At 42.7% G+C, this 139,952-nt stretch overlaps 12 protein-coding genes and 1 pseudogene across 21 annotated transcripts in view; 9 read left to right on the top strand and 4 right to left on the bottom strand.

Annotated features, from left to right (window-relative positions):
- The window catches only part of LOC118311177, a 6,591-nt pseudogene extending 2,862 nt beyond the window's left edge, over positions 1-3,729 (top strand).
- A 1,718-nt stretch (positions 3,730-5,447) lies between these two features.
- On the top strand, positions 5,448-11,988 carry map2k2b (mitogen-activated protein kinase kinase 2b). Its single transcript, XM_035634783.2, has 11 exons — positions 5,448-6,405; positions 6,528-6,738; positions 6,859-7,005; positions 7,733-7,810; positions 8,093-8,144; positions 8,374-8,498; positions 9,770-9,983; positions 10,089-10,141; positions 10,274-10,335; positions 10,452-10,497; positions 10,712-11,988. Exons 1-11 carry the CDS (start codon positions 6,317-6,319, stop codon positions 10,820-10,822), a joined length of 1,188 nt encoding a protein of 395 aa, XP_035490676.1. The 5' UTR covers positions 5,448-6,316; the 3' UTR covers positions 10,823-11,988.
- A 3,313-nt stretch (positions 11,989-15,301) lies between these two features.
- tcf3a (transcription factor 3a) lies at positions 15,302-39,059 on the top strand. Of its 5 annotated transcripts, none has more exons than XM_035635280.2 (20): positions 15,302-15,862; positions 19,521-19,617; positions 20,060-20,132; positions 25,734-25,807; positions 26,673-26,748; positions 27,416-27,456; positions 27,642-27,783; positions 28,184-28,233; positions 29,572-29,671; positions 29,980-30,116; positions 30,253-30,403; positions 30,538-30,596; positions 30,734-30,812; positions 31,768-31,844; positions 31,953-32,126; positions 32,300-32,411; positions 32,626-32,746; positions 35,521-35,756; positions 36,197-36,343; positions 36,470-39,059. In XM_035635280.2, the coding sequence occupies exons 2-19, from the start codon at positions 19,564-19,566 to the stop codon at positions 36,334-36,336; spliced, it is 1,896 nt and encodes a 631-aa protein (XP_035491173.1). In that variant the 5' UTR covers positions 15,302-15,862; positions 19,521-19,563; the 3' UTR covers positions 36,337-36,343; positions 36,470-39,059. The 5 variants fall into 5 exon arrangements, with proteins under 5 accessions (XP_035491173.1, XP_035491174.1, XP_035491172.1 ...); XM_035635281.2 differs by lacking the exon at positions 35,521-35,756 and adding an exon at positions 33,920-34,164 and having other exon boundaries at positions 15,305-15,862; positions 30,553-30,596; XM_035635279.2 differs by lacking the exon at positions 35,521-35,756 and adding an exon at positions 33,920-34,164 and having other exon boundaries at positions 15,305-15,862; positions 31,956-32,126.
- Positions 39,060-39,470: 411 nt separating this feature from the next.
- LOC118311427 (cytochrome b-c1 complex subunit 10) lies at positions 39,471-42,129 on the top strand. The gene is made up of 3 exons (XM_035635285.2): positions 39,471-39,600; positions 39,969-40,099; positions 41,722-42,129. The coding sequence occupies exons 1-2, from the start codon at positions 39,524-39,526 to the stop codon at positions 40,087-40,089; spliced, it is 198 nt and encodes a 65-aa protein (XP_035491178.1). The 5' UTR covers positions 39,471-39,523; the 3' UTR covers positions 40,090-40,099; positions 41,722-42,129.
- Positions 42,130-43,486: 1,357 nt separating this feature from the next.
- mbd3a (methyl-CpG binding domain protein 3a) lies at positions 43,487-49,213 on the top strand. Of its 2 annotated transcripts, none has more exons than XM_035635284.2 (7): positions 43,487-43,658; positions 44,582-44,750; positions 45,682-45,819; positions 45,977-46,067; positions 46,161-46,338; positions 46,999-47,154; positions 47,298-49,213. In XM_035635284.2, the coding sequence occupies exons 1-6, from the start codon at positions 43,645-43,647 to the stop codon at positions 47,147-47,149; spliced, it is 741 nt and encodes a 246-aa protein (XP_035491177.1). In that variant the 5' UTR covers positions 43,487-43,644; the 3' UTR covers positions 47,150-47,154; positions 47,298-49,213. The 2 variants fall into 2 exon arrangements, with proteins under 2 accessions (XP_035491177.1, XP_035491176.1); XM_035635283.2 differs by lacking the exon at positions 43,487-43,658 and adding an exon at positions 43,703-43,894.
- Positions 49,214-49,928: 715 nt separating this feature from the next.
- On the top strand, positions 49,929-58,519 carry LOC118311423 (RNA-binding protein MEX3B). Of its 2 annotated transcripts, none has more exons than XM_035635276.2 (4): positions 49,929-50,164; positions 51,090-51,659; positions 53,245-53,489; positions 53,614-58,519. In XM_035635276.2, the coding sequence occupies exons 2-4, from the start codon at positions 51,158-51,160 to the stop codon at positions 54,832-54,834; spliced, it is 1,968 nt and encodes a 655-aa protein (XP_035491169.1). In that variant the 5' UTR covers positions 49,929-50,164; positions 51,090-51,157; the 3' UTR covers positions 54,835-58,519. The 2 variants fall into 2 exon arrangements, with proteins under 2 accessions (XP_035491169.1, XP_035491168.1); XM_035635275.2 differs by having other exon boundaries at positions 49,930-50,488.
- A 1,434-nt stretch (positions 58,520-59,953) lies between these two features.
- On the bottom strand, positions 59,954-91,199 carry LOC118310989 (protein unc-13 homolog A-like). 2 transcript variants are annotated; one of them, XM_035634444.2, is made up of 42 exons: positions 89,336-91,199; positions 85,161-85,190; positions 84,859-84,958; positions 83,438-83,555; positions 83,185-83,308; positions 82,514-82,584; positions 82,219-82,273; positions 81,784-81,813; positions 80,205-80,418; positions 78,322-79,413; positions 78,103-78,205; positions 76,230-76,273; positions 75,551-75,629; positions 75,101-75,106; positions 74,926-75,000; positions 74,611-74,830; positions 73,727-73,954; positions 73,332-73,473; positions 72,995-73,164; positions 72,735-72,850; positions 71,958-72,121; positions 71,604-71,757; positions 71,262-71,330; positions 70,886-70,975; positions 70,448-70,582; positions 70,225-70,352; positions 69,483-69,568; positions 69,174-69,300; positions 68,984-69,080; positions 67,840-67,983; positions 67,660-67,737; positions 67,085-67,162; positions 66,919-67,007; positions 66,676-66,819; positions 66,223-66,346; positions 65,429-65,488; positions 65,236-65,316; positions 64,618-64,765; positions 64,203-64,259; positions 63,409-63,495; positions 63,095-63,251; positions 59,954-62,998 (listed from the first exon to the last, which is right to left on the bottom strand). In XM_035634444.2, the coding sequence occupies exons 1-42, from the start codon at positions 89,355-89,357 to the stop codon at positions 62,710-62,712; spliced, it is 5,625 nt and encodes a 1,874-aa protein (XP_035490337.2). In that variant the 5' UTR covers positions 89,358-91,199; the 3' UTR covers positions 59,954-62,709. The 2 variants fall into 2 exon arrangements, with proteins under 2 accessions (XP_035490337.2, XP_047187992.1); XM_047332036.1 differs by having other exon boundaries at positions 65,429-65,485.
- A 139-nt stretch (positions 91,200-91,338) lies between these two features.
- LOC118310990 (BTB/POZ domain-containing protein 2) lies at positions 91,339-95,464 on the top strand. Its single transcript, XM_035634445.2, has 9 exons — positions 91,339-91,896; positions 91,995-92,114; positions 92,320-92,476; positions 92,886-92,991; positions 93,095-93,292; positions 93,422-93,614; positions 93,761-93,848; positions 94,062-94,208; positions 94,387-95,464. Exons 1-9 carry the CDS (start codon positions 91,376-91,378, stop codon positions 94,546-94,548), a joined length of 1,692 nt encoding a protein of 563 aa, XP_035490338.2. The 5' UTR covers positions 91,339-91,375; the 3' UTR covers positions 94,549-95,464.
- A 1,342-nt stretch (positions 95,465-96,806) lies between these two features.
- LOC118311135 (elongation factor 2) lies at positions 96,807-104,635 on the bottom strand. Of its 2 annotated transcripts, XM_035634704.2 has the most exons (14): positions 104,400-104,635; positions 102,974-103,188; positions 101,865-102,046; positions 101,520-101,731; positions 101,250-101,428; positions 100,817-100,922; positions 100,255-100,507; positions 99,953-100,148; positions 99,696-99,819; positions 99,308-99,550; positions 98,413-98,766; positions 98,081-98,263; positions 97,727-97,859; positions 96,807-97,484 (listed from the first exon to the last, which is right to left on the bottom strand). In XM_035634704.2, exons 1-14 carry the CDS (start codon positions 104,400-104,402, stop codon positions 97,291-97,293), a joined length of 2,577 nt encoding a protein of 858 aa, XP_035490597.1. In that variant the 5' UTR covers positions 104,403-104,635; the 3' UTR covers positions 96,807-97,290. The 2 variants fall into 2 exon arrangements, with proteins under 2 accessions (XP_035490597.1, XP_035490598.1); XM_035634705.2 differs by lacking the exons at positions 102,974-103,188; positions 104,400-104,635 and adding an exon at positions 102,370-102,884.
- A 4,732-nt stretch (positions 104,636-109,367) lies between these two features.
- LOC118311539 (cyclic AMP-responsive element-binding protein 3-like protein 3-B) lies at positions 109,368-117,277 on the top strand. Of its 2 annotated transcripts, none has more exons than XM_047332249.1 (10): positions 109,368-109,673; positions 109,900-109,998; positions 110,307-110,571; positions 111,245-111,375; positions 111,618-111,728; positions 111,925-112,031; positions 114,386-114,454; positions 115,623-115,698; positions 116,003-116,096; positions 116,215-116,355. In XM_047332249.1, the coding sequence occupies exons 1-10, from the start codon at positions 109,653-109,655 to the stop codon at positions 116,223-116,225; spliced, it is 984 nt and encodes a 327-aa protein (XP_047188205.1). In that variant the 5' UTR covers positions 109,368-109,652; the 3' UTR covers positions 116,226-116,355. The 2 variants fall into 2 exon arrangements, with proteins under 2 accessions (XP_047188205.1, XP_035491413.2); XM_035635520.2 differs by having other exon boundaries at positions 109,369-109,673; positions 116,195-117,277.
- Positions 117,278-120,628: 3,351 nt separating this feature from the next.
- LOC118311680 (relaxin-3 receptor 1-like) lies at positions 120,629-123,992 on the top strand. Its single transcript, XM_035635702.2, has 3 exons — positions 120,629-121,403; positions 121,612-122,055; positions 122,154-123,992. The coding sequence occupies exons 1-3, from the start codon at positions 121,200-121,202 to the stop codon at positions 122,763-122,765; spliced, it is 1,260 nt and encodes a 419-aa protein (XP_035491595.2). The 5' UTR covers positions 120,629-121,199; the 3' UTR covers positions 122,766-123,992.
- Positions 123,993-127,956: 3,964 nt separating this feature from the next.
- sirt6 (sirtuin 6) lies at positions 127,957-137,003 on the bottom strand. Its single transcript, XM_035635078.2, has 8 exons — positions 136,839-137,003; positions 135,970-136,097; positions 133,308-133,490; positions 132,133-132,192; positions 131,138-131,233; positions 130,970-131,050; positions 129,338-129,461; positions 127,957-128,821 (listed from the first exon to the last, which is right to left on the bottom strand). The coding sequence occupies exons 1-8, from the start codon at positions 136,902-136,904 to the stop codon at positions 128,504-128,506; spliced, it is 1,056 nt and encodes a 351-aa protein (XP_035490971.2). The 5' UTR covers positions 136,905-137,003; the 3' UTR covers positions 127,957-128,503.
- A 563-nt stretch (positions 137,004-137,566) lies between these two features.
- cdc34b (cell division cycle 34 homolog (S. cerevisiae) b) overlaps positions 137,567-139,952 on the bottom strand; it is a 4,180-nt gene continuing 1,794 nt past the window's right edge. Inside the window, exons 4-5 of the mRNA XM_035633438.2 lie at positions 139,532-139,666; positions 137,567-139,425 (exon numbers count right to left, since the gene is read on the bottom strand). Of these exons, the coding sequence (XP_035489331.1) occupies positions 139,215-139,425; positions 139,532-139,666 (346 nt within the window). The 3' untranslated portion in view covers positions 137,567-139,214. The remainder of the gene's footprint in view (positions 139,426-139,531; positions 139,667-139,952) is intronic.

Below are 139,952 nucleotides of genomic sequence, written 5' to 3'. Positions count from 1 at the left end.
CCATGTATGAGCCCCGCTTTGTGTCATTTCACGCATGCACCCACCTTTTCAAATTCACACTTTTTCTGGATTCATTTGTCCTGTGTTTGATGATATATAAGGGACTACAATGGTCCTCATGCCAAGGATTGTATCTGGTTTGTATTTTGATATTATTATCATATGTAATATGATGTATTAATCAGAATATATTCTGTCGATTGTACATTCAAAACTCCATTACACACTGTTGTTCTCTCGATTCGGTTCATGGTTTTGCTTTTACACTCTGTGAAGTTGCTTTACATCATTTAGAACCGAGAATTCCTGAGAATAATAATCCACCTCGACCACTTTTCACAAGCTAGCTAGTTTATGAAAAACCAAAGTTGTGTAAACTAAATCAGTTCAATGGAGACGAAACTATACAGTCAAATAAATTCTAGACATCTCAGCATTTGGGTGAAATATGTGCTGGATAACCTGTGTTCACTGAACTTAAGATAAAGAAATGCCAAACAGTTCACCGCAAAACAAATCTCTGACTGGCACAGCTCACTAATGAGTTATAATAAATGTGTCTGTGTCCATACAATGACAAGCTATTTTGAAAGTAGAGTACAGCTGTCTGTCTCCTCCTATTCCTGCTTCTTCCCGTCTGTCTCTCGTTTTATGGTTCTTTCGAACATCACACTAATCTCAGTCATCAACATACATACTGTATATTTGCTTTTTTCCCCATATTGATTTCAGACTGTATGAAAGGATTATGGTTACTAAATTAAAAATAAATCCACTTGAAGTTTTTTTTTCATGGCTGTAAGATCCAATTTCACTGGTGTGCAATGTCTGTATTGTAAAATTCATCTTTTTTTATTCATATATTCATACATTTTTTGTCTGTCCCTGTGTTCAGGCTGATTCCTGAGTCTCCACGTTGGCTTTTGCAGAAAGGTCGGGTGGAGGAGGCTGAGCTTGTCATACACAATGCTGCAAAAAGAAACAGAATTCCCGTCCCCGAGGTCCTATTCAAACCTGGAGAGTGCTTGGAGCTAATGGTGCTTATTCAGTTTTTCCCTCCGCATTTGGAAGCCATCATGTTCCAGTATAAAGAATAGTCCAAACCAGAATTCCAGTTGTAATATTTCTGAACTAAAGTGGATATTTCACTGCCAACAACCTGACTCTTCTGTTTCTTTCCATGCACTGCATGTGTGATTCAGCAAAATACAGGTGAAAACGAACAGACATACACATATATGGACCTGATACGCACCCGCAACATGAGGAACATTACAAGTCTTGGCATTTTCATATGGTAATGTGGGATTTTCTTAACTTCACTTACTCTATTTTTAACTTTTTTAAATTTTGAATTATACAAAAAATACTGTGAACATGAGAGATCAAAACAAGGGGACAATGTTGTAATATTTAAGTGGATGAGACACAGTCCATATCATTTGAAACCATATTCATTTGAGATAACGTCACATAACTGAAACCCTTGAAGCAAAAACAAACCATTTAAAAAAAAACATTTTGTGTTTTCATTAAGTAGTTAAATTGGAAACACTGGTTTATTTTACCGCTGTGGTAACATTTTTACAGATGTGAATAAAAAAATGTCATTGTCCATCATCATATTTAAACTGTTGCTTCTTCAAAGCCCAAATTGAATTGATATGATGAAACAATAATATGACCCCGTCTAAAATTGATCCCAATAGTTAAAAAAAACACCTAAATAAATACATGTGGGATGTAAACACGATGCCTACCATCTTAATTCGGTCTTGATTTTGTATTCCTGCAGGATGTCTGTCGCCATGGTCTTTTACGGTCTCTCTCTCAATACAAGTAACCTGAATGGAAACATCTACCTCAACTGCTTCATTTCTGCAGCCATTGATATCGTGGTGTATGTAGCCACTTGGCTGCTGGTTAACCAGATGCCAAGACCCATCCTCCTCTTCTCCACACTGATGTTCTGTGGCATCGTTGTGGATCATCGGGCTGGTTCCTGAGGGTCTGTACTGTTTACATTGAGTATATTGACTCAATCAGGGCTCCCTGAGGGGACTAGAAGAAACTATGCATATGGAAAACTGTATATGCCTTGTCTGATCTTCACATTTGTCTTTTTTGTCTTCAGACATGCATTTCATGTTCCAGGTGTTGGGCTTGGTGGGAAAGGTGGGTGTGTCTGCTGCGTACTGCTTCATCTACATGTTCTTCACTGAGCTGATCCCCACTGTGGTCAGGAACATGGGATTAGGGGTTGACTCCACTGGGTCACGAATTGGCTCCATCCTTTGTCCATATGTGATTTACATAGGCAAGTGTTTTTTAGTTTTTGCTGTATTTGTGCACAGTATTTAAACCTAGAGCCTTGAGAGAGAAAGTGGAGTTCACTTGAGTCTATTAAAAAATAAATAAATATGTATGTATATGGCCTGAAGTATTTGCATAGTCTGTCCACATTGTGCTTTGTCATTTTGCTTTCTGATTAGAACTTGGGGAACCAGAATTTTAATGACGATCACAAAAGCATTCCCAAAAGAATCAGATTCTATGCGGCAGATATTTTGACTTGTCAAAACAGGAAAAAAAACAAGATGGGACTAATGCAGTCAATTGTGGCACTGTCCTAATGCACCAATTAATAATGTTTATTAAACCAACGTTTGATTAGTAAAATTGTCTGCTGTGAAAAAGGTTTATGGTTGAAACTCGTGGAAATAAACAGATCAATGGCGATTTTAGCTCAAGTGCCTTACATTCTGATTTGCAGGTGTTTACAGCAAAATCCTCCCATACTTGATTTTTGGAACATTCTGCCTCATGGCTGCTGTTTTAAGCCTGTTTCTGCCAGACACCAGAAACAGAAAACTTCCCAACCTTATCAGCCAGGCCCAACCCATCAGAAGGTAAGAGAATCAGATTCAGAAATACCTTATTGAACCATGGGGGAAACTGGGTTTGTCACTCCATATGCAGATGTGTGTATTTTTACAAAGTAGGAGTAACGATCTTCTACGTTTTGTACGGCAATTCTATGAAACAAATATAATGAAATCTTGTAACCAAAATTTGATTTTGCAGATCTGCAGAAGCATTTTCAGTGTCAGGGATGTTGGTGATTTCATACACAAAGTAGCAAAAACTGTTTTAGTGCAAACTGAATATTTTTAATTTTTTGTTTCTCTATTTCTTTTGTCTCTGTCTATTATTAAAGCTGCTGTCCAGAGAAAACAGCAACAGAAAAGGCAGATACATCTGAAGGCTGTCAAGAAATGGACAATAGTGCCACCTGCTGAAAGAAAATCATAAACCAAGAGTTGAGCGATCACAAAGATGAGATTCTGATATGTGGTGAGACAAACTCTTTTCTCCAACAACTTGAATCTCTTGATGAAAATCAGACTTATTGGTGTTTTGATTGTTTGGTGTTTTGCTTTTGCTTGGTGGCAAAATTTTTCAAAATACCTTTTTTTGTAGAAATGTGGTGCATGCGGGAGGTAAATTTAAATGTTTGGTAACAACGACCCATTTCTAAAACTGTGCATTTTTAAAAATAATTTGACCGTTTTATTCAGTTTTGTTGTTTGTTTGTTTTTTGTCATTGTTTTTTCATCCATGGCTGTATATGAATGAAAAAAAATTGTGACACATCCTAAGTGTAGGACAAGGAAAGTGAATGTACAGGTAACAGCTATAACAAAGGATTAAAATTACATTTTAAGCTTTCGTTCATCTTCTTCCTTTGGACTGTTCCCTTATGATGCAAATTGTGGCTCTTACACTCCTTAATATATTATATCAGCAAAATATTTTAAATCCTAAAAAACGTATTAATATAAAATTAATTGTTTGATATTAAACATAATAATTGTCAATCTAACCATGGTACAGGGGCGGATCTAGAGAAATATTTATGGGGTGGCAGGAGATTTTGACCCGTGGCAGAAGTATATATGCTGATATAATCGCAGTCATATCAATTAATATTTACTTTGAAAGCCCCCAATTCAAGATATTTGAACTCAATAACATTAGGCTACAGTATTGTGGCACATGATTAAAGCATTAAATAGAAACATATAAGGTAGCCGACATAATTGAATGAATTATAACTGAAAGATCCTGACTTACAACAAAATACTGTTTTTTTTTACATTATTACACCAGCAGGGGAAACAAATGTATTCAAAGACTGCTGCAGTCAGTACATTCATTAACAGTAAGTCATTGGTATTTGTTTGAGTTTATATGAGTTATTCCTATCAGCTGTCAATCATTAGTCCAACTTGAGTGCAAAAATCATCATCGTTTATTCACAGATTTCATTAACTTACATCCAGTATAAATATTTATTACCTATACTTCCACAGCTACAATGTATCAAAAAGTGTCTGACAATATATAAATCCAGAGCCTCAGTTGTTTGATACGAATTAGTAGATATATATATATATATATATATATATACACACACCATTGTACCATCCTTGTTGTTGCCATATACACATTATCTGAAACACTAGCATGTTTTCCCGTTTCACAATTTGAGTGTTGTTTTAACTTTATACAGCTGTAATCCACTATATATATATATCATTATAATTAATAAGAAAGGTCTTAAGTTAGGAGGTTTCTGAAATACACTCCCTGGAGAACATTAGGTTTGTGATAGCTTAACGTTACATTTATTTCTCAGGAGAGCTTCCCGACACAGAAAACCACATCTTTATTGTTGTTTTCCCAAAGCATTGACGAGTTCCTACCGTTAATTACCTCAATTCATCGTCGCATAATGAAATTACAGGAAAACTACAACTCCATTAACCTTGCGCTTTTGTGATTATTGTCATTTCCCCATAGATAGTTGGTCAGTATTCTTTTAATAGGTCTTTGGTGTTACCTCATTCCTTCAGTGTGGTCTGCCGCGCCGATTACTTCCTCCAGTCGGATCCTGGTCGAATCCTCCTGTGGTCGGTTCGCGCCTTCCTTGTGTTCAAATGAAAGGACCCTCATTGGTCACGGGAGTGGGGGGTGGAGTCGTCTCGTGCTGCATTCACTTGCAGTCGGATATCAGACATTCTCGCTCTCGTAAACGTCCGATGAGCCACAAGTTTTCTTTGATTTCAAAGCAGCCAACTGGCGAGGCAGCTGGTGTGGCAAGGCTTTTTTGCCACCCCGGCAGATCCGCCCTGGCCGTGGTTATAGGGTCAATACAAAATGCAGTTTGCTACTACTGTACTGCACAGCTGATTGTTGATTGTCAACGTCTGAAAAATCGCGAGATTGTCTCCAGACTGGGCAGTGTGCCGTTCTCCTTTTTCCCACCCGAGCGGGAAGGAGCCCCACCCTTGGCCCGGCTCTGATTCGCCTATTCTGATATCCTTCCCCAATTTAAACCAATCATTACTCTTCATGCCCAAACCTAACCCAATCAGAGTTAGGTAAGAGCGGGTCTTCTGCCACTTGGGGTGGGGGAAATACAGTTTTATGGCTGGGCCCCTATTCATCACTGCACACCCCCCACCCCCCCGTTCAGCTGCTGAGCCTCGGACCCGGTGTCTGTCTGCAGCAACCACACGGCTGCCAGTTGATAGACGGGGCACGGACAAACGAACCGAGACTCCAGCCCTATTAAGCTGGTGTGTCCAATTTGTACGCGTGGGTGGGGAAATGCGCTGCGAGTAAACTAAAACAGTCGCTTGCTATCGGCTAGCGTTACCTGTAGCCCTGACACAGCAACAGCTAGCATTTGAGGATAGCTAGCCGCTACTGATGGGTGTGCTTCTGCAAATATTCTGTTTGACGTTAAGTTGCTGCGACTAGTTCTGCGTGGATGAATCTAAAATCCACGTTATTTGACGTTAGGACGGTGACCATGATAATGATTGTCGTGCTTCCGTATCATTACATAACGCGACAGAACAAACTAGACAACTGGCTAATGGTAGCATTGTAGTATCCCCATTCGTTTTTTTGTAATTGGCAGCTCTTCTCATTACGTTGTGATTCGAAAAGAACGGCTGTTCAAACGAGACAAGCCGGTATTAGGTGTTGAGCCCGATGCTCAAGCTAGGTCATATTTACCTGGCTGAACTAACTATCCTTCCTGACAGCCGGTTTAGATTGTCCAGATACTTTCTCCAAAATAACACCGCTCTCTAAACCCAGTGCAAATCTCTATGCTGATCACAAACAAAATTACCTTCAGTCAGAAACCCTCCACGTGGAGAGGGTAGGCTCAGCACAAGTCATATTTGTTGCCCAGAGTAAAGTGTCACTCAACCCTAAGCCCATAGTTCATCCACAGTAGAGCATGGCCCCTAAAAAGAGACCAGTTCCCTTAAACATTGTTCCATCTGGTGATGGATCATCCACGCCCACCAACACAGATGTTGGATCTGAGTAAGTAATCCTACTGACCAAATTCTTAACATCATGTACCCAATAAGATGTAAATAAGTAATTCATTTGTTTAATCCGAAAGATGGTTTGTTCATAGTCTTATTCTGTATCAATTTTCTCAGGGCTAATCTAGAGGCGCTTAAGAGAATATTGGAAGAGTTGGACCTGGATGAACAGCAGAAGAAAAGGTTAGAAGCGTTCCTCACCCAGAAGGCCAAGGTGGGCGAGTTGAAAGATGATGACTTCCACCGCGTCTGTGAGCTGGGTGCTGGCAATGGAGGTGTAGTCAGCAAGGAGTGCCACAAACCATCGGGAATAATCATGGCCAGAAAGGTGAAATACAAATGGGGCAATTACTTTAAAGACTTGAATGTTAATTGTCGTTGCAGTTGTTGTGCAGAGAAAAGCAATACTGAATATATTTTGTATATTGAAATTCTCTTTCCTGTTCAGCTCATTCATCTCGAAATTAAACCTGCAATCAGGAACCAGATCATCCGAGAGCTGCAGGTGTTACACGAGTGCAACTCTCCCTACATTGTGGGCTTCTATGGAGCCTTTTACAGCGATGGAGAGATCAGCATCTGCATGGAAAACATGGTGAGAGAACTGGTGGTCAGGGCATTTTGTTATTGTGCTCCAACAGGTAAGGATGCAACAGGTTGTAGTTTTTCACAGCACAAGCAGCCATCAGGAAGAAAAGAAGCAGAATAAACATACACACAAAGTGAACATAATGTCCTGTAATCCTTTGCTTTGACTGAGTTACTGCAGTGAGTTGGCTCCTCGTTCTCATTCCTTGCGCATAATTATTTTTTTTGACAGATAGAATTTTTTCAACTCACCATCTGTGACAGACTAAATTCTTGGCTGTTTGACAGATTTTTTTTTTCTCCCTGATTTAATTCTGCAGTTAAGACATCAGGAGACGCTAACAACTCTTTTTCACTTAATACCTGCGCCAAGGGGGGTTATGTCTTTACCCATTTTCCATTTGTTCGTTTGTTGGTTGGTATGTTTGTTTGTCTGCAGGATTATGCTAAAAACTACTGAACTGATTTCCATGAAACTTCGAGGAAGGATGGGAAAGAAAAAACATACAATTTTGGCATGGATTCCGACAAAGGGGCAGATCCAGAATTTGTGTACCTATTTTTTGACAATGTTCCACTGTTCATTGGGTTTAGTCAACGTTTTTAAATAACTGCCTCACAGTCTAAGTGCACATAACAGTGATGGGAAAGATGTGCTGCTTCTACATTTAGTGTTTTTAGCGATTTCTTTTCAAGACCCGTTCTAATTGTCGTTGTTTCTCTTTGCCGTCCAGGATGGTGGATCTCTGGACCAGGTGCTGAAAGAAGCAAGGAGGATCCCTGAAGAGATTCTGGGAAAAGTCAGCATCGCTGTAAGCATGTGCCATATTGTGAAATTATGCTATATTAAATTATTGGCATTAAAGAAACAATGGCTTGACCACATTGTCCTGTTTAGATAAAGCATTTTCATCAAGGCATAGATCTGTTGTCTAGTCACTCTTTCATTTTTCTGTATTGAGCTGAAGAATAAATCATAGACTTCATATGCAGACACATGTCAGTGGCCTGGAGGGGTTTCATGCTTGTTATTACTCTTGATTTCACATTATGTTTACTCTTTAATCTGAATATTTTTTTTCCTTTCAAAACAGGTTTTGAGAGGCCTTGCCTACCTAAGAGAAAAACACCAAATAATGCATAGAGGTATCAGAATTTTTTTTTTAATAAAGCATAATGCACAATATCAAGTTGATGTAAAATTATGGAAAAGCACATTTTTATCACATTTCAAGATGAATAAAACCAGAAATATTTATTTACATTTATGTTAGTTATTGTTTTATTTATGTGTATATATAATTATGTGTTATAACATATTGTTTTGAATGCCCCGTCAAGTAGAGTTGTGATTGCATATCCTTTTTACCAACAGATGTGAAGCCTTCAAACATCCTGGTGAATTCCCGCGGTGAGATCAAGTTGTGCGACTTCGGTGTCAGTGGGCAGCTCATAGACTCAATGGCCAATTCCTTCGTTGGGACAAGATCCTATATGTCGGTATGTTGGTCTCTGAATTATGCTATGAAAACATTAACTCTGTTCATCTCGTTACCGTCACTCCTGTTGAGAGTGACGTCAATAACCTACATTAAAGGGATAGTTCAGTGATTTTGAAGTGGGGTTGTATGAGTTACTTATGCATAGTTAATATGTAACCTTATGGAGATAGTGATCAGCGATATCAGCTAGCGGAGTTTGGAGGAGAAATGGAAGAAGCGTAAGGCTCAGTGCACTGTTACAGAGGGGACCACAGAGAAACGTCTTCGCCACATTTTTAAATGCTTACCTTAAAAAAAAAATCCATTCAATTGTACGCTGGAGGACATATTTTTCACTGCTTCAGTTTTCGGTAAATTGAGTCGAACAGCTGATTTGTGGAGTGATACTGCACCAGCGCAATTTGGCGCAGTAATAAATGGCCGAAGTACGCTTGAAAAAAATATGTCATCCAGCGTACAATTGAGCATATTTTTTAAAAAGTAAGTATTTAAAATGTGGCGAAAAATAAGTTTTTCGGTGGTCCCCTCTGCTGCAGTGGGACGCTACTTCCACTTCTCCTCCAAACTCTGTTAAATGACATCGCTGATCACCATCTCCATAAGGTAACATATTAACTATGCATAAATAACTCATACAACCCCACTTCAAAATCACTGAACTATCCCTTTAACTTCAACCAGTGCCTAAATATCAAGGTTCAGTGTGTAGGCTTTAGTGTCACCTAGTGGTGTAGTTGTGTATTACAGCCAATGGAACACCCCTCGCCTCACCCTTCCTTTCCGAGCGCGTAGGAGAACCTATGGTGGCCTGTAGGTAACGTTAAAGCACCAAAGGCCCTCACAAGAGTCGCTGTCTGTTCTAGGCTGCAGTGGAAACATGGTGTTCCCTGTGGAAGTGGACCCACTCCCCATGTAGATGTAAAAGGTTCATTCTGATGTAATGGAAACACACAATTCTTAGTTTCAAAGATTATACGCTGAGGAAAAATAATTATTATATAAAATTTCTGCCAATAGATCCTACTAAATTCTACACACTGGACTTTTCATATGCAAATATATATATATATATATATATATATATATATATATATACATATGTAAGCTAATGTATGAACTTATCCACATACAGATCTTAACAAATGTAACACCAGAGCAACATCTTAGCAATTTGATATCTGACATTTAATGCTCAATCAGTTCCTTGTATTTGTTAATATAATAATTAATATTTGGCCTTGCTGTGTGCTGTCCGTGTTTGTTGTTAAGCCTGAGAGACTACAGGGAACCCACTACTCAGTGCAGTCAGATGTATGGAGTATGGGCTTGTCCCTGGTGGAGCTGTCGATTGGGCGCTACCCCATTCCTCCGCCAGATACTAAGGAACTGGAGGCCATTTTTGGACGAACCATGTTTGGCGGTAGTGAGGGAGAGACGCACAGCACTTCACCTAGACCAAGGCCACTGGGGAGACCTGTCAGCAGTGAGCATGGCAAACACACACACACACCAATAAAATCTGTTGTTATATATTAGTCTTGTTTAAATGTTGGATATAAAACTTGGTCTACCATGGCTCCTTTTCCAGGTCGTGGTGCTGCCATGGCTATCTTTGAACTCCTAGACTACATAGTAAATGAGGTAAGAAACTAAGAATAGAGAAGATTACTCTTTGATTCTTCATAAGATTGACTGTCATCCTTGCTAAATCACGAAGGTGTCACCCTCTGCCGATGTGATCAGATATTCATTTAGCTTTCTTCTGTATTTCAGCCCCCTCCTAAACTACCACACGGTGTGTTCACGTCTGATTTCCATGACTTCGTGACAAAGTGGTGAGACACAATTTTAGCCTACCAACAGTGCTACTTCAGAAGTAATCAAAAGGTGATCCAATGTTTTGTGACCAATTTCATAGATTAAATAATCTCTCTATTTTTGTTATTTTCAGTCTCATCAAAAATCCAGCAGACAGGGCTGACTTGAAAATGTTAATGGTAAGTATCCTCGGTTGGACTACGACTTCAGTTTGAAAACTTTTCAATATCTGACAATTCGAAGATTAAGTCACTAAAAACAGTTGTTGTAGACATACTTCAGCCAAACTGCCACTGGGGTTAAATCTGGGTATAATTTGTAAACTCTGTTCCTTTCAATCACCAAGTTTTGAGCGTCCAGTATCTAATTACTCTGTGATTGTCTGTGTTGCAGAACCACACGTTCATCAAGCGGTCTGAGGCCGAGGAGGTAGATTTCGCTGGCTGGCTTTGTAAAACCATGGGGCTGAATAAACCAAGCACTCCCACGCGCCCCGCAGACTGAGCACACAATCTTCTTACACTCAGTATGTAAAAACATGGAGAAGCTGCTGCCTAAAAACCGTACACCCACACATACGCATCTTGTTTGCCACATCCTCCCTCAGGTGAACCCTGGAAGTTGACCACATGCTGGGAAAGAAACTTTATCTTCAATTTGCACCTTCAGTCCACAGAGATTCAGTTATCCATTCAAATTTATTCTTTAATCAGCTGCAGCATTACTCCTCTGACCATTGGACAACATTGGTTTGACTAACATGATTTTAGGCCTCTGGTTATCCTCACCTCAATATCCAGCACTCATACAGACTGTAGATACTATATCAACACTAGAAGATTGATCTAGCTGTGCTTAATTTTCTAGCATTCACTTAATCTTTTTGTTTTTCTCGTCTTGTTTCTCCAAAGGGTTCTTAGGCTTATAGCATGAGTGTTTCAATCCCAGCATCTCTACATGTGTACAGGCAGATACCGTATATGATTTTTTTGTTTTTTATGTGATATGCAAACAGGATTGTAAGAATCAGTTTACTGTACTGAACATGTCAGGTTATGTGTTTCTTTGCTAGCAAGAGGGGACTGAGTCTTGGATTACTATCATTTTTTGCATTTGTTGATGTGACCTGATTTCCACAAATTTTGAGACATCTTGAGGTGAAGCATAGTGGTTAAAACATTTTAGCATGACCCCCCCCCCCCCCCCCCCCCCCACACACACACACACAGACACACACACACACACACACAAAAGTACAGCCTTAAATGCACCCTCTGTATCTTGTGGTTGTTTCTTAGTAACTCAAAACAGCGTCCTTGGTTTCAGATTTGCTATTGAAGCACAGACTGGCTTTAAAAAGATTTGAGTTTCAGCCCTAGAAAGTAGCTACTATTACGAGACTGCTCTTATCTCTTAAGAAAGCTGCATTGCGACTCACTGCAGCCTCGGCTGGAGCAAACAGTTATTTTTCTGTTTACGACTTGAAAAACAGGACATGGGTTTGCCATGCAAGTGCCTCCTGTGTTGTGGCAGATTAGGGCATTTCACTCCTTTTCTTTATGCTTTCTTCTTTTCTGTAATGATTTAAATATTTAGATGATTTGAATCATCAAACATTGGAGGGTTTTTTGAGTCATAACTGTCAATAAATCATATGTATTAATTAGTAATATGCAAACATGATGTCTTCATTTTGCTGGAATATTGAACCCATCTCACGCTTGTTTCACCAGATGGGGGCAGCATATTAGGTGTATGGCACTGCGGATTTATGGTGCAATTACTAACTAAGATATGCTACCAAACCAGGATTTCAAAATATACCTCAGCTGACTGCAACCAAGGTAACTAGTGCTAAACACTTCATTCAAAAAAGAAGTAAAGAGAAACACTGAGATACATTGGATTGATAGACTATTTAAGTTAATAGTTCAGTGATTCATCCGTTTGGATAATGTCTGGAGTGATAATGAAAGGTCTCCTCTTGAATGTCTTTGAACTTTCGTTCTGGAAGTGTGAGGCCCGGAGCTCTGAGAAAGACAGTGTTGCAGTATGTGGGGTGGCTTTGAACAATGTTGATGGGAGGGGGGGACTACTGCAGCAGAAAAACAGCAAAGTCTGCAGTCATTAATATGCAAATATGCAAATGAGAGGGTAATTAGGATTGGGCGTTTGTCAGTGGCTTTCTGATTGCTAATGAATTCCAATCTGCCAGAAAGGGGGAGGGGATGATGAGATAAAAATGACGAAAAGGAACAGGATGTGTTATTGTGCTTTTTCTTCCAAAAAACACTGATAAAACGATGAGTGATGGCGCTTTTAGACACACATCAAGCATAAACAAGATGACAACAGCCATCCAAGACTGATGCAATACTAATATTACATTTGTTTTCTAGCACCATCGAAAGCCACAACATAGAGGAGGGAGAAACTGGGCTCTGAGTTTGTGCCAAGTCAATTAACCGTGCACACTGTCACTGAGCATTCAGCATGACAGGCTTGAGCCACCGCGGGAAGGTATCAAGATCTCTGCTCATTAAGAGTGATGTGGCTGACCCCTGTTGAGAAAGGTGCTCAGGTATCTCAGCGGGGGGCGTGCAGTGGCAGCATGTTGTGTGTCACAAACGGTGTTATTTTCATATTTTCGGCAAACGGGGGAGGGGGTGGTGGGCCGGTTCACACACGAGCACACACTGCTGTTATTGCTGTTTCAGTGGTCCCCTGACACTTGTACGTCTTCCTCTCTGGCATGTGAAATGAGAAGATGTATACATGAAATAAAAACAAATTAAATGTTGTGCAGAATGGGGGAAACAGCTGCTCTTGTCACCTTAGAGCATAATGACTTCCCCACAGTGCCGCCGCAGCTATTTCTCCAGGCTGACCACTAGAATATCACTGTCTGTGACGCCACCGTATCATTTACTGAGGCCGTGTGACATTTATACCGAATACATTGCCAAATACTTGAGTCAGGTTTCCAAGTATTAAACCAATATAATCGGAATGACTGATCCCAGGCCTGCTCTGTTAAGTGTGTGATGAGCGGCGGAGTACATGAATGTATTTGTGTGTGTGAGTGGAAGTGTGAGGGGGCTGCATTTTTCACAGGAAACAGGAAACCAAAAGTCATAACAGGATGCCCCAGGTTTTTTTTATACTGTACCTGATGCGTGGGTGGCTGCATGGGGTAACCCATTTACAAAGATATGGTGCTCGTCAAGAAGAAGAGAGAGCCCAGGAAAGAGTGGGTGGAGAGGAGGGTACACACTCTGGGGTTAGGAAAATACAGTTCCACTCTAAATATAGGTGGGCCTTTTTTTTGTGAGTGTTGCATCTTGCTATTCAACCTTGATGTTGTTGTGCCTCTGTGCTGTTCGTCCTACTTTTTGACAAACCAAACATTGTTTGATGTTTCATGCAGAGCTACGATATGATCACTTTCATGGCAAATACATGTGCCAGCTTTCCCCAAGTGTACTGCAGGAGCTTCACAGGGGAATGTGTGACACAAGACCAGTTTTGTCATAATGAGGTTGATGTGCAGAGTCTGTAGAACTGAATTCTACCCGTACACCCTTATTCATACAACTCCATCTGCCTTCAATGGTGCAATTCAAAGCATTTTCTGTATTAAGGGTATTTTTTGTTTTACTACTCTTTGTTCTTAAGGGATAACATATTAGTCCCTTTGTTAATGACATACAGGTGTGAGTTGAATGTGTGTGTGTGTGTGTGTGTGTGTGTGTGTGTGTGTGTGTGCGTGTGCGTGTGCGCGCGCGCGCGTGTGTGTGTGTGTGTGTGTGTGTGCACGCACGTGCACGTGTTGTGAACCACAAAGTGGATGGCTGAGTTTTCTCGTAAAGGCCAGCACAGATGTTATTTAGGTTGTTCCCCCCTCAACCAGTTGAGGTTTTCTCTAGAAAGTCTCAAAACAAACACTGACATTAACTGCAGCCCTGTTTACATAACCACCAAGACACAAGTCAAGAAAAACAGCAGCCAGGCTGTTTCTGTGAGCTATAGATGCTGGCTCATACTGTAAACACAGTCTTTTGATTCCAGTTACTTGTTTCTGCTTCTTTTACACTGAACATGTCAGGGACATTTTTTAACTGCAGAGGGTTTTTTTTTTCTTTCTGTCCCCAAATGCTAAGCTAAAACTATTGGACAAATTCTAAATATGTAAGGATATATTCCAAGATTTCAAATAGTATCATACATGTAAGCCGTTGTGATGGATATAAATATTTTTTCAGGGATGTACTACAGATGTTTTTTTTCCCCGTCCCCAGATTGTGATGATTTTGTTTAAGAGACATACTCATAACATTTTGTAATTCCAGACCCCCGCCCCCATCTTTTTGTGAATGCAAGATAACAATATAAAAAGCAAGTCTGCAAACATTTCTACACATAAAGGACACTAAGTAATATAGATACTTCTCAATATCAGGCATGTTTTTCATTGCATTTTCCAACTGTGCTTTAACACTACACACACTCAAACTACTGGTTACAGGAAAGACATTTTAAAACGACATTTATTATTTTTCATTATTTCACACACACAAACACCTATATATATATATATATATATATATATAAAGGCAGTTGTGTAAGTATAGTTTTTATGGCAATATTTTTTTTAATTTTTTCATAGCAAGGTGACCCTATAATTCGGGCGTCATTGATCATGAATTTTAACATTGTAGCCAATAATCACATATTTAAACTTCATTACAATCTAACCAGTGTGACACGCTTGCAAGCAAACACACACATAATGTGTACATTTTTGTATCTGAGCTGCAGTTTGAGAACAAAATTAAAACGCCAGCATCCCGTAGGCTAAATGAGACTGCCCCCGAGGACCATGTTGAAATGTATTTGGGCGGTACACAAGTCAATCAAATGTTCGTCGTTTCCCATTGGTCCTCGCTCCGATATTATCATTCCATCTTTAAGTGGTCGGGTCTGTCGGGCTTTCCGCTGTCCTCATCCGCAGCTCGACATAGATCCCCGGGAATTGGAGCTCCTATCGTTTTATTTGTTTCGTTCGCGGGCACGACGCGGGGACGTTTTCACGTATTTAACACAATCGCCGCACCGATCCAAACTGTCGAAGCCGGCTTCGTGTGGTTCCTTCGTTTTTCGGCTGAAATTGGACACCGCTGATGTTTCAAGCGTCCATGTCCTCCTGTAGGCTGTGCCGCGGAGTGATACTCCACCGGAGCCGACAATGTGGAGGTTGTTAAGATGTCTACTTGGGAGATGAAATGCTTACAATTTCGCTCACGATACGAGAAAGGAGCAGCACGAGAGTAATGGTTCGCGTCGGATAGCTGATTTCAAAAATTTCGTGACGGAGACGAGAGCGAGGCGAGGCGGCGGAGGAGTGGTTCATTTCGCCTTTTTCTCATCCACATCGAGCCCACGGTCCGGACCACGGGGGGAAGGATCCTATCCCCAACTTTGTTTTTTTCCTCTCCACTCCAGCCGTTGATTTCTCCCCGTTGGATGCCACATAACTGAGTCCAGGTAAACGCTTGGACGAACACACAGTCGTAGCAAGAATGTGCATGTGAAACTGATGTTGCCTGTCGCATTGTTAGCGGAGTAATAATCAAGTTTTTACGCGCATCGTTCAAGTTGCGCCGAGTGCCTCCGCCGGGAAAAGCGGGGTCTCGGCTTCTCTCCCCCCTCCGGCCCGGGCGGTGTTATTACTAAGTATTAGCAGCTTGTCTGTGCTGGAAAACACTTCTTTGTTCACCTCAGTTTGCCGAGAACGTTACAGCACATTAGCATTGCAGCGGACCGAGTTAGCTCCCCCCGGGATTTAGCTGTCGGGAGCACCGGTAGCTTTATCTAGAAACAAATGCGTGGAGGCTAGCCCCTGGGACGGTAACGTAGACAGACGTCGTTGGCCTTTTTTTTTTTATAACAGTCTCGGTTGCAGCTAAAATGGCAAATTGCAACACCTGTTAACGAGATATTAGCGTTCTACTAACGCCGCCCGGGCCACTGGTCGAGAGTAAACCCCGTAGAAATCGAGCAGCTCTATTAAAATCCGTGTTTAAAGTAGCATTTAGGAGTTTTTTGTGGGTTTTTTTTTTACCCCCAGTAAGGCACCGCGGTAAAAGGCATCAGCAGCGCAGCCAAAGCCTTATTGTTGTCTCCACCATGCATTTGTTCAGAATACGAAACAACTTCTGAAAGAAACGTTTTTGACACTTCTTCAGGTTTTTCTCGTGTTCTTGACAACTCGACTTGAACCGAGGTGGACGCGAGTCTTTGTGTCCATCACTCTCCTGCTCGGGGCAGGCAACAGGTTTTTTGTTTAAGGGCTTTTAAACGTCCCGCAGGGTTTTTCTTTTCTTTTCTCTTTAAACCTTCAGTTGAGCCACGATAACACTCACACACACACACACACACACACACACACACACACACACACACACACACACGGGCTCTAGATAACAGACATGTGTCGTGTGTGAGATGTTTGTGTGGCTGTTTATGCTTTAAAACTTTTTCCTCCAAACGGGGCAGGCCGGAGGTGGGGGGAGGGGGGCGGGGGCTGTGGGGGAAGCCACATCCATTTGTTAGGAGGGGCTAAACTCTTCTCCCCCATTTTGACCTCAGCTCACCGACAGAGACGAATTACTAGACAAGATGCTGATGTAGTGTCAACATATTTTGGGCCCTTTTTTTCAGCTAATAACACATGACTCAGTAACTGTGTCATTGTTAACCCTTTGCACCCCTGTTGGATTGACCATCCATTAGTCTTGATGTGGTAGAACCCCCCCTTACTTTATGATCTCATGTCTTTGTCACACTGGATTATAACCAAAGAGTTGGGGGACTAACTCCGACCATGCACTGGTAGAAGTAGCCCTCCTGTAAGACAACACAGGGGTAGAAATTAGACCACAATGAAAAGTGTGGATGGTGCTTTTAAAGTGCAGGCAACCGAAGCTCATTTGTTTTTTTCGGTATTCTATTGTGTTATTTTAGACAAAATGCTAATTTTCAACCAGGCCCCCGAAAATGATACCGAGTTTTCCCAAGTCGTGGCAGTTAAATCATCTCAGCTACATCTCACAAATGAATGTGAGGGTTGCACACTGCACCCCTCTCGTGACAGTTTGAACTGTTGAAGATATTGCACGCTTCTTGTCATGTTTGCTATTTTGAATATTTTGTTCCCTTTCTTCACTGAACTCACTTTTTTGCAAAAACAGAACAATGAAAAAAATCTCAGAAACATGTCCCAATATAACTGGTTGTATAAGAATCAAAGTAGCTCATAATGTTTTGTTTCAGATGAACATCTGGCTATGTAGTTGACTCAGTCTTCCTGTCTATGGTTATAGCTTAGGGAGGATTGTGAATATAATGCTTCTTCAAGTTTGAAGCTTTATAATATATTTTTTCAGGCATTACATAACTTAACAAAAGTAGCAAATGATGCACCAGGAATTCTGACAATATTGCCGGCACTTGTATTTGTACCAACATTGGCGGATGCACAGAGAGAAAAAAAACATCTATCGACAGTTTTCAGGGAAATCGAAAGAGGTACACAGGCTCTGCATCATAATATTTGAAGTGGCAAGTCTCCAAAATGATGAAAACACATTCCATTGGCCACCACTAAACCTTCAACAACACTAACTGAAAGACCCTTTATTTGATGACAACACAAGCTGCAGTCTCAAAAAGTTTAACTCTGAATTTAAATTTAATCAACACCTTAAATTTAATCAACACCCCTGACGACACAGACAATTTTAACATTGTTTTTTCCCCCAAGTTTTATATACTGAAGTGCTTTTCTATCGCAAAGTATTTTTGCTGGTGTGTCCAACTCGTGTAGAAATTATTGAAATATTTCACACGCATGCATTTGCTTGATGCAGGCTGGGCTCACAATGAATGGCCTATTTGAGACATGAGCATATTGTGTTATTACTCTGTAAGTTGTTGAGATGAGCTGTCAGAGCAGGTTGGTTTATGAGTTGGAGGAAGCAGCCTGAGGCCAGGGGCGGACTAAAAACAAGCACAGTGTGGCCCGCGGCTGAACCATAGTCACTCATGTTAGATGTGGGCTACCAGAGAAATTCTTGATCTGTACTTTGACTTTCTCAGGCAAGGGTGTACTTCTTGGAGGTCAATTCTACAGAATTAGTGATCATTTCATGTTTAACTGCGTAGAAAGGTTACCTGAGCCTGCAGAGCCCTCCCTAAGAAGCAGACTCAGTGTTGTCTTAAGTTATGTGCAGTATGTTGGTTTTGCCAATATTTTGTTTAAATGACTCTTCTGTCAGTGGTGTTGAGCAACCCGAATGATTTTGAGTCATCCTCCACTTGTACTACAGTACAGAGATGTGAATTATCAATACTTCATTATCATTAAAAGTGTATATACCATCTATATTTATCATAATATTAAATGGTCATAAAGCATTTATTTAAGAACCTAGGTATTTCTTTTGTAATTTTTTGATTTTGATTACAACAATGTTTTGAATCTCTTATTTCATTATAATTTATACCCCTTATTTCAAATGTACTACCACAAACATGGGAGGTTTGAACTTCAGTCTTGGGGCATTTGCAATCTGAGTAAGAATATTAGTCTTCATTGTCATTTCGAGTGAAAATGGTTCATTAATATAGCCAGTGGTTCTGGTAACATGTTAACACAGAACTCTGTTTACCTGTGTGGTTGCCCCTTGTGGATGTTGTGTCCATGCTGTGTCTGACATTGTTGTCAACTCTTATATCTCACCAGTTTAGCTGGTGAGTAAAATGTTGTCAGAAATTTGAATGACGAGCAACATCATGAAAATAATTTGTCATTTGTGAAATTAATTAAAATGTTTCATTTTGAAATGCTGCGTATCAGTTAAGTGATGAAAATTTCCTGGACCCTCAGGGACTTGACCTCTAACTCTATGTATTTGGTTGTTAGACTGTATCACCCACTTTTAGTTTTGATGAGATATTGCACACAGCACCAATACTTATACCCATAATGTAACATTATCTGAATCAAGGTATCAAAACATACTGGTACTTGATTCTGAGGGGAATATATAGCCTTATCTGCCGTTTACCTTTGCTGGTCAGAATAGTTAACCATCTTTCAAATGGGAATAAATATACTCATTCTCCTTACCTCTGCTTGTAGTCGCTTGCTGAGACTGAAAGGGCCAAGTGAACAGCAGCGGGGAATGGCTGCAGTGGAAACAGACAAGGAGCTCAGCGACTTGCTGGATTTTAGCGCGGTAAGATCTCTCCGAAGATTGCTTGAATTTGTCGAGTATGCATCCCATATACAGTTCATTCTATGCTCACAGAATGACAAATTACTTCATCTTACACAACAAGTCTTGTTGTCAAGCAGGTTCAAATGTGAATGACTATCAAGGCATCCATGAATGGGTCAGCCGCTCAGGGTTTGAAGGATTGCAGCGTTTACATCAGCCCCTTTTCTTTTTCTCAAGACTGTTGTTGTTGTTGTGTCACTTTCATTTTTGTAGTCACTCACTCAAAGCTGGAATGTGTAAATTGCTTCATGCTTTGTAGCTGTTGGCTGAATACGATACAGGATAGGACAGTGTGAATTACCACCTAAACAACCTTTGCACAAGTGAAGAGGATACAACTCAGAAAACTCTTTGACCGACGTGCACTGGTTTGTTGACAGTTTCATTCCTCTCATTTCAGATGTTTGCGCCTCCAGTTTCAAATGGCAAGAACCGGCCAACTACTCTCGCCAGCAGTCAGTTCGGAGGTTCAGGTAAGACCAAAAAGGTTTAAGGCTTGCTGAACCTGTGAGCCCAATCGATTTAACTGTTCTTTTGTTGTTTTAGCTCTCTCTCTCTTTCTTTTTTTGTTTGTCTTTTTGTTTCTGGCTTTCCATTTCTTTGTGTTTTCGTCAGAAGAAGTACTTTTTCTTTTTTTAGCTATCATTTTCTTAATTAAAAAGACAGATCGGAAAGTAATTGTCGGTGAAATTTTGTTTCTATGAAAATAAAAGCTATTTGTTTTTTCTCTGACCTAAATCTAGTAATGGGGGCCTTGTTGGTTTGGAACGTTGACCAGGGATGTGTTATTGATATTATCGGAAATCTCCTGACAATAAGGAATACAGTAACAGAACGGGAAATTGTTCCTGTTCTATTACTGATCACAGGTCATTGGGATAGAACCTGAGGAAAGATTGCCAGCTAATTTTATGTAATGTAGATGAAGCGTCATCTCCTCTACACTTCCTCATGCTCGCCTTGCAGGTGTCCCTTCCGTCACCTTCTCAGCTGTTGCCATTCAATCACTTAAAGGACAAAGGCAGATAAGTGGTGGGGGTTGATGGGAACAGCTCAATTAATCTCCTCTCTGTTACAAAATCTTTTCTCTTGTCCTGTAATCTCGCATCCTACTTCTACTCTTCATAGAACTCATTTTCAACAAGAGCTATTATCCATCCTTGTTAACAGCTCTAACATTCCCAGCCGTTACAGTTGGGTTTACATACATACATACACACAGCTTGCTATAAACAAAAGCCTCAGAGATGCTCAAGATCATACTTCCTTCTAATGTTTTTCATTTTGTGGTGTTTATGGGCCCTTGTGTATTGCTGCTATATACAACATTGTTTAGCTTTAAAAGAAATGTCTTATGTCTGTTTCTACTTTAGCAGATCCACTTGCCCCACACAAACCTTCCTCTGTCACCTTTGTATGTGTAAAAGTGCAGGAGCTCTTTTTCGGCTGGCAAAAGAAATGAAACAGGATATTGAATTAAGATGAAAGTCGCGGCAAGTGTTGACAGGGTGGGGGATGGGTGGGGGGGGGGCTCTATCTCTTCTTTTCATCTGAGGGCCACTTGTATGTTCTTTTGTCAAGCCAAGGTGTATGCTTACAAAGAGACTCCGATGTTATCAATCCAATGGCGCTTCACAGCATTGTCCGTAAAATCATTCTCCACAGCATAATCTACCTTTAAAGCATCAAACACCCACCACTGGGTATCGCATACTTGACAAATTCAAGCAAAGAAAAACTTCAACATATCAGGAAATACGGTTAGTTGGGTTCTATCCTGTGCTAGACCAATGACAGTTAGCTTAGCTTAGCATCAAGGATGGAACACAGTTAAAGGTCCAGTGTGTAATATTTAGGGGTTTCTTTTGGCAGAAATGGAATATAACATTTACAATTATATTTTCATTAGTGTATGATCATCTAAAACTAAAAATATATATTTGTTGTTACCTATGAGCCCTTTATATCTACATCAGTAGCAGGTCCTCTTTCAACCAGTCTGCCATTTTGCACAACTATGTTTCTTCATTAGTGCAGACTTGGAAACGGAGGGTGAGGCAAGGGGTAGTCAGTTGTCTCCAGTATGTAAGATACCACTAAATCCTACACACTAAACCTTTAAAAATTGAGCTTACTAATGAACAAGCTCTGTCATTTTGTTTAATTGGTACAAACAGAAATGTTAAATTAACTAGTAGCACATACGCAAGAATCATGTAAAACAGTACGGAGAGGAGAGTTTATACATGAGAGCCACAAAAATTCAGTCCATGGCTCAAAACAAACCTCAGACACTGATGCCACAAGAGGCTTTAACCCGTGGTGCACCATGGGGCAAAGAATCATGAAGATGGTAGATGATAACAGCTGCCATTAACACTGTGTGTTCAGATCTTCCTCTCATCTCATTCTCAGAAAGAAAGTGTATTTCCTAAAAAACATTTGGTACAAGACCGTAATTTTTGCCTTAAGTACCTTTACAGTGGCAGAGGTCAGGGCAGCACTGCTGGATATTCAGGAAGCACTTTTGGCTAGAAGAATAATTTTAGAGAAAGAAAGTCATCTGAGTGTATGATTCATGTCTGTCTGTGTTGTAAAATCAATCATTTATGGTCATGTAAATGCCTCTCTGTGTTTCTGGTTACTTGAAGTTTTTATATCATGTGATCAGTTTCAAAGAATAGTAATTCAAAGTGTGTTCCTACTTTTTGTGGAGCAGCTGCCACATGTTTTCCTTTCAGAGTCATTTGCCTGTTTTCCTAAGTTTGGTTAAGGTTTGGGATATTTGGAGGTTTTAACATATGGGGAACCTCCCCGCTAGCGCTTTTGGTGATGATAATATCTCTGCTCTGGTCTTATGTGCCTGTTCAATCCCTTTCACAAGTCAGTTAAAGTCATTTTTCAGCCCACTTTCATTTTTTGGTCACTGGAAACCGAGAATCCTAAAATGTATTTTTAAACTTGCAGAAGGGGGGAGTTTCGAATTTGCATCAAATGTTCCATTTTTCAAACACAGATGTATTAGTGAATCACAAAAACTACAGGGCACAAAAATTAAAAATGAATTCCTGACGAAAGTGAGCATGTATAATTTCACTGTTTCAGAACAAAGACATTCGAATGCAGTCTAAGCTGAAGTAGGTGGTTATGGCAGACTGTGTTGTGTTTGAGTCTCTAGTGACTCATGGGCTCAAGCAGCCAGCCTAGTGTTATTGTACATTGTTCAGTATTTCATTTACTGTGTTCACTCTCCTGAGATTTGATCTGACATCATGCTTTGTGTCTGCGTGACTCACTTTGCCAAGGGAAGGAAGAAGGTGTGTAGACAAAACGGTACACTCAGTTTAAGGTGCCTGGGGCAGTGTTCCTGTAAAAACGAAGACATGTCTGCAAGTTTGGTTAATGTATGTGCCAGAGTTTTTTCTCATGAAGCCTATGACTCACACTGGCTGTCTGTTTCCAGTATTTCTTCCTGTGTAATTATAGACCATCCATGCTTAAAGGGGCGTTGCATGCTGGGAGGAGAAGTGCATTGGGGTTCACCAGAGAATTTGTCTGATGTTACTCACCCTTTTCTTCCCTTTTTTCCATTTCAAGTCCTGGTAGTCTGTCTGAGTACTGCACTACTGTCCTTCTCATGTTGCTAATAAAACTTTTTTTGCGTTGGTTAAGTGACACAGAATTCTGTGATTTTCACTGCCATACAAACATCTACTGAAGCTGCTGCCTCCTCGACTTGACCCCGGATAAGTGGTTGAAAATGAGGATGATGATGATGACAAACATCAGGGCTCCAAAAGAGTAGAAAAATACATGACAGACATGATTTTGACAGGCTGCATGTACACATGGTTATAACCTAGGTTTGTGCAACACACCGCCAAGACCCCAACGAGCCTGTACTATCCGCGCCTGCGTGAGAGCAAATAACTCCCCATACCAGCAGGGGCGATAGTGTGTATACTGCATTCAGAAAGGGAAAAAGAAAATCCATTCTCTGTAATGTTGTACAGAGGCGGCCTCTCTTGGATCATGTCGATCAGTTGATCCTCCGCGTCTTCGTCCCAAACAGCCATGTCGACCCAGATTGACAGATAGATGATGATGAACTGGCCGGGGCCAACCTCTTTAGTTTGTGGGTGTGTACCCTCTGGATTCTCCTCATTTGCTTACTTTCCTACTTCCGTTTCTCCTCTGAACAGCCAATTATTTTGGTATCTTTCATCACCTGACTCTGACTCCGACGATTAGAAAAGCAGGTTATCAACGAGTATAGGCGGCCAACAATTTTGGCGTTGCGTAACACACCGCCGTGACTTGGACTATCGACAATCATTGACGTTCAAACAAGTTCAGACAGTAGACCGTTGGTTTTTAGCGCCATATATACAGCAGCACAGTGAATAGCAGAAATTTAAATTAAAAAAAACAATGTGGACACTATTGCAGAAGCTCCAAAAATAGAAGGCTTAGGCTACATCCATACTAATACGCTTTTGTTTTAAAACTGAAACGATCTCCATCCACACAAGGGCTTTGGCCCTGTATCAGTATTTATCCCCGTCCATACTAACACGCCTGAAAACATATGACCGTTGACGTACACTGAGCATGTGCGTACTGGTGTAAACAAAGTTGAACTAGTTGTTATAGTAAGTATTTACAACTTTTTGCATTCACTGCTGACAGTCAAGTCGTGACCCATAAGAACCAATCAGGAAAGGAATGCAGATGACTGAGTCATCATTTCTAAGCACCTCTGTTTTTGCCCGTCCGCAATGCACTACTAATGCACTACTACTACCTCAGCGTTTTCAAACTAAAACAGTGCCAGCTGTGTTTCTAAACGTATCTGTTTTAGTGTAGTGTGGACAGCAGGTGTAAACGTAGCAACAATGAAGGCTTTTAAAACGAAAACATAATAATGTGGATGTAGCTTTACTCTCTGTATACTTTGTTAAATGTGTCAATACTGACACTAACTGGCCAGTTCAAGTTCAGAATGTAGAAACAGAATAAGTCAACTAGTCTCCTTAAATATACAGTATATTTTGAACCTATTCTCTCTGCTTGCATTTTGAAAACCTTGATTGTAATTGACAAAAGTGTAATGCAGTCAGGAACAGCAAACATTGAAAGTAATTTCTGTCTTGGGCACTGATGATTTACAGTGGAAACAAATGGTTCATGTGTTTTCTTTATGTTTTTTTGATTGACATGGAGAGTGACAGTCAGCCATAGAGAGGGGACAAGACAATGTCTCCTTCATCTCTTATTCTGCTGGTGTCGTGTGTATAGATCACAGTTGTCACGGCAATCTAGCAGCTCTCAGCGCTGTGGACCCATCATTCTGTTCTACTGCTGATCCTGTCATGATTCTAGCCCGCCTCTACCCCCCTCCTCTCTCCCCTCTCCGCTTTTTAATTAGACAACAAAACAAAATTATGAATATTCATAGATCTGGGCTTCATTAATATGCACAATTATGCAAATCAGCACGCAATTAAGCTTCAGCTTTCCCCTGGAGATGCTGTGTAGCAGTATCAGCAGAGATTGAGAGAAAGGGGACGGGCATAAATTTCTGCTTCACCAGTCTTTAAAATCACTCATCTCAAAACAAATTTGCCTCTCTGAAAGCCGAAGCACACTGGCCAGGGATAACATGTGTCAGCCATGCAAGCTTGAGACTTTGCTTCTGTATTCTGAGGCGAAGGTGTAGGCCAAATGTGAGAGAATAGATGTGTGATGAGTGACTGTTGCCATGGAAAATGTGAAGGAGTGGAGTGGGAGAATGAAGAATGTTGAGGATGATTCTTGGAGCTCCATACTGGGTGTTAATTATTCAAACTTCCTACAGCTCACATCCATGTTATGTGACGGCGCTGTCACTGCGCTGTCTCCGTGTGAGCTGTGAAGTGAAGCTCTTCAATGGAGGTCACTCTGGGCGACCTGAAAAAACCTGTATTAAAGCAGGTCATCGTTCTTTTGGACTTAGTCTCAAAGCCAAAGCTTTAACTTCTTGGAGGAATGTGTCTGCCATTTAAGGGTCAATACTTCTTATCTTTGTCTTCCAGGTATAGATGAGAGGAGTGGGTCCAGCCCCTGGGGCCCAGGTGAACAGAACAGTCCATCTTTCAACCAGGGACGGGTATGGTTTATCCTCACTCACTGCATTGAACCTGGTCATGTAGATGTTATGCTACTGAGCTTCAGTGGAACACAAAACGATTAGGCGATCATGAAATTTAAACCCACAGTGAATAACATGGGATGATGAAATGCTCAACCTGCATTTGTCCACTGATACAGCAGCAGTTTGTACACTCGGAAACATTTTACATGTAATCTACAAACAAAGGCATAAGCATATTCAGCTATGAACCACCTCTGCCACAAACATCAGTCCTCCCCATTAAACTTTTTATATCTCACAGGCCATTGGTTTGTATTCACTGGGTATTTTGACTTGTTCAGCTCAGATTCATTTTTCAATACAGATTCTGTCCTTTACTTTATCAAACAGGTTTGTAGATATGGAGTAACATCTGTATATAGTTCACCACAGAACACTGCGTGTGCAGTTTGTAAACATCACTCCCCGACACGTTAAGAGACGTGCTAGCGATCAGTGAGTTCTCGATTCAAGAGGTTTAGCCTCGTGGATGAAGCGTCGGTATGACATACCTGAGGCTACGGGTTCGTGGCCCGGTCAGTGCAGTAAAATCATCAACAACAACAACAACAAAGACAGAGACAAGCTTTTTCAAAAATTGCTTACTCTCCCTTTAAGTATTGAAACTATAGTAACACTGTAGATGCTTATGAATCCTAATTCAACTTTTAATGCAGAATCAGTGCAGTGTCAGAGCTTCTTAAAGCTGGGTACCTGACCCCTTCACAGGAATACACAAGTTTCTTTCTTGCATAGTTAGATTAGAGAATTAATGAATGGTTTAATTATTTTGTATTCATTCAGTTTAATATCCCTAAAGACTCTGCTGTCTTTCCCTCAGGGCTATGGAGAAGAAGGCCTTTACAGTGATCAGCAGGGTATGGCCTCTGCCCCCATATTTGGATCGGGACATATTGGTAAGTCGGTTTGATTGAACTAAGCTGTGGAAGCATACACAGCACAAACTTAAAAAAACATGGAAATCCAGGGTTCTGTGTTTCTAATTAAACTTAAGATAGAAGAATATACTGATTGAAAAACACACATTTATTTAAATGGACCGAGTGACTGAACTGAAACAATGAGTTGTTTGTTTGAGAGAGTGGTCCTTTCACGGGTTTGACAGTAATGTACCACTTCAGGGCAAACCATTTTTATGGTTAGGTGGCAATGGATGAAGGGAGCAGGGTAATCAGGGAGGATGTGGAGGAGGGGTTTGTTTGTGTGCTCCAGTTTGTATGTTCAGTGTGTGTGTGTGTGGGGGGGGGGGGGGGCGTAAAGGGCACCCATGCACAAACAAGGCTCTCCCGTGGGACTATGGTGGCCTATAGCTCTCCTCTGTTTAACTGTCAGGGGAGGGGACAGAGGTTGGGCACAATTGCCCCTGAACCATTTATAATGGTCCAATTTGTTGTTGTTTTGCAATTCACAGCCATAAATACCACACATCATCATGTATATGCAGACAGCAGATGGGTGGCACCGAAAGGGAGAAAAGGGAATTGCCAGATTGTGATTTAATATTGACATAAAAGCCTACTTTTCACGTTCATGACCTGATTTTATATTCCTCTCTCCTAACAGGGAAGGCTGAGCGAGGGCCGTACTCGTCATTTGCAGCTCAGGTAAATCAGTGAGAATGGCAGCAGCTCTGCTACAGTGTCATCCTCAGCTCTTTTTAAAATGCTCTTTTTGTGTCCCCCAGAAAGTTTTCTTTTCTTAGGTCACTACATTTACTTCTATAATTGTTTTATTTTTTTTTTACCTGTTACGCTGCATCAGCTTGTGTTTTCATTTACTCTGTCTTTAGCCTGGCTTTATGCCCAGTGAGATACCCATGCACAGTCCTGATCCCCTCTCCCCGTCTGGCCTGAAGTCCAACTCCCAGTTTTATTCCTCCTATGGGGGGAGCAACCCTCGAAGGAGACCCTCACAGGAGCCCATTCCCATTGGTAAGGTTTTCAAGGACTGTAGTGTTGAACAGTCAATAAAATAGATCTGCCGTCACAGATTTCATTTCAGATTTTTTTTTTTCCTGATCTAAATTTATGTTATCATCACTTCTCCTGAAGATCTTTTAAAAGGTGTCTGACAATTCTCACTTCTTCTCAGTAAGAGAAAGTGAAATCATTTCTCACTGAAGATAGACATTGAATAATGTCGGCCTAGAAAACCTATTGATAAGACATTAATGAATAGTCAAAAAGTCAGATGGCTAAATTACATCAGAAGGAAAGTAGCTGCATTAATGAATCCAGTAATTAGTTTCTGTGCATTCACTACAGCAATGAGTTAAGATCTTGTCGAGAGCAAGAATGTGTATGTGATTTCAGTCTGTCTCTCTTCTCTCAGAACCACAGACGAAAAAGATCAGGAAGGTTCCCCCTGGCCTGCCGTCCTCAGTGAGTACTATCATCCAGAAATGCCGGAGCCCTGAACTACATTTCAGGCCCTGCACTCTATTGATGGGAGACCACGTTTTCATGTTTCATGTCCCTTTTCACATTCCATTTGGCATCTAAAGCCTCTCCACGGCTTGGCTTGCTGCAGAATAGCTGCAATACAGGTCACCAAGCCATAAAGCTGTGCATCTGCCCCACCAGTGTGGAAAAGAGAAAAATGGGGGGAAATGCCACTTGTTCACCCAGTCACTCATTTGCAGCATGTATTTATAGTGTGTTGTATTTGTGGGCCCTTTACTTTATGGCCACATTTCTTCCCCTCAGCCAAGTATCCTGGTTAGATCACTGGAGGGAATTCATACTGGGGTTTGTTGGTTCCTACTCCACCTCATTTTTTCTCTCCTACTCTGCTCTCTGGGCACCCAGTTTCCTCCCCCTCCTCCCCACCACCACCATGAACAACAGCCCTCCCCTTTCTCTCTCCCTCCCCCATCTCTCTATCCCAGCTGCCAGTGGAGTTGGCTGCCATCCAGGATTCGGCAGATGGTTCAGTAATTAGGAGTGCATCTCTCCGTTCCCTCCTCTGCTCTCCCCTCTTTTTCCTCTCCTTTTCTCTCTGTTTAATCAAATTACAGAAGACGACTTGAGTCCATTTGGATATAAGTTTTTCAGACAGTTTGATACTTGATTTTCATCTTGAATAGTCTCAATTGAGAAGGATATGGTTGTTCAGAATATTGGTGCCTTTATGCTCATTATAACATTGACTGAATTCAACTGAAGCTCCAATTATATGTTCACATCGCACTGTATTAAAAAGAGTGAATTATGTATCTGTAAGCCATTCTCAGAATGTTTTTATTTAACAGGATGGTACATAAATGCCTCCCTGAAATGGTAGACAGGACCCAATAAAATCACTGACACTGCACATTGAATACTTAATGGTCAGTGCTCCAGTCTGCAGAAATGCTGGTGCAGTCTGTTTATTGAATTAAGTAGTAAAAATAGGATTCCTAAGAAGGAACGCATAATTTGAAGAGCCCTGTTTAATCGGGTATTTAATGCCTATACATTATTTTTATTTCAAAGTCTTCACTTAGACAGGTCCAGATACTATTTTCTTGTGATAGTTAATTTGTGGTCTCTCACCGAGCTTAGCACAAAGAACTTTCATATGAGAATCTCAAAATAAAAATGCCATTTATACAGTTCTTGCCTGGTTTTATAGTTTGATAGACAATTCATATTTTTTTTATAGCTATTTGTCATTTTTGGCCAGGTTTTAAGGCACAGAGCTGAAAAGTTTTTTTCTCTTTGTCTGTTTATTTTCTGTAGGTTTATGCATCCGCCCCAGGAGAGGATTATAACAGGGGCAATGCTGGATACCCAGCCGCTAAGGCCGGAAACATCTACCCACCACCATTCTACATGCAAGGTCAGTTTAACCCGATTGGCTCTCAGAACCTCCCCTTGTTCATTGTGTTGGAGACAGTTTTGTTAAATGAGGATACAGTGTTGTACACCTACATAGATAATAATGACTCACAGTTTTGTTTATGGTACCAACATCCCTCTGGAAGTCTATATGAACCCCGTTGTAGGTGCTGTAGTTGTGTGGCAGAGAGCTGAATGAAGTCATCTCAGTAATGTGACATGACTCATATGTGGCCTTCATTGTCTTTTCTTCTCCTGTGGCTGGTTGTCCCTCACCCTTCTTGCACCCCAATTGATGCCTCAAAACAGAAGGCCTCCACCCGCCCTCCGATCCATGGGGCTCTGCCGGGTCGATGGGTCAGCCTAGTTTTTCTTCCATGCTGGGCAACACCCCCCATCTGAGCCAGCATCGTCCCTTCACCGCCATTAACCCTCAAGACAGACTGGTGAGCTCTGCCCTCACACTTTGTACTTGTTTTTTATTACGACACAATTATGTTTTTGGCACTTTTTGACAAATGCATAATTGAGGGCTTCTGTCTCGTTGTGGATTTAATTAATTTGGGTGTTTTTGCTTTCAAGAAACGGCAGCCACTGCCCCTCTCTCCACAAAACTACCCCCTGCATGGCAGTGAGGTGAACGGGGCTCATCCCGCTGGCTTCCACTCCGGCTCCAGCAGCTTTGGTGTTTCCAGCCACACACCCCCTATTGCTGGAACTGACACCATAATGGGTAAACCCTTTAACGTGTGCTATTTTCTTTGTAAAAAATGGACTTTAAATATTTTCATGTGGTGCTGTCACACAGTTGAGCTGTTATTGAGCACAAGTTCTGATCAAATGCTTTGTTCCCCCTCCTCCAACAAGCAAATCGCGGAGCAGTACCTGGGAGCTCAGGCGATGAGATTGGAAAGGCCCTGGCATCTGTAAGTAGTAATAAAATACAGATTTCTAAGCAAACCTTCTCAAAACTCTCTCAGACAAATGTTTCAATGATCTGCTGTTTCGAGAATACAAATTACATTGTGTTTATTAGATTAAAAACAAAAACTTCTGTGTCCAGATCTATCCTTCAGACCCGAACAGTAACGGCTTCCCTCCGTCCCCATCCACTCCCTCTGGCTCACCTCAGGCTGTATCAGGTGAGTGAATAACCTAGGCCTCAAGGTCAGCTGGCTCTTATAAATTGTTTTTTTTTACTTTCCTATTGTGTAAGGGGATGATAAAATCTTTGAGAAATGTATTGTTTTCATTCTGACAATGAATGGTTTCTTAGTGACAATGTAGCTCCATCTATTGGGTTAAAAGTGGAAGTAAAACATGTTGAAATTCTTTATTTTTGTAGGGACCTTTATTTTCCCTTGTGTCAGTATTGTCAGTGAAGTATAGTTGTTTAAATAAATGAGCTTGGCACAATTTAGGACCACCTTTTTTTAAAAATCAGATTGGGTTTCACTTGTGTCAGTGAGTTCAGTCGGACCTTTCTCTTGTGCTGGCACTGATAAGTTTGGCATGCTAGACTATCTGGAAATTTAGGTCATCTGATAAGTTAGTTGTAAACAATGTCTCACCAATAACGATTTAAAGGGCTCTTAGTTTGGTATTATATCTATATTTTTATTGAAATGTCTTACTTTTTTATGTTCTGGAACAATTATGAAAATAGCACAGACAAAGGTATTTATCTTTGTGTGTGACTCTTGAAACAGCATTCACGTCCACAGCTTAACCTTCTCTTGATCTTTCAAACGCACGCACACCACCCAAATATAACCTATTGGAGAGGAAGAGAAAAAAAGAGGGTGGGGTCACTTCCCTATTTGTCACTGAGACAGCTCATCACACACGTCTTCACTAGCTCCATCTTTTGGTATTTGTTTCATATTTCCCTTCACATTAGTTTCACCTGTTGTAGATGTGTAATAAGTTATACTTTGTAAAAGAACCAACTCAGGTCTCAAGGAAAAATAGAACAACCATGTGGATAAATGGGTTTCAACAACAATCTTCTGTATTCTGTAGTGTTACTTCTGTATTAAAATCAGTTCGGATGATATAAGCTTAGCTGATACAGTAAACCCTCTTCTTGTTCTCCAGGCTCTGCATCCCAGTGGACGCGGTCCTCTGGCCAGGCCACACCTTCACCAAACTATGAGCCTGGAATTCAGTCCATGGTGAGTCAACATGAACAAAATATTGTCTTGTTACAGAGATACACAGATGGAAACAATAACACATCACCTTCTGCATTCTCAATGTCCATTGTTTGTGATTCTTTGTAGCAGAGTAAAATGGAGGACCGTCTGGAAGAAGCCATCAATGTTCTCCAGCGCCACGCCAGCGGGCAAGGATGTGCAGGGCTGGCTGAAATGCACAGTCTACTCGCGTCTGGGTTAGGGCTTCCTCCGGGCTTCAACAATGCAGCACTTGGACTGGCCAGTCGTCTTCCTGGACTGGTGAGATAAATGTGTAGTAGCATAGGAAATGTATCCACAAATGACTGAATGAATCATTAAAGTAGGCTCAAAGTCAGAGGGGTGTAATATTCTAAACTTAGTAAAGGGGTAAGTTAAAAAGTAAATGAAAAATGTTTCATTGTTTGAATAATTCTTTCATTGTTTCCTTCAAGTTGTCCAGTCTCCACGAGGACTCTGTTGGTCTGCCCTCTAGTGGAGGACTGTTGCAAGGTCACCGCGGCTCCCCATCTGGCCAGCCGGGCTCCCAGCCAGAAGGTTTATCTGGTGAGACTTTCTGTTGCTCTCTACTTGTGTGGGGAAATATCCCACTTCTTATTATTGGACTGTTTGCTAATACACGTATGTGTCCTACTAATCTCAGTGCTCAATATCACTTTTTTGTGTGTGTGTGTGTGTGTGTGTGTGTGTGTGTGTGTGTGTGTGTGTGTGTGTGTGTGTGTGTGTGTGTGTGTCTGTGTGTGTGCCTGTGTGTGTGCAGGCCTGAATCGTTCCAGTGGTTCAGATATAAAACAAGAGGACAAGGAGGATGATGACAACTTCTCAATTACTGACAAGTCAGAGGATGACAAAAAAGACATGAAGGCCAGTCTTCGATCAAGGTGTCTAAAATTTAAATTTTTTGTAACTTATCATTTACATAAATTTATCAATGCATGAGTTATCGCTGCATATAATGCTACAGTATTTTAGTATAATATGTGTGAGGACATGGTAATTAAACCTTGCTAGATATAATTATTTGTGCTTTATAAGACTTATGGACACCCTAACCCTCTATTGAGGATATTAATTCTGGAAGACCTTAAGTTGTGATCCTATTTTTATTGCATGTTAAGAGAGACTGATCAGTTATAGATATATTATTGTATATTGTATATTTCACCTCATCACCACATTAAGTTGAACAAGACCTCAAACATGAATTTAAGTCACACACACACACACAATAACAAATTCCTTTGGATTTATTGAAGAAACCAAAAAATTGTCAGTGACACGTTACTTGAGGTCACAGACACTGAACTGATGTAAAAACATTTCTTGCGGCACAGTTTCTGCAACTTAATCCTACTATTTGAAAAAAAAGGTGAGACAAGACTCCTGACTTAAAATCAGACATCGTCTGAACAAAACCAGAACAAAACACCAGTTTCATCAAAATAAAGTCACAAACCTGTAGCATAAGATTTTAATCTTATTCCACTCCAATACCACTTAGTAAGTGTCACTATCCCTTTAAAGATTCATACTGAGCCAGTCACATTTCTATTTTTCCAACTTCCAACTTAAATACTTTTGTACACATAATCCTCTCACCCAGTAAATTACTATTGCATGTTCAAATGACTTGATTCTTATAATTAACTACATTTGTATTTAATTCATGCATTTATTTGATTCCTAAAAAAAGGTTTAACTGTTAATCCATTGTAATTAGTATCCCTCACTAGTTTGAGTGTAGCTGTCTTTGACTCTTGAATGCTACATAACCAAATTACCTCACGATCAATTCTTCTTTTAAAGTCTGACTGACATCGTTAAAGATGTGACTTTGGTCAAATAGAAACATATATATAAGCCCAAACTCTAATGTGACCCACCTTTGTAACAGTGTTTATAATTATAAATTACTGTGGATTTTTAGAGCTTTTGTTGAGGTGTAGGCATTATTAGCAAAAGTTATTGCCAGATGAAACTGGAAAGTAATTTTCAGTAAATTGAACCCAAACTGTTGCTTCCTCCCTTTCTCATCTTCATTGGTTCTTCACTAGTCTGGATGATGATGATGACGATGACAATGAAGATCTGCCAGTTGGGATTAAGGTTGAGCGGGAGAAAGGGCGGAGGTTGGCAAACAACGCCCGCGAGCGGCTTCGTGTGCGGGACATCAACGAGGCTTTTAAGGAGCTGGGCCGCATGTGTCAGCTCCATATGAGCTATGAGAAACCGCAGACCAAATTGATCGTACTGCAACAGGCCGTAAACATTATACTCAACCTGGAGCAGCAAGTTCGAGGTCAGTGGGTGTCCAGGGAGGATGGAAGAGGAGGGGAAGTGTCTCTTTACAAATGAAAACTTCCACACGGCTTCAATTCTTAGCTCCTGACATGTTCTGTTGGTCATTTGAAAGCTTTTAAATTACTTGTGGTATTTCGTTAAACTCTACACAGAGTGGTAGATAAATGTCTGCCTTCTTAGATATAGATAATGTATTTTTTCTTCTTATTACACTTTGAAAATCCTGATCAAACAGCAACATGGGATAAAGTAATGAAGCTGTGTGACTGTTTAAAGACATACCCATTCTCCAGCTCATCTTCCAATGTGTTTGTCCTCTAGTAACACACAGGACTGCTGTTTGTTCTGATGTGTTGCCCCGTCTCTGTCCACTTTGAAAACACATGTCTGTCTGCTGCTGACTTTGTCCAGATTAACATCTGTTTGTTTATTCATTTGCTGCCTCATTTTGCTTTTATTAAACTATGAAATCATTTTAATTTCAAATGGTTAATTCAGTTCTAACCTTTGAGCCATAGTGACCCATAGTATGTGTAATGCATGAAAGCAGGGCGGTCTGTTGTCATGTGTATTAACCCATCTTCAGCTTTGTTGCAGTGTCTCTGTGCTGCACAAACCTTTACATTTATCCATCCTCTCCCATCCGCTATTTATCTTTTACAGATGACAACAGTGATGCACTCGGCTTCACATTCAGATAAATACATCTCCCACTGCTGATGTATTTAACTCGGTGCCTTCCGTCTCTATCCTGGGCTTTACTGTATCTCTGTGGCTCTTTCTATGTACTGTACTTGGCAGAGGGTGCTGCTTCCTCTCTCTCCCTCTCTCTCAGTCCTCATAACGTCTCTCATTTTGCTGGACAGTCACCACATCCCCTCAACTTCCATCCTGGACCCCTATGAAAAAAAAATCTGTGTTGGTTGGTTTGACCTGAGGAAAGATTTATTAGACCTGGTCACTCTGGCCACTGCCAGTGACATTTATTTTTATTTTTATAAAGTCTTAATATTTATCATTTACGTAGTATGGATCTATTTATTCAATTTCCACCCTCTCCTGCAACACAGCCCCACTCCACTGGGATCTTCTTCAGCCATCTCACTGATGTCTTCTGACGTGAAGAGCTTGAAGTCAGAATCATACGTACACACACATTAAAGAAACAATATTATACTTATACTGAGGAGGAAAAAAAACTCAGTTAAACACATTATTAAACTCAAGCTGTAAACCAGTGTAACACCCGTGTTCCTGAGAACGTCTAGCCTAGATTCAGCAGTGGTTGATTGGTGATTTGGGTTTGTTAACCAGCCCCTCCAACCTACCTCCTCCCTTCTCCTATTGGCTGCAGCATTGTCTCTCTGACTGATGAAAACCTGACTGCCGAGGAGAAGGAGCAGAGGGAGCGTGACCGCCGCCAAGCTAACAACGCTAGGGAGAGGGTGCGTGTCCGCGACATTAACGAAGCCTTCAGAGAGCTGGGCAGGATGTGTCAGGTCCACCTGCAGAGCGACAAGGCCCAGACAAAGCTGATCATCCTGCAGCAGGCTGTTCAGGTCATCCTGGGCCTTGAGAAGCAGGTGCGAGGTAGGTCAGCCAACACAGGAAGGTCTGAAGGTCTGATCCACCCGGACAACCAACCACCTCTCATCATAGCTGGATAAACAATGCTTGTCTTTCACCTGGAGGAAAATAGGATATAAGTTTTATTTCTCACTTACTGAGTAACATCCACTTTGATTTTCTCTTTGCCATTTGCCTTAGTCAAATTGAAAAATAATAAAGAGGATAACGGAGACTTTGGGAGGAAGTATATCCCTTCTTTTCTGCCAAAATCCTATAGTTCTCATTCTGTTTTCATTTTCCTGTCTTGCTTTTACCCATTTTGTTTCCTTCCGTCTACTTGCAGCATTTTTATGTTCAAAGCTCTGCATTCATTTCTTCAACTATTTCTGAAGAAAGACACAATGAGATAAACTCAAGTTTTTTCTTTATAATCAATTTATTTGCCTTTTTTTTTTTCAAAGAGCGTAATCTGAACCCAAAGGCCGCCTGCCTCAAGAGGAGAGAGGAGGAGAAAGTGTCGGGTGTGGACCCCCAGATGCAGCTTGGTGGGGGTCACCCTGGTTTAGGAGGAGATGGACACAACTCTGTTAGCCATATGTAATTCTCAGGTCAGTCTTCAGTGGCATTTGTCACATCGGCACAATGATACAATGAACAATGTGCATTTTCATAGCTTATATTAAATATATTTTGTGGAGATAAATATTCATTTCTTTTTCTCCTTTCTCTTCCAGTTCCTGTTGATTGTACAGCCCTTAGAACACGTGGCCTTAATCCATCGTCGTCATGCATCTCAGTGTGTGTTAATCAACTTTTGGAAAGCATGTGACACACACACTCACACTCACACTCACACAAACACACACCTCATTACTGTCAAAGCAGGTGGCCACATTCCTGATGAAGAAGCACACACATACAGAAAGAGAAAAAAAGTGTTTTATTACTCTTTACATGACAATACTTTGAACCAAGGACACTGTGTAGGAGACAGTGGAAGTTGGACATGAGGACTTTCTTGTGATCATGTTTTTGTAAGACATTTTGGAGAGAAAAATTGATTTACATGTTGGGAGCAAAACTTGTTTGGATCAAATAAAACTTTTGGATCAGCTGCTCATGGAGGCAGAGTTAGGATTTCGCATCGTCGGATAATTATTGGCATTCCCATCTGAAAAGAAGGTCTTACATTCTACAGAGGCAAAGACGGATGCTTGAGGTGATGTTACGTCTGAACAAAAACCTGTTAAAAATGTGTCAGAAACGAGCCTAATGCATAGTCTTTGGTTAAGAAAAGAAAAGTCTCTTATGCGATGAATGAATAACAGAGGTAGGTTTGAAATCAGAGGTGAGATCAAGCCACTGATGAGCAATCGGGGCTGACTCCTCTTTTTGATATTCTGGTAATTCTGGCTGGAATTTTTATTTTATTTCTTGCTTTGGCTGAAAAGGTGCCACAGTGAGTGACTCACACGTGGTGGGAATTTTTTTTTCTTTTTAACCGTGGATCCCTGGTTCTTAACTCTTTATGTCCTGTACATGTGTTATTGTCACTGCCATGCAAGTGGAATGGAAAGACTGCCGGAGAGAGACCCACCACCGACACAAACACAAGCAAGGACTCTACAAAATGGATCCGCAGTGGTGTTGAATCAAATATGCACACGGAAATCCCATCCTCCCCTCTGTGAGGCTGCTGTTGGACTTGAGCACACAGGAGTCCTCCTCACATCTGAAATCGTCATTGAGTCAGTCACTCGGTCTCAACCATGTGGTCTGCATGAACCCTCTGACTCACATCAAATCATATGTAATAACACTGTTACGGCATGGTGAACTTGTGTCTCAGAGAAATTTCAATTGTAGTAATTAACATTTTGCCCGAGACAAAAATATTGGAAGGGGTTATGAGTGTTACTGCGAATTTTGCCATTGACTGACTTGTTCTGGTTGTTATTTTCGTTGAGCATTTAGGGTTTTCTTTATTTCTTTACCCCCTTTCGAACAATTGCATATCCTGTGGTAAGGATCTTCCTTTTGTAGAACCCATTTAAAGTTGTTGTTCTTTTTGTTCTGGTAAATTTTTTACTTTGTAATATAGTTGTATGAGTTTTGTTTTTTATCTTTTGGAACGCTCTTTCTTTTTGTTTACATTTATAAGTGTAAGATCACTCTCAATTTAGATTCCAGGAACAAAGTGAGGTGTTTTCTTTTGTGCCAGGTGCTTAGAAATGTTAGAAATGACAAAATGATCTGGCTGTAACATCACATGTTGTGATATTGCTCTTGTTTAAGAAAAAAAAAAAAAAAGTGATTGAACACAACTCTGTCAGGCCAGTTGTAATTGAATTGTTCTGGTGTTTTTTTCCCGACAGTTTTTCTTTGAATGAATCTTTTGAATTGTCCAGCACACCCCTCTGTCTCCTCCCTGATGTCCAGCTCTGTGATGAGCTTGTTCGTTGGTTTGAGGAAGGGGCAGAAGGGCTGGTCTGCACAATCTGCAACATAATTCAGTGTTTCATTATGAAATGAAGCATAAAATGAATCAAAAAGGGTGGCCTTAGTCATTTTCCTGACTTTGGGAGTTTTGATAATGGTTACTCACCAGTGCCTGAATACTTCTCTCCTACATGGTGGATGATGTTGCATTTAAGGATTATTATTAAGTTGTACCTTTTTTATAATACAGATGTATAAAAACATATATACTTCAGTAACATCTGGCAGTGTTTTAGAACATCTAATTGAAGAATTACACTCATTGACGCTCACTGCTTCAGATGTAAGTTGAGTAATAACTTGGTCTTCAACTTTGACGCTGAAAAAGTACCTAAAATTTCTCATCTTTTCTGTACTGATTCTGTTGAATATAATTATGTCCTTGACTGGCATGTGCATTGATATGTATGTACAGCTGTATTGTGTCCTTATCAGCTTTATCATTGTAAGCTGATACTGATATGTGACAGTATTTGGTTTACCTCTACCTGTCATTTCTTCACGAATCTTGCTCCATGGAGTAGCCCCAAACATTATTGTCTGTGTACTGAAGACCTGTGCATGTATTTCTTAACACGAAAGATATGTATGTCTACAGTATTCAAGTATCAAAACAAGCATCTGATATTCTTTGTTAACAAACCCTTTCTGTCCTCCACCCGCAACATATCTCTCTGTCTTCACTCATGTTTGGGGACAACATCTATGTAGGCCATGTCCTCAAAGTGCCTCCTGTTTCCTATTTTTTATATATAAAGTAGATACCGAGGACTGTTGTGTCTATAACAGTAATGTAGCAATAAATGTGCCATTTTTAATAACAAATCCCATCTTTTTCAGTGACTTTTTCCAAGATTTTGAATAAAACACAATCGCATTTTCCTTTCTGCAATGCAAATTATGGTAATTTCGAGGAGGGAAGTTGAATTTATCAAACTAAAAGTAGCAAGTGGAAAGGATATTTCCAATAGGTTAATTTTTCAGCTACAGAGCAAACATGAGCAATACTACACTGCACTTCATTTTGTTTTGCACAAATGCCTAGTAGCAAAAAGGAGTTACTGGAGTACTAACTGGTTCTAGGTTTGCAATGTCCACATGACAGGATGCTTGTTGAGAAATGGCCTAATTAAATAATATCGCCATAGGTTTTTCAATGTTCTTCAGCTTTTATTGTGTAAGGGACATTTATTTTGGTAATAACCAGAAGTACTCCTACACATGCGCGGTGGGTTTAGTCAGCATACAAAAACCGGAAGTTTCTTCTAGCCTGGCAAGACGCACGTTAGATGCCAATAGGACACATTTCACTCAAAATGATTGGTAAAATAGTCGGTGAGAAGTACGTGGCCATTGCCAGAACATGGTAAGATGTATTTTTTTTAGATATCTAATGAGTGAAGGTGTAAATCAGACTACGGGCAGTAAGAATCACGATGTGTCCTTGGCTAACATTAGCTGTAAGCTTAGCCGAGGTCACCGCAGTGGGGACGAGCTAACTTTAGCTCCCAACAGCTACACTCAGGCTAAAACTGTCAAAATCAACATTTTGAAGCACTTAACAAAGTCTTCTACTTTTCCTAAGAGACTGTTATCGTCCACCCGAACACGTAGCAAAAGTGTGAATTTAATACCTGTCATACGTGGGTGGAATATGTTTGATTTTACAGACGAGCTGACTGATCTCATTTAGACGGAACATGATCAATCTTTACCGTGTCATCTATTCCACAGGGTACCCACTCTGGCTGTGTGGGGCTCAGTTGGAGGTGTAGCTCTGGTCCACTTCACAGACTGGCGGATTATTTTGGATTATGTTCCATACATCAATGGCAAATTCAAAAAGGATGAGTAATGGCACCCAGGTAAGAGATAACTGCCGTAGAGGAGGTGGGACGACTGAATAAGGAAATCACCATCATATCTGTAGACATTTATATATTTGTGTCTGTCACTGTTATTATAGTGAGGTCTGTTCTTTCTGCACCCACTGAATCTTTTTAATCCAGAGACAAAAACCTGACATTGCCGTCTGTTGTTTAATCGCATGGGTTTGCTCAGTTCACACGTATCCATCTAAATTGGTCTGCTACATTTTTGACTGCTAAAAACAGACAAAGAGGATCTTTTTAATGCATCCTGTGGTGGCAGCACTGCAGAGAGAACAGGTGCAATATGACACATAAGAGTAGCAACTCTCACACAGACCGCTGTTTAACTAATGGAAATGGACAGAGCCCTGAATCCGGGGACCTCGATGGGGCTTTGCCCCTGTTCCACTCATTAATCCTGGGTGATCATGAACTAAATGTTCCTTATGCCTCAATCTGACATCAACTACTTGAGGCCTGGATTCAAAATCACGCCGAAATAATCAAAGTAAAACATTTTAATCACATGCTGATCCAACCTGCATGAACTGAAACTCAAAATGTGGTTCAGTAGTGTGTATGGCCCCCGCGTGCCTGTATGCACTCCCCACAACGTCCGGGCTCCTGACGCGTCAGTGGTTCGGGTCCGAGGGGATCTCCTCCCAGACCTGGATCGGGACATCAGTGGGCTCCTGGCAGTCTGTAGCGGTACTTGGTGGCATCGGATGCACGATACATAACATCCAATAGGTGCTTAATCTGATTTAGGTCAGGGGAACGACCAGTCAATGGCACCAATGCCTTCGTCATCCAGGAAGTGCCTACAGACTCTGGCCACATGAGGCAAGGCAATTTCCTGCACCAGGAGGAACCCAGGGCCCACTGCACCAGCGTGAGGTCTGACAATCGCTCTGAAGATTTCATCCCGGTACCTAATGCAGTCAGGGCACCTTTGGCTCTGACATGGATGTCTGTGCGACACTCCTAGGATAAGCCCCTCCAGACCATTACTGGCCTTCAAACCGGTCATGCTGGATGATGTAACAGGCAACATAACGTTCACCACAGCATATCCAGACACTATTACACCTTTTACATGTGCTCAGTGTGAATCTGCTGTCATCTGTGAAGAAAACAAGGAACCAATGGCGGATGTACACGCATGCACACGCACACACTATATCATAGTGCTGGTGAGGATATACATCTCATCAGCAGGAAAAAGACTGTCAGGTGGACTGTGATTATGATAAATGGTGAGACAATAAGGTGTCTCTGAGACCAAAATACGGGACAGTGGTCTATTTTAAGGCTATACTGTATGTGATATAGATCCTCATAAAAAAAGAAATGTCTGAAAAGCCTTTGACCACTGGAAATATTTAGCCTTTCACCTTTAGTTTCTTCCATATATCTTTTGAATAAGGTCATAAAACCGGTTGGATGTTGAGTGAGATTTGAATAAAGCTTTAAGAGTGAAGTATCATGCACAACTAATAACCAATTGACGGCTTGGAAGTGAAATGCTTATACTTTTAACCATATTAACTCAGCCTTTACTTCCAGACTTGACATTTCTACTGTAAAAAGATAACACTTTTTTTTTCTCCTGCCAGGTCGGTGCTGCTTTTCACACAAAGACTTAACAAAAAAGGACTGCTGCAGCCGGTACCTTGCACTTTTGTCCACCTGCGTGCCAGGCCACTGGAAGCCCGGGATCTTCACTCCGCAGCTCTGTCAACATTAAACTATACATTACCAACATCCAACTTGAAATGCACCATGGTTTGGCATTTCAACTTTTTCTCCACCCGTGAGAAAGTGAATGGAAGGAAAATGAAACAGAGATGATAAATGGACTCTTGTTTTTGTTTTCCTACTCGGTTTGGGGGCAGGTATTAATTTTAATCATCAATCCTCTGTTTGACGCGGATCAAACCTGACTCACAAAATACAAATCTGTCTTTTGTGTCATGCTGCAATTGTTTTGGTGAGAAGAAGTAAAGTATGTGAGATATATCTTATATTGTAGTTGTGCAAAATTATTACACTTGAATTTGGTTGAATGGTTGTGATGACCAGTGTTTCCCTGCTCTCAATATCGTGACAGAGGACTTTTTAATGTTCCTGAATTCAGACATGAGTAGAGTTCGCTTTGACTTGTACTGTGTCACATCAGCCTGTGTTAATTCAGATTTTGTGTCACTCAAGGAGCTCGTCCGTCATGTTTTTCAAAAAATAAACCTAGCTTCTCTTACACTGTATTGTTGAAAGACAATACTGATGCAAACAAATTCTTAAATGCATCAACTAAGGCTGCATGAAGTTCAGTCATTTACATGGGCTGATGGTAATTTTCAGTCCTTTTCTTGTATTATGTATCTGCATGACAACTGATTCTATTAGAGTCTGACTAATAATGTATAATGTAAAATATATTGCTAGTTATGCTGAAAAGGGTGATGAATGAAGGGTGGTTGTTCATTAACTTTCCAGGAATGTATTCAACAAAATGGGTAACTACCACTAACCGAGAAGACACTGGAGTCCGAGCAGGCTCTTCTGGACAAACTATGTAATGACACAATTTTATAAATGACCTCAAGCATTATGCATTATGTTCTGGAGAAAAAAGCGCATATTTGACAACACTGATGCCAGTACATCTGCTAGGTCTGAATAGGCTGATCAAATCTCCAGATTGATACATCTGTCAGGCTCAAGTTTCTGTGATCGAGACTTGTCATACCTTTCTCGGTGTAACCTAAATTTGCTGTGTGGGCTTTAGGGTTAGGGTTATCCACATCCTTTGCTTAAAATTTAACAATGTGAATTGAGTTAATTCCCAGTTTACTAAAAGCGTCTAGCAGCAGAATAGACAAGTAGATACAAGTAGAAGAGCTTGTTATGCAGAATGGTGCTCAGAGATCTGTTTACATGTAAACAGGTCCAGGTGGTGCTATGTTAAACTCCTAGTACCACTATTTACCCTCATGGATTTAGTAGAGAGTAATATATTAATTTGACATCTTTAGTCTGTAAAGTAATTATAGCTGTTAAATATCTTTAGTGGAGTTAAGTGTATAACATTATTGCAATGTATTAAAATTAAATTGAAAACTACTTGTCACTGCACAAAGAGCAAGTACTGAGACGAGGAAATGCAGTTTAGCACCCAACCACAAGTGCAAAACGTAATCAGCTTTAATAGTGAGGGGTATTTTGACTGTACGGTATTTCCTTCAGATGAATAATAAATGAGTACAGATTTGGAAAGAACTAAGGCTTTTCTGGTTTGCTGAGAGATCGTTCCTCGGACTAGCCTCCAGGGGCGTGGCGGACGGATTACAGAGCTCATTATGTTACGGGGCCGGCGGAGGGATCTGCAGTTGTAAAGGTCCTGAGTGGAGACAGACAGCGAGGATCGATAACAAACGGAACTCGGTGCGAATTCATGACCCGTTCAAGAAGCAGCGAGCTGGAGTCTTTCCTCGAGTAAACCCGAATCGCAGGCGAGCAGACCGAGCAGGACCGGGACCATGGAGAGGAAAAGGTGGGACTTTTTGAACGAGCGGCGGAGCGAGACGTTGAAATGAAAGTTTCTTTGCAGGAAATGCACGCATGCACACAGACGAGTCGAGCTGGAGTCGAGACACTCAGCAGCAGATTCACAGGTCCAGGTTATTTATTCGCACTTCGCGTTGCCGCGGACGGACCCAGGCTCCGGACAGCGATGGTTCTGTTGGACTGTGAAACTCAGAAGAGCAGAAATCTGCGCGCTGGTCGCGGGTTCGTTGACATCATTGACGTTCACGACGCTGCTAGCTTGATTAGCTAGCTAAGTTTCATTGTTTACACACGCTTGACTTGCGGTGCGTCGGGGCCCGCCACACTCACACGGCACTAATGTGAACGACCATATCAAACCCAGGCTGCAGCAGTGACCTTGTTAAAAGTTGGAGGAGAAGAATATGTCTCCTGCCCTGTAGCCCACTTCCTGCAAGTCGCTGTAATGTTTATACGTAACTACGAGCAAGAGGCTTCGTTTTACCGAAGACAAAACTGTACATTCACTCGGGTGTTTCCGTCAACTCTCGCCGATTACACCACTTCGTAGGTCTCTTGTGTGGGGGATCACACATGTGCTTGAGTGTCATGTGACTTCTTGTCATCGTGTGTGTTTGGGAGGGACAACCTGTATCTTTTTGATCCATTTTAAAAGTTGTACAGTTACAGTTGGGTAAGTTTTAAAAGATTAAACATTCCTTGGGATCAATAAAATGTCCCAGCTTGGGCTCAATAAAGTATCCATCTATCTTTCTATCTATCCTAAGCCAACTTCAGCATGTGAAGAGGTCCCATCCTTCAGAATGAAGTGGGAAGCGAGCGAGTCTTGATTGCGGTTGTTGCTCAGTCATTAAGAAGGTAAATGTTTGTGTGATTTTTTTTCCCTTCTTCTTCTGGTTATCTGTACAGTGTACCAGTTAAGTGCATTCTCAACAAGCCCCAGTTAGTCCGTGGTCTGGGGGGCAACCTTCACTCGGATGTGAATGCCAGCCACTCCCGGACCGGGAGGTCGCTCCTGAACAAAGTGCAGCGCAGCAGGCACAAGCATCACTACGACACCAACCATCATCAGATCAGGGTGAGTCTGTGTTTGGCTTTGGTATGAAGCCAAACAGCCTTTAAACAGTGAAGCAGTAGGTTTATTCATACCTGACATCAACATCCGTCTGGGGTCATCCAATCTCATCTGTAGGGCTGTTTGATTTGACTGAAATCTCATATCCTGACTGGTAATTTTGTTTCCAGATAGCAGTGCATATTGTAACTCATTGAGCATAAGTTTTCTCAACCATGTGAATTGGCTGGTCTGAGTCTGTCTGTTCAGAATTAAGAAGGTCAGCCAAGGACAACAACAATTTGGAGTGGAAAACCACTGCTGTACAGACGGCACTGGAGATTAGAAGTAATGCAAACGAAGATGGCAACTGTTTGGTGATTAACCCAAGCAAGGATTATGCAACCAAATCTTAAATGTTATTTACTTCAAGTTATTTGAAGACCATCTGTTACTTTACTTTAGCTCACCTTAAATATGAGGCAGTCTGAAACAAAGGTGTGATGTCCGAAACTGTTAATTTTTATATAAATATCAAAAAATAAAGCTGAAATTATATTAGTTATAATATTTTTTGGCAGGACTGCATTATTTCCATTCATCCACACCTGTGCTTGTTGTAGTAATCCACTCACCTGCAACGCATGTTCACACCAGGTATAAACAGGTTATATGTCATTAAATCAGACAACCTTCCTCTGCTTCCTTTGGCTCCCATGTGCCCTCTGGCAAACTGCAGTTAAGATGTCATGAGACTGTTTTTAAACAGTGACTTTCTTTGCCATCAGCCCACGCAATGTGTAAATGGTGAATCACTTATTCAATATGACCCACATGATAAACAGTTAATAGATTACTGTAGTGAATTGTAAATGTACATATTTGGGTTTTTGTGTGTGGGGGGGGGTTAAGTTTTCTGAAACCTTCTTTTTGAATGTTGTTGTTTCTCTTGAAGGCCAAGCCTGATTTAAACACAACACTACCAGTTCGACAGACAGCATCCATCTTCAAACAGCCGGTGACCAAGGTAACAAATCACCCCAGCAACAAAGTGAAGACAGACCCGCAGAAGGCTGTGGACCAACCCAAACAAGTAAGGGCAGAGGGCAGAAACCATGCACATTTCACTTCTTCTCTGGTACACTGTGTTGTTTCTTTTGTTGTTGTTGTTTTGAAGCGATTCAGAAGGAAACAGATGCACGTTGTAATTTGAGTAAAAGGACCTTCTTGTTTTTAAAAAAAATCTGCAGCTCTTCTGGGAGAGGAAGTTGAGTGGGTTAAATGCATTTGACATTGCAGAGGAACTGGTGAAAACGATGGATCTTCCCAAAGGTTTACAGGGTGAGAGTAACCTAAAAACAGGACATGCAATGTATAATCAACAGTTACAGTTTTGAACAAGCTTAACAAGTGCCTCTTTTTAACTGTCCTTAGGTGTTGGGCCTGCCTGTTCAGATAAAACACTGCTCTCGTCCATCGCCAGCGCGCTGCACACCAGCCCTGCGCCCGTCACTGGACAGCTCACTGCTGCAGTGGAGAAGAATCCCGGCGTGTGGCTCAACACAGCGCAGCCTCTGTGCAAAGCCTTCGTAGTGACTGATGATGACATCAGGTGAGATGTTCACACATGCAACACAACTGTAGCTTCTGCATGGTAGTAGATGTTCTTATTGGGTCGACCATTCAGATTATCAATGGCCTCTCCTATTGTTATGATGTTCTACCAACAGGTCTACCATATGATATACTGCAACGGACACAAGGGCACTCACACACAACTTATTGGGTTCAGCAGAGGCTGGAGGTGTTGTATATTTTTGGGTCGGTTCACTATCATGAGCGTGATATCTCAGAAGAGCCTGCAGGGAAATTCTTCAAACTGGCACAAATATTCACTTGTGCTCAAGAATGAACTGAACAGAATGTGGTTGTCAAGGGTCGCTGTTACCTCACTAAAACATAAATAAAGAAATATGTTTATGTTAAATAAATTAAGAATTAATTTCGCTAATTTTTATAAAATATGTGAATTACAATAATACGTCTTTCTTAGTGCCTTTAAGAGAGTCAATGGGTTGCTCACAACTGAGAAATCTTACAGCTAACCAAACCTCAGTTGAGTACGTAGCCTGACTTAATTGCTATACACACTTTACATTACTTGTAATGTTCTAACTAAATCCCTTTCACAATCATCAAGTAGTTTCCATGGTAGGTTAGTTTTATTTTGTCCAAGCTCTAATTTTTCTTTATCATCGCCTGTGACCTCCAGGAAGCAGGAGGACCTGGTGCAGAATGTTAGGAGGCGGCTCGAGGAAGCCCTCATGGCTGACATGTTGGCTCATGTAGAGGACACGCCTGCAGACGCGACAGACAGCAAAGAAGAGGAGAAGGTTGAGCAGGTGGACAAGGAGGAATTATAGCCAAGGTACACAGATGATTAGTGTATTGCTGCCATCAATTTTTATTTAATGCTCCCTCCATTCACCACCTTTATTTATTATCTTGCATAGTTATAAGATTCAGTACACTCCAAATTAGTAACATGTGCCTGTCTCATCTCTCCCACAGGCTTGACACAACGATTGCTGGTAAACAGGTTTTATTTTCAAATAATTGGTTCCATGAAGATTTTTTTCTACACTTTTAACTGAAATAGAACCTAAACACAGGCATTCTGCAAACTTTGTTAACCTAAACAAATTCTTTATCTTTACTTTTCTTTTAATATTTTTCTTTTTTACATTTGTAACCCTGAAAGGGTGCTTTGAGTTAAAATTTTTACCTCTACTAATGTATGACAGTTGTGGATGGTGCTCAATGCAGTGTTACACTCGGTGAACAGCTGTTCAAGCTCAAAGTTAAAAACACAAACCTGATGTATGTGAATGGAGTGTGAGTGTGTGTTTGTGTGTGATGTATCAGTTCATGTTGAGAACCTCAAGTGTGTTTTCTTTCTCACTGTTCAAGAAGAACATGTTGCTCTTATATTTGATCTCTGGCACTGTAGGTCGTGTTGTGTAGTTTGCAGTATGTTTACATGCACACCGCAGTCTTGTGGCTGTGAATGATCACATGTAGCTTGTCTGATAAAAGGTTTCATAGTTCAAAGTGCTGTTATTTCTCATAATAACAAGGATTTGCATGGTTCTAAAGTTTTAGTCAGGGGTTGGGGAACTTCTTTCTCTTGATGCCCATTTAATTTTTACAACAAGGGCCATACCAAATTATTGAACAAAGATATCGCACTAACCTCTCTGATGCCGTAACTGAAACTGCAGCTCTTTGGCCAGGTGTCTGATGTCAGAAGGTAGTGATGATGATGCTACTCACAGCTGATTTTTCCAGATTTGGGTCAGTCAGTCTTGAGCAGAGCGAGTCTTTGCAAGAGTTAATTAAAGGAAAAAAGAACTGGTCACAGCAGTGGGTTGTCCCAAACAGAGACGCAAACGTCAGTGCGTGACTCCTCAGAATTGTGAAGTTCATCGGGATATGAATACAATTTATATATCTTGAGCATAGAGAAGTTGTCACTTGTTGTTTTTGCAGCTCAATTAATTTGTGTTGTAGGTCGTCAGGCACATCAGCTGGTTCCACATGTAACGGTTTAGCAAATATGTTCAATTGTGTTTGTTGACTTTTACATTTCCTGAGACCTCTCACCAAATGTTCAAAGGAGTTTTATTTCACGTATGAAAGTAGAGTTGAGAAGCTAGTTTGGTACCTTGGAGCTTGACAATCAGCCCTGAGAGGTACTTGGTCGTGTCTACAATGAGTATCACTGAGTTCCACGACATGTTTTCCCCTCATCTCCATTAACTGTTTTAATGTTTTCCCTCAGTTTGTTAAACAGCATGAGCATGTTGCCGTGATTCAGCCCTTGCTTCTTACTATGGTAAACCAGATCTCTGTGCTCCGGCTCAAGCTGTATAGACATTTGTTTTATGTTTGATGTATGACAGAGTTGCATGCAACAGAATCAGTTTCATCAAACCTGAGACTGAGACAACACTTTTCTATTTTTTGATCATTGCAGCAAATCCCTTTTGCCACAGCTGTTGCTCCGTCTGTAACACGATCATTTTTCAAATGGTAGCTCAAATTTTTTCATATCAAAAATGACTTTCTCAAAAAATACGAGTTGGACGGTGCTTGTGATGTCTGTTGTTTCGTCTGAGGGTAAAAAGAAAGGTTGCATTTTTTGTATTTATAAATTGTCTTGTGGGCTCTCTAGAGCTCAGAGGCTGGAGGTTCCTCACCCCTGGTTTAATTAGGTTTAATTGTACCGACAGAAGAATTGTCAGTATTGTTTTGCCAACTATGTTTGAATTTATACAGTAAAGAAAAATGTGTGTACCCTCATAAAATACTAAAACAAATACAACGCTGCTGTACCTCATGACCTGATGTACTGTACCTCATTACAATATTCATTATTTGTCTCTGTTTCACTGTGACACTGTCAAATAAATACAGCTGTTTTGTTATTGTTGTATAGTGTTTCATTTATTGTTTCATTTGTTATTCAAACACTTGGGAGGCTGAGGTAGATGGACACAACTTTTAGGATTATGGTTGTGACCCTTTCTTCTTTAAAGGTCATCATCATATTTTCAAGCCTATTTTAAAATGAAACCTGCACGCCCATATGATCTTAAGCCTCTGAATAGATCCCTTCCCCAGCCAAAAAGGAAAATCCATTGTCATGCGGCCACATTTAAGATGAGGCCTGAGTCCAACTAGGACTGTCTTTTTAGTATTGAATTCCAGCCGAGTGTCACTATTGCTCAACAGGGCAGCAATGAATGAGGGAATTGTCAAAAAAGGAAAAACATCAAATGGATCTTTTAGCAAGCATCATGGACAGGAGGAATAATTGCAATAAGCAAGAACACAGCGCACACGACACGGTGTCAGTGCAGCATGGGCATGCGAGTGTGGAGATAAACCTGTGCTTTAACAGATATCTGTACAACACAATGCATGAACATCATTCAATGCTGTAGCTGGACCACCCTAAAAACCTCATTGGTAGCCATGGTAGCCATGATGAACACACCCAGCCATGACCACATTTTGTCAGCAGGCAGGATAACCCCTCCCAATAAAAATTTTTAAAAAAAATAATAAAAATAATAATATGCATTGATGGATGGGGAATAAAAGATTGCCCTGCAGACTGGCAGACACAATGGCCGCGACAGTGGCTCTGCGTTGATGCTCTCCCCTCGCTGCATGTGGCCTTTGAACCCATTGTTGTGTCGCGGGTGACGTCAGTGCCGTGTGCGGGAGACGGAGCGGCGTGCGCCTGGCTAGACAAAGGCGGCGGACCGAGCGGGGTCAGGCAGCAGAAGCAGCAGCAGCGGCAGCAGCGCGGAGCGGAGCCGAGACGAGACGAGACGAGACGAGAATCTGTGTTTTCTTTTAAAAAATACCAGGTAACTGCTACAGCTCGGATCTGAGCCGCGGTCCCCCTCGGCGGTGCGCGGCACGAGGACACAGCGACACTCCCCGAGCTGCGGGTCGACTCTCCCGGCGGAGTAGAAACAACTGAGCCCTCTTTGCGTTTTTAAACGTTTTTCCTCCTACGCCCCCCAGTGTAGCCTGCTAGGTAGCTAACCCGCTAGCGCCGCGCCGCTCCGCGCTGCTCTCCTCCTCCTCCTCCTCCTCCTCGCTCTCCCTCTGCTCCTGCCCGCTCCTCATCTCCCCCCGGTGCTGGGCTACAGCCGGGGACAGGGGCTCGTCGACGGAGGCAAGAAGAAGTAAGTTCTCGCGGTTTCGGCACTTGTTTAATTTGGAGGTAAAAAAAAAGAAAGAAAGAAAAGAAAATCGCCGCGGCTGCTTTTGGAGCGAGAGCCCAAGTTGCTCTGACAGAGCGGAGCTAGCAGCTAGCTGAGCTGCTCCCAAACAAAGGGGTCGACAACGTGACCGAGTGCCGCCTGTGTGGAGTTAGCCTGTTAGCTCGGCTGCCGGAGCTAACAGCAGCTCGGCTCCTTCTTCTATTTACATGTTCTCGGAGCGAGCAGCGCGACCGGGAGAAGCCGCCGTCAGACACGCGGGGCTTTTGTTCCTCCTGTCGCCGCCGGGAGTTGGTTAGTTCACTCGGGGTTTGACCGGCGGAGCTTCATCCCGAAAAACAGTCAGTCAGTCAGTCTGGAGGGTTTCAGTTGTCAGGCGAGGAGCAACAACAGACAAAGCAAGGCGCCCAAATCAACACCACTACGGTCTGCTGGTGTTTGTGAATGAGCCGCGGCTCCACGCTGCTCAGCCCGAGTCTGGTTCTGAGTGCTTTATTAAGCAACAAACTCTTTTATGTGTATATACATATATATATTTACATGTGTGTTTTTATTATTCTTTCAGAAGAAGAGGGTGAGCTCTCTCCCAACAAACAGGCATCCGTGATCTGATGTGAGATCCACAGAGAGACTATGCCTAGCCCTTTATTCCACCCCGAGATCATGGACCACGACGTGGTGATCAGCAGCCAGCACAATGGGGTCGGCCTGCCCCGAGAGACGGACCAGGAGTCCCGGGACGAGGACCACCAAGAGGCGCTCCGCTTCGCCCTGGACCAGCTGTCACTCATGGCCCTGGAGAAAGTGGATTGTGTGGGTGGCGGAGGCGGCGTGCTGAGCGACCCCCTGGACGGGACCCAGGGTCCCGGCTCCGAGGGCTGCAACGGCGTGGGCGGAGGAGGCTACGTGGACCTGCAGATGCTGGAGCATCCCGGCGGGTCACGGGACTCGCCGTCGTCCTGCTCTCCGTCCCCGGAGTACTACGGCTCTGGCGGCTACCACCTGACCGGCTCGCACCCCATGCTCCACGGGGAACAAAGCTCCGTCCTCTGCAACAGGAAGAGAAGTGTCAACATGACTGAATGTGTGCCTGTCCCCAGCTCCGAGCATGTGGCTGAAATCGTGGGGAGACAAGGTAAGAGCACGAGCGTGTGTTTGTGTTGCTCGGGGATTATATGTTGTTTATGTTTACGGGCAGCTCGTTCAGGCAGCATGCAGCCTGGTCGTTCTTTGTTTGGGTGGCTCCTCGGCGGGGAGGGGGGGGGTGTCTGTGAACTTTTTGTTTCCACAGACTGAGCTCGGTGCCCTGTTCGGACTGCCGCCGCCAGCCTGTGTCTTATATGCCAATATAAAGCGAGCGCGCTGTGAAAAATACCATACCTGCTTTATTTACATGGCGTTTTATTAGCGGTAATCAGACAATGACCTGACAAGAGGGTGAACGGGAGAGTGTGGTTGGTGAGCAGGAGGGAGGGAGGGGGAGGGGTGGGAGAGGGTCAGACAAAGCGGCAGATTGTCGGGAGTCTGGACATGTCTAGAGCCTGCACCAAACAAAGGAAACACACCGAAACACGCTCCTTTTGTAAATAAATCACCGATCAGAAGTGTCAGACGTGACCGCTGAGCCCACAGAGCTGACGGCTCTCACACACACGTCTATGTGAGATTATTGTTGTCTTTGCTGAGCAGATTTTAGGCTGAAACACAAACACGGGACTGGGCGGTGTTACGCCCTGCACCCAGCTCTGTCTGCGGATGCTGCTGCTGCTGCTCGAGGGCGAGTCGCAGCATCTTTTTTTTTTTTTTTTTTAATCGTCTGATGTTTCTCCCTTGTTTTCGACCAACACACGTCCCACACTCGAACCGGACCCGTGTTGTGGTTTCGGGTTTTTTGTCCGCGGCGGCCGCGGTAGCGTTACGGCATTGTTCTCTTTGTTTGAAAAAGCCATGCTTTCTGCTTCCCAGAATGACATCACACGCCGCGCTCCTCATTGGTCGCCGGGACCGGAGCGTCCATATTTAAAGAAACAGCGCACGCGGGAGGAGGCGCCGCCGCCGCCGGAGAAACCCGAGTCGACACGAGCGATGCAGCAGCCGTTCACAGTGATTTGTGAATATCCTGCTGCGTTTTGTTTCCGCCGGTTGTTACGCCCGATATGCACTGATTCACTGTCTGTGAACATGCACCGAAAGAAATATGCACTGTTTTCTTTTGATTTGACTCCTTGTTTGTTTACATAACACAATCGCACTTATTTATGCGTGTCCGGTTCACACTGGCCCTTCAGTAAACATTCAGGTTTTGTCTCAAGTGTTTTTTATGGATGCGCTGATTCAACCTAATTGTCATTTTAAAGGCTGTAGTTGAACTGTGCTCCTTCATAACCACAGTTGTTATTGTTTTTTAAATATATTGCCCATCCGGTTTATATCAGTGAGGGTAGACTTAGGAGGAAATGTTGAATCAAACCTCTGTTTCAACAGAAACTGAACACCAATACACATGATTGGTTGCAGACCTCTTGTTTCAGACTCTATTGGTTTCACGAAAGTTTGAATGAATGTTTTTTTAATTTGCTGCTTGTTAATGCATATAGCATATTCCCCCTCGTATCCCCAATCACACAAATACGCATCTGAGTGTGGTTATTTGAGTGTATATAAGCTCCAATGGCATAAAAACTTTTTTTCTGTGTGCTTCTTCTTTCGACATGATCCAGGCTGTAAGATCAAGGCCCTGCGTGCCAAAACAAACACCTATATAAAGACTCCGGTGAGGGGTGAGGAGCCTGTTTTCATCGTGACGGGGCGTAGAGAGGACGTGGAGATGGCCAAACGCGAAATTGTCTCCGCGGCCGAGCATTTCTCTATGATCCGAGCGTCCCGCTGCAAAGCCGGAGCACCTGGAGGAGGGGGAGGCTCTCTTCCTGGACCACCACACCTCCCTGGACAGACCACCATACAGGTACAGAAACCCACAGGGTTATTTATCTGTGTTTTTGTCTAGCTCCTAGTTTGTTTCATTAACACCTCTTGAAAGAAAAGTTGTAGTTTTCAGTCATTGAAATGTGTGTGTGTCTTGAATCCAGGTCAGGGTGCCGTACAGAGTTGTTGGTTTAGTTGTTGGACCAAAGGGAGCAACCATCAAGCGCATCCAGCAGCAGACCCACACCTACATTGTGACTCCCAGTCGAGAGAAAGACCCGGTGTTCGAGGTGACCGGGATGCCGGAAAATGTGGACCGAGCGAGGGAGGAGATCGAGACCCACATCACCCTGCGGACTGGAACCTTCGTAGACCTGCAGGGAGACAATGACTTCCACACCAACGGCACTGACGTCAGTCTCGAAGGCCTGGGCGCTCTCGCCGGAGGGCTGGGGGCGTCTCTGTGGTCCAGGGCTACAGGCCACCATGCTGCCCCTCCTCCCCCTCAATCCTCCCCTCCTCCCAATGTTCCCATGTCTGTGCACCACTCCTCCAGCCGGAAGGTGTCCTCCTCGGGCGCCTATCACACGCACAACGGCGGGATGAGCTCAGACAGCTTCAGCGCCAGCCGAAAGGCCAACGAGGGAGGCAGTCCAACCAGCCCCTTCAGCACAGGCTCCAGCAGTGCTGGGGGAGGATTCACGTTTGGGGGGGACTCCACCCCGGGGCTGCCCTCGTCGGATGAACTGGGCTTTGAATTCAGTGCTCCCAACATCTGGGCGCCTTTCGTCAACGGTGGCTCGGGCAATAAGTCGGCCGGCTCCTCCCAGCAGCAGCAGCCTCTACGCCGCAACAGCAGTGGCCTCAGTGGCGGTGCCATCACTCCACGATTGTCTCCAACTCTGCCTCAGGACACAGGCGTGGGCCCCCTGGATCACCCGCTGGCCCGTCGTGCACAAAGCGACCCCCTCAGCACTCTCTCCTGGCTACAGTCCGGCAGCGCAGGAGGCGGCTCCTTCTCTGGGGCGTCCAGCTCCAGCTCCGGCGGGTCATCGACCGGCTACTCTTCCTGCTCGGCCTCCTCCCTGCCAGGCGGCTCACCCACTGACTCAGAGGGAGGCGGCAGCGGTGTGGGCCTCAGCTCCGGGATCCTGAGCCGACTGAAAGGCAGCTCTGGCTCTGGTGTCGTGGGTCTGGTCGGCGTTGGCCCTGGGGTCAACAGGGACTGCTTTGTGTGTTTCGAAAGTGAGGTAACGGCAGCCCTGGTGCCGTGTGGCCACAACCTGTTCTGCATGGAGTGTGCCGGGCAAATCTGTCAGTCAACCGAGCCCGAGTGCCCCGTCTGCCACACCCCCACTACACAGTGCATCCGCATCTTCTCCTAATGCCCCGGGCGGTGGCGGGACTGGGGGGGCGGTAAAATATGAGGGTAGTGGGCAGGAAGAGGACTGGGGTGGGGGCGATGGAAGGATTCACACTAAAAAAGAACATCACACACACGATGGACCATATTAAATACATTAATAGAGATGATGATACTATGAGGATGTTGATTTATTACTGTCAAGATTAATAATAATAATAATAATAATAATGACTGACATATTTTAAGAGTGACGTTAAATGAGACCGGTCTGCAGACACTCGGGGCTCAGACGGCCCCTCGATGCTGAACTTTATGGAAGGAAACTAGTGTCTTATCTCTCTTCAGGCCTTCATTTAGACCCGGAGCCACCGCGACGCCGGCCTCCGGTCGGTCTCCACCTTTCTTCATTCTGGCTTCTTCAGATCTCTGCCTGCTTACTTCTCACAGCCTTTCCTTTTGACACTTTTGTACTTAACAGATATTTTTCGATGAAGCTGTCACTGAGGCCTGCACTTTTCTACTCCTTATTTTAATGTTGTTGACAAGACGCAAACGGTTCCGACAACCCCCCCGCTCCCCCCTCTGCTCCCATCCATGCTGTTGTTTGTGACACGGAGCAGCAGGGTTTGCTGTTTTTCTCCGAGCCTGGAACTTTTGTAAAGGTCGACATGTAGTGAGGCACCCGGTAGAACAATCCACCCGAGGGATCTCTTCAAGGGCAAAGTCCTGTTTCTCGTTGCCACCGAAGAAAGAATTAGCCATCAGTAACGCCAAATGAATGCTATTAATAGATGTCTCATTATTCTCGATCAAACTCAATAATATGTTGGATGAATTTGGACGAGTCCGGCCCACATTTCAAATGTGGCCGCTGCGTCGATTTATATATTAATTGTCCTTTTTTAATAAGTGCGAAACGTATGATTAGTGATGATGAAGGAATGTGTCTGAGGTCTGTGTATTTTGGGCTGCCTGACAATCGCTTTACATCTCCGTCTCGCGCAAACACGTGGGAGAGTGACGTCCTGTTGCTTCACGTCGGCGTCATTGTGCGTCCTCGCCACGAGAAGGTCTGGTCTCTGTCCCGCTGCCCCTCCCTCGATCCGCTCTCAGTCTTATAGGAAGGCGACGCTCCGGTCCATCCTCTCACATCCCGTATGTTACACTTCGATCGACCATTTTAGTGTTTTCTATTTGTTTTTGACTCTTGACTGTCGAGTGTGTGGCCTACAGACATATTTTGAACTCCAGGATGAGATAGGGCTTTACTGATGTCACACGTGAATGTTTTGTCCAAGTTACGTAGAGACGTCCGCTCCGCCCACATGGAACAATAACAAGGGGCGCGATTGAATCATTTTTAATTTTTCATGCACTGTTCCCCACAGCCCCGATAAAAAAGAAGAAAAAAAAATCAAAACAAAAAAGCATAAAAAGAAAATAAACAAAAAAAAAGCCAAAAGGAAACGGCTCTTACTGTTTTTGTTAGGTTTCGGTCTTCCACCCCTCTCACAGCCAAGCTGTATGGCACTCTCTCAGATGACACCGTCACGCATAGTGCCGTCCTCCCGGCCACACGTCGTGCACTATATGGTTAGTTGTTTGCGATTTGTCCCGTGTTTCATAGCATCATTGGGTAACCCCCCATGAGGCTGTTCCTGTTTTTGTCTTTGTGTTTTAAAAAAAGAAAAGAGGGTTTGCTGTTACTGCCTCAGATAGTGTTAATACTGTACTGACGACCCGGGCGAAGGTACACGGTCGCCGTTTTGTGGCCCCCCTTTTTGAACATAGTGTGGAATCGGCTCATAGAATGAGACAAGCCATTGCAACTTAATTAAAACGACACACACCTAATTCTTAAGGGCTTCCTCTGACCGCACAGACACACAATCACAAACTGTTTTCAGACTCGCAGTAGTAAAAGAATCAACTCCTCCTTTATGGCAGCTAGTAGCTAGGTTCCAGGGCTTCCAGACACTCTGTGTTCAAATCCCAGCAGCTGCTGAATGTTTTGCTTCTTCTTATTAATTCGCTTCTTTTTCTTCTTCTTCTTTTCTCTCAATTGTCCCGACACAGCCGCCACATTCAGATCCTGTCAATAGAATATTGGGGCGTTGAAGTCGCAGCGTGTCGTCCTCCCTGGACGTGTTGTGGGGGCTTTAATATCAAGGAACAAAGGGGGTAACTGCTCGAGTGAGTAATGGGTGAAACTGGGCAGTTGCTGCTGTGCTCTGGTGCTCCAGCCAGTGTGACGTTCAACTTGTTTTCCTGTCTCGACTGTTTGTTTGCTACTTCTGGGCGATGGTGTCAGTAGGAATCTAATAAGCATCTGTCCTGGTCGAGCGCAGCAATGCACTGGTTCATGTGTCCACACACACGTAGGAAAAAACTCTGCCCAGGAGCTGAACTGCTCGTCTGTCTGGTGGCTTATATCCCATGGTGCTTTGGTGCAACTCCCTACTGAAAGGCAGGGATGCACACAACCCCAGCTGTTTTTAGCGGGAGAGTCGTGTAGTTCTCAGAAGGAACCCGTAGACCCGACAACCCTGTGGTCGTTCTCACCTAAAAACCAGAAACCAGTCGCCTCGCCGGGCTCTGACGTCGAGCGTCGCATTTCATCTCTCACTCATGCACACTCGGAACAGATGCAGGGCTGCGAATGTGACCGAATGATGTCGTGACCGCTGTGCGTCTGTTGAGTCCAGATCTCAAAGCCCAATCCTCACACGGTCCCGAGTCGACGTGTTAAAGAAATTAGATGTCTTGTGTTTTGCCAGATGGGTCCGTTGTCGGTCCTGGTGCTGCACCGGGACGTCTCTGGCCCACGAAAGGACGTCGGGGTTAAATGTACAGTAGTTTAATTGTTAAAAAAAAGGTACAATTTTTTCAGATTGACTGTTGATTATTCTTTTGATTTTTTTTGTTGTTGTTTTTAGCCAAACGTACCCCTCCCCCATTTCCTTCCTAAAGGTTTGAAAACAGGGTTTCCTGAGGCATGCTAGCCAGTGACCTCTGACCTTTTTTGTGATTAGAGGGGGGATGCAAAGAGAGCCGGTAAGGGGTGACAGACTCCCCTCAAGCCTCCGCGCTCCTATTTTTTGCTTTAAGTCTCTTTGTACGCAGAACCAAAATATAAACGTTGGCAACCTAGGTTCCAGTCCTGCCCCGTGTGTGTGTAAATACCCTGGATACAATCATTGGATCTGTTTTCAAGAGCAAAATGACTTAATTGAAGATAAGTGTAGTTTCTAAAGAACATGTATCATTATTTGTAAGTTAACCATCTGCATGTCTTCGAGCCACCTGGCATTAGCTAATAATTTTTAAGATTTAAAAAACAAAAAAACTTTTTACACATTTTATTTTTTACAATTTATTTGCTTACCTAAATATCCCAGACAATAATGTGACCCCTTTTTATTACTTCAAATTTATTTTTATTTTCCATTTTTTTATTTTCCTTATTTCCTGTGTACTACATATAGGCAATTTATAACAAAATGAGAAAACTATTGAAGAAATTTTAAAATTGAAATATATTTTATTTGAAAGTTTATGGACCTTTTAACCGTGACCCGGGAAAATTGTATAATCATATAATTTGAGCTGACTTGACGGTTATGAGAAATGTATCAAGAGTTTTATTTTTTATGCTTCTTTAATAAAGTCTTGTTTTTTGGTTTCATTTTTTTACTGTAAAATAAGAACTGGTGCCTCGTGTTTTATTTCAGCTGAGTGTATCGGACTGGAGCTGCTGCATCTTCACCACATGGGGGCGGTAGAGTCACGTGCGTCAGAGCCATAGATAAAACATGGTGGAGTAATGGTGGAGGGTGGAATCTGAAGTTCAGACACTAAACAGGTTACTTTTTTAGAAAATTGATTAAAAAATAACGGAAAGTCCTTGACATGCTATTTGAATAGAAATTATTATCAATGTTATATATATATATATTTCCCTACTCAAAAATAATGCTCAAAATGATGAGTCAACAGAAATTTTGAGGTTTTTCCTCTGTTTTTACATCACAGAAAAAGGACAACTGAAGAGCAAAAATTGTCTCCAAGGCTGAGCAAACTCACCTATATGCTGCTTCTAAAACATCCATTCCCATCTCACCTATGTTCAAAATGTTTTGTATATGTGAAGATGTGAATCAAAATGTCGAGTTTTGCAACTGCTGTTACTAGGGCCCAGAGCTATCTAAAATTTCATTCTAATCCGTCCATTACTTTTGAAGTAACCCTGCTGACGAAGAAACAAAAAAACTGAACCAACCACGTGCTCCTTAGCGCAGAGGCATTGATGAAAAGAGAAAAGATGAAACGAGAATTTAGGACGTTTGCATTCTTTTGGGCCTTTTTCACCAACATTTTATAAACAAATGAAATTGACAGGATTAATCGAACAAATTGATCGGGAACTATGTTAATAAAATCTGTAGATTATTTCTCAAGTAAAATTGCCAAATATTTGGAGGTTGCTGCTTCTCAAATGTGACAGTTTGCAGTTTTATCTAACATTATAGCGAAACAAACATTTGGGGTCATTTAGTCTGATTTTTTTAGACCTCGTTTAAATAATATGGAAACTAATTGGAAGAAGAGTTTAAAATGGGATTATTTGTTAATCACAGTCCTAAATCAAAAGAAGAATCTCTCCTATACTGGAACACGAGTACAACTGTGATCAACAAGCTCAGGTTCAAGCATTTCAACTTGCAAAAAACCATCAACGCGTGATAGTTGTCTGTTTTCCAGACTTTATAGCCTCTTTTCTTCTCTTTGACTTTAACATCAACATGTGGTTCAACTTGTGTAAAATGGTGATGTGTGATGGTCCCCTCCCCCTCCACAGGGAGGTCAGAGGTCATGTAGAGAACAGGCCGAGTGCTCTCTGCAGTGGAAGCCAGTTGTTCCAGCTGAAGGTTAGTGTGAGTATAAACACCCAGCTGTCTCCAAACAGCATCTGGTGAAACACTAGTCTCATTCTGACTTTTACCAGATGAAAATGTAATATTGTTCTTGACTTTAAAGGCTCAGACACTAAAGTGGGTAGTATAAGAATAAATACTTGTTCCACAAATCAAACTCGTGATTGTTGGGTGGCACAGAAAAGAAAAACAAAGACGTAGTCGTTGAGATTGTGGCATAAATGCCCTTTTAATAGGAAGCAGATCAGGATCAGGCTGCATTCCAGTTCATCTCCGTCGTCGTTAGAGAACAATCAATAATGATAAGAAACAAATTAGAAACATCCTTAGTAGAAAATAATTCTTTCATGCAAGTTCTGTGTTCACACTACATTCATATTGGTTACAGGAGACGTATTCACAAGCCATTTTGAAGAGAAAAAAACCAAGAAAGGAAAACTAAAGAAAAGGCAAGTAACATCGAAAGAGACACGTGCTGGCACAATAAAGTTTCCCATCATGCAATTGTAAGTTGGTTCTATTCACAGAGTGGGCGTCATTGGTCTCCACAGGTTTGTGTCGGCGTGCATGCATGCGTGTGTGTCGTCTGACACGTGCCCTTTTGTGCTTGAGCAGGGATGTGTGTGTGTGTGTGCGTGAGTGTGTGTCTGTGAGTGTGTGTGTGTCTGTGAGTGTGTGTGTGTGTGTGTGTGTGTGTGTGAATACATGAAGCAGGCAACTGACAAGCGGGATGAGTATTTTATGTGAGGTGCAACCTGACATGTCAAGTTTCATATTGAGCCCTGGGATTACTTCGACAACAAAGGAACAAAATGTACTGCACTGTGTATTACACAGAGGGCCCTTCTCTCCCAGAAATAAATCACACACACCAAAAAAACCATGTGAGTGAAATCTGGAGGCCTAAATCAAAAGGCATGTGATTAAACATCCCATTGATTGTAGAATGAAGGCTCTGCTGAGGACCAATCAGAAGTGTTGTATTTGGTACCGTTAAGCAGGATTCAGTGGAGACCAGCAGCGATGTCACGAAAGACATCCTGCAAGTGTTTCCTAAATGTTGCAGACGCCATCATTTCACAGTTTCACACACTAAGAGACGAGCCAGACTACGACCGTGAACCTTTTTTGCCAGTGACAGATAAAGGGCTTCCTCAAAGCACGTGACGAGACTAACACTTGGACACCGTAAATGCTTGGCGGTGACTCTGATGGCTTCTTTCTTTGGAAAAGCAAACAAACAAACAAACATGAGGCCCTGGTTCGTGCAAATTTGGTCCTGCTAAAGGCAAAAATAGTTAATGAACACTTTCCATCTCTCGTATTCAAAACATTTGAGAAAAAAGCTTTAAAAAAGGAATGGGGATTTTTAGTCCATAAATAAAATATCTAAATGATTTACAATCTCAAAAATAAAATAAAAAAGAATCATACATTTCCCATTCCTTGGATCTGGATATTGCAGTTGGTGCTCCAGTACTTATACTGACAGCGCATACATTTGGGGTGTTTCAGTACAATATATTGCTCACAGTCTCAGAGCCCATTTTACGAGAGTGACAGTCAGCACACACACGCACACACACACACACACACACACACACACATAGACACACATAGACACACACACACACACACACACACACACACACACACCTTCACACACATGCACGCACACATTAACAAAAGACAGCAGTGTTCACAGAGGGTTCATTCGTCATAAAAACCTTCAGTGAACATACGAACAGACCACTATTGCCTTAAAGAGGTGGGTTTGGGTGCGTGTGCAGGCGACCGGGAGGAAAGTGTTCCAGTTGTGTCCTTCTTGGCTTCATGTGGATTTATTTTTTCCCCCCCAAACTTCCTCCACAGTGTCCCTCACGAAAGACTCTCTGAATCGTGTTGTGGGGGAAAACCTTCGCCACACCGTCCCAGTCCACTCGTCGCGTAGCCCTTTCTGGAGATAACGCGTCGCTCCAGGGGTGTGGCTGCGTTCAACGCTGGGGGTATTGCTCCGTTTTTCGTGAAGTGAAGCACGAGGAGTTGTAGAAAAAAAACGCGCACTTTCAAATTTTCGCCTTTAACGAAGACATCACACATGGGAGGCTCAGCATCGTTCCACCGTTGGGTTTTTTTTTCTCTCCAGGATCGTGGAGGTTGGTCAGGTCTGATTTTGCGAAACCTAACTGTACCAGGGGTCAAATATCGGAGGCGCCCGTCTTTTATGAGGGGAGCGGTTGCCGTGGTTGCAGTGGAGTGAATCACAGTGTTCCTGGAGTGGTCATACTGGATTTTAGTACTTCACGGGACAGACTAGTGGAGAGATGTTGCCTCCGTGTTCAGCGTTTTTCTCTGTTTGTGTTTTTGGGGCATAAGTGAAGCTAATCTGAGCTCTGTGCCCGATCTCTACCTCACACAACACATCACACCGGGGGGGGGGGGGACACGCAGATGAAACAAGGGGAGGGGAACACAGACGGACAGGCAGGCAAAGCAGGCGGACGAAGCATAGCTGGGCAGAGGCTGCTCTCCTGAAGACACAGAAGCAAAAAGTGCAAAGTGGTCTCTCTCAAACTATTCACATGGTCGCTGCTCCTCGTGTGTTCTTATGTCACATCGGAATTTACAGCGTATAAAAAAGGGTGGGATGTGTTATAGGAAAGAGTGAGTGGCGGGTCGACGAGTGCTTGATAACGTGAGGGTAACGTTCAACCGAGAGGTTTCATTAGAAATATTCTAAATTAAAATGAGATTTTTCTTTTTTTGTCAACATATTCCTTCATGTTTGCATTGATGCCATTGCAATGTAAGTGTTGCATAACGTATGCAGATCTATGGAGCGTTTTCATGTGTGTGCTCGTGTGTTGCACATGGTTGCCTATCTATATGAGGGTGTGAGTTGTACATGTGTGCATAATACTATGTTCCATCAGGTGTGTCTCTCTCCTCCTCCTCCCCCCTCAGCTGCGGCCCTCCTCGGCCGAGCGCTGGTCCGACTTGAGCTTCACAAACTCCTTTGCCACGTCGTCGTTGTTGCGCTGCGAGAGGATGCGCAGCACCGTCAGGCCCGTCTCGTCCATGTGGACGCGTCTGCCCAGCGGCATCCAGCAGGTGACGCTGCTCTTGTTGGCGATGTCCTTCACCTGCAGCACGGCCATTCCCACCGTGCGGTCCTCTCTGGCGAAGCAGTAGTCCTTCACGCAGACCTGCAGCTCGTAGCTCTCCGGACCCACCTCGGTGCCGAGGGAGCTGAAAAAAATTGAGACGACAAGCATCGGTACTTCCTAAACATGGCTGAAGTAGAACACAACACGATGAAGTGGAGCGGGTTCAGCTGGTACTCACTACTGGAAGCTCTCGCTGAACTTGGGAGACCAGGTGTTGTTCTTGGACTTGGTGGCAAATTTCCTCTTCTTGTCACTGAGGTGAGGGCCGATGATGTAGACCTCCACAAAGGGCCTGAAGCCCTGCGCCTTCCACTTCAGGTCATTGGCGGCCACCACTGGAGGACGAAAGGAAGGCGGAATTAAGCACAGAGGGAAGGAGGGAGGAGACGGAGAGGAACAACGACAGAACGCAGATAAATAACAGTGATACAGTGTTGCATTACAGTATACTGTACACTGTACTGTACAGTATAATGCTCTGCTTTGTTTTACCTTTGACACTGATCTTGTGTTCTCCATTCGGTTGTGGTAAGATGTCCACGCCCATGACCACCTCGCCAACTGCATCCACTCCAGATGCTGCAAAGACACAGACAGTAAGTATTTGACTGGTCTACAAGTGTGTGTTTGTGTGTCTGTGTGTGACTTGAAGAACTGAGATCAGTAGATTGTGGACTAAATTTACACACGCACGCACGCACGCACGCACGCGCAGGCACACACAGGCACACACACACACACACACACACACACAAACACACACTGTGATAATCAGATGAGCAGGGTTTGGCTGGGTACAGCAGCCTTTGTGCCAGCTCTAATACTAAACAAAAGGCAAACTGTACTGTAATTATAGCTGGTAATTCATTCTTGACACTCTATCGACACGGAAAGGGGGAAAAAAGGAGAAGATAACTGAGAGAATCAAAACTGAAAAAAGCTTAGTTTCATCCGTTGACTCAATCTGTCAACTTGATCTGTGGTCACTGCTGTTTTTAGATAGAAGCAGTTTTGGAAGGGGCATGTTTCTGTGTGATCTCTACACACAGTACGTAACAATATTCAGCCACTACAAATAATAATCCTCTTCCTTCTGTCAGTTGATGAAAAGGAGGAAGATGATGGAGAAGCAGAGGCAGAGTGGCGGCTGTGCTGATCAGAGTCTTCAGTCGTCTGTGCTTTGTGACAGTTTGATCGCAGACGTCAGAGCTGCTCTCAGTAACATGTGTAACATGCCAGTGTTACACACCAACACACCAACACACCAACACACTGCTGACATGTACCTTTCTCTGGCGGTGTGTCTTCGTTCGCCGTGCACCTGAGCCCCTTCCCTCCGTGGACTGAGGAGACAGAGTGCAGCATTAAAAAGATGAAAATACAAAGGTTGAGTTAATGGACAATATTTGTGTCTTTTAGTAAATATCTTTACGTATTTTTCATTTCCGCTGATCTAAAATATGTTATATTGTATACTGTATATATCTAAATATACACTTTATAAATACAATGCAGTATTCTTCCATCTACTGGTGAGACTTCGTTGCACTGAAGCAAAGAATGAAATATTTCTTCCGTTATTCTATTTGATATCCACAACACCATTTAATTCCATAAACCATACTGACAGTAATAATAAGCATTTAGAGTTTTTTGTGTGAAACTATTTGAACCCGTCGTGTGACTGTGTTACAGTTTTACCCTGAGCGCTCTGTGAGAGGACAAACTTCCTGATGAGTTTGTCCGTGGCCTGCGTGTACAGTGACAAGGCGTAGCGCAGCGACTGCAGATCCGGACTCTTCTCCAGAAAGGTTTTCTTCAGGCCCACGCCACCGGCATGGAAGTATTGCTGTGTGATAGATACAACAATGCACAGGTATTGTAGAACAGACGGGCCGAGGGAGAGACAGACAGGAGACGCTCTGTGTGCAGAATATAAAAGTTTGACAAAACTGGTTTTTCTAGTGTGTGACAACCATGTCAGCCCCGGAGCTATGACGTGAAAAGATAACTCAAACATCTCTGGATCTGCATTAATGCTCACCAAACAGGTAAGTGCAGTGCACCGTGACAGACGGAAACGTATAATTATATATTATTATTATATATTATAAGTCTGCTGATGTTTATGGAGATCAACGTTGAGAAAGTTAGAAGCACATTTCATCCTTTCACACTGTGTCCCCTTGAAGTCTAACAAACATGTACGTGTTTTTGTGTGTCTTGTTTTCTTGTTCCTTCTTGTAGTGTTGTTAAAATATTGTAAAAGTGAGAATTAAGAGCTTCAGACGTTCTGTTGGTGCAACAGACCACACATACCTTAATAGTGTCCAGTGCCAGCTCTATTACTGCACACTGTTTAGGAGTCAGAGCTTTGGCCTCCTCTCGCCCCATGTGCTCCTGCAGGACACACACATCAAACGACGGAGTCAGTTGACGTCACAGTTACAGCTGAAACAAACATTTTTCATAATCTAGCCATTCGATTGCTGCTGCCTTCTTTATTCATCACCTTGAGCTTCGAAAGCTGGCCCAACTCCTTAGCGGCATTGAAGATCATCTGGGTGCCCTGCTGTGGACAGGCGGACAGAGGAGTGAGCACAGCGTTAGAAGAGTGATCCTTAAGAGGTCGGCAGGGGGTTTGTAAAGTGAGAGGTGAGTTCAGGAGATTTAGTGAGGACAGGCAGCCGCAAACACAAGAAATCATTTTGACTATACTATCAACATGTTAACCTGTGTGGAAATATCAACTCACTAATAACCACAAGGCTAAAAGCCCTGAGTTCTGGCATCTGCCGGTTAAGGTGTTGGAGAGGGATGTTTACAAACTGGTGCGTTTTTTTTTATGTTTTCAATTTACAGAGCCAGGGCTGAGCAGAAGATTCAGATTTTCTTGGAGGGGGCCCATACACCTAACCGACAGCTAGGAAATATTTGCTGAATATTACAAAAAGTGTATTGGATTAAAATCGCTTACTGACACTTTAAATCAGGTTTTAACACACTGATGTCCACAGAAAGGGAGAAAGAGTTGTAAGAAAAGAAAATCAGAAAACATAATGTGGCAGATGAAGGTGGTAAGGCTCCTGTTCAAAATAGTGTCCCTTCATACTAACAGAGCCTACACACAGACACACACACCGACCCACCCACACATACTTACAACGCCCTAAGAGGGGCATGACGGTAGAGAGATTGTGTTAATGTAAAGTCACAATGGGAAAAAAGCAATGACAAGCACTGAAATTCGAGAGGAGAGAAGTTTAAAGAAGTGATTGTGAAATTTTTTTCCCTTTTTTCACATACCGTCTGGTCAGTAAGTGTTGGAAGAACAATAGTTTTTTCCATTGTGTTCATCACCAGTTTCCACAGCTCCTTCAACACTCTCTTCAGGACCGTCTTCTCACAGATCTTAGCAAACAGGGACAGGCTGAAACAAAGAAACACACTCAGCTATAGCTATAAAGGGGGAACTAAAACATATATATAGATATTTTTTTATTCCATTTCCAGAGTAATACTTAAGTTTTAGTATAACTTAGTATAAAGCAAACTTTTTTTTAGTTGCTTCGTCTGAGGAAAATATATATTTTTTCTATATATCAATTTCACTTAATACTGTATGTAGGTGTTGGAAAAAGCAGCCATTCAAGAAGTTTGCCTTGAAAAAATATGATCAAAATCAGCAAATGCTCCTGATTTAGATAAAGAAATCTGATCAATGAGTAAACAAACTTTTGATAAAGCTAAGGTTCTTACTTGCTGTCCAGGAAGTCCATGATGGGTTGTAGGACATTGTCGGCCTCCTGAACCACGCTGCCATTGGCCGGCACAGTCTGACCTTTGACTTGAGCTAGAATGTCCCCCATCTGCCTCACGTTGTCCTCGATCTGGGGCTGGAAACTGCAACACCACACACAAACAACATAAAACACATCAGCTGGAGAAGCTGGTCGCAGTGTCTGGTAGTTAGAGGCAGGAATCGTATCAAAAAAACCAAACCTGACTGCAAAGATGCGGCTGAGGTCGTCCATGACGCTGTTGAGTTTGTTCTGCAGCTCCTTCAGGAAGTCACTCGCCTCCACATTGAGCTGGAGGAGGATGATGGATAGGATTGATACGAGGGTCGTGTCATATTAGCACAATCACGACAATGACGGAAACTTACGTCTTTGCCTCCCATGGCCTCAAACATCTTCTCCAACTGAACTCTGAGCTGCTGGATGTTATTGATGATGATACATGGCTGTGCAGAGAGAGAGAGAAATCATTACAAACACACACACACACGCAGCATTTTGCTGTAATCAATCAAGGTTAGTCCTCCTAACTTTTTTTATTGCTTCGTTGGCAAAAACACTTGGTGATGCACGACAGGAGAAGAAGGAGTTTTCTGTAATTACTGCTCCTCTGAGGACTCCTGGTCTCTCTGGGAGCGCAGCCCACTTTTCCCCGTGTCTACACCACATTCAGCTAATTAAACAGACCTAATTCACTTTGAAACACTGCAACCTGGGCAGGGCTATTACTTTGAAGAGTGGTTTATTGTGCTGAAATTAATCAGCCCCAACCACATACACCAAACTGAGATCATCTTCCTCATCAAAACAAAGACTTGATGGAGCAGCTCAAATGAATCTATTAGGTATCAGCTCTCTCTTCTGCTGACACTAACCTTGTCGCATCAAGCTTTCCTGTCTATCACATTACAACTTCCACTTTAAAATTTCTCAAAACACCCACCACTTTCTCCTTCTTGACATGATTCGGAAACTCCTTTGCTATGATGTCAGCATAAGACAACAGGACGTTACCGATGGTCTAGGAGGGAAAAATAAAAAATAATGTTATCAGACCATGAATACAGGGAGAAAGCTGGGGTAAAAAAAAAAAAAAAAAGAGTTAGGTAAAAGTAAAATTCACCTTGGCGAATCTCTTCATGTAGTTGCCAACGATCTGGGGGTCTGGACACTCCAGTTTGCGGATGATTTCAAAGCTCTGATTGAGCTGAGAGAACACATCCACCACCGAGCAGGAGAACAATGCATGTTCTGATGTGACCTGGAACTGGAGAGCGAGAGGGAAGAACAGGACCAGGAGGGGGGAGTATGAGTAGCTGTTTCGTGGTGCTGAGGCTGCAGCTGAGAGAAGGACTAACACTGAAAGTGAGGGGGGTTCGATTCCCACTGAGGACAGGTTCTGCAGTGTCGTAACAGATTGCAGACAATGACAGTAGTCCCTCGTTAGCAGCAAAAGATTTGTGAGGAGATTCCTTCCGAAAGCCGTTAGATGAGAGTGATGGAGATGATCAGAGTGTAGTGATGAGGGGATTAGGGCCCCCATTAACAGGCTGGCCATTAGCCCAAAAGTGAACAGCGTTATGGTATGAGACCGGCCCTGGAGAACGCTGTTCCGCTGACACAGGAAAGCAGAAGCTGCCTCGGGTGACATTAATTGGACCCAAAGGATCTGTGTCATATGAGCTGGGAGAATCTTCAGCTGCTGACCTCATTGCTGTGTGGATATGTAGGCATGAGCGAGACAGAGAGTGTGTGTGTGTGTGTGTGTGTGTGTGTGTGTGTGTGTGTGTGTGTGTGTGTGTGTGTGTGTGTGAGAATACACATCGACTTGTACTGAAGCATCTGCTCCTCTCTGCAGTGAAGTTTTTTCCCCAGTTGCCTCTGGTATTGAGTCAGTATTGATTGCCTTGAAGCAATCTACCTGCTCTTCTCTTGCTGGAATGTGCTGAGTCAGGAGAGATGATGTGAACTGCTTGAATTTGCATGAGAAAAGCATGAATATATATATTTGTGCTGCAGGTTGAGGTCAAATTTAAGCTTTCATGTTGTAGTTTATTGCTGCCTAAGCAGGATTTGATGAATTTTATTCAAACCTTCCTATCACATGACCACCAGTTTTAATGCTCTGTGCTCCTTATTTCTTTTGGCACACTTTGTTGTAGATAGCTGATATTATCAGTTAAAGGAATAGTTGGGAAACGCCTTTTCCTTCTGAAGCATACTAGCAACATGTATCACACGTGAAATATTCAGATGAAAGCAGTTACCCCGTCTTTTTTGTCCCTCTCCAGGGCTCCATGGAGAAAGTCTCTGGACACTTCCTCGTTTTCATCCAACCACATGATGACAAATGGCTCAAACCAGCTGCGGAACGACAAAACGAGAAGGGGCGACGTGAGTCTTTCTGCCACTGTGGCGCAACAGGAGGAGTGTGCATGCTGTGGAGAAGACACTCACGCTGGATACTCAGGTACGTGCTTCTGGAAAGTGACCAGCTCCTTGCAGTATTCATTATAGAGCCACTTCACCTTGAAGTGCAAGTTCATATAATCTGCACTTTTACACAGGCGGTGCTTCTCGTGCTCTGAATATCGAAGAGAAAGAAAGACTGAGAAAAGTTCCACTTCACCCCTGTCCTCCATGTACTGTATATATATTTCACACGTTAAAAAAATATATTTTGAAAACACACACACACACACACACACACACACACACACACACACACACACACACACACACAGAGGAAACACACACAAAACTTACCCTCCATGGCATATTTCATATCTTGTGCGAACATATTCCACATGACCTCAGCGCTTATCTTGCCCACGTTCAGTTCTTGGGGAAACCTACGAGAGGCAGTAATCAAGCTCGAATCAGGCTCTATATCCACTAATAGTGCGTCATAATTCAACAAGATAACCCAGTGTCATTTTGTCCTCTGTATATTTTTAGCTCCCACAAAAAAAAGAAAAATGCATCAGGGAAAAAATGTGAAATGACCAAGATATTATCCTTATTGTCTCCCAGAACAAACTCCAGTGAGTTCCTTTACATCCATTAGCATACTATTAAGTAGACAGTTTTTAAAAGTCCAAATGACACCCACCCCCCTGCCAAAGCTGCTCTTGTGCAGGCTGAGGGTTTGCTGTCAGAGCACATTTCAAGTAAAAACCACACAAAACAATATATTGGAGAAATATATAGTTGTGGATTGTACAGTTTATCAGAGTCGGATGCTTTCAGATATTTAACTAAATATATTTTTTTCTCAATTCTTTACATTCTTTATTTCAGATTGGTGATTTGACCGTTTGTGTTTCTCTTGATGCTCTGACACTCCCCTGCACATATTCTGGTGCTGCGTAATTTTTCCTTTTTATGAAATCCCACAAGGTTGTTGCCTCATGAAGACCTAGGTTTTCCTTACTGTACTTCAAATCTCCATCACTGTCTCTTCGTGATACATTAGAGCAAGTAGACTGGCGTGATGAGTGGCACTCACTGATTAAGGCAAGGAGTGTATGAGTTTTTGTCCTCCTCAATAATGGAGACGATGAGGGTGATGAGTTTGGACCAGAAGTCTAGGTTCTTGATGTTGGGACCCTGCTCATCTGGAGGGACAGCCTTCGACTGTCAACAGAGAGAGGTTACGGATTCATACAGTATATCAATAGCTGCATCCATCAAGAACACTGCCCACTCTTGCTTCACACACACAGACTTACGGGGTCTGTCTGATATTCCCTGTTGTAGAGGTCGTGGCAGTTGTTGAAAATGTATTCGTAGGTGGAGTTAAGACAGGCTTTCACGCAGTCCTTCACCACCTGGCTCGCCCTCGGGGGACTCTGCAGCTCCTGGACCTGAACGCAAGTGTTACACAAGATCTGGTTCAATCGAATGCGCCACAAAGTGTCTGTCAGAGACACACAGTCTCAGCAGGGGATTGTCTCTGTGGGAATTCAACCAGGAACTCACTGAACTGCACGAGCACCCTGAGTTTCATAATAGAAGCTTCCGTTTGGATAGGGTAATGTCAAGCTGATTCTCAGTTTGTGCCCGAGGCTACTTTAGAGAAAGTGCTGCAAATTTGTGACATGTTTATCGCGAAGTTACAGGCTGGTGTGAAAAGAAAAGAGGAAAGAAAGGGAAGAATTCACTCTGACCTTCATCCTGAAGAATGTGATGCTTGTCAAGAGATCAACAGTCGACTTGAGATCTTGTAATCGTTCAGGACTGCTGGCAGGAAAGTTATTCTGATAGCACACACACACACAGGCATGATTAGAAACTGCACAAAAAGTTTACCCAAGTTTAAAAGTTTAATCTTTTTGTTCAGGTAGAAAGATAAAGATAAAATAGCAGTGACGTTTTCATCTCAGTCAAAACAGAGAATAAAGTCTTTCTCATTCATGCACACACATAAATGTCACTAACAGATGTGACCAAGAGACAGTTTGCGAACGGCAATCGAGAGACTACAGCAGTTAGTATAAATAAATTGTTTTTGAATTTGTGACGATAAAGCGAAACAGTCAGTACCCGGTACATGGACAGGTCGATCCTCAGGGAGTTGTGCAGCTGATCCAGCAGTTTGACGAACCTCTCCTTCTAAACGGGAAAAGACACAAAAAACAGAACAAACCGCTCATAAACATGCTGCCGCCGACACACTGTTTGTTACATTTGACTACACAAATCTGAGGCCGGATCTGACAAGGCTCAGCTGATTGGATGTTTGGAGAAGAAGGCAGGGCCATGTGAAATTAAGGACCATGAGTTAGTCCATTCACAAAGGTTATTAAGAGTGATATAAAACTTCTTCTTTTTTTTTGTCATATCTATTTATAATCATGTATAATAAAGTATTCCTCTGGGACTCACGCCAAAGTTTGATGCAGCAAATCTGTCCGAGGCAGAAACATTGTTGGAGGACTGGGTGGTGTGGGCGTAGTAAGCGTTGATGTTGGCCAGCAGGGTGCTCATCACAGCTGGCACTCCTGGACACATGTACTTGGATGACAAGCAGGCAAAGTGGCTGTGGGGCGGAGGTGGGAAAAAAATATTTAGCACATCTACTCCCTATACTACTCTGTATTGATGAATAGATGTATGTCACAAAGCTAAAAATAAATTTTCATAGCAAGTGGAATAAAAGCCTCTAAATGACTCTAACTCTCCTTCAATTACTGTAATTATTAAAGTTAAACATTCAGTGTAATGTTAGAGGGGACTGACGTCATGGCCTGGTAGATGGACTCTACTCCATATCTCATGGCGAACTCGTCCACTATCTCCTGAGCCGTTTCTTCAAAATAAACCTTCCAGGCATCATCGCCTTTGGCATCAGGGATTTTTACTACACCTCCATTCTGCTCCTCGGTGGTGTACTGGAACAGATGCTGGACACAGAGAAAGGGCAGGTAAGTATGTTTTTTGTACAGTAGTACTAGTAGTAGCAATAGTGAAGGACTGTGATTTTGTTATGAAGAATTTTTATATTTACAAAAAGAATTAGATTCCAAACGCATTATTTCTGGCAGATTTTCTGTGATACAATGTTGAAAACAATGGGAAACTAAGAATATGTTTTGAATCCAGCTTGATTCTGACTTTATGGTTCAGTCGTTTGAACACTGATTCTCAGGGATTTACTAATTTTATGGTTGTCTCTCTCAATCCTGCAGTGTAACAGGATTATGCATACACTGTGAAATAGTCTATAGGCCTTCAGGACAGACTCATATGGATTTCCATATTCTCCTATAGTGGTGAAAATGGCTCGATAATCCCAAACAGCTTTTAATGATGTCAACTCTTAAGCCAATGCAACAAATCAGCATTTTCATAAAAATAATGTGAATGTCTCACAGGAGAATGTGAAATGAATGACATTGAGTAGAGCTATTAAACTTGCAATAAAAAGTTACTCTGGCTTATTCAATGTTTCATTTAACATGAAATAATCGTGACAATATTTGGAAGATTCCTTCTAGATGTCTAAATCAGACTTACCTCATGTAGACAGGTGTACTGGACATGGTAAGGAGCTACCGTCTCCTCTCCCTTGATCTCCACACTTATGTGCATCCGGATGGCTCCCGACACGGCAGACTTATCTGTTCTCTTGTCTGTCAGATAAAAGCAAGATATCATACTCCTTAGCTAGCTGAAATATGTTTTTATCCACAGGAGACAAGCACTACAATAATGTAATTTTTTCTGTTATCTCTGTGTGACTTCTCCATCGACTGTTCTCTTATTGCAAAACTCACCCAGGTTGTACCAAACGTCCATCTCCCCACTCAGGGTGCGCACTTCGATGATGGTTTGACCCAGGAAATCATCGCTCTCACGTTTGAACCTCTGTTTCACGCGGGACTTGATGTCGTCATCCTCGTCCCAAACACGGACCTTGATGCGGTCAGACGAGTTATGGCACTCGCTGGACGAATATTGGCAAAGAGAAGAAGTCAAGAAAAGACACTAATTCTGCGTGGTATCTTATATCCATAAGCATGCACATTTAATTTAATGGATATTTCTGATACAACCTTAATTACAAAAAATTACATATCAGCATTCAAAACCGTTTCTTAACACTGCACTCACAAGTGGAAGTTTTCTTCCCAGACAGGGTTGAGGTTGCCGTAGATGGTCTTGGTTCTCTTCTTTGTCTTCCCAACTTGGACGGTGACATACGGGTCACTGGAGCCGGTTTTGTCTTTAGCCTGCAGGCCCTGAGCACAGACCACTGAGGAAGAGACAAGAGACATTCAACAAAAACCCTGGCATCTGTCGGACAAGACACCTTGTAATGTAAAGTCTCTTTTTAACACTTGAATTTCATTAGAAAATTGTTATATCAATAAATAGCAAAGTAGTTTTATTTATACAACCCAAAATATCAAATCACTAATTTGCTTCAATGGGCTGTACAAGCTGTACAGTATGTCAGCCTCTCTCCTTAAATCTTGAATTACTTACTTTAATAAGGAAAAACTAACCAGTGATGCTGATCTTCGCTGACCACTTTGAGGTCCCGTCAAGTACGCTCTGCTTGATCTGTTTCATGTGTCCGCCGTGTGTTGATTTGTCGAGGGCAAACACTTCCTGTATCTGCTCGAAGATCTCCGGTTTGTTCCTCTCTCTGATCTTCATGCGGTCCTTCAAGACCATGATGATGTTCTGGGTGCGGTCCTCCGCCCCGTGCTTGGAGCTCTTCTCTGCAGCTCCTGGTGAGACAGATGAATGAAAAGAGGGATGGAGGAAGAATAAGACGATAGTATGAAATATATTTAAGATAATAAATATAAAATGGCCTATAGGTCCAGTGGCTTATCCCTTGTCTTCATGCAATCCATCTATTTTGAAATACGTTGACATTTCATGGTCAGAGATCAAATCCCAAACCTCATAATGTTATGACGGAGACTGTTCACTTAATCCCTGATCTGGTCAGGAAAAATTAGAAAGAGTGTAAAAGACCAACAGATGTTTTGGCACCGAGATCCTACAAGACTCCGTGGAGACAGGAGAGCGATGAATTATGCATTGCATAGATTGACTCCAAAATCAGTATGGAATTGGATAAGTCTCCTCTTGTGGAGATGAATTAGACAAAGCAGTGTAGATGCAAAGGCTATGGGTGGAAAAGGGAGCGAGGCGAGAGGCAGGGGTATGACAGCACATTACTCAGGAGATAAATTGGAAAGGAAGAGGGAGGAGAATGTGAGAGTGGATAGAATACAAGAATAATGGGATGTCAATCGGGCAGAAGGATACAGAATATGAGCTAAATAGGTTTAGGTCTGTGTGGAGGGCTGGCTGTGCACATACCTGTTTAAAATTGGGGTATGTGTTTTACATGTGCAAAAATTAGAGTCCTTACGCTGCAGACAGTCGGCATTGAGTAGATCCTGGCACTTGTCATGGCATTTGACACCGCATTCAGAGCAGCGCATGCCTTGGCGGGCGATGCCCCACAGCAGCCCCTCACACTCGTAGCAGTAGGTGGGTGTGGTGGCTGTCCACACCTCAAAGTTGTGTGGAGTGGTGGAGGAGATGGGGTAGATCAGAGCCTGGAGGGTCTTCTTATAAACATGGCTCTTCTGCAAAGGCCACAGAGAAAAGAAATGTTAGTCTGATATCGAGTGATTAGCTTTCGGAAAAAACCTGGACATGAGTTGTGAAAAAGAAAACCCACCAGCTCTTCATTGCCAAGAGTGGTGGAAGCCATGGCTGATGTGATTCCAGCTTTACGTGAGTTCTGCACCAGAGACTTTGAAAAAGAAGGTAAAGAGAAAACGTGTTTATCTTTGAACGCCGACTACAATGTGAAAGAGTTATATTTCATCTTAAAGTTAATGTTAAGAACTCACCATGGCCTGATAAGACCAGGCAGCGATGAAACGCAGGAGGAGAGAATAAAAGAACATATGTGAACATATGTTAGGAATTGGAAATGAGTATTTGAGATGCATTGTGTGCCCTGACCTCTAGAAGTGTCAGTATATTGATTAATTACTGTAATTACATTAACACCACAGATATGCAAGCTAATCTATCAACACAACAATCATAGACTGTCAAATCAAAATGTATACTGTATCTTTTATGATAATATTAAATTTGGATTATTGAATGAAAAAGGTAAGCTTGGAAAAAAAGAAAGAGCAAATTCATGATTAGATGTTTTTTTAGAGTAAGAAAAACTAACCAAAAATACTTAAGATAGTTGTCTATTTCAGAGAAACAGTTAAACCCTGCAACAAAAATGATTGCAGTGCAACCCACAACACATCTGCGTATTGTGAGTGTGCGTTTCTCACCAGATCTCTGACCAGAGGAATGGCTTTCCTTTTGCGAAGGTCAGGCATGCTGTCAATGCTGTAGAGTGCACCTCCCATTCTGAATAAGAAAAAGTATACATTATACAATTAGTAATATTTACAGTTGGTCAAATGAGTCTATCATCAATTTGTTTTTGCTATGAAATCACGTTTTGTTACCATACGGCTGATGTATTTCCCTTAATCATTGTTTTCTAATGCTACTCCAGTCAAGGACTTCTCAAGGTCTCCACTGGAGAGTTTAATTACGCTGACTGCCTCATCTCAAATAGGAGGAAGCACACTCCATACACCTGGGTGTAATTGTTGGCTTGCTATTTGGCAAACTTTGCACCTCTTTAGTATGCAGCCTCAGTTCCACTCTGAGGTCTGCCTCATCTCCAAATGACCTGCCAGCTAAGTCAGGGCAGCCCACCGCGGTTCAATACTCACTGGCCGAACGCCACGAGCTGAATGAAAAAGGAGGATTCCCCGACTAAAGAAGGGCATTTTCCATCTTAAGAAACAATTGCAGGTTTCCACGACGATCTGATGATCATTTTATTTGAGTGTAATTTCTACAGTTATTACATTAGCATGACTTATTCACTGTGTGATCTATTGTGTTCTTCGTGTGAGTGAAAGATCATTACTGGAAGAACTGGCAGCAGACACTCACCCTCCTTTACCGAACCACAGTGAATTGGAGGTCTCTCCTCGGGCCTGAGGGGGAAAAACGAGACATCTCAATAAAAGAAACAGGCAAACTTAATTTAATCTTTTCAGCCTGTTCTTGTCTTCATATGCTGTATGAATAATGCTGCATTACTAGACTGAATGTTATCTGGTTATGAAACTGCTTTACAGGACTCTTAACATCTAGAATCCTGCCCCATGTGTGTATTACTGCATCAGTGGTTTAAGGTGGAAAGTGATGTTGCTCAAGAGATGATGCATAAGAATAATTCACAACTATAAACAAACATGTTCTTTGATTAAATGTTACTCTTTCTTATTTCTTTACATAATACATAAAATGGTTATGTAACTATGCAAAAATGTTTTGGTTTAAATTTGAAATCAGATATAGGTTTGGAGTCTATGAACCAGTGTGACTTATTATCAGAGTGGATGACAGCTCTTGGAAGATATGACCGAAAAGATAAAACTGTAGTGAAGATAAATGGGCAGAGTGAAGGTGACTGTTTCTAGACAGTGGGGAGTTAAACAAAACATCTGATGCTGTCACTTTCTGCCTCCTACTTTCCCTCAGACTTTTACTCTGGGTGGATTCGGATTGTCCATCCTATCGTCTTTTCCTATCAACTATTCCTTGACCTCAATGGAAAACGTCATGAGGTCAAGGAAAGGTGTAAAGGAGGATTCATAGGATTTAGTAAAAGCCTTCAGCGCTGCTCAGAGAATCCGACTCCACTTACACAATACTACATCTTTATGTGATGGCGAATGTTATTGACGTGTGTCTGCCGTGGTGAAATTACAAATTCCCGAAGCTGGACTACAAAAAAAACACGTTTTCCCCTTCATTTCACCAGATTTGCCATTCTTCCTCTGCCCACCAGATGTCCCTAGACTTTTTTCCCATGTCATCCACCTGCTCACCGGTCTCACATGCTTCCCTGTCCACTTTGTACTCCTCTGCCCAGTTACCTAATCACCCCAGTCTGTTCCCTGCCCCTTGTCAAAAGTTCCTTTTTTGTTCATCTCCGTTTGTTCCTGCCTGCTACCATAGTTTTGTTTCCAGTTGCCTGCCTGTTTGTTCCTCTGTCTTCCTCTAAGCCAGGGTCTTCACTGCCTGTGCTGATGTCAGTATACTGCGACAGTTCCATGAATTTCCTTCTTTCGCTCAAGCAAACCGGTCAGGTTGTACCTACCTGTCAACATGCTCCAATGACGGCCGAGCAAAGTGCATGCGAGTGTCGCTATGGCAATGACATGAAACTAGAAAGAAAAGAAAGTGGGTCGGCACAAACAAACAAAAAAGACAAACAAGGGGAGGCCATGTGCACAAACATGCAACGCGACATACATCAACATAAACATAAACATTGAAGCAAGTGATTAATCATCTGTCCAACTGATGTCAAAGGTAATGAATAGCAACAAAATATGTGGATAAAATATGCGAGTGAAAACTGACCAAGCAAAACTGAATGTGCACAACTAAATTAAACAGTATTTTTGGCAAACAGTGGTGTGGTGCTCAACATGAAACTAAGATAGAAAAGTTTGCTGACTGTCAAGTATCTTTATTTTAAGAAAACCAAAAGTTATCAATTATAGAATATTAAACACATTAAGTCTGCTTTCTGGTGTCTGGCAAAAAAAAACAACAACTATCAAAATAGAACTCAAGAACTTACTGCCTGTACCCTGGCTCTGCACATAAATAATGCACTCAGATACATATTTCAAAGACTTGCTAGACACTTTTAGAGGCTCTTGAACTCACAGGATGGAGCTAAATCAGGCCTACAACTCAGGGAGGGGACTGGACTGCTGTGGAGGACCGAGGGTGGGGCTGATCTTACCTCCCGAAGCTGCTCTAAGACCTTGTTGTAAAGCCTTAGCCAGTTCTCTTTGGCTCTGACTGCTGGATCTACTGGCTCTTTGGGCTCCTCTATAACTGGAGGGCTAAAAGAAAAAAATTAGATACAACTTTAGATTCCTATCAAAAATGTCTAGGATTTGTGATAAAGTTGAGATAAAGATCATAGATCTCATTCCTTGACCCTCAACTCCTACTGTACCTCTCAGGTTGCATCTCATCTAATGGCGTTGGTGGTCTGCTTTCTTCATATTGCTCCTCTTCCTCCTCCATGGGGGGCTTCTCCTCTGGTTGGGCTGGGGGCGTCATGGCCTCCCTCTCAAACATCGTTTCCTCTTCAAGCCACGCTTCTTCCTCCAGCTGGGGAGCCTGGTCCTCAGGGGCGGCAGACTGTGAGGTGGCAGGATCGCCGAGTTGGGAATGGGGCTGTGTAGAGGACGGGATCTGTTGGGAGGAAGGGCCCATGGTGGTGGAGGGGGGCTGAGAGGCCGAGTTAGAAGGGTGGGATGGAGGGACGGAGGAGGCTGCAGCAGACTGGTGCTGTTGAGATGCAGCTGAGGCAGGAGGGTGGGACTGGGCAGGCTGGGCGGAGGGAACTGAAGACAGGAAAGTAGAGGCCAAGCCTGTGACTGCAGCTGTTAGAGGTTTGGCCATTGAAAAGAAGGAGGTAGCAGACGGGGCTGGCTGTGGCTGAGGCTGAGGCTGTGCTTGGGGCTGGGGCTGTTTAGGTTGTTGGGCTGTTGGTTGACCAGAGGGGGGTTGTGCTGCTGGGGCCGTGCCAGGAGGATGAGCCTGGCTGGATGTTTGGATCGAGGGTTGAGTAGAGGGCTGCTGTTGGTGTAGGGAGGGCTGTTTCTCCAGAGGAGGTCTGGAGCTAGGTAAATCAAGAGTTGCAGGGGCATTTGACGTTGGCGTGGGAGTGAATGGAGGCTCCATGTCCTCACTGAGGGTCCCATCGAAATTGTACAAATCCTCATCATCATATATCATCTCCTCATCCTCATAGAGGCCATCTTCTTCTCCCTCATACAGTCCACCATCCTCCTCCTCGTACAGAGCCACCTCCTCTCCCCCATCCTTGCTGTAACCACCCTCATCGCTGTAGGCACCCTGAGTCTCATCGGGGTCCCAGTCCGGAGAGCCTTTGCTGTAGCTAACTGAGGAATGGCAGGAGTGGTATGAGTCGTTTTCATCATAAGGATCCCTCTCTCCATACTCGCCCCCATAATCCTCCTCACTCAGCTGACTGCTGCAACGACTCAGCTCTGCAGACGATCCATAGCTCCCCGTCGGGCTTGGAAGGAGAGGATAGGAGAGGAGAGACTAATTTAACTGCTAAAAAGGGATACATTTTTATAATGAACGGAAACACTCATCCATGTTATTATTGTCAAGTTATATGTACACTAATTAACATGTACATGTGTGTAAAAGAACCATAATCTCACAAATGCTCGCATAGCAGTTTATGGTACACTCTGTACTCTACTGGACACACTGGCGAGCCCTTCTGAAATCCTTTCTAACGTGTCTTGAGGTGGCCAGGAATAATGCTGATGGCTAATCAATGAAAAGCACCGGGGATACAAGAGTAGCAGACAAGCAGCGAGAAATAGAGCGGAACAGGAAGGTGAGAGATCTCCAGAAAGCTGACAAAAGAAAAAAGACCGAATACTTAGAAAGTCAACAAAGGAAGGAAAAAGGTATTTATACTCTTTGATGAATGGGACTGTTAAAAAAAGAAAATAGGTACAGAGAGGAGTAGGATGAGGGGGGGGGGGGGGGGGGGGGGGGGGGGGGGGGGGGGGGGAGCGTGAAGACAGGAAGGGAGGGAGCACAGAGGAGGTTTAGAGAAAATGGGTGGGAAGTATGGGGAAGTTGCCCTGTCCAATACACTCACACACGCAGCTTTAATCTTATGTGCAGTATTGACCATTAGATAGCCAGTTGAATAAATCATAAAGCAAGAGGTGGAGGGAAAGCATTTTTCCCAATTTTCTGACACTTTGCCAACCAAATTATTTATTCATTAATTATTTATAGATTTATTGCTAATAATTATAACAATGATTTCCAGGCGCATACCTGACAGTCCTCTGTTGTGGGTAGTCAAGGTCTTGGCTGTTGCCTGAGCGTGGGTAAGAGAGGCTTCTGGAGCTGCGGTGCTGGTGGGTGATGGGATATTGGTGGACTGAGGCATTGGGCTGAGACGTGCTGTAGTAGGGAGGAGGGATGCTGTTACTGGTTTCACTGCGATAGTCACTGTCCCTGTCATCCACGGCACTGTCTGGATCCTCATCTACACAGAAACACATAGAGACACAGCATGAGAAAGGAGTAATGTCTTTTAACTGTATTTTGTGTCCATAGAGTGTGGCAAAGTTTTTTTTACAAAATACTGGCAAATATATATAATATTTTTACTGGCAAAATATGGCAGAGAGAGAAGAGGCTGTAATCAGCACCAAACCAATCTCTTAGTACTATGGTAAATACAGATAATATAGATGAGGTGGCAGCAGGCCACTACTGAAACTCTATCAGACTCATGTAGGTCGTTCAGAGTGCATCCATAGATGAAGCACATGATGAACATCATCGGGGGCTTCTTCCTCATTCCCATCACCATAACAGATCATAAATCCATTCTGCTCACTAAGGAGATGCTTTATTTTTCTGTGGTGCCCATAGATCAGAACTTAACATGCCAGAGGGAAGTGACGAGGGACTTTAAACGCTGCTGAATCAGTCAAAAAGTGAAACCACCGTCTATTAATCATTCATCATTATCCACCTTCGTCTCCGTCTGTCTAGGCGTGTAAACACTAATTACAGGCATCGCACTTTGTTTTTCTCTTCGCCAGTGTCCCCGCAAGTCTCACTCTCCTTCTCTGCATCTCATCGGTTCACTTTCTGTCATCACACCCGTGCTCTTTCCTTTTCCTTTTTCTTTTGAGTGAATAGAGATGAGATGAATTGCTGCAGTGTTGTGGGTGAGGCACTTATGTAAGACCATCTGTTAATCACAGCAAGAGAGAAAAACATGGACAGAGAGAGAGAGGGGGATACATGGAAGGCTATTTTTGCATTGATGCGTACATCTAAAAGTCTGTATGCAGTATATGGACAGCGACATGTTTTTACAGTGGCTCTGTACTGCAGAGTACCGGATTAAAAATGAAATGATGTTAAAGGATCAGTTCACCCAAATTACTCTGGACCATCCTCACTGTTATTCATTGCAACTACTTTCTTCCAAAGAAATGGCAACTGAAATTGGTGTTCTGTTCATTATATAGAGTAACAAGGACAAAGACTAAGATATGTTAATGTTAAATGTTAATTTTGTGAGCATCACAAAGGAAATTCAATGTACCTTAATTTTTTGCAGGCGTGGCAGAAACACAGGGAAGGATAACCCTTGGCACAGAAAACCAATTTGCTAATTTGGGTAAACTGACCATAGCTTACTGTCAGTGTGAACGTGAACAGTCTGTGTAAAAATATAGGAGTCCTACACTGTTCACCCTCACACTGAAGCTAAAAGTCAGCACTTTACCCTCAAACCTGCTGTTTCCTTTCATATCTAATTAAGGATAGCAGTCAAAACAATTACAAATGTAGTGCTCACAAAATACTAGGGGACTATCTCTTCTCTACTTACTTTGTTGTTCTCCCCATATGTTCCAGTTACCTGCAATGCAAACAAGAGGGGGTGTCAGTCTTGATTAACAATTGCACTGGTGTCCAAACATAAACATTCACTCACATCATTAACGCTTCAAAGCTCCCACATGGAGCTAGTGAATGGAAAGAGGGCGAGGAAGGAGCTCTGTCCACCTGGTCCTAGACTGCTGGCTCAGCAAGCACAGCAGACTGGGCCTCCTGGAGGAGCTCGCCTCCGGACATCTGATACCACCATTGATCCCTTACAGTGCAACGATCCCCGGGCCCTTTTCCCCTCGAACACAAAACAACCCATGTGTGGTTACACACACGTAATGCAGATGCTGAGCTTAAGTAATCTAGTAACATTTCAGCAGCTACACACTTAATTCTCTTGTTCAGCACAAACAAATGACCCTGATCAGTCACTTACAGCACTGGGTGCCTGGTACACGGAGAGGGCGTTCCTGTTCCTCCTGGTATGAATACTGGAGAAATTAAAAATGCACATTAATGAAAGAGGTTGGCTGGTGACAGAGAAAGAGAGAAAGACTTTTACCTCTACACTACGTAGAAGGTCATTCTGTTGGGTGTGGAGAGAAGCAACTTGATAGTTTGATTTCATCTCGTAATGTACTGTTCTTAATCCACTTGTGAATTATTTGTGGCGTGCACCGAAAATATGAGGGTATGCTGGGGTATAAAAACCATGCGGGGTGACAGCTTACATCTTGGTCCCTCATGGCGTTGATCTGCTCCAGTTTTTTGGCCCAGTATCGTGCCTCATCCTCAGGGATATCTGAAAACGACAAACCACACAAACTCAGGTAACTCTTAAAAAAGTAATTCCCCAAACTTTCTACTTGAACATTGCTTTGTCCTATCAAACAATTTCCATCCATAGGACAACTCAGTAAAGTAACCCATTTAAAAAAATACTATTTGACCCAGAACATAACAACATGGGAAAATGGCCTTTCAACTTACAGCCATAGAGCCAAACCCCTATAAATAGCCAGTGTTCACAAAATGAGGAGTCAGGTGTACAGTATTGACTGGAGGAAGAGGAAACGCTATGAAAATGACACCTAATCAATGCTAAGAGGGACACAGCTTGATTACCGAGAAAGAAAGGAGACAAACCTTCCTTCACTGACACTAATGCAAACACAAACAGCCTTTAACACATTTCACTGAGAAGTAGGTCAGGTTAATTAATCTGTCAGAAATTATTGGTGTTCATACATCACCGCTTGCTCTGAAAAATATGCAGACAGACATGAATTATTCAGGAAATTCTCCACTTTCCTTTGCGGGTCGACGATTTCCTATAGTGTGATATTCTCATTCCTTCCACCTATTGGGGACTGTGATTTTTATGTAAGTATTGATTTCTCACCAAGAGGCAGCTCAAAGCGTGTGTCGAGCAGCACCAGGTGGAGAGTGGGGTCTTTGGTGCCACATATCTCATTATCAGTCATGATGACCTGAGAGTCCAGTGTGAGCCACTCGCCTGGACCTTCCTGCGAACAGAAAGATGAACATCTCATACACAAACAACAAGTTCCAGACCAGCGACACTGCTGTGAATCCCTTGAGGTACGATGGAGAACAGAGTGTTCAACTCTAGCGTTTCAAAAGTGGTGGCAAACCTCATTTGACTGTCGGATACTATGGAGGGGAATCCACACGGTGCCAACCATGGTGTCCCAGATCAAGCCTTTGTTCCACACCTCAACCGTCAGACCCAGGTCGAGGCGGTTGATCTCACTACAAAGGCAGAGAAAGGTAGAAAAGTTTGAAATCCAGAGAAAAGGTCACTTAATTGGTCCAAAGTAACCGAGTACATTCGGGCAACTGCTAGCACATTTCTAGGTATTTGTATTTACTTGACTAGGTTCTTTTATTGTGATGATATTTTGCTAAATACTACTGTACCTTACTGTACTTTTATGTTTGAAAGAAGTATTTTAACATTGTTGCACTGGCACTTGCACTAATGTAAATAACTGCTGAACACACATATCATACACACACAAGATGCAAAGTAATTACTTTTGGGCTTCACTATGACAAATATAAGACACGTCTCTGTGGGTGCAATCCTGAGAGAATCTGACACATTAAAAAAACAGCAGGAAACACAGAGAGAGAGAGAGAGAGAGAGAGAGAGAGAGAGAGAGAGAGAGAGAGAGGGACAGAGAGATGAATGAGGGGAGGGACAAGTGTAATGATGGCAGTGGAGGAGGTGATTGTATCGCACGCCTGGAGCGACAAAGTGGGAACTTTAATTAAGAAATAGGGCGACTGGATTTCCCGTCTCAGCTGTGACTCCTTTTAAGAAGTGCCCGGTTGATTCATTGCAGTGACAGAGGGAGCACAATCATTCAGAGGCATTCTGAAGGAGGAGGATGAGGCTCTCTCTGCAGCCCGAACATTACATAACAAGGCTTCACTGATGCAACCCCAGCACAATGTTTAACACCTCCGGACATCACACAAGTGCACTACATTGTCAATACCACACTATTACTCTCCATGTCAAATACTCTGTTATATAATGATTTAAAGATTCAATATTCAAGCTCACACAGAGTCATTCGAAAGTGGGAAATATTGCTGAAGATACCTGGAGAGAAGAAATATGTGTAGAGGGAAGGAAGAGGGAAGGGGTGAGAAGAGAGGGGGTTGAAATGGGGAGAGGAGGAGGAGGAGGAGGAGTTGGAGGGGCTGAGCACATAAAGATCAAGAAACTGTGGTTAGAGGAAGTGACAGAGGAAAAGAAAGAGGGGCTGGGACGGAGCCAAGGTTGAGAATAAGGATGAGAGGGCCGGAAGTGCCGATGGAGAGCAGATGAAAAAAGGAGGATGAGGCGAGGTGCGGATGCAGAGAGGAAGGAGGAGTGAAAGAGAGGGGAGGGAGGAAGATTGATAGAAAGCAAGAGGAAAAAAAAGAACACAAAAGCACTCAAGCAGCTGAAGTGGAGAATGGGATGAGAGGATGAAAAGAGGGAGGGAGAAGGAGATACAGAAACAGAAGTGGGAGTTTTGTAAGAGGATGATGACGGACTCACAACATGAAGTCCTGCTCCCAGCTGGGCAAGTTGCCCCTGACAGCAATGGTTGTGCTCTTCACATTTTGCACCTTCAGAGTCACGTACGTGTTGAACTTCTCTGTTAAGGAAAGGGAGAGAGAAACAATTATGACCTCAGAGGAAGCCTTGCAGATGTAGTGTCCCATGAATTACCTAACTTCACATCCCTTCATCTCCATTCAAGGCTGAAGCATGTGATACGTCCTTGTCTCCTTAAAGATTTACATCACATAACAGCGGAGTGATCTGCCTCTTTCTATTTCCAGGATCGCAGGTCTTACCTTGGGGTCCATCCAGTTTGGCTTTCTTCACTGTGGGAACACAGAGAGACAAAGTCACACACAGGAAATGCCATCTGTTATTCTTATCTCTGAACGCTCCTGCATCCTCTGTTTTAGCTTTTACAGTCTGTGCATTTGAATATGCTACATGACACTCATGGAGATGACTGTAAACACAATATGTTAAAGGGAATTTTAGCAGATTTGAGACATATTTTGCTGTCACTGTACTGACAGCACATATTCAAATCCTATACGAATTGCAACTATGCAGATTTGGACCAAGCGCTCTGCCTTTGAGCCGTAAGGTCCAGAGCAAAACACAGAAACACACAGTGCAGCTTTCCCCCCATGCTCCATCGGTGTATCTGACACAGAATCAGAAATATAACCACCACTGTGTTATATTATTAATAGCACATTTTAATCAGCAAGAATTCTAATAGCAGTGGTGGGTATTTAATTATTCAGGATTTTATAATGAAATACATCCAAATTTCAGAGCTCACATATGTAGAGTCCTTATTCTACAAGCAGTCAAAGGGGACAATTCCCTCCTTAATTAAATACGACGTGACTGAGGAGTTTTCAGTGAACAGTTAGAGCTCAGGCTCTATCTGCAGCACCTTTTTTTTACCAGCTTTGACATTACTCGCACATACATTTTTAATGCTCTACTGCCCACTGCCCTCCAGAAACCCCCCTCACCACACTGGAGATGTGCAAATACCATGCACACACACAGGTTTGTATCAATAAATTGCAAATGCAAGCCCAATATGTTATGAAACCAAACCTTTGCCTTTATCACCTCTTGAGAAATGTGATGTAAACAACAACTCTACACTTATCTCACGACGTTGGAATCCGTCGCCATAGTAACCAACACAAAATTAAAAGTTGATGTAAAATTGCTTGTTTGTTGAGTCAGTACGCCACTTTTTTCTGTTTCCAACTCTCAGTCCTGTTACTTCATGTTTCTTTCATGCAACACGTACACACTCAGGCCAACTCTGAATTAAGTGCCACGCTGTTATATGAGCAGGTACAGAAGCTCGCTCGCACACACACACACAAAGGCGTATGCAGGCTCTCTCAGACACGCTCAACTGCAGTGACTCACTCACATCCACCTGCAGTAGTTATAAGAAATATATAAATGTCTACATCCATTCACACCTTAGCAACCTTCATGTGAACTCAACGTGTGCAAAACACACACACACACATGACAGGGTTTATGTGTAGGTCATAATTCCGCCCTGGCAATGGCTCAAAATTCCTATGAAGCCGGCTTGATCTTTCAAAACAGAATTAGCTGAAAGCAGGACAGAAAATGGGAAAATGTAATACAATAACAAGAAGACAAAAATGAAAGCTGTGAAAATGTTATAATTGTTTAGGTCGACCACATCAGAGCCTGCTACTTGCTGAGTTTTTGTGCCAACACTAAAACAGGCCTGGGAATATATTGCTACATGAGAGGAATCAATAAAAAACGAATTGGATTTTCAACAGTGGAAAGCTGAAGTTTTAATAATAGCACATAGTCATAAATCTCTGCGACTGGGTGAGTTAAGACGAGAAATGTCCACATGCCCCGCAAACAATACTGTATTTTGTCACAAGTGCATGTATCTAGGCAGTCACCATGACCCCAACACATATGCAGATACTGTACATATAAGTACCTATAACTCATAAACAATAAGCCTGTGAAGGGCCGTGGCACTGGATCAATTGGCTGAAATGTAGGTTATGGATGAGCAGCCTAGATTCAGAAAACGAGGTCAGAGCTATAACTATCTATCTCCATCCGATTAAATGACTGAAGAGACATAACAAATCAAAGTGTGGCTGTGTTTTATTTTAATTCTTTAATCAGAGGATGCATAGCACAATCTGTAACACCCAGTAATAAATTATGTGCAATGCCATTTTTTTTCTTTCTTTCTGGAGCAGCGACTTCATCGGGGGAGTTCCTCTGACACAGCAGACTCTGACTTATGGGAACTGAGCAGATTGGCAAGAAAACCGAGACTCGACAGGGAATCAAGCAAACCCTTCAACTTGAACTGTCAGGGAATGTAAAGTAGGGAGTGGGTGAGCTGAGTTCAGCACATCCAATGGCAAAACCAGGGCTGATGTGATTCAGGGGGACAGCGCCTTATTCTGAACGATCTTACATACACGCAGATCTGCAGCAGCAGTCCTTGCAACTGCAGACAGAGGCATTGCACTTGATGATTTATTGCCCAAAATCCAGACAGGGACTTGAAAGTAAGTGCGATATCTGCAGGAAAAGAGGCCATGTTTTTCAGAGTCAATCTGTATCCGTGTCTGAATTCTGCAATCGTCGGCAGATGCTCCAAAGAAATGCGGCCTATTCAAGAGGCACAAAGTACTGGAGGCCAGAAATAGCTCCAGCCAGGTAAGCATGAATGATGTAACAGGAACAGGGAGAGGGTCGTCTGCCAAGTCTCGTAGCCTTACGACACTGACAGTCTTATTCACTGCTTATGAATGAGTCAATTTTTTTTATTTCTATAGCGCATTTGACTTGACTTGACTTGACTTGAAAGAAGAACACTCGAGGTCCGAATGACGACCGGGGCTGATTCAGAGCAGGGACTGTCAGAGGGCGGACCTGTCCGAGACAGGACGGGGTGGGGTCGCATCTCTAAAGGGCCTGACGTGTGAAAGGTGACTGAAACTTTCTCTTTGTCCCCACATTGGCGTTATTCCGTCTACAACAAATGTCAAGAGCTCAAACGTACCTCCACACACTCACTAATTTGCAGTTTCTTCTGATTAAGAGCTTGAACAATTAGTTGATAAGACCGAAAAATAATGAACAAATATTTCCAAGCAAAACAAGTCAAATATTATGTAGTTCCACTTATAGCATTAAGAAGTCGTTTTTGTTTTTGTGGGTTAGGGTTAGTCCCTTTGGGTTTTGGACTGTTGGTTAGACAAAACAAGCTGTTGGAAGATGTCCCGTAGGACGTGGGCCAACGGGACGACTTCCTTTTGTGCTGCAAAAGTTATTTAAAAAATGAATCAATTATGAAAATAGCTGTTAATTTATTTTAATGGACCCATGCTTGACATTTTTCCTTGAAATTTTCAATTGAGAAAATAATCAATAATGGAAATCATTGTCAGCTGCTGCTGTTAAAGGATTCCTTATTGACAGTTTGGGCAGTCCTGCTGCTTAATATTAAATATGGTGAGGGCACACTACACATGGACAAACCTTGTTAAGTGACATTCCTAATTGCTCCGTTTTTGAGGTAAAACGGGATCATTCTGGCAGATGCTGAAGCCCACCTCCTCTGTCTGTCCAACAAAAGCCTAACGCGTTTGACTTCGGGACCACGACGTGGACTTCAGTCCATCGCCGCGTCCTGCGTCAGTGTGGTGCGGAGTGTTGCCTCTTAATGAGCAGCCACAGCAGATGCTTATTCATCGCCCTGACAGGCAACAGTGTCTGCATCAGGTGCTCCCTGTGACTGCGAGTCTGGTGGGAGGAGGTGACGCATCGCTTCGGGGAAAACGCGGGGCAGTGACGCGCACCTCCGGTCGGCGTGAGAGTATTCCCTCACGACTACAGCGGAGCGGCGGGCGGCGCGGTGCGGCGCGGTGCGGTGCGGCGCGGCGCGGTGCGGCAAGCGGCAGGGGCTTTTCCTCGTCCGCCTCCTCTTCCTCCTCCTCCTCCTCCTCCGACTTGCCCACGCATGAATGAACAGAGTAGATGACACACACACACACACACACACACACACCTCCATGTAGACATTTATAGAAACTCAAACAGCAGGTGAATATAGCAGCACCAACATAAGCCCACTTGGTCTAGCCATGTAGCAAATGATGCCTCTTCTGTTTGACTGTCAGTGTCAGATGTGAATCCCCAACGCATCTTCACTTCAGGTCAAACAAACAGTGAATTAAACCAACATGTCATTCCGCGGCAGCGCCGGTAAAAGTGTCCCGGTGTGTCCCCGCCTCCTCCTCCTCTCATAACGTGCCGCGTCCCCGCGACGAGCTGCCGTGTGACTTAATGACTATTCAGCACGAACCCTCCGCTGCTGCTCGGGCGACACGGACTCGCTCCTCGGGGCTCGGACCACCGGGCTCGGACCACCGGGCTCGGACCGGGTTGCCTCTCTTACCTCCCACACACAGCAGGGACATCTCTGGTAGCGGTGCGAGCGTCCCCGGCTGTCCTCTGCTGAGTGCTCCGTGATTTGTTTGGCCAGTCCCGTTTAGTCTCCTGGTTACTAGCAAAAAAAAAAAAAAAACCCAAACACACACACACACACACACACACGCTCACTCAACTCAACCCGTCACCCTAAGTGGTAACGGAAGCGAACCAGCATCGGGTCAGAGATGTCCCTCTTCAGTGTTCCTCTGCGGAGCTGTTGCTCTGTCGGCAGGACGAGACACACACAGGCGTGAAACCCCTCGCCCCCCTCGTCCTCCTCCTCTGCATTGCCTCAGCTCTCCTCCGCTGCTGCTCCTCCTGCGCGCACAGCCATCTTGTTTCAGCGGCAGCACCCACCGCGCGAGGACAGCTCCGCTCCGCCGCGCCGCGCCGCGCCGCCGTGACGTCACGGTGGACGAGGAGCAGGCAGTGGGGGGAGGAGGGGGGTAATTACTATCAGTGTAATGCACTCAGTGGGAAAATATGGCGACGAATTTCATTCATTTTTCTAAGAGTACCAAGCATTTTTTAGAAAAAACTGTAAATAACCCCCAAAAGACCCATGGGGTTATTTATTTGTTTTGCTCAGAATATATATTTCCATTAATAGCCTACTGTGGGATGAAGCCAAATTACAAAAGCCAGCAGGGCCACGTATCCCAGTACTCTCTGCAAAATATAGACTAGCATTTTTTTAAAAAAAGCTACTATATGCATGAATAGAATATATATGAATGCTGAATAGTTCAAACTACTTCAGTGGTTCCTAATGGGGTAAGGGCTCCACAGTGTATCATCAGATAGATAGGTTCTGGTTGTCGCAAACCTTTTATGTGGGCTGGCCAAGTAAATCCTATCTCATTTGTTACACAGAATGATGCTCAGGGATACAAATGAACTCACCAGTATCCCATGTTCACAATGTGCAAGTCCAGTGGTAGGTGTGAGCCAGCTATGAGCAATATGAGCATATTTTGATGTCTATTTTGTCACATTGACGAGGCGATATGAATATGAATATGAATAAAAGAACCTGAGCTCTCCAGAGGAATGAGAAACATCAAATATGACTCCCATTAGTGCTGAGTCTGTCAGGGGATGACAAGGCAGACAAGGAAGTGGAGTGCAAGTTTTGTAAAAAAAAAAGGAGCATGTGCTTAGAATAAATGCTCTTTACTCTTTACTGTTAAGATTAGAAAAAAAGGGTTTAATCATAGCAAAATGTTTTGATTCCTTAAACCTCAATTTTACATTGAGCTGTACACATTTTAGACTTAGAGCAAAGTTTATCTAAATGGTTGGCGCTTTCTGCTGTGGTGCACTGGACTTTAAAGCATGCTGCTTCCAGACCTAATTCATGTCAGTTTTGTTTAGTCAACTCAAATACTGAATGTGAATGCATAATCAGCTGTCCTTGAATAACAACAGGAGCTGCAATACTATGCATACATTTGTTTAGGAGTGATGATCATGACTGCAATACTGGATAATTTTATGTTGCATGATAGGTAGGGTATTAATATTGTCCCTTCAGAGGAAAGCTCAAATATAAGCTGACCAGCTGTGTTTAATTATTGCTAAAATTTAGGGGGGTAATTATGGGGCAGAGGTCTGTAGGATCATGGCAGTGATAGGTGGGACATGGAAAGTAAAAACCCAGAGTCATGACTTAAATGCCTGTTGTGTTCCATGAGCCCAATCTGAACAGGTTTTGAACTGTCCTCTTTGGACAGTTTTAAAACTGTCCTATATGGGCAAATTTAAATCAGGAACAACAAAGGCATCTAATTTACTGTTACCCCCAAAACCTAGCGTGTTAGTCATAGTCAATCATGAATATACTTCAAAAAATACTGGTGTAAGGGAACAAACCTGTGCAGGTGGAGAGTCACTTGTAGTACCAACAATTCACGTTAGAGGGCAGCAAATGAGGCTATGACTCTCGAGACTACCAGATATACGCAAGACGGTGAAGTGTGTTGTTTACGCATATGCTAAATTCAAGATGGCTGCTGGAGACAACAGTGGCAGGCCTCCTTGCCTTAATTTCTCCGGTCCGGGTCCTTTGGGGAACAGCCAGCCCAGTAACAGCGTGTTCTCCATGCCTGCATCCAACGGCGGAGCGGCCGGTGCGGCTGGGGGAGCGCCGGGAGTCGCGAGGCGTCCCAACCCGCAGCTGGGGCCTGGCGGCGGCGACAGCAACGGTGTTTCGACCGGAGCACCGCCGACTGCGCAGAACCCCCTGCAGCAGCCCGCTGCGGCAGGTGCTGCGGCAACCGGAGCCATGTCCACCCCGGCGTCCAACATGGCATCCGGCGCAGCGTCGAACGCCTCCCATTCGGCGGCACCGAACGCCACTCCGGCGGCTGCGTCCGTGCTGGTGTACCGAGAGCCGGTTTACAACTGGCAGGCGACGAAGAGCACCGTCAAGGAGAGATTCGCCTTCCTGTTCAACAACGAGGTGCTGAGTGACGTTCATTTTTTAGTGGGCAAAGGAATGGGGGTACAAAGGATACCTGCGCACAGGTAAGAGGGTCGCCTGCAGCTTACAGCATGAGCTAGCTACTTCTTAAATGTGCCCAGCGCAAACGTGTGACCTGTCTGCCGACTGGTGTCGTTGCCAGGTTTGTTCTGGCTGTGGGGAGCGCTGTGTTTGATGCGATGTTCAACGGTGGGATGGCGACGACCTCCACGGAAATCGAGCTTCCTGATGTGGAACCGGCTGCTTTTCTCGCCTTGTTGAAGTAAGGAGGGAGAGAGCGAGTCATCCAAACCGATGGTTTGAATGTCACTCCAGTGGACGTGTGTTGCTGTATTTATTATGATTTAAATTTGGGAAATGGTAATAATTGGCATCTACATTTAAGATGAAACAATGAAGATTAAGATTAAATTAAGAATCCACATCACTAAATTAGTGACACATTAAAATGGTGCCGCCTCCCGCAGGTTCCTCTACTCTGATGAAGTCCAGATCGGGCCCGAGACGGTGATGACCACACTCTATACAGCGAAGAAGTATGCAGTGCCAGCCCTGGAGGCCCACTGTGTGGAGTTCCTGAAGAAGAACCTGAGAGCAGACAATGCTTTCATGTTGCTCACACAGGTCATCATTGCACAGATTTTTTTTAAAAAAAGGAAAAGAAAAAACAACACACACATATGCACACAGCTCAGCAGTTCATGTAGAGGGCATCATTTGGATAGGGAAATTGTTCCAAACTGTTGTCAATCTTATTTCCTGGAGCGAAAAACCCTATAGGCCCGTATATCGTGAAGATTTCAACAAAGAGGCTTGTTTTGACATTCAGTTTGCTGTATTAGCAGTTGAAATTTTCACTTTGTTGTGTGTTTACAACTCATAGAGATCATTTTTATTGATGTATTTATTTACCTGCCATACAGCACTAATTGAACCATAATCTCATACAAAAATATAAACACAAGATGTCAGTTTTAACCATCTACAGATGTACAAATGCATGTCCCAAACTGTGACGTGTTCCTTTTTTCAGGCACGACTGTTTGATGAGCCTCAGCTTGCCAGCCTTTGTCTAGAAAACATTGATAAGAACACTGGAGACGCTCTCGCTGCCGAGGGCTTCACCGACATAGACTTGGGTAATTTCTCCACGCTGTCCCTGGAGGTTGTCATCTCTCTGAATGCTATCTGTTTCTATGTGTTGTATAGCTCGCCATTGATTTTTACGTCTCCCTCCTTCAGACACACTGGTGGCAGTGTTGGAGAGGGACACTCTCGGGGTGAGGGAGGTGCGTCTGTTTGGAGCTGCGGTGCGTTGGGCAGAGGCTGAGGCTCACAGGCAGCAGCTGCAGCCCACACCTGAAAACAAACGCAAAGTCCTGGGCAAAGCCCTCACACTCATCCGCTTCCCTCTAATGACCATCGAGGAGTTTGCTGCAGGTGAACGACAGCACCGTAAACGGACACAGTTTCTTTACTGGACTCACTCTTTGTCTATTTTTCTCTCTCCCAAAATAGACACTTTAGACTCTGATCTTTGTCCTTTGTCCTTTGGTCATGTGCCTTCAGGTCCAGCCCAGTCCAGTATTCTTAGTGACAGGGAGGTGGTAAGTCTCTTCCTCCACTTCACGGTGAACCCAAAGCCCCGTGTTGAGTTCATTGACCGGCCTCGCTGCTGCCTCCGCGGGAAGGAGTGCAGCATCACGCGTTTTGGACAGGTGGAGAGCCGCTGGGGCTACAGCGGAACAAGCGATCGCATACGGTGAGTGAAGAGCAGAGCTGATTTTAGACAAATAGTCAAAAGAAAAGAAAATAGCACTATTCTTTCATTATACATTGCATTGCATTTACAAAGGACTTACCTGTCAAAACTTTTCGAAAATGTTCCTGCTCCCTGTTTCCTCTCAGGTTCTCAGTAAACAGAAGGATATTTGTGGTTGGGTTCGGCCTCTATGGCTCTATACACGGACCCACAGACTACCAAGTCAACATACAGGTAAGGACCTTTACCCTTCACAAATTTGTCATGCTGTCCAGAGTTCTTGTCGACAAGTCAACCCCTGGGGAGGGGTGTGCAATATTTGTCATACCCACCTATTTATAGACTTTTCTATTTAGGATTCTAAAAGTGGTTTGTCTCTCTTTTATATCATAACCGATGCTGTATAACACAGTTTGGATGTTTGTGACTTGCCTTCTCTTCATGCAGATAATTCACACAGACAGCAACACGGTGCTGGGACAGAACGATACAGGCTTCAGCTGTGATGGCTCGGCCAACACCTTCAGAGTCATGTTCAAGGAACCAGTGGAGATACTACCCAACGTCAACTACACTGCCTGTGCTACACTTAAGGTCTGGGAATTTTAGATGATAGATACATAAGAGAAAACATTCAGCTTGTGTTCTGCTGTCTAGCAGTACACTGGCATATAGGTTAAATTGTGTATTTTTTCCCTTAATGGTAGTTTAAGACAATCTAATTTGCTACTATTCAGTGAACACTTATCTTTCCTTTTCTTTTGGCTTGCAGGGTCCAGACTCTCATTATGGGACCAAGGGAATGCGAAAGGTAACATATGAGTCATCGTCCACCGGCACAAAGACCTGTTTCACCTTCTGCTACGCAGCAGGCAACAACAACGGCACTTCCGTGGAGGACGGACAGATTCCTGAGGTCATCTTCTACACATAGTCACCTATGACTCAGCAGCGATATTCCATCAAATGTGACAGCCTGACACCAGCACAGGGCCTCACCTCAGCAGCCGTGCTGGGGACTTATCTGTCAGACATCATTCTGTTCCCCTCCATATAGTGCCCTACCATTGGCCACATGGGAAGACAACTAGCTGTGAGGCGTTGTAGGTCACTACATGGGGCGAAGCTTGTTATTTGAGATGCTGTCTCTCTTTCTTAGTGACTTCTTTTGTCCCTTTGTGTTGTAGTGATGCCAGTCTCTGACACAGACATGACTGTAACAGACTCCACAGGGGAATGAGAGAGGGAAGGAGGAGCCTCTTTGATCAATCACAGTATCCATGTCACTGCTGTGGATTGACGGCATAAGGCTTGACACTGAAATCTACTTAAGCTGTACGATTCCCCTTCTTCTACTCCACAGCATTAGTGCAAAGGAGCGTCTCAACTGTATGAATGTACAGTATATCACATTTGCCAAGAAAATATCCTTATCATTGTCTAGTCACTCAATTCTACATGACTTCCATAGACTCACAGACCTCATAGGCTTCATGAACTCTTGGCAAATTTGAACCAAACTTCGTACTAATCTCAGAAAATATGAATATGGTAAGCAATTTGGGGGTTTCTACATACAGTACAATCTGTGATATCTTGTGTCCTTGCTTGGTAGTTGCCTATAACCAAGATAACTTGCACTTCTTGGCCTTGCATATGTTCGTTTGGTTGTTCTATGGATGCACACTGACTCTTCAGATATGTTTCTATTTAGCTTTGTTTTAAAAAGTGTGGGCAGAAGAGCTTTCCTTCTTGGTGCGGAAGTCAAAGGGTTGTATATTGAAGTGGCATTTATTAACATTATATATGTAACTTGAAATAACTATTGATTAAAGAGTGAGGAAAAAACATTGCGATACTTGTTTTTTTTTAACACCTAATCTAAAGCAAAAATGACATTGTGGGAAATGTGCTCTCTTACAGAGAGTTGGTAAGGATTAGTACTACTGTTCTGTCGGTCCTCCAAATTGTATTGCTTGTCTAATCCAAGCAATTGTTAGCATAGTTTAGCATAAAGATGGGAAATGGGGCAAGAGCTTGGCTCTGTCCAACGCAATCAAATCCACCTATAGCCCTCTTAAGTGAAATATTTAATTAGGTATAAAAGTGTCAAAGTATAATCCCGTACTGAGGTAATAAGGAAGCTAAAGTAAGCAATAGTAAAATTCATCAATGAAATGAATAGAATACAAATATAAAAACTAAACAAAACAAAACATTAAATGCAACACTAGCAGTGTTCACAGCCTTATTTGCGGAGGCGTATTCCTTTTTTAAATGGCAATAATAATTATGAGACTGATATATGCTTGTTTTAAATTTTTCAGTTCTAAGGACACAGTATATATTACTTCATGGAACGTCTGCTTGTTGCCTGGCAACGGCTCAGAGCAGAGAATATGGTGCAATGAAAGTGGCTGGAGATATATATATATATATATATATATATATATATATATATATATAATGTGCATACATACATGTCAATTTTAAACCTTTTTACTTTAATACAGATTAAACAAAAAAATTATATTGTGGTAAGTGGTGAGCGTTAGAATTTTGTTCCCACTCACAAAGGATGTGAAGATGATGAAGTAAAGAACCAGTGCTGTGTTTAAACAAGCTTTTTTTATATTAAAAAAAAAACTTTCTGTCATTAGCACAAACAATAATCTCAGGCACTGTAACCAACAATTATTTTCATTATCATTTTACCTGACAGTTATTTTCTTTAGTAATTGTTAAGTGTTAAAAATATTAGAATTATTATTTATCATAGCTAAAATGATCATGGTCTAACTGCTTGATTTAAAGAACCCCATGTTTAGAGTTTTTATCGACTGAGAAACTTTTGGGCCTGACAGGAAGTTTTTGAAGCTTAGACAGTTGCCAAATCAGTATTTGATTTTTTCTTCTTTTTTTTTTAATGCATTACCCCAAAAATCCTAAAAGCGTTAATTGGTGGAGAGTGTCACTGAAATGACAGCCCTGGAAAGAAGTAAATATTCACATTTGAGGGACCCATAAGAGATCAAACTGGCCATGGGGTGTTGTATTAATGTTCTCATCTAACTCACTGACTGAAAGTAAATAGGCATATTCCCAAAATGTTTAACTATTCCTTCAGTTTCAACCAAATGACTTGAGCAATAACAATATTATAATATAATAATAATAGATACATTTTCATCACGCTGTTGAATTTTTTTATTCAGTACATCCACTGAGCAAAGGTCCAATCCAGAGAGCTTGACTTCTGTTACACTTTATTGTGATTTTCATAGTTTATCTGACCATGACCCATTTAAATATGCATTATTGCAGAAGTATCACAGTGCACTGAACAGGCCCATCCTGGCAGATGAGTGGGGTAGACGGGGGTGATGGAGAGGAAAAGAAGAAACGAGGAATTCATAATACAACTGCTTTAATCAAATTGTTCCCCAAAACCCTTGCCCTAGGCACTTGGTGTTCTGTAGCTGTGTAATGAAAAAAAAAAAGCATCACTGCTTCCACTAGCCTAAAAACGAAAACTTAAGCTTTGTTTCTGCTCCGGCCTCAAAGTCAAAACAATTTGTGCAATGTATCTTGAAGCCTGTGCAAATATTTTTAAAGTGCCCATGGGGTAGGGTTTAGAGATTGATTTGGTATTTTTTTCTTATACAGGGGTCAATGTTTACAGTTTGTCCAAGTAGTTGTCGAGGGCAGGTATGCCCTCCTTCAGACCTTTGCGTTTCCTAATTTCAGCAACTACTTGGAAGGGTCTGGTGGCGGGGTCGCTGGGGTCTCCTTGGAGAATCTGCCAGTGATCAAACACACACTGAGGAAAGGCCTGGCCTCCAGTGTTGCTGCGCAGGTCAGCTGTGAACCCTGGGGGAAAGACGCACACATCATTAGCACTGTTTTCTCCGCCAAGAATGCGACTCTGATGCAGGATTTACTTAAAATATTTTTTCTATTTGGTTTGTTGTAAACACCTATCTGCTGACTGATGAATCTGACCTTCTTCACATCATCACCAGACTCACTCAAAAAACCTTCCCATATGAGTGAGTGAGTCATGAAACTACAGCAGCAAGACCTCACAGCAAAAGACTGGAGCACAAACTCACCAAAGGACTCGTTGACGGGCAGGTAGGCTTTCACCACAAACATGGGAGTTCCAATCACGTGGGTTTCCTCAAACACGTGACCTCGTTTCCTGTTCAACACGCCATAGATCCCACCGACCACCTGCTCGGGGCACTGCATAGACAAGGGGCACAGCCGTCAGACATACCGTGCACAATTATGATCATCTTATAATTCAAGTGTTTGTAAGGCACGTTTCTCTATTTGTCAAAATGCAACCACAACAATGAAGTAAAATGAGACATGAAGGTTATTAGATTTACAAATTAAAATAAATTTCTGCCATTTTCCCAAACTTGGTTTTTCCTTTTGGTAGTCTGCCTCCAAACACACACCTGTATCTCCACCAGGTAAATGGGCTCCATGAGACGTGGCTGAGCGGTGAGCTGGCAGGCGTACAGGACCCGACGAGCTGTGGGAATAATCTGTCCTCCACCGCGGTGGATGGCGTCTGCGTGCAGTGTCACGTCATGGATGTCAAAGCGGACAGCGCGCAAGTTCTCCTCACATAGCGCACCCTGCAGGACGAAGACAGCGACTGCAACATTATTCTCAGGGGTGTGCTGGAACAAGTAGTTCCACTGAGTGCACAGCATCACACACACATCTGATTACACAGAGCTACTCATTTAAAATGCAACTGGAGTCAAACTGAATTGCCGCTCACCTCTTTGGTTGCCCACTGGAAACCAGCCACCACACTGTCCTTGATCTCATTGAGGTACTGTACTCCCTTCGTCACGTCTATCAGCAGGTTGGGCCCGTTTCCATCTGGACCGAAGCACCAGATCTTCCTGGCTTCTGTCACATCCCATTCATACTTGTCGGCGAGGAAACGTGCACGCGCCTTAAGCTCCTGCCGTGCGGTGACATCCCCCTTCTCCATATCTTCAGCCAGGCCGTCGGGGAAAGGGCGGGACTTCATGAAAAGGCGATTGTGCTTGTTGGGGGACTTAGACAAACACATCTGGTCAGATTCTTCCGACACTGTCTCTCTGTAGGACACCACTGGGTCTGATTTCTGGAAATTGAGGAAAGGAAAGGAAGTCAGAATTGAGAATATGACGATGCAATGATGTGAGGATCATACGACTTCATCTCAAGACTGAGCAAGGAGTGTCAAGTAATGTGCCAGACCTTGGCTCAAATTTTCCAACCTTTGCTGTGATGTTGACACTTCACAAAACATTCCTTCAGTTTGCAAGCATTACAGGAAAACTAAAGACATGTAGCACCCTGAAGTTTAGTAGTTTGAACACCATTTCTGTCTGCTTACAAAGGTCACGTGTCACCTCAAACCAAATTATCTATAAATTATTTTGTACATAATCCACGTACTTAATGAAGCAGTGACCTTAATTTGTTAGGGGAACCTTATATATCAGATATCAAATAACATGACAATCCATTGAATAAGCTTGACGGGTTTTTCACTTCATGGCACTGGTTTGTCTCATGTAAAATAAATCATTTTAACTTTAGCTTCATAACAGTGACTTGTCCTGCACCCAACCAGGATCTTATAGGAACAATCTCTGTCCCTCTATATTGGCTGTCCTCACCTTCAGTGGGATGCAGGCGTGGTCCTCCTCCAGGTCTTTCAGGCAGATCTCCAGGTGCAGCTCCCCCGCTCCAGCGATGATGTGCTCCCCGGACTCCTCGATGATGCACTGCACCATGGGGTCAGACTTGGCCAGGCGCTTCAGACCCTCCACCAGCTTGGGCAGGTCGGCAGGGTTCTTGGCCTCCACAGCGACTCTGACCACAGGGCTCACACTGAACTTCATCACCCTCAGGTTGTGGGCCTTAACACAGAGAAACCGACTTATAGGACTTGTTTTTCTTTTTGTGTTCTTGTGACAGCCAGCAATAACTGAGTATTAACACAGTCACTGTACAGTAACAGCACTATTTGATATATGCAGAAGGGGGAAAAAAAGAATACGCTACTTGTTCAAAGGTGGTAATGGTCCCCGTCTTAATAAGGTACTGGTCCACTCCAACAAGACCCACAATGTTGCCACATGGGACATCTTCAATAGGCTCCACATACCGGCCCATCATCAGAATGGTCCTGGATGGAAGAGGACAGCGACGCTGGATAAAAAGTTGCCAACAAATACCTGGAAACACGAGGGAAGAAGAGGAGCCCCTCTTTTCCTTCTTCAACCAGGCCTCTGTGTGGTTTCTCAACAAAACATACTCACCTCTGGATGGGTTTGATGAAGAGGTCCTCTTTTTTACCAGGGGTGTAGTTTGGCCCCATGATGCGTACTTTCAGGCCAGTGGAAACTGTTCCAGAAAACACACGACCGAAGGCGTAGAAACGACCCTTGTCGGTGGTTGGGACCATCTTGGAAATGTACATCATCAGCGGAGCCTTGGAATCGCAGTTTTTAATACCTGAGCAGAGAGAATATGGCAGCGTCAAAGCCAGAACAAAGTTATCATCGTGGTCTTCCTCATCAAATGAGGTCCCGTCCACAGGGCGAAGGTGTGTGGCACTGACCCATGGCAGCCTCGTCGTCTCCAGGTCCTTCGTAGAGCAGCTCACAGCGGTATCTCTGTGCCGTGACGGGGGAGGGCAGGTGGATGGTGATCATCTGGAGCAGGGCCTCTCCAGCAGGCAGCCAGCGACGCATCACAGCCTTCAGCAGGGGCTTCCCCTCCTTCTCCTTGTCCTCTGAGTCGAGTTTGACATCCAGCTTCTCAATCAGTTTGGCTGTCTCTTCCTTTTTAAAATTCATGATGGCGTCAAACACCTAAGAGAGAGAGGGCAAAAAAAGAAGACTTCTTTTTTCCCTTTACTTTTTAAAGGCCTTCGCTAATACAATTTTTATTAATATGATTACTGGTGCAGCCTGTGTTTTTTAGTTCATTCATCTTAGTGTCCCAGGTTGTATCCACCGTCAGACCTCCACAGTGCATTTTGCTACTAGGGATCGCTACGGTCCGAATTATAAAGGCTTAAAATCAAATTTTAACAGTATATTAACAGAATTCACACTATTCATCAGATATATTAAACATTTATCAAGCTACAGGTTTTTCCACAGTGTATTTTCTGTCACCTTAAAGATCGGGTCCAAAACAAGCTGGGAGAAGGTGCGAGGAAGTTTCTGACCATCGGGACCAGTAGCGGTCTTGCTGAATTTGCCAACACTTGGATCAAAATATCTGAAAGAAGCAGAAGAATAAGATATTAAACAACATCAGGATGTTCAAATATATGCCAGACGCACGTGTTTTATTATTGTCTTGTGTTATTAATTGTACAATATGTAGCTGCTATGATGTAACATCATGATCATTTCCTAACAGGTGCAAGAACATTTTACGGAGAAACTTATCACCAGCTGAAAATCTGGTTGTGATGCTTTCACTTGAGGCTCTGGTGACGTACAATGGATGTGTACTGTCTGCACACTGTGACATCATTATTGGGTCCAACAGAGAGTTCATCTCTGACCACTCCCAGCCTCACATCAGTGCACTAATGTTTACCTCTCTCCCCACAGCTTCTTCATCATGTCCTCCACTTTCTTACACCTCTCAGCTGATCCCATCTGAGCGTATCCTTTAGCCGCAAACTTAGCCACATACATCTCGGCAAACTGCTTCAAGGTGAACGCCCAGCCGTGGAGGCCAGAGCCGAACCCAACAGTACCGATGATGGGGTCAACCTGAGAGGAAAAAAAAGGTCCAGTAGTCTTTGTGTTTTTAAATTCAGGCTATTTTAGTGCATCGGGTGTGTCTGCAGTGCATATGCCGTACCATGATGTTTCCCATGGGTCCCCCCTCGTCCTCTCCGTAGGTGGAGATAATGACGTTGACGTTCTCCACAATACGCTGGAAGGTCTGGAAGAGCTCGTCTGGCTCCAGCTGGAGCTCAAGCAGAGCCCGGTCCATCTTGTTCATCATCAGAACCGGTTTGATGCGCTCAGCGATGGCCTGCCGCAGTACGGTCTCGGTCTGCACGCACACACCTAGCAGAGGAAATAAACCGGCGAGTCTGGGTGAGAAGCGAGAGTGTGCATGGCTGTTTTCAGACATGAAGTGACCAGATATTTTGGGGAGTTTGAAAAACGCAGCAGAAGAGATGAGACATTGCATAATTACCCGAGACACAGTCCACCACCACCAAGGCTCCATCGGTTACCCTGAGTGCAGCAGTGACCTCAGAGGAGAAGTCGACGTGACCTGGAGAATCTATCAGGTTGATGAGGAAGCCGTTTCCGTCTTTACACTGCTTGATAAATGCCAAGTCATTGTCTTCGAGCTCGTAGTACAGGGAGATTGCCCTGAGTCACAGAGAGAGAGAAGTTAAAGTTAGTCATGGGATAGTTTGTCTGTCACTACCAATTCATCTTAAAAATAAATGTAAAGGATAAGTTAAAAAAAGGTCAATTAAATATGTTAAACTGAACCACTGAGTGGTGAGTGGAGTCTTTGCAATCTGAGTGCTATTCCTGACCTGACTGGCAGGATTTCAGTTGATATTTAAAAATACAAACGAGTGTCAGTGCTGGAACAGTTACTGAATCCAGACAGAAGACATCTTGGGTGGACTAAGTGTCTACAGTAAGGATATTTGGAAAAACAATATTGAAATAAAGGAACATACTAAAAATGGGACTTAAACACAGCGAGATTAAGGATTTCCCAGGGAGAAACTCGTGCTTTGCCTTCCTTAATGTCAGTAGATAAGAAGTAGGATTCTACTGATGACCTGAAAACAAAACAAATATAGTGATCATTAGAAAGTAGAAATGATGGTGACAAAAGGCTGTAATATAATAGTCATAATATTTCATATAAATAATAGTCCTTGTGTGTTTCTGTGCATTTCTTTCTTCAATCTGTGATGCTATTAATGTAACTAACTGGAACAAAACCACAGGTTGATGTGAAAATTAAAGTCCCTGAGAACCTATTTGTCTCAGTCAGTCTCACCATGGGCGATGAAGTCAATATGTGAGTGAAAATCTAATGACAGTTGTGGGGTTGTGACCTCATGTTGTCAATCCATCTGATCAAACCACACCCATAGGAGATCAGATCATTGGATTTGTTTATAAATATGGGTATGGCTTTTATCGCTTCACGAAATTTGACTGATATTTTTGCACATTTAGTCTTAAACATTTACTGAACCAGAAAAATGCTTCCAGCCAAGTTTTCAGGACCTTTAATAGTGGTTTCTGAACCCTGTCTTCCGAACCACATACGTTGATTTGATGGTGATACAGCGCTCCTGCTCATCTTTGCGCGTGTCTGTGAAGCGGGTCTCTCCGGCCCGGGACGAGGCAATGATACCCGCCTTGGACACCAGCGAGTCGGTCAGCGTGGACTTCCCATGATCCACGTGGGCAATCACAGACATGTTCCTGATGTTGGATTTCTTGTCCATGATGGTACGGATCTGATCCACAGTGAAGTTCACCTGTTGGTGGGGGGGACAGGGGGGAGTCGTGTGTTCAGGGGGTTGGGTTACATTCATCCCTTTACAACCTGCAGAGGTTCATTTTATTCAACCAACGTCTATTTATTTATGTCCACTTCCAGAGCTCTGTATCAATTCCAAGTAGAGTTATAAAAAGAAAGACATGTTTGAAACTGAATCCATCAGCCTCGACCCGGAGGAGAATGGGCACCGTATAAACACTTTACCTTCTGCTTTTAAACCAGGCAAACAAGAAGACCCGGAAACACTGAGTCATTGACTCACCACGGTGCCAAACTATTTCACAATCATCCAGGGAACAGGATGTTGCTCAGTTTTATATCTGAAATTACTATGAATAAGATAAATGGAGCTAAATATGCACTAGGTTTTTCTCAATCTCTCCTTTCCATTCACGATTAAAAGGTTTGATCACTTTATCATCATATACCGTATAACTTAAAATGTCATATATGGGGGGGGGGGGGGGGTTCCTCCTATAGGATCATAAAGTAAAAACAACTATTGATCTTGTGACGTTTAACATAATTCTGGCATGCATCTTACATAATAATAAGCAACCGAGCTATTTAATATCAAGGTAATAGTTCATTTCAAGTCATCTCAAGTTGTCCAACATTGTGGGGCAATGCTGAAATGCAATGCGGCTCTCTGTGGGTGACGTCTTTTTATGGGCCTATGTATAAATATGTCATTGCATATTTTTTGCCGCCGCCTCGCATCCTAAATGTAAATGCACTATTCACAGTGATACCAGGATCCACCAGCTGTCAGGACCGCGCGTGTCGCCCGTCGCACTAAGTGTGAACACGCATGATACGAGCGCAGCCGCGCTCCAGCAGCCTGGTGGTATTAAAAGATTTGCAGTGAGTGTCACGGTGGGGCAGATCGGGCCGGACCGTTTTTTAGGCCACAGGCCTAAACGCTGCTGCGTACTTTACCTCAGATGACACCGGGGGCCCGCATCTGACACAGGACCGGGCGCACGGGCATCCGTTTCAGCCACACTCACACCTGACAGGCTCCGCAGCTTATTAAACTATGAACATGGAGTGGATTCAGGAAGTGGAGCCTTCTTTTTTTTTTTTTTGTCTTTATTTTTTTTTTTACTTCCCCCGTTTCTCCCTTGATTCAAATGGATGAAGCACACGATCGCGACGCCCATGCAAGTACAGACTTTTTGGACTCACCATCTTGACTGCAGGCGGGCGCTCTTCGTGCGTGACGGCTGCTCGCTGTGATCCCTGCCTCTGAAGGCAGACCCGCTGCTGCTGCTGCTGCTGCTGCCGCCGCTGCTGCGTAGTGCTGCAGGACCGGCGCTGCGGCAGCAGGGGGCGCTCTCGTGCCGCGGCCTGGTCACATGGGAGCGGACGCGTCTGTGCGTGCTGCTGGGCGTGTGTGCGTGCGAGGAGATAAAGAGTTAGTTTTATTCTCCTTTTTTTTTTATTGAGTCAGGTTCTGTCGCCACCACATGGCCAAATCTATTTCGATTCCCCGTGTACTGGACAATGAGGCCATTTTAACCAATATGCAGCATTTAAAAAAAAGGAAAGAAATACAACAACAAAAAAGTTGGCCAGACAAACAGCCATGGGATTCATGAGTTCTGAAGTACACAAAGGAAATGCCAAGATAAACTGGCTGTTTGCGTGCTCTATATATTTTCTGGGCCAGATGAAATGGCACATTGGCGCCTACATTTCAAAGATTTGTCCATGTTATATTGAGTAATACAATACATATCAGATCCAATTTAAAGGGCACATTTACAAATATATAATGATATTCACCGACTCTCAAACATCATATATAAAAGCAGAATATATAAAGGCAGATCAAAACTCCCACAAATAACAGTAAAAATGCATTTATTATAATTTATTCATTGTATATATTACTTATCTTATTTTTTGTTTTGTACTATTGCACCGTGGGTCCGAGATAAATGGTTTTTCAATTCCTCTGTATGTCTGGAACCATATTGCAGGAATTGACAATGTAGTAGACTTGACTTGACATTGCTCTTGAATAAGATATTAGTTAAATAAGTCTTAGTGACAGGGAGGGCACTGGAAAGCCAGTAGCCAGTCCATATCTGCCTTTGTGTTGCTGACATTTTACACCATGGCTGTTGGGTTTGTGGTTGCCGTTTATGAAGATCTCTCAAGTCCTTCTCCCTTATCAAATATCCTTTTTCTTGTGGACAAAGTACGAGCCGTCCCACCTCCGGATGCTGTAGCAGATCTCTGCCAGCTGAGGGCACAGCAGGACAGAGCATCTTGGGGCATGTTGAGAGAAACTGAAATGAGGTAAAGCAGAGATATAAGACATGCATCGGACCTGTGCTTTTGTGAATGTGGTCATATGATCACGCACGCACACACACACACACACACACACACACACGTATGTGAAGGGTATTTGGATGATTTATTTTTCCCTCTCTGGACTGAAATTTTCATTCTTCATGGATATAACATAGCAAGCCCATAATGGGCCCTCATGACAGCAGATGAGCCCCAGACTTGATATTTTATTCTACTGGAAGAACCTTTAAAAAAAGAAAGAAATCATCCATTTCTAGGATGGAAAATGTTGAAATGTTGCTTGAGGATTTTTTTGTCCTGATGAAGGGAAAAGGAGGAAGGACAAAGCTGGGGGAGGATATTACCAAGAATAATGAGTTTTTATGACCTGGAAACCACTGGTTTCCGATTATTTCCCACTAATAACTGATCTATAAAGCATTAGTTAATTGCCATGAAAGCCCCCCATTACAACTTAATAACCCTGTATAAACTGTGGAACTGTCCTTTCTATTTATCCTCAAAGGTCGACGAGAACAAGGAAACTGAATTAAAAGGCTTTGAGAAAAGCAGTACAGCAGTTATAAACACAAGGGAGGAAACATATTGAAGTTTGTGTTGGAAGCCAGAAACCAATCATTTCTTCGGCCATGTCCGCTCATACTGATATTTTTCATTTCATTTCAATACCACTGTGTGCACCATGTCACGTTTCCACCAGTGGAGCTGATCTACTAAAAGTGACGCCTGGAACAGATGCAGCCTGCATGTATCTGCAGTCACGCAAACAGATGAGAACAGATAAAATAGTGCTTGATTTATGACTAGTCTTTTTCATATTTTATATACATTTGATTGAAGCTTCCCCCTGCAGGTTGTTGACTGTCGCCCTGCTGCTTCAAATGAAAACGAGCTTTTGTGGCGACCAAACAGGGAGAAATCTGTTCCCTTCAGTCAGCACAAAGGGAATTTGGTAATGCGCTTGGACGAGGATCCTAAATTTAACTGAACGAGAACATGGAAAGGAGTCACGTCAACATCTGAAAATGTGATAGGTTATCAAAACAAAGTTCCTGTGTGCAGTTTATCTTAACATTCCACACCAGTATCGCGGCTAAGAAACTATTTATGTGGCTTTTATGACACTTGTAACTGAGGGAGGATGGAGAAATGTTTGGTTGTATACCCATTTTATTTTTCTATTTCATACAGCATTGATAGTGTGACAACCCTCAACACCGCAAAAACATGCGCTGGGTACAGACAAATATTAAATAACGCATATTGATTATATTAATGTTGCTAATAATGATGGGAAATGAAAACTAGTGTCAAGCCGCTTTCACGTTGAGCTGGCATCTCCTGCGCACGTATGTTTAGCCTTCCTGTCCCGAATCTGAATTTTACCAGTTTGATACGTGCACCAAATACTGTAACACCAAACACCAGCTTCATTCCACACAGCCCAGCATCGCTCTCATCCCTCTTACGTGTGAGACATTGGGAATTTCCCTCAAGCTGCAGGTATCGAATCATTTTGTGCACATCACAGTTTTTCGCTGACCTTCAGATAAGAGCCATCAACGTTTCACGGTGGAGTGATAAGGATGTGTGCTTAGAGCAAGTATTCTGCTTCTCATCCGTCCAGATGAAAGAAAAGAAAAAAGATAAACAGTATCTGAGTTGATCTCGGTTGCTGTATATAGCCTACTTTTGTTTCCCCATCAGGTCTTCTTTTTTTTTGGACACAGTCATTTGGATTTAGAGTATGGTATCATATGCAACAACACCGCACTTATCTGTACTGAGCTGCAGCCTATTCTTGGTATCCAGAGATGTGCTTGAAATGTTCTGCTTAGATAACATCTGCATGGACTTTGAATCTCTCTAATCAGAAGATAGAACAACAATAAAGATAGCAGAGCTCCGCTGCCATGCAATTAGGCTTATTACAGTACTGATAATACTGGGCGCCGTGTCCTAGGTAAGTGGATTGTAATGCAACGAGTACACATAAAAGCAAAGTGCTGAAAAGACTAAAGGATATGGCTTTATACAGTGGCCACACTGTCTTATTTATCAATTTTTTTTTGTGAGAGAAAATGAATCTACTCTAATTGGTCCAGAATGAATCAGTGAAACCACAACTCACAGCAGCTCCAAAATGATTCATATCATTGACTTCAAGCTTTTTCTGACTTGTTATAACCTTATATTTAAAACACGTCTGAAAATTAGATATGTTTGGCTTGTATTTTTATTCTGTACATTCTCTGAAAAACCTGCATGAGCCTGACACACAATCAGAAATTGTGAGAAACAATGGAGAATTTTTCTTTATAGTTTATACGGAAAATGTGTACACATCGTGTCTGAATCAGATTTGGGATGATGTCCCTAAGAGACCCGGAATCACCTTTTCTTTCTTCCGTCACACTCCTGTTCCTCACCACTCCTTTGGATGGTTTAGTAAAGGAAACAATATCCCAGATATTGTTGGAAAAATATAAATATAATATCACATCTCAGTCTTCTTTGAAGTGTCTGATGAAGGTAAAATGTCAAAGAATTCATCTGAAGAGAAAAGAAAATGAGTTTTTCCTTGGAGACGCTTTGAAGTCAAGTCAGTGGTGGAAGAATTACCGTCTGCTGATATTCAGCCTGGCAACTATAAGACAGGCAGTTGATTCTACTTTTTCTGAACTGCAGAGAAGTTTTATAGCTCTGCCACTGAAAGATTCTCTTCCCCACTGTGATAATAGTTACATGCGCTTTTGCAACTGAGCAAGCTCCATTTGTGTTGCTGCTGCCAGAACACATTATGTAATTTATGGATGTGTATGCTTAGTATTGCACGAAACAGACGCTCCTATTTATCACAATAAAGATAAGATACGGTGAGGCGCAAAATGGTCGATAGGCAAAAGAAAAGCAAAATAACGTCATTGTTCAGCCTTCTTCACAGATGGAAAGTGAACAACAACAACAACAACAACAAGTGCCTCCTTAACAGACACAAAGAAACTGAGGGAATTTTCGAAAACATTTTGAGAAACTCAAAGTGAGTGGGGGAGTTTGGCAGACTCATTGACAAGTATGATCATAGTTCTTCCCAACTTTCTTTTGCGTGTGTGCCTCCAAAACAAAGCAATGCCTGCTCATGACCCCTCGTTGGTCATGGTGACCATTTGCACCAAAAAGTGATCCATCTTAGTTTAGCCTGTGAGGATGCTTACATTTTCTAATTTGCAGCCGAGACTTACCCGAAAACCGCATTATCAATCATCGCCTGACGTTTTGAGTACACTAAATTAAAAAAATTTAAATTTTGACATGACGATGATTCTTGATTAAAGTTAAAACGCTTAACTTTAACCCATTTACTCATATTTCAACCTGATCAGAGACGGTTGGGACAGAGATTCAGGTTTGGGATTTCAGAGGTCTGGTAAGATCACTTCTCCCTCCAGGTGACGTCACGTGAGGCAATTTATCAGATTGCAAGCTTTAATCACCTTTTTCACATTTTAATTTCCATGTGGAAGTTTGATGAAAGATTACCAAACTTTTTCTCTTCTGGGGGTCACAGGGATGTTTACCATCTCCGTTTATTATAATCATTTTAATATATAATTATATGTGGTATAATGTTTGTATGATTTCAAACTGGTGAGTGGAGAAAAAAGGCCACTAGAGTGTTTGTTTGTCCTGAGGTTGACTCATGAACTTTCTGTTATTGATAGATAAAGTTAGAGCATGACTGTCCACACTGCCTTTGAAAGCAATAAAAATCGGCAGTAAATCAATCCTGTCCAACTAAAATTGAATGTGAAACCAAACAGAGAATCAATCTTCACTTGCCATGGTGACATCAAATGTCACTCTAGTGCACTCTTTGACAAATCTATCACGGAGTCTTCTTTTTGTGCTGATTGGCTCTCTCAGTTGACTGCTGTGCACCAGATTGGACAGTGATCACCTGGGTTGTGTCTTATGGCATTTCAACTTTGTCCTTTGGAAGAGACTCAAGCCCTCCTCTTAGACGCAAAGCCACAGAGGATCGTCTTGGTCTGTGTTGTGTTTTTTATTCCTGCTGGAAGGTGAAATTTCACCAGGCGCTGCTTTGATATTGGAATAATGTCACTGAAAACAGAGAAGGTAAGACACTCAACAGTTGTTTTCTGGGTAAGAGGAAGGATTCTGACAGAGCGTTCTTAGAAAAAAAATGTTTTAAAGAAGAAAAAATGAAGCATCTTCAATTTGAAACACCCCGACTGAAGATCATGCTTTAAAATGTAACGGCAAGAACACTCAGGCAGCCTTTCTTCTGTGAAACTGAGGACCACCCTTTAAACCCATCACTCAGAGTGGTTGTTCATTTCAGGTGAACGGGGGGTTGGACTTCTTTGACCTCCTGCTTAGGAACACCGATGAAACCACTGGTTACCACAGCAACCAACATTGGACCATCACAGTTCATGACGTGAGTACTGCTGTCGTTGTGCACTGGTCACTCCCGAGCGGACTCACTCATGATATTACATTATTACAAAAATGAATTCACGGAATCTCATTATGAAAGTCTGACAGACCCACAAGTGTCATTGTGTTATTGAATATTTGAGTCAGTTTATTTCATTGTGTTCTACCGTTGCGGCTGCAACTGTGACAGAATTGAGAATGTACAGCATTGAATGTTCTTCTCTGTGCTCGTGTGTGTGGAAGTTCTTCTGATTTAGACAGCGGTAAGAATGTCACGTGACGTGGTATACATACCCTCCTCCTCCCCAGACCACAAGTCCCGCTGATGACTTCCTAGACACCCTGCTGGGCGGGAGCGACTACTCCTCGGCTCCGACGTCCCCCCTGTGGTCACCCTGCAGCACAACTGACAGCGGCATCAACGAGGACCCCCTGACTGATCCCACAGAGAGCCTGCACCCATCCTGCTGCACAGCTTTCCCAGCCTTTGACGCACTGACTTTCCCTCAGCCTCCACCTCTGGGGAACCAGCTGCCACCACATGAAACAACAGCTGAAGTTTCCATTGATCAAAGTAAGACTGGATCTACAGTGGCAGTTGTATTCTGGTATTTTGTACTGGCAAGAAACATCTCTGAGACTTTCAACCACAGCATGTGCCATGAAATGGCAGATGTTTCAAAAGTGAGCACAAATGTCTGGTTTGGACACACACACAAACTACAGGGATAAGGTGAACCAGGGCAGTGGACAGGACACCCAGGTATAAAGACCTTAATGTTAGATTTATCATGTTGAAGATTGTGTTGCAGCAAAGTGAGAGCTATAAAATGAGCTTCTCAAGGCTAAAGGCCCCTTTTCAAAGAGAAAAGTCATTTGGTTTTCCCATTTCTGAGCGTCTGTAAAGGATAAAAGGTTGTGAAATTGTCATTCATCACAAGAGCAAGTTGTCTTTTGAGGGCAAGCCTTTTGAAACATCTTCCCCTTTTCACAATGCTGAACGTTGACCCATGGTGCTAAAAAATACTTTGAAATTGACTGTGTTAACCAGATCTGCAACAACAAAGATATCAAACAGAGAAAAGTGACATACATTTGGTGGTCTGGATTGTAAAGTGCGGCAGGGTGCATCGGTAATGGAGGTCTCAGACACATGCAGCAACCTAAACATTTGATGTGTTGTTTGAGTGGCCCGTGGTGGCAATATTGGGAAGCATCACCTGCTGTTTTATTCATTCAATTTGAAGCCAGCGACACCGGTGACCTCCAGGAGCAGTTTGGAATTGCATACTACCTGACGACGAACCAGAGCTCCACTCTGTTGTCCAGTCAGACGCTCACAGTGAAGGACCTGCTGTTGTCAAACCTGGGACAGAAAGTAAGACGAGATAAGTTTAATATGAAGGAATTCATTTTTGTCATCTTTCAAGCCAATGGGTGTATGAAACACAATAATTGAGTTCAGCGTTCTGAATAATTTTGAGCTTACTCGCATGGGCCACTGCTTGTCTGTATAATCTGAGACCTGTCCCGCTCTGAGAGAAAGAGAGCACCCTTTGGACCAAACGAACAGCACGGAGAGTCACTTTAACGCAAAGGTCCTGTCCACCTGGTTTACAGGCGCAACAAATCCCCCAGCATTCCCTGCCAGAGCATTTTCTTAATGAGGATGAGAAGACTCTTCTAGCCAAAGAAGGAGTGAACGTGACCAGCAAACTGCCCCTGTCCAAGGTACATGAGGAACACACGCACTTGGGTGTATGTAGGTGCAGACAATACACATCCGCTCACACACTCTGCACTGACAACTCAGTCTGGATCCCCAGTTACACAAACTCTGCCAGTTCCCCCACAAAAAATAGTTTCCTCTCAGTCACCTTTTTCTTTCTTTCCCATATCCTCCCATGTGTTTCATCTCCCTGACAAGTTTGAAGAGAGGGTTTTGAAGAAGATCCGGCGGAAAATCCGCAACAAGCGCTCGGCTCAGGAAAGTCGAAAGAAGAAGAGGGATTACGTTGATAGTCTGGAGGGGAGGTAGGAGCCTGCTGCTTTTTAGCGTCCTCACTCAACACGACATTATCTCTGCGTATCTTGGCCTGGGGAAATTAAGCTGTAATCTGTTGTCGTCTGTTATACTCTTTGCTGTGAGCCTGTTTTGTCATACACTTAATTAACTTTTAACAAACTGTTGCATGGATGTTACAGGGCCTCACCTGAATAATGTATCTGACCTATTTATCATTAACGTTAACAAACTAGATATTCTGTTTGCTGTTTATCGGGTCTCACCTTGAAGAAGCCCCTCAGGAAATTCACAATCACAGCCAGAATAAAAAGACAAAGAGGCGTGTGGCAGTAGCTGTCCTAGCTGAGCAAACAAAGCCCAGATACTTACAAAGTCAAAGTAAGTCAAACTTCTTCGAGAGAACAGGCTTCACAGACCTTTGTATCAAGATAATTGATACCTGAAGAATTCAGCTCCAAAACATCCCAGAAGTGACAGACAGTTAACGTTGTTATGGGCCTTGCACATTATTACCTGATCTAATTCTTCATGATTACTACTGAGCTCCACATGACAACTGTCGGGGGGAAAAAGAAGAAATGAATTACAGAGTAACTACAGCTCCAAAGAACCACGAACTAGGACAAAGGTGCAATTTGTTTCCAGCATGATAATTGACAGATTTTCAGTTTGACAGTAAATTAAAGCATAATGAGAGAATAATTAGTCAAATGCATGTACTCTCATGGCTGTGTGGCATCAACAGAGAGAATCACAACAGCCAAAACATGCACATATATTTGAGTCTACAGCCCTGACAGGAGTTCTGTGGGGCTGACACATTGGCGCTTTAGGCTAAATGCTTACATGTCTTATGTAGTTGAATGTGTTGGTGATAGTTAGTTGTGTTGTGTTAGTGAATTACAGCTGGGAATGAGACGGTTATTTTGAGTTATTGTCACTGGTACAAACAAATTAAAATTTGGACCTGGTGATGGCTAGATGAAAAGTCCGGGGATCAAAGTGATGACAAATCCTCCTGAATGTCTTTGTGGAGACATTTCACGCAAAACCATAAATGTCAAGCACATGGTGGTAGAAGGAGGAAAAGTAAGAAGATCATTAAAGTAAGGATTTATTGTTTGGGAACCAGGAATGTCTGTAAAACTCAGTCCATGTGAAGGTTGTTTAAATTTTTGGACCAAAGAAGTGAACTGACAAAAAAACCAAAAAAACTGACATACACAAATTCATAGAAATATGCTTCAATAGTTCATTTCTGAAGACTCCACAATGGTGGCGCAGGAGGTTTTTTGCGCAATGGAGCTCAGTTTAGTCCTCTTCCTCCTCCTCCTACTCTCCTTCACAACCTCCAGGCTGTAAAGATTCAACCTTACTACGGAGCCAGGCAGCCTTTGTCACCACATTTATTAATATTGCCTGCCACCCCCATGTTGGCTCTTCCACCCATTCCGCCTCCACATATAATGCGGCACGGTAGAGCCGCATTATGATTCATATGACGAATGACTCCTCAAAAAAGGGCAGTCCGCAATTTCCCCACCTCCAATTTATTGTTCACGAGCACTAGCACGGAATTTGGTACATTGCTCCATCGTTCTGACTGATGCTGAGCATTTGATGGAACTCCCCGCACCACTGGACTAAAATTTCCCATCATGCATTCATCTCACAATGAAGGAGTCATCTGAGAATCTTAAAGGGTACTGTGGACCATACTTGAAACAGAAATCAGAAAAGTAAAAAAAAGAAAATGGTCTAAAAATTGAAAAGCTAGGTCAGTGTTTGTTCATCTTTAAACCAAGAAATCTTCTTGTTTTCTACCTGAATCAACCTGAATCTTAATTGTATTTTAAACCTGACTTTGTGATTCTATCCTCTGTAAAATAATGGAGCTCACAGCAGGGACTCAAAATCATTAAGCAAACCTCTGTGCATACACCCATACTTTTGAATATTCCTAGTTATCTTATTACAGGAGTTTTAAATATATCTATGGACATCACATTCAAGCTTGAGCTGCTGTTGCCTCTTGATCACAAAAGTTTCCATTAAGCAGAGTCAGCGATTGTTGATAATTAGTAAGCAGAGCTTATCAACAGGATATCAATTATTTGTGACTCATGGTGACCACGAGAAACCAGACAAACAGTAGCAGAATAGGGGGCGGGGGGTTGGAGTGGAGTCACTGGATGACGGAATGGGTACAAGATAACGCTCAGCAGGCGGAAGTGGCAAAAAGAGAATCGAAGGAGAGACAATGAAACATCATAACACTCTAGGTCTATTATTTGAAATCCTTCTTTCCTAATCTATATTTTCTTTCCTCTTTCACTTGCTTGTTCTCTGTCCCTGTCCGTAGGATGTCTGCATGCAGTTCTCACAACTGTGAGCTGCAGAGAAAGATCCAGCTGTTGGAGGAGACCAACAAGTGAGTCCTCAAAGGAGCCGACAGAGGCCTGCAACCCACAATCATTTTCATTAATGACTGATCTATTGCTGTTCAACACACTTTGTCTCCATACAGTAAAAAACAACCAGGAGATATCTTGAAAAACAAATATTCAATAAGTACATCTGTGACAGTTTGCATTTGAATTCAATTTGATCCAAGCATGCGCACCCACACACACGTCTGACATCCCATCTTCCTTGTTGTGTGCTTACAAAGTCCTGAATTGAACTGATCTATGCATTGTGTTCAGCTGTTTTGTTTATAACGTGAAAGAGCGTAGTGAAAAGTGCCCATCACAATTTACATAAACCCAAGGTGGCGTCTTCAAATAGCTTGTCAGCACAACAATGCAAAGATGTTCAATTTACAGAGATTCAAAAGAGGGGAAAATCAGCATGTTGTCAAAATGGCTGCTGTGAAAAATGTGTATTCATGGTGCAGGTTTGCCACTTATTTTTGAAACAACCGGTCCTCGATCTCAGACAGACATAAACGGAGTCAGCTTCCTCATTTCTAACCAGCAACTTTTGATGTGTTTTGGTCTGAATTGAAACTAAATGTGTCCACTGTTGACATTAGGAAAGGCTTAGAATGAGGACTAACTAAAAAAGTGATTGAAAACCATAGCACAAACCCCGAAATGCTAACAATTGCAGTTCATGTTAAAGTAGATAAACAGACTTTGTAGTTTGGCAAAAATGGCACCACGAACTTATATCATCAACGCCTTATTCACTCTACATTTCCTGGGACAGATTCCATTGTGGGCGTTGTCTCAATGTGAAATAAACCCCATCCTTTGAAACTGCTGACAACCTGGTGAAAAAAAGTCCCCCTTACGTAAAGTTGCAGTATTAAGCCCTTCCAATTTTCGAACCTTTCAAAGTGGGATCTGGCTTCGCTCTTTCCTCATCCTGCCATCTCATTAGGCTACGTTCTTCTCTGATGCAGTCTGGCTGGATGCTGCGGTGAATTGAAACAGAACGTGGGAAGAGGCAGCATCCGCATACTTTCCAGCCACATGCTGCTCTTTATATTTGTTGTTTTTAGCTTCCAGAGATCATGAAAAAAGATGCCTGTGTATGAAGGAACCGGTGCCTTTCGCATGTGAAAATTATTCTTCCTGTCTGTATTTGTATTGCAGTGCTCTGCTGGAGCAGCTAAACCAGGTTCAGGCTCTCCTTTCTAGCAAGAAGACACACAAAGGGACCTGCATCCTGGTGAGAGTACACAATGAATTTGCCGACAGCACTGTCTGCAACAACAAAATAATATGTACATGTACAGATATAATATTTAATAGAGGCTTAGATCTGTCTATTAAATATTTAAAAACCTGTGGTCCACTGTTTACTTCTGCTATGTTTATATTTCATCTGTTAATCTTTTGTTCAAAATTGAATGTATGTAGGTTATGCCTAATAAATCCTTTTCTCTTCCCCCTGTGCTCTCTGTCATTTCCCTCTGGCCTCATGTTCCCTGTGCTTGGCCTGTTTTTGTCCTTCGGTCTGTATTCGTGTCCAGGTTTTGCTCCTCTCTTTCTCTCTGCTTATTTCCTCAAATCTTCAGCCAGATCCGTACAGCCAACGCAGCCAGGGCCAGTACACAGAGACCAAAGGTGTGTAGCCGTGCATAAACGCACTTTCTCTCTCTTAAACACACACACACACAAGCAAACACACACTCATGCCTCTCCATCATGCCTCTTCAACTCAGTGCCATCCCGCTCCCTGCAGTCAGCGGATGAGGCGCGAGATGTCCCTCCTCCTCCCCTCCTCACTGTCTCCAGGGGCTTTGAGGCCTTCCGTAGCCTGACCAAGAAGCTCTCGGGCTGGGCAGACTTCCCCATGGTAGTCGTCCAATCCTCTCACCACCAGGATCACAGGCACCGGGACAATCACTGACAAACTCTGGGCCCACAGGAGGAAAGACAGTAGTAAAGGAGTACAAGCTCGCTTGCAGATGCAGCCTCCAAATTAGCACAATTGTTGCTATTGAGCGTGTGTTTCACAGTGACTGAGTGAGGTGTCATGGTGGCATTGCCATCCACTCTAACACACAAATCATTTTTTAAGTGAAATTCACTCACTCAGATGGAGGTCGTGAGTAGGAGTCATCCAAATGGATGACATGTTTCTTTCTTTCTTTAGAAGAACGGAGTCTCTACTGCATCATCTGCGTACGTACAACATGATCTGGAAGAAAGCACAAATGTAAATTCACCGCTGTATTTCATGATTTACTTTAATGTATATGTTGAAAAATTGAGTCAAGAATAATTTGAGTGAATTTCAGAAGCACTTGGAGGATGGTTTTGTTTATGGCCATTTTGGAAGAGATTTCCATCCCATAAGTAATAAGGCAAAATAACAAAACTATTTGGTCCGCGACATGAAATACTTTTATAAGCAAAAACTGCAGAATGACTTCTGACTAAAAACTATTCTTCACTTTCATGACAGTTGTGAATTGGACACTGGGCTTTGTTGTTTATTTTGTTTTTTTTTCAAAGTTCAATTTTAGAGCAATAATATTAGTTGTAATTATATTGGTGGACATTGCTGATATTAGATCTATTCTGTGTCTCTTGTTATAGTGGGTTCAAAGAAAAGTGTTGCAATAACAGCTGTTATCTAAAGCATTTGAGAGATAACAACTAAAGCGGACAGATACAGGGAGTCTATTAAGCAAACATCCACTGTTTTCATCCTCATCTACAGATTTTCTGTCCATAAAGATCGCAATTCATCTGTAAATCTCTGTATCTCAAAACACAAAAGCAAATAAGTAACAATCTTCCATCTCTGTCCTCATTCACCTGCACACACATGCACATGCAGCGTACTTTGTCTTAGTGGCGCGAAGCCTCCCTAGTCAAGAAATGAGGGCAACTTTGAAGTCACATTTATTTTGGAACTCCGGTCCAAGCAGCCTCTACTCAGTTTAATGCGGTGAACTCTGCTTGCGGCAGCGCCAGGACCTAATCTTTACAAATTCTATGGGTTGAAATTTCACTGGAATACAGGAGTGAAGTTTTGCAGTAGCTAAGACGGAGGGGCATTTGGGTCCATGTCCATCACAATTTTGTGTGTAGAAATATGGAAGATTTTTGTAATAATTTGATAATCTTATCCTGCAGCAAATTAAAAACAAAATCGGTATGGTATAAGAGTTAATGTTCCGCAAACACAAATGCTTATAACACACGTGTCCTGTGTTAACAACTTGATTCTGATGTTTTTTTATTAAATTTGATGAGCGACACTAAGGGACCAAAGCCACGCAGGCAGCTGAGACACACTGGTGCTTTGAGCGAAACGCTCAAGTCAGCTAGCCAACATGCCGACTGTGCAGATGGTAACATGCTGATGTTTGCCAGGTCTAATTTCTACCATTTCCACCATCTTGTTTTAGCATACTACATTTTTCTCAATTAAATTACGGCTCAGGCTGATGGGAATGTGATTAATGTTAGTCGTAAACCAAAGTAAAACTCAAATTTAAAATTCTGACCTGCTCGTGATGCTAGATGAAAAGTAAGGCTAAAAGTGACAATTCATCCTGAGGCAATAAGTATTCGTGGCGTACCTCCTGTCCCTGGTAGAGGCACTAATTTAGGAAACGGTCGATTTGGTCGCAAACACATAGCTTGTCGTATGAGTTGGAGGATCCAATTAATAGCCAACAACATTTTAAGTGGAAAATACAGGTCACATTACATCAAAATGTATTCATGTGGTTATTCGAGTATAGTATAATTAGCTCTGTGAGCCTTATTATTCCAATAAAACAAGAGATTCTTGGCTGATCAACAATGTTCAGAGGGCTCATATCAAATAAAAGCCAGGGGACACCAAAGTCATCTGGGCTCATCCTCTGGGGATCACAAATGTCTGTACAACATGTTATAACAAGCCATCCAGTAGTTGGACTAAACAGTAAACGCATCGTATCAGAACCCAGCTGCTTGCATGGCTAAACACATTTTTTTTTAAAGTTAAAGGAATTCATATGCCCCACCAGGGTTACATAGGCACCAGAACATAACGTATGGAGACAAAATTGAGTCATATGAACAAATAACAAGTACATTTTTAGATTTTGTTTAGTGTGCTCAAAAGTCAAGTTAGGTTGGTGGCATGCCAAAAATGTCTGAGGTGGGGATGAAGACTGAAAGCCAAGACGAAGTCAAACTCTGGAATTTAAAATGCGGAATGAATTTAAGCAAACCTGAACCAAAAATGCACATACACTATCCACAGGAGGAGTGAGACATGAATTATTAACCAGAGTGCTTTAAGCAGTGGGTTGTGGCGGTGTGATAAAGAGTTATAGATGTAGGTAGAAATTCAATAAGAATATCAATCACGTAAGGGCTGAGCAGAGATACTGCTGAGGGTGAAAGTAAGTCAGGAGGAAACGATTTCATCAGTGTATTATGTATATTTATTCAGGCGCTCTTGCAATCTTAGTTTGTCACTTTGAGGTTTCTCATTTTGAGCAGAGAAGCAGAAATATTTTGAATTCTGCAATCAGAATTAAGGATGTTGCACACAATATTGCTCCCGTTATGATGATGTATTTTATTGTAATTGTTTTTTGCCCATACTTTGATTTCTAAGGTGGAGCTTAACCAAAAACAAATGTGTCCGACCCCCACGTTGTCACCACTCAGGTAAAGACACAGTTCAAAAAAACCTTACTGGATCTGCACCTGTCACTGCAGCGATGCTGAGGGAAACATGCACAGTGTGCATTCAGATCACTTTGTCTGCGAGATGCTCTCACCGCCAAGACTGACAAAGAAGGCTACAGTTGAAGAGTCCTTAAGAATCTGTATCTGAATAACAGGCGACAGTTAAATGATCCTGAGTGGATTGTCTGAAGAGTATGAGAAAACATAGAAGAAGCACTGTTCTGGGGTTCATTCCAAGACCACTCTCCTTCACAATAATCTCCAACACAGTTATCTCTCCCCTGGATTAAATCTAAGTAAAAAAGTCAGTTTACATGCTTCGCTCTGTGCTTTATCGAGACAATAGACAAAAAGAGGGGAAAAGGATGCACTCAGTGTCAGAACCTCAAAGGGGTGATGACATTTGTATCGTATATTGTATAATGCTTCTTTGCGCTCTTTGCTTTTGATTGCGTCAATATACAAGATTAAAGATCTCACATGAATCATTCGTACACGGACCCTTCACAGAGAGGGACCGGACTCCAAACAACTCTGGATTTCCGTCCATCTTATTATCTGGTAAACATTCAATGAAAAAGGGGGAACTGTCAACACATTAGCACTGTTGTAGATTGAAGTTATTCCTAACTCAAGACATACTTGACTGGCCTTTCAATTCAGAAGAGACGACCATTCATTTAATGTCTCTTGGAGCAAAGTGCTGAGGTGATGCCGTTTGCTCAGAGAGACGTCGGACATTCTGCTGATGGACAAATTCTCGTGAATCTCAAATGCAGGTGAAAGATTGGTGCAAACCGGGTGGTAAGTTACAGCCTGTTGAAGCTTGAAAAAATGACAAAGAGCCTCTTTTGCAAGCATTCATCCCCCTGCTCTTTTTCTCTCTGATGCATATACAGCTGGCCACACAGATGCTTTATGGAATATCAACACTGACGTAAGAAATGCAAATGAAAAACACAAACACCCCCCCCCCCCCTCTCTTTTCTGGCTCCATCACAAAGACAGAGGGGCCGTTTGAAATCTGATTATCATTCTTCTGATGTGCATTTCAGGTGAACGTCAACAAATCTACCTTTCTGGTGAAACCATCCTGTATAATTAAAGCTCCACGTCATATTTGGGAATTTTAAAGGTTACATTCGAGCACAATATCAGAGACTGATTAGCTGGCTCCATCAAAGAGAGAGAGAAACCCTACAAATAATGACCTGCGAGGTTCATCACATGCAAACACCAGATGGCCAGCAACACAGTTCTAATTTAAATAAAGCAGAAAAACTATCTTAAAAGTAGTTAATACATTTATTTATTTTTTAAACATTATCATCAGAGCAAAAAGTTTCAGGAAAGACTGGAGTTCTGCAGTATAGCCTGGATAATGAGTTGTGCCATACAACACAACACAAGAATTTCCCTGATTATTTTACTTAAAAACATCGAATTGTGTCTTTAAAAATGTGAGCACAAGAGATAATTCGTGTTTAAAGGTTTATTCGTGATTTATTGGACAGTTGGTTGCAACTCTTCACTAAGAAGTTGCTGTTATAAGAGGCTAATCGGCTAATAATCATAAAAAGCGCAGTATTGCATGACGGTGCCGGACATGTGCGCCACCTAGCGGTGGGCGAGAGGCCAGCGAGTATAAAATCCTCCGGTCTGTGGAGGTTGCCAGCATCAGCATCACCCCTCACCGAGGCTGCATCGAGTCGGAATTCGGGCTCCAAAGTATACGCAGCCTCAGATTCACAAGCTCCAGTGGGACACTTATATATTATTCTATTATTTTATATTTTTCGCAACTGGGGAAAATGAACAAAATGCGAGCAGACACACTTTTACAAATCACTCGGTTCAATTACGCAACTCTGACCTCCCGCTGAGACTCCGCACACCACGCGCAGGACGCCCACGACCCCGCGCGCCAGCACTCCGGACGCGTGGCCTGAGAGAGGAGGGCAACCTGCGGGAAAAGAGAAAAGTAACTCGCCCGCAGACCTCTTGTTCTTCTCTCTCCGCGGCACCATGCAGAGCAACAGCAGCGCCTCCGGACCCCCGACGGCCCTGAGTGCGTGCGGAGAACAGGACGAGCGCGAGATCTCCAAACTGGTCAGTCCCACGGGCGCAGCCTCCAACCTGGCGGCTGTCAACCTCTCTCTGAACTGTTGGCTGCACATCCTCTCCGAGGAGTCCTCGCTGGACCTGCACGGAGACGGCGCCAACCTGGCAGTAGGTTTATTTTTCGGGACTCTTTACTTCTAAATCCACATGAATAAATTGTGCTGTGGAGACAGAACTTTTGCATGAAATAGCTTTTCTTTTCTTGCATGCTGAGTTTTGACTTTAATTTCCTTCAATGCACTTTGGTGACCGTTTATCACAGCCAGGATGGTTTGGAGGAGAAAAGACACTGAATGAAAATGTTGTTCCCCGACAGGTGCGGATCCTCATTGCCCTGGTCTACCTGGTGGTGTGCGTCCTGGGGCTTGTGGGTAACTTCCTGGCACTCTTCCTGCTCCGCTCCCGCCACCGGGGCCACCGCCACTCCTCCATCGACTGCTTTGTGATGAGCCTGGCGCTGACGGACCTCCAGTTCGTCCTCACCTTGCCCTTCTGGGCCGTGGACACGGTGCTGGACTTCCGCTGGCCCTTCGGCCGGGTCATGTGTAAGATGGTGAGCTCGGTCACCACCCTAAACATGTACGCCAGCGTCTTCTTCCTCACCGCCATGAGTGTGACCCGCTACCGCTCCCTGGTGACCTCCCTTAAGATGGACAGCCCTACAGTCGCCACTGCTCGAGCCAAGTGGGCCAGTTTAGCCATCTGGGTGGTGTCGCTGGTGGCTACACTGCCTCATGCATTCTACTCCACTACAGTCCAGGTTTTGAGACTAATCTATCATTCTTGATTAGAATTTCCTTGCAGTAAATATTCTCTGTTGTAGCTGAGCAGCCTCTGATGCAATTCTTTTGTCTACAGGTATCCGCTGATGACGAGCTGTGCTTGGTGCGATTCTCCGACTCCGACTCGGGCCACTGGGACCCACAGGTCCTGCTTGGACTCTATCAAACACAAAAAGTCCTGCTGGGATTTGTCGTGCCCTTGGTCGTCATCAGCGTGTGCTACCTCCTCCTCCTGAGGTTCGTCCTGAGCCGGCGCGTCGTAGGCAGCGTGGTCAGTGAAGGCATCGCAGAGAGGTCAGAGTGCGAGAGGGGACGCCACCGCCGCCGCTCCAAAGTCACCCGCTCCGTTACCATCGTAGTTTTGTCCTTCTTCATCTGCTGGCTGCCCAACCAGGCCCTCACCCTGTGGGGGGTGTTGATCAAGTTTGACATGGTGCCCTTCAGCAAAGCCTTCTACAACACGCAGGCCTATGCCTTCCCCCTGACTGTGTGTCTGGCGCACGCAAACAGCTGCCTCAACCCTGTGCTCTACTGCCTGATCCGACAGGAGTACAGAGCCGGACTGAAGGACCTTCTGCTGAGAGTGTCCCACTCCATCCGACGTGTTCTCACTCTGGCTCTCAGAGGCAGACAAGTGGAGGAGGCACCGTCCAGCCTGGTGATGATACATAAAGACATCGACGCGTGATTTACAGAGGGAACAGTTGACGTTTTGGGAAGTGTGCTTATTGACTTTTCACTTGCTCGGAGTGAGATGAGAGGATTTATGCCACTCATCGGTTTGTACATTGAAGCTTAGCTTAGCATTAAGATAAAACCTCTACAGCTGTATCTAGTGTGTTTAACCCGCACAGAAGCCGAAGTGTAAAAAAACGTCCACACAGTGTTTTACAAAAGGTTACATGTTAGACTATTTCTCGGTTGACTTTGGTTTTTGTACGTAAGACAAATGATAGACGAGGTCTGATTCAGAGGTGCCGATCAGTGAATTCTGTTGCCATGCGGACTGTGCCCCCGTTTCCAGCCTACAGAGAATGGAAATAGTTGCACAGGGTTCATATTTAACATACAAGAGACACAAGAGGGATCACTCTTCTCTTCTAACTTTCAGAAAGAAATCCCGTTTCCCAACATGTCAAACTTTCCCTATGATACATTCCTCCCTCAGCTGATGCAGAGGCAGCTGCTGACGCCACTTCACAGTTTCATGGTTATCACTGGGGATTTTGACAAGGTCACATTGGACCAATCACTTCCCAACTTTACAACCGGAACATCCAAGCTTGGGATCAATAAAGTACCTATCTTATCTCACCTATCTTATCTTATCACAAAGGAAGTGCTCCTTTGTGAATCAACTCTGCGTGCCATGTTTTCTTTGGTCCGACACTGACACGACGCGCCTGAACAACTATATTTTGCCTTTCGTCATGGACTTCCATGAAAAACTTTTCACTGCGTCACTGTGGAACTATATTCTCCTGGGTAAATATACAAGTAGACTGAAAACGATCAGACCGAGCTCTAATCATTCAGCTCTGAGTTACAGTTTTTTTTCCCATTCAATCAAGAATTATGCAGTGTAATGTTTGAGTAGCTGGACCTGTGAAAATATATTTTTACTTTGCATCTCAAACAGCCACACGTGCAGTTGTGAGGACTGTAAGATTGTGACATTTCCACTAGGAGTGATGTGTTTAATATCTGTTTGTGTTATTTTAGCTAACTCAAATCTGGGCATCAGAACTCATCATATGCAGTAAATCTTAACTCCGGGATATTGGTTTGTTTTTTTAAGTGGAGGTATTGTTTGATGCTATCATGGAGCTGTCAGCCCTTTTCACGTCTCTCTGTGTCTGCCTTGCTGTGCCGCTGTGAATAGTTTTGTGAATACACGTGTTCTGTGACATTAAAATACAACGATAGGACAAAAGCGTGGTGGCATCACTCGAACGTTAATCTCTCCCGCAGCAACAAGACTGTGAAGAAAGAGGAAAATATGTCAGCTGCACAAAAGATGCGAATGGGGTTTTGCCCTTTTGCAACCTTTACAGTCGGCACATGGATAAACATCTTCAGCACACATAGCACACACGCACGCACGCACGCACACACAACAGAGTCCCTCCTCTGTCAGCCACTCTGCTTGTTATTACTTCTACAATCAGCATCACAGACTTCAGCAAAGACTCTGTGTGGGAGGATCTGGTGCTAAAAGGCTGGTGGGTCACTAAGGGAACCTGCTTCTTCCAGCCAGGAATGGAAGACAATCAGAAGTGTGATTTCAGATCCAGGGCCAGCTCTCCTGTACAAATACTGCCCTATACTCTGCCATTCACCGTGTTGTCAATGAAAGCCTTATTTCGCAGGGCGTTTTCGTTTCCCCTCATCAAGCTCTAAACAATGGACGGAGCAGTGACAGTACGTCCACTCACATCCAGAGTGCATTTGTTTTTTCCCCTCATATTTTAAGAACTGGCTCAAAAAAAACAAACAGGCGACAGTAGACAGGTGGTGTTGCTTATGTTGGCCCAGCTATTCGTCTTCAAGGACATTTCAGTCCCAGGGATGGAAACCGATTGAGGAAGCTAATACAGCAGTTGAGGGCCGTCCCTTATAAGTTAAAGGCTCATTTTTGCTATACCATATCATTGGAGGGTCACGGTCACATCACTAGTGCCAATTTCATCTGACAATGGGCGAGGTGGGGAACACCCTGGACAGGCTGTCAGTCCATCACAGGACCAACACACAGAGACAAACAGCCCTCCACACTCACATTCATACCTCCGCATAGTCACGGGGAGAAAAAGCAAACTCCACGTAGAAAGAGTCAGGGAGAACCCAGAACCTTCTTGTGAGTGCGACAGTGCTCACCAATGCACCGCCGTGCCACTGTTAAAGATGATGTGCAAGAGTGATATATGTAAGAAGAAAAAAACGGGTAAAAGTCGATCACAGTTGGAGGTGATACCATGTCAAGCACAAAGTATAGATATGACACATCTTTGCATCTCAGCATGAAAATATTTCTGCAAGAGAGCAACAATGCTCCCTGGCAAGAAAAGTCTTATTTTAGTTACAACACTTTTTCTATGTGCAAGGATTTACAGACTGTAATGTAAATTTTGCTCTTTGAAAGAATCCGTGGAAAAACATAGAGCTCCACTTACTCTTAACTCCAAAAACAACTGACTCGCTTTTTCTGGTGCTTTCAGCCACATCTTACAATTTTCATCACAAGGACTACATGTTTCAGAATTTTCCATCCATCCATGACTGATGGGATGTTCAAACCACATTTGACAGTCTTCATCATTAAGAGTTTTCAACGAACTGTCACGATGATCATCATAGCGAACAGCTTCAAACACCTCGCTTATCTTCTTCATCATTACTAAATTGTGAGGAAGAAAGTCATGGCCGTGACCTTGGTGTCCACATTGGTAGCTACAGCCCTGCCCCAGTAGGACCAGTCTGAGCTACACCACTCAAGTGCACCTCAACTGTATTTAATAAGGGGGAAACATCGCTCTTTAACTATTTCCCACAGATTTATCCTGTTGGTCCAGTCCACTTCTTTAGATGTGCAACATCATATTATTATGGCCATAACCAACAAATCCAAACATCCATTTTGTCCTCAGTAAAGGGGAGGCTGTGGCTCAGGAGATAGAGTGGGTTGCTCACTAATTGGAAGGTCGGAGGTTCGATTCCTTAGCTCCTCCCATCTGCATGTTCAAGGGCCCTTGGGCAAGACACTCAAACCAGAACTGTGTGAATGGATGAGTGCTACGTATACAGTGTATGAATGTGACTGTATCTTTGAGTGTTTGTTAAGACTAGAAGAGTGCTACATAAAAAACAATGTAATGTGATCTTTTCATGTTTGTGGGATCAAATAAGTGTAATCAGAATCCTGATTTTTGGGTAAACAAGCGATAAAAGAACAAAAACAGGTCTCTCCCTCTGGAGAATCATTCCTGCCAAGACCTGTGGTGGTGAATCTGGATGCAGTTGTTAGTGCTGTTAAGGAGCATGACTTAGTCATATTACAATTAAATGCAAGTGTCTTCAAAGGACACTGATTTTGTTACGTTCCTATTTGAAGAATATTACTAGCCAGGACAAAGAGCGAGTGTAGGACAAAACCTGTTCCACTCAATTTAGAGTCGTAATGAAGATTTACTTTACATTTTAGAGTACAGCTAATTATTTATCTTTTCTTTTTCTTCTTCCCTTACGAGAATTCTTTTTTGGAGGAAAAGAGCTCAAGCTCTTTCAGTTGATTCAGTTGGACGTATCAGTAAATATTATATATATATTTATATATATATAGTTTTCTTCCTCAGAGAATTTCTCAGGCTCTCTCATGATCAACAGGGGCTCATCCATTAACAGAATGTATACAGCCATCTTCATGTCACCTTAATGAGATTCAAAGTTTAAATGCTCTGCCTCCTGATTCAGTTAATTATTTCCTTGCATACTCCGGTTGCGACAGTCTTTTTGGAGCACAAACTCATCAGTCTAGGTCACTGACACCAGCAGGTTGGTCTGACCTTATCACCTCAATTCAATGTTCTCACTTTTCTAATGACAATGTGTGTTAAATAATTAATGAGCTGTACCTGCTTCGCTCCAGACATACCACTTTCCATTACGACTGTAAGAGTTTGATTCTTGCTTCATTAGACCAGACAAAAAATCTTTGATGCACAATCATCTAGTCTCTTTGTGCCGACTCCAGGTCTGCTGCCAGGATGAAATGGCCTCAACAGCTGCAACGACTGTGGTCCTTCCAGAAATCTGCCTCCACAGCCAACAAACAGCGCTCTATTGTCAAAGTTTTGGAGGATGAGCAGCTGTAGAATGTCTGTCTGCCATAATCTGTGGATTATCGGACAATGGGGAAAAAAATACCCATCAAAATATTTAAAGGATATCAACAATATTCACACTGATCAATTAATCGTCAGATGTAGTTGAGTGACACAGTTGGAATACATCACCCACATCATTTGTTTTTAATCTTAATATATACAAACAAAAAATGTTATACGTTAGATTTGGATTATTCACAGAAAGTTTTCCACCAATTAGACGAGGCAGATATGGATTAAATCCTGTTATCATAGTACATGTATCTTATCCAATATTGATATAAGTGGTGATCCTGCATATTTTCTGGAAGAATCAACCTAAAAGCCTTTAAGAACAAAATAACCAGACAGAAAAACTAAAAGTATACCAGTGAATAGAAACAAAGTTTGTTGACTTACAACAAAGCCCAGACCTAAGTGGTTCACAACGTGGGGTGTCAAAACGGGAACAAAGAGGTTCGGGAACCACCAGCCTAAGAAATTAGATATTTAAGAAATAAATGTCTGTGAATAATTTAATGACTCTGCGCGTGCTGGAGTTCCAGCTGCTGCATTGTCCGACCGCTCCGTCTAATGCTTATGTGTCTAGAAAAAACAAAGTGCCTCAATGAATGCCAAACACCTGTGTCCCACCGTACAGTCGTAGCATCGGATTTAATGATCTTGTTATTTTTGGAATGAAAGGAATTTAAGTGCAGGATTGGTTTTGGTATGTGTATTGTAAGGAACGACAGTAAGAAGCTCTTCTCATGAACATCTCTTCTCAACAGAAGGCAGGTTAGATTACCATCTTCACTCACAATGCAGTGATGTGTCATGAATTTTTTAACTACCACAGTATAGATCTTTTATCTCGGAGATGGTAAGGGAGCTTCGTTGGCAAATAAGGAATCATAAGCGCTTCCTCCGTTTCCTTTGAAACACTGATTGACGTTTACAACTAGTCCACTGCTGACGGAAACCACCTACACAACATACATACAACACAGCACCCAACACAGTACTTATTATTTTTAATGCCGCCATATATATAAATATTAAAAAAAAGAAAAACTGTAAAATGACTGACAGTACAATGCTTTTTCCTGAGATAAAAACATTTTCCTAGAAATGTACATTGTGATTATGGTCCATTTATAGTCAATCAGCTGATGCATATGGTTAAGGTTTTAATAGGGTGCAGCAACTATATGCACTTTATTAAAAGCTTCACTTTTCTCATTGCATTGACCTAAAGTCAAGTTCAATAACACATGTTTCTACTTTAACAGGGGGAACATTCACAACACAGGTTGAGGATTGGTAAATGTCATTTTTATGGAAAAATGTATGACAAAAACAAAACAAAAACAATAAAACATTGTGAAAAGGTCAATGAGTCAGTCTTCAGCTGAGGAGTCAGCTTTACACGTTGCAGTTAGTTGTGGCTAAAAGTGTAAAAAAAAAATCTATGATTGACCAAACCACTACAGTAAGATAAAAGTTTTTGCTCCGTAAACTTGTAAACTTTGTTTGAGAGAGAGAGTAAAATACCTATTACAGGCTATTTCTCTTCATTTATCACCACCGGGGAGTCTGCTCTCTCTCTCTTTATCGAACCCATCTCCTCCTTAACGCTCCCATCGTCTGTCAGCCGCGCTGCTTCTCTTTTCCTCTCCTCCTTAATCAGGTTTTTTTTCAATTTCTCCTTTGCTGTAACTGCGCGTGGGGGTTTGACGTCGGGGGTGGACTCGGAGCTCGCTGTGGAGCCTTCACAAATGGTCGGCCCTTCCCACTTTGGGATGTCCAATTCCAGCAGCTCCATCAGCTGTTTCATGACCTCGTCCACGTAACCGTGGATACGCAGGTGCCCATGCTTGTCCTGTGAGACAGAAAATTACAGTTAAATAAAAAAAAAAAGGCAGATGGCAGAGCAGCATTTCTTAACATAATTAACTTTTTTTAATCTAGTTTTAGTTTTATTTATATAGCACCTTTCAGAAGCAGCTTCACAAAGTGCTTTCACAAAAACATAAAAATGACAGAGAACAACAATACATTAGGGCACATAGCTGTATAATATATCAGATATAAAAGGACGACACCACATAAAATCAAGTCTATTTAAAAGTGACTTAAAAGAAGGCACAGACTCTGCCAGCCTCATCTCCTCAGACAGACTGTTCCAAAGTCGAGGTGCCCCGATGGAGAAAGATCAGTCACCCTTAGATTTGAGCCACGACCACAAACTAGTAAGGACCCACCTGAGGATGTAAGCCTGCGAGCTGGCTTGTAGGGGGGTCAGCATTTCACTCATGTAGCTTGGAGCAAGACCACGCTGAGCTTGCCATTCTATGCTTCTGTACAGTAAATGTTTATGCAGCAGGGCAAGACTCACGTGCTTGGTAGGCTGAAGGTTGACAATGACTATTTTTCCTCCTTTTCGCTTGGTTAGGAGTGGAAGGTCTCCGCTGGGTTTGATCTGCAGGGATGTGCCGAGGGTCAGTGCCAGGTCTGCTCGCCTGGGTGCCGACAGTAGAGACATGTGACATATAAATAACAACTGCAAGCACTCGTGGCATTCTTCTTATGTGCCTGTTGTTAAAGCGGTTAGCTGAGCTGTGTCTCCTTAAAAAAATGTAAATACATATCAGGGGGGCGAAAGGGGCTGCGGAGCAACACCGTGTGGTGCTAACAGGCACATCGATTGGTCAGGTTCAATTGCATTTTTTTAGCTGCTAAAGCGCCAGCAACAGTTTGTCTAAGGATGACAGAGCTGTAAATCCAAATTAATTAGGTGATTAGTTGACTGGCAGAAAATTAATCAGCAGATAAATATCAATTGATTGTGGCAATAATCTTTCAAGCTAAATTTGCTAAAACAATTGATGGTTCCAGCTTCTCCAGTGTGAGATTTCCATGTTTCCTTGTAACAACATTGTGGTAAAACTAAATACCTTTGGTTTTCCAGAACCCAAGACATTACTAACCATCTGGGTTCCAGATCCTGCCCCTTCAAATTAAAACAAATTAATTAATAAAAAAAAAAAATGCATAAACACAAATCAGCCACATTAAGTTAGAACCAATTAGCGATTATTTGTTGATCGGTGTAACAACCAAACTATTCACACATCATACAGTTTATAACACAATGTTTTAATTCTGGTGTTTTCAGCTATGGTTCAAAGCTCTTTGTAAGTTCAGAGTAATTATTTGTCTAATATGGTTTACATACAGTACAGAAAGAAAAAACTGATTTCATCTTGCTGTTTTGTAGACAATTAAATATTTTTGTGGCAGAAGGACTGAATGAAAATGTTGACACACACAAGGGAAAAGGAAAGATTAAAGCAGAATGTGCTGTGTGTGAGGAGGCTGTCAGCAAAGCCACAGAGAACACTGAGGGAACGCATTATTACAACACTATGACTTGTGTGACCAGAGGGCGATTTGACAGTGGGGGTGGGTGGGTCAATGTATCCCCACCTGCTGAATTCTTTTTTATCCCTGGTGAGAACAATACAATTTGAAATGGACCACCCACTCACAGCGCCCGCTCGAGTCAGATGATTTTCCCTAAGGATCCTGGTTCCATTAGCCTTGATCACTGCCACGGCTTTTCAGAATGTCACCAAGCATGAACATTTGAAAGGGGGATTTCATTTTTGCATGTTTTGTACGGTAGTCAGCCACTCAAGTGCTGCCCAGTGTGTCAAGTGACGTGCTAGTGCTGGCCTCTAGCGCCCATGGGATTAGCCTCCTTGCTAGCGCGTCCGTCTCATGCAGGAAGTCGTGAGTTCAAGACCACCCCCGTAACACATAATCCGATCATCTCCCCTCAGTTTTTTCACAAATGGCACCGTGTGAGATGAAACAGGGATGTCAAAGGAAGTCAGGATAGATAACAGTATGTACTGGCTGCCAATTGTTTATCAAGGCAGGCATTGAATCAAAAAAAACAAAAGGGCCAGTAATATAATAATGTAATAATTAAACCATTGAGCACAAACTGTTGCAATATTATCACCTGCTGGCATCCTCTGCTTTGTTCAGGTCTCTGTCAGGGAGAGCATCCTCCCAGTCCAGTATGGTGCTGATAAGCTTCCCTCTGTTGTAGTAAAAAATGCACAAATCACACTAGTAAATCACTGATGAGGAACTATAATTTCAAAATGTACAAGTCTACACAAGTTACCTGCAGGCTCGGAGTCCTCGGGAGCGAACCACATCGCAGTGCCGTCCTGTTGGTTTCAGGCCCATCACACCAATCACCTTTTCTCTGACATACTGCCTGAAAAAAACAATAAAAAGTCACATATTCCTGGAATCATTTTGAGGTAATAAGCACTGAGGTAATGGGTTCATTAACCAGCTGGAAGTTCCATTTGAAAAAGGATGTGACCATGGTGCAGCTGGATGATAAATAGGAACTTCAGTTAGTAATAAGGCGCAGAGAAAACATGTGACGTACAATTACTCCAATTTTAATTTGACCTTTGGCACGAGGCAGGGTGGATCGTGGATCCAAACTGTTGTTTAGCTCGAATGTGGACTCAGAAAGAGACAAACATTTCTTGTGAGAGAAATCACAACCATTTTTTGAAAATGTTGTGAAAGAAATCAAGATTTAATGGACTTGGTAAAAACATTTTTGAGTTTCAGTCATCACATGCCTACAGCTTTTCCTTCTCCTCGTTCTTCGTCGACAGGAGTGGAAAGATTGCTCTGCTGCAGCAGGGCATATGCGTCAGAGTTCAACGACTCTAATACTTTTCTACTCATTTTCATTATTACCTGAACCCTTCTAGACTCCCTGTGATCTCTAACAAGTATGGCCTTTCTCCTCTGATCTCTCTGATTGACAAGTTTGTTTTCAATCACAGAGCTGCCGCTGACTGCGATGTTTTTTCTTGTCCTTATTCTTAAAACGGCACTTTGTGCGGATACCTGCGATGTGTGAAAATCACAGGAGGGGGCTGGTGTGTGCTAGGTGCTAGAAACACCCCATCCTGCACCAAGAATAAAAACCAGATATCGAAAGCTGAGATACCGTGTTTGTCGTTTCAATTGTACCTTAAAAATGTGAAAGGTGAAATTCAGTGAAAGATAGTACCTGGTAAAGGTTAGAATTATCGAACAGTTTGAAAATCAAAATGTGGTTGTTTGGAGCGTGTTTGGGTGCATACGTACCGGCCACATTTCTCACACTCCTCCACAAACATGTTTCCGTGAAGCTCTGATAACAAATCCCTAATAGACCAAGAGGGAGAAAAGTCCACAAAGGCAAAATGATCAGACGACATTCACTCAGATCATTGTTAAAGTTAATGTCAGGGTTCATCAGCACAATATTTTCTCATTACCTATTTGCAACTAAGGCTCTGATAAATATTCTGAGCACTGCTGCTTATGTTGTTGCACCGGCACATTGAAGTGCCAACCAGTTTAATTTCACCAGTTTGTCTGCAGTCGGTGATTTCCTCAGAGAGCTGGACTTGTTCAAGAAAAAAAAACAGCTGACTGATGGAGGGTAGACGGGGGGGCCAAGAAATGGTTTCCAAGAAAAGTACGTTTGGATGTATGCACTAAATGAAAAACTGAATTATAGGCCTTTAGTTAGTCCAATATGATTATATAATCCAGAGTCAGACCACCCTTTTTCCATTACACCGAGTTGTCATTTGAGAAGCGTTTAAAGTGTTTAACGTGTCTTGCGCTGTTATCACGAAGCAGCAGCTCTGCCTCACATACAATGAGTCATAACCCAGCACGTAACAAACCGGTGTGAAACAGTGTGGTTATCTCACACACTTTACATAAGAAGTTCATACAGGTGTGTTTGTATAATGTTCGAAAGAACTACAAAATAAAAAAAATACTATGACAAAGTTGTTTTCACTGCATTTTTCCGAACAAACTAAGATGAGAACTTGTCTTCAGAATAAATACGTTCAATTCTCACGTATGCATCGCCTCTACTGAACACTCAGGGATATTCATACAAAGAAAAATATATGCATACGGTGGAAATGAGGAAGTAAAGCTATGGTTAGTCATTAACTGTCTGATGAATAAAAATTTGAAGCACTAATTCCACACTCCATGTGAAAGTTTCACGCTTGTAGTGACAAACCAACGGATAATTATCACCCAATACATTTTAGCTTCTTATAGTTAATTGTTTGGTTTTAAATTACAATTTTAGCTTCTCAAAACCAATTAATTGATGTGCTTGCTCGTGTTGTATTTACAGCTTGTTCTGCTGCTTCCATGATGAAAAAAACAAACAACCCCAATTCATACTGGTTTAAGAGCCACTAAACTTTGTCGTTGATGCTGCAGGACAGGAGGCAAAGTGGAGTCACCTGGGGAAGCCTGACCGGACATGCAGGCCATCCACATTCTGGCTGATGAGATACTTGAGGTATCCGGCCCTCTGCAGTCCCAGGAGGGCCAGGTGAGTCAGGCTGGGCCGGGCATCTTCAAATGTGGTTTCAAAGTTAGGTGACTCACCCTTTTCTTCTAACGTCCACACCCCCTTTGGACCCCTGAAACAGAGTACAGTGATGAACAGTGTGAGAGTAGGTATGAGGGAAGACTCAGAATTGAACAGGATGCAATGCAGTGAGAGGACCGAAGGCATGATCCGTCTACGACTGATGTTTGGGTTTGTAATCATGGATGAATATTAACAATGTGATATTCTACAAAGTGTGTGCAAAATTAACAATGTCCTGTCGAATGCTGCGAGTCTGAGCCCACTGACAATACAGGCGACATAAGATTCTCCAACTAAAAGAGAAATTATATGAATCAAAATTATCTGTATAACTATTTCACAGAAGTGTCGCCAATCAACTATGACAGTAACAATTCTCGCAGCATCAAGCAGCAACTTTTCATACTGAAACACATGAGATCTGTTGTCCAATCTCCTGTCTCTACTCGTTTAATGCCTCTTTAATTAACCAGACACTCTTGGGTGCCTGAATAAAGGATTAACACAGCACTGCCGACAATGCCAGTGCCGTTGAACACCCTGACAGTTGCAAGTTACTTCAAGGACACAACTCATCAAACTCATCTTTATGCATCAAACAAGGGAACGCAGCCTGTGAATCCTCAAATGCAGCCGCAACAGTGCGCTCAGCCAGTCAGCGTCTCTCGCTTTCTATGTGAACTTGAACGAACCCCCCCCCCCCATCTCTCAACGCCAATATGATTCACTGCCTTATCTGTCAATACGACTTCAAAGACAAACCAGCATTAACGGAGAGGCACCTACATAATTTATGACATGCCTAAGTTATCACCATGGGAGACGCTGCAGCACACCTAGGATCTATAAAGACGGAACATGTGAAGGAAGGAGGGGGATGAAACATGTAGAATTTGTGTTTGTGTGTAAGTGTGTGCCTGTCCAGTGGGAATATAATTTGCACTATTTGAGCCTGATGCGAAACCTTGTCTTTAATAATATTGCCATCCAAGGTCGAGTCTACCTGCCTGACCTGCAGACCAATCAATTATTAATTAGTCGAATGTCCACGACTAAAATCTCCAAGCAGGTATATCTGAATCCACAGAGGCAAACATCTGTCCATCACATCAGCTGGACAAAGAAAAAATGCTGAGCAAAGTAATTGAAGTTATGTTTTTCTTCTTGCGTCACAGTTCAGATCTTCAAGCGCAAAATTGTGTTTGAACAGAAACAAAGGAAATTCTTGAAATATAAAAGAAGAAAAACAAAGGAGTCGTTATGTATTTCGGTGTGTTATTGTTTTACAAAGAACTGGATCTGACAAATAACAGGCGAGTACCACCCTCATCTGCTAAAACAGTGGTACTACAAGAGAAACCAAGATGTCCTCATTGTGTCTACACACAACCCTCAAAAGATTATGCAGTATTGCTCACTATTTGAAATTAAAAACAAGAAAAAAAAAGATACCCGAATATATATATTCACATGATTATAATCCATATTTCCAAGGTTGCCAAGCAATCTGAAATGGCACTATGCATTTATAGTCCTTTTATCTTCTCCTCCTTCTAATATCTGATTTACAGCTTACTCGGCTGCAATAAAATCTCAATTTCACTGCTTCAGACCGCTACGTCCATGTTTATATACAGTCTATGCTTCAGACCCGTAAGAGACACTTTTGAAAATTGTCAGTTTCCTCAGAGGGCTCCTGTTGATTCAACTAAACCAAGGCAATGTTATACATTCTAGTTTGGGATTTGCTTTTGGATTTGGATGTTAAGAAAATGTCAAGGATTTAGTACATAACAAGAAATTCAGATACAAAATAAGGATTTTCTCATCTGTCATTCACAAAACTGATGTTCAAAACAAACTGGAAGAACAGGTGTGTTTCCATCCAGCTGTTTTTCATGCAAATTTTCATTTTGCACGTGGAAAAAGCCTAAGTGAGAAAAATCGTGAAATGACACAAATGTAATCCTCGGGAGAAATGGAAAGGTTAGTGTATCGACAAAAGGTAAATGTGAACCATACTTCCATGGTTTTCCCTAGTTTGAAGTTTGATGAGCACTCTTGTAATCCATCTCATTACGCGCTATTCTTCTGCAGTTGTATATTTGCACCTGACTAGAAAATTTGCGCAACCTCCTGCTTTTCTCAATGAACCAACTCCTAATATTCACTCACCTTCACACAGCTCTTAATGGAGATCAGATGTGATCACCAGCCAAGAAAGGACTAACAACCAATGGATAATTCAGAGGCTCAATCACTCTATCATCAAGCAGCAGCTATGGCTCGGAGATGTGTTCAAATGAGGCAACAATGAAGTTCACATTCACAGATACCGTTTGCTGTTGTACTTTTGTTGCATCAATGTTTTATTTGTCAGTGACTGTTTTTTTTTAACTCAGTAGGTGTGAGGTTTGCTTTTATCCATCAGTGTATGCAGTCTTGATATATCAGATGTCACAAGAAATATGTGCTGAGACAAAAACGTAACAAAATTAGAATCTCACCTGACTTTGTTTGTGCCTCACCTGAAATCTGGGATTCCTGCTGAGGTGCTGATTCCTGCTCCAGAGTGGACGACAAAGTACTGAGACTCTTTGATCAACTGGGCGAGCGTCTCCACCTTCACCTTCAGCTCCTCTGGACTGTCGAACACCTGCCACAAGACAAAATACAACAGTTGATGACTAAGAGCTGAGTAAGATGCTTTCATAAAATGTTAAATTTACTTTAAGGGTGAGTTATGTGGCATCTCAGAAAGAATGGTTAAATTATATAGTTCAAGCATATAGGGACATTAACTGCCCACACAACTTGAACATAGATTAAGATTACAACATTGTATCGCCGACAGATGAAAGCGGCAAATATGAAAAAAGATTGAACTTTCAAAATCCTCCCACATGCACGAGGAGACGTGATCTCAAACAAGAAATTAATGCTGCGGATGGTTAAAGAGAATGTGGTTTCAAGAACCGATGTCACTGGTTGAGCTGCTTTGTGTGAACTGATGTTAGAATTCTGAAGTGTTTCCACTTAACATCGTTTTCTTTGCAAACTACTCCAAAACTAAAAGTGCATTATAAAAGCCTCTATATTCTTACAAATAACACATTCATGATATGCTATGTATCATTTATGTTTCAGACTGACAACACGTCTAGTTTCCCAAAGAGATTCTTGAAAATCCTCCACCCTACATAAACAATGAAAGTACTTTTGATGTCTCCCTGCTGCCAGCTGAATATCCCCCCCTCTTGGAAGGAGTCTGGATCTAAAGTGTCCCACTTCCACATCCTCAACGCCGAATCTGAACCAGACAACCACAGCTAACCTGCTAGCTCAGTTAGCCGCCTCTCAAAGAGAGTCCGGGAGGGAGGTACTTAAAAACAATTACCTCCGGAAGTCCGCAGACACCTTTGTCTGCATACTGCGAGAGCCCAGCAGCATAATTCACAGACATGACTCTTGTTGGTACGATGTCTGTATTGTTTCTGTTGAGAGAGATCTTCCTATGTTTTCTATTCAGCGGGCAAAGAACTCAACTGGTTGGCTAACGTCATCTCTGGGCGACGACATATGCTGCGTTCAATGAAATTGGAAAAAGACATACCCTAGCACCGTTTGAATCGACACATATGTTCTTTTATTCGGAGAATATACATATAATTTTACACAACTGTAGACCTTCAGATAAAAGTTCAATGTAAAAAAAAAAGGCGGATTTTGCAGTTTGGTACCCTCTTGGGAAACCATTTATAAGACAGTGAACCTTCATTACAGAAACACAAAACTACGAAAATGAATTAGTTTAAAACTTTCATGATACAAACCCAAACATTGCGTCAAACAAGTCTGTAGTTTTGTAGTCACTTGAACGCATCAGCTTCTTCAATCGTGGACAGACGTCTATTATCCTGAATGGAGAACAGTACTTATAGTACGCAGTGCCCTCTAAAAAAGAGATTTAGAATTTATGTCCGTGTTGCAGCTCATCTATAGATATACACTGAAGAGTATATTTAAGATGTATCTACTGATGGCAACAGTGATTAGTTTAGCGTTATTGCAATAAACAGAAAATTAACACAGGAGTGGACTCAAAACACATGAAGACTGTGCATATCTCTTTCCAATACATTTTTATTTTTCAATTTTAAATAGCAGAAAATAAAAAAATAAACAGGTGAGTGAAACATGATCATCTGCTACATTTGCACATCATTTATGATTCCTGTTGAAGCTGTAAACCATCACTGAAGACCACCTAAGGACGAAAATATTTGCTTGATGAATTGTTTCGTCATAATTCATTATCCTGAGAAATTCAGTATGAAGTCCCGATTTGAGTAAATGAATAAAGAATGAATAAAGAATGCTAATGCAAGAATACACAGAGAGGACACCCATACACACTAAAGTCATATCAAAACCTGTCCACTCTCAACTAACACAAAGATCTGAAATGAAAATAAAACACGGTGGCCTTCTTCCATGTTTTCTTCACTTCCTCGTTTTCTTCACTTCCAGGGCTGAAAATTGTGATAATCTTCACTGATACTTCAACAACACTTTTTGACAGACACTTTTCCTACAGAAGTTTTTTTTTGGTTTGCCAATAAAACCTAATATCTCATCACTGCAGGCATAATGTCTATTCAAAGCAAAACACTAAAGTAACGAAGCTTGCAAGAGAGCAAACAAAGACATGAATACAACAAACGGTCATAAAATATTTTGGACCTTTGTTTACACTGGTTTAGGGTCTCTGGCTCTTTCAGGCCATGCAGAGAGCAAACCCAAGGAGAAATGCAGCTCTGATTGATAATTAGTACTGCCCACCCCCCACCCTGAAAAACTTGGGTCATCCTACTTGACTCTTACATCTGAGCTACTTCCAATAGCATAACCCCACACTCATAATGACAGAGAAACACACCCCACAGTAACCAGAAGAAACACAGCAAATATCAATGTTAGCAAAAATGTTCACAAGGACTTTGTCCCACTGACTCAGCTCGCCAGACGGTCCACCCGACAGCGTCCTCCACTATCACAAGTGCTCACTATCACCGAGCGGAAAACAGATTATGATGTGGGTAAATTGTCCATCAGTGAAAGAGACACTGAGCTTCCGAAAATGCATCTGGCATGCACAGGAACTTTGAGAACATGGCCCCGTGTCAGTTCATGTCCCGTCCTGTTGACAGCAAGACAAGACTGCGATGGTCGGAAATGTCAGATTCAATGTGTTTGCAGCAAACGGCTCAACACAAAGCAGGCTGATTTAAGTCCTCTTCATGTGTCAGTCACTTAGACCAACAACTGGTAAGCAACATCCAATTACAATTAGGGAAATATATGCAAGAGAGAGATTGAGAAATGTTTTTGCACCAGTGCAAATGTTGCTCTTGTGGACATTTGTATTGAAGCAACAACTTTATATTTCAAATCTTTAACTGTACAGGGGACTGACTAACTCAACAGGTTTAAGTAATGTTATTCTCTCAAAGTAAGGTTTTATGTGGTGATGGAACTGGTGACTTTTGTGCTGGTGCAAGTCTGACCAGGTCTGACCCTCCCACAACAACTCATTGATTTAAACCTCTGAGAATAGCTCGGAGGTTTAGGTAAAAACAGCTCATTACATTGGTTTAGAAGTGGGAAGCTTCACATAATTCTTGGTCGTAGACCTAGAATATCTGGCAACCCGGGCAGAAAAAAAGGGGGTAGCGCGCGTGTCAGCTAGATTGCGTTGCTGTCAAAAAGCATGTCACGACTCCTCATTGCCCGAGTCATCCTCATCATAGCAGCAGTCACCATCCTCGCCATCCACATCGTCGTCATCATAGTAATAGTCATAGAAGAGGTCGGAGCCTTCGTCAGGGGCTGGTACGCGCGTACGGATGCAGTACTCGGCCAGCGTGGTGGGGACTTTCACGCCGTCACGCTCTGCTTCTGCTTTCGTGGCCACCACCTGTTTCCTGGGGGAGAAATAAAGGAACATGCACAATGTTGACACCACACTGACTCTTCAGATAAAGATTCTTTGGGTTTGTTGAAATGTGATGACGCCGTTTGACATGTCACCTGATGATTTCTACATATTCACGGTCCTTGCCCTTGCTGTCCCTCCATTTACGGTACATGACAGAAGCGTCCACATTGGCGGGAGAGAAGGTGTTGGGTTCATTCAGCAGCGAGATCACACTCAGTAAAATGGTCCTGAAAGAAAACACAAAAGGTGAGAGTCAACAAATGTCCTTCACAAATTAGAGGTAAGGCCAATTTAAAGAGGATATAAACACATTATTTATTTGAATAAAAAATGTGGAATATTAAGGGAACTTTGTCCCTCATTTGAGTTCTTATAACTTCCATTTTTTTCAGATATTTGATGGAGCAACAACTAAGGATTATTTTCACAATCGCTTTAATTGCCGATTAGTTTATGAAAATGCCCAACGGAGTTTCCCTAAACCAAGTGGACACATTTAAAAGTTTTACTTAC

Source organism: Scophthalmus maximus, chromosome 5 (assembly GCF_022379125.1).
Source record: "Scophthalmus maximus strain ysfricsl-2021 chromosome 5, ASM2237912v1, whole genome shotgun sequence".
In the NCBI taxonomy this organism is placed as follows: Eukaryota; Metazoa; Chordata; class Actinopteri; order Pleuronectiformes; family Scophthalmidae; genus Scophthalmus; species Scophthalmus maximus.
This window is presented reverse-complemented; position numbering and strand designations above follow the sequence as displayed.

Bases quoted from the DNA above. Each gene is read 5' to 3' on its own strand.
- map2k2b (XM_035634783.2), top strand. From the start codon at position 6,317: ATGGCCCCTAAAAAGAGACCAGTTCCCTTAAACATTGTTCCATCTGGT. The intron at 8,145-8,373 runs GTATCAGAATTT...TTTTACCAACAG, and splicing joins ACACCAAATAATGCATAGAG to ATGTGAAGCCTTCAAACATC. The intron at 8,499-9,769 runs GTATGTTGGTCT...TTTGTTGTTAAG, and splicing joins GGACAAGATCCTATATGTCG to CCTGAGAGACTACAGGGAAC.
- tcf3a (XM_035635278.2), top strand. From the start codon at position 19,564: ATGGCTGCAGTGGAAACAGACAAGGAGCTCAGCGACTTGCTGGATTTT. The intron at 30,117-30,252 runs GTGAGCTCTGCC...TTTGCTTTCAAG, and splicing joins TTAACCCTCAAGACAGACTG to AAACGGCAGCCACTGCCCCT. The intron at 30,404-30,537 runs GTAAACCCTTTA...TCCTCCAACAAG, and splicing joins TGGAACTGACACCATAATGG to CAAATCGCGGAGCAGTACCT.
- LOC118311427 (XM_035635285.2), top strand. From the start codon at position 39,524: ATGCCAATAGGACACATTTCACTCAAAATGATTGGTAAAATAGTCGGT. The intron at 39,601-39,968 runs GTAAGATGTATT...TCTATTCCACAG, and splicing joins GTGGCCATTGCCAGAACATG to GGTACCCACTCTGGCTGTGT.
- mbd3a (XM_035635283.2), top strand. From the start codon at position 43,719: ATGCACGCATGCACACAGACGAGTCGAGCTGGAGTCGAGACACTCAGC. The intron at 46,068-46,160 runs GTGAGAGTAACC...AACTGTCCTTAG, and splicing joins TCTTCCCAAAGGTTTACAGG to GTGTTGGGCCTGCCTGTTCA. The intron at 46,339-46,998 runs GTGAGATGTTCA...TGTGACCTCCAG, and splicing joins GTGACTGATGATGACATCAG to GAAGCAGGAGGACCTGGTGC.
- LOC118311423 (XM_035635276.2), top strand. From the start codon at position 51,158: ATGCCTAGCCCTTTATTCCACCCCGAGATCATGGACCACGACGTGGTG. The intron at 51,660-53,244 runs GTAAGAGCACGA...GACATGATCCAG, and splicing joins TGAAATCGTGGGGAGACAAG to GCTGTAAGATCAAGGCCCTG. The intron at 53,490-53,613 runs GTACAGAAACCC...TCTTGAATCCAG, and splicing joins CTGGACAGACCACCATACAG to GTCAGGGTGCCGTACAGAGT.
- LOC118310989 (XM_035634444.2), bottom strand. From the start codon at position 89,357: ATGTCCCTGCTGTGTGTGGGAG. The intron at 76,274-78,102 runs GTAAGATCAGCC...TTTCCCCCTCAG, and splicing joins TCTTAGAGCAGCTTCGGGAG to GCCCGAGGAGAGACCTCCAA. The intron at 69,301-69,482 runs GTAAGTTTTGTG...TTCGATATTCAG, and splicing joins TATGAAATATGCCATGGAGG to AGCACGAGAAGCACCGCCTG.
- LOC118310990 (XM_035634445.2), top strand. From the start codon at position 91,376: ATGGCTGCTGGAGACAACAGTGGCAGGCCTCCTTGCCTTAATTTCTCC. The intron at 91,897-91,994 runs GTAAGAGGGTCG...TGTCGTTGCCAG, and splicing joins CAAAGGATACCTGCGCACAG to GTTTGTTCTGGCTGTGGGGA. The intron at 92,477-92,885 runs GTCATCATTGCA...TCCTTTTTTCAG, and splicing joins CTTTCATGTTGCTCACACAG to GCACGACTGTTTGATGAGCC.
- LOC118311135 (XM_035634704.2), bottom strand. The intron at 100,508-100,816 runs GTGACAGAAAAT...TCTCTCTCTTAG, and splicing joins TTTTGGACCCGATCTTTAAG to GTGTTTGACGCCATCATGAA. The intron at 98,264-98,412 runs GTGAGCGGCAAT...TTCGTCCTGCAG, and splicing joins TCCAGTGGGCAACCAAAGAG to GGTGCGCTATGTGAGGAGAA.
- LOC118311539 (XM_035635520.2), top strand. From the start codon at position 109,653: ATGTCACTGAAAACAGAGAAG. The intron at 109,674-109,899 runs GTAAGACACTCA...TGTTCATTTCAG, and splicing joins TGTCACTGAAAACAGAGAAG to GTGAACGGGGGGTTGGACTT. The intron at 111,729-111,924 runs GTACATGAGGAA...CTCCCTGACAAG, and splicing joins GCAAACTGCCCCTGTCCAAG to TTTGAAGAGAGGGTTTTGAA.
- LOC118311680 (XM_035635702.2), top strand. From the start codon at position 121,200: ATGCAGAGCAACAGCAGCGCCTCCGGACCCCCGACGGCCCTGAGTGCG. The intron at 121,404-121,611 runs GTAGGTTTATTT...GTTCCCCGACAG, and splicing joins GAGACGGCGCCAACCTGGCA to GTGCGGATCCTCATTGCCCT. The intron at 122,056-122,153 runs GTTTTGAGACTA...TTTTGTCTACAG, and splicing joins TCTACTCCACTACAGTCCAG to GTATCCGCTGATGACGAGCT.
- sirt6 (XM_035635078.2), bottom strand. From the start codon at position 136,904: ATGTCTGTGAATTATGCTGCTGGGCTCTCGCAGTATGCAGACAAAGGT. The intron at 132,193-133,307 runs GTGACTCCACTT...TTGGTCTATTAG, and splicing joins GTCCGGTCAGGCTTCCCCAG to GGATTTGTTATCAGAGCTTC. The intron at 128,822-129,337 runs GTGAGTCTTGCC...TCTGTCTCACAG, and splicing joins ACCTTCAGCCTACCAAGCAC to GACAAGCATGGGCACCTGCG.